The 121896-nt window shown below is 41.7% G+C and overlaps 1 protein-coding gene across 27 annotated transcripts; it reads left to right on the top strand.

The window, feature by feature from the left end:
• The first annotated feature begins 9571 nt into the window (after window positions 1-9571).
• On the top strand, window positions 9572-119285 carry UNC80 (unc-80 subunit of NALCN channel complex). 27 transcript variants are annotated; one of them, XM_075284918.1, is made up of 65 exons: window positions 9572-9755; window positions 15744-15792; window positions 16640-16796; window positions 16910-17205; window positions 17308-17431; window positions 19040-19110; window positions 19436-19581; window positions 19676-19937; window positions 20688-20819; window positions 20949-21081; window positions 21937-22077; window positions 22169-22437; window positions 23451-23801; window positions 24073-24204; window positions 24294-24447; window positions 24644-24792; window positions 25776-25942; window positions 31040-31138; window positions 36842-37092; window positions 37231-37337; window positions 39466-39525; window positions 40919-41075; window positions 46221-46393; window positions 48226-48438; window positions 49239-49374; window positions 59557-59690; window positions 59982-60147; window positions 67616-67819; window positions 68519-68616; window positions 69582-69782; window positions 70408-70515; window positions 71296-71434; window positions 72744-72925; window positions 73012-73143; window positions 74255-74441; window positions 75784-75915; window positions 75996-76139; window positions 81765-81865; window positions 81970-82056; window positions 82929-83112; window positions 83375-83469; window positions 83990-84079; window positions 84210-84311; window positions 84481-84661; window positions 84752-85020; window positions 85624-85758; window positions 85988-86129; window positions 86236-86332; window positions 87136-87306; window positions 87407-87499; window positions 87586-87804; window positions 87890-88090; window positions 89204-89327; window positions 89526-89651; window positions 89789-89912; window positions 90643-90849; window positions 91754-91938; window positions 92760-92925; window positions 93634-93813; window positions 94931-95069; window positions 97453-97509; window positions 103882-103963; window positions 108440-108602; window positions 111346-111542; window positions 118092-119285. In XM_075284918.1, the coding sequence occupies exons 1-65, from the start codon at window positions 9643-9645 to the stop codon at window positions 118356-118358; spliced, it is 10053 nt and encodes a 3350-aa protein (XP_075141019.1). In that variant the 5' UTR covers window positions 9572-9642; the 3' UTR covers window positions 118359-119285. The 27 variants fall into 27 exon arrangements, with proteins under 27 accessions (XP_075141019.1, XP_075141011.1, XP_075141003.1 ...); XM_075284910.1 differs by having other exon boundaries at window positions 40892-41075; window positions 49239-49410; XM_075284902.1 differs by having other exon boundaries at window positions 20949-21165; window positions 24294-24441; window positions 40892-41075; window positions 49239-49410.
• Window positions 119286-121896: the final 2611 nt, after the last annotated feature.

The raw sequence follows: 121896 nt of genomic DNA, 5'->3' as shown, positions 1-121896 counted from the left end.
TTGTTGACACTGCGTTTCTATGGCCACTGGGCTTATCTGCTCATTTCCCAAGTGGCATAGCTGCCTGCTCTCAGCGGGGGAGGGAGGAACTAACAAGTAACGGAGCTCCTCAGATAGGGGAGGGGGAGGTGAGAGCTCCAGGATTACTGTGCTGTCTATCTTCAGCTTTTCCACTTATCAGCCGGTTTAATTGAATTTGGCTGATAACGGCTGAGATAAAGAAGTCCGGTACTTCTGTATGTAATGCAAGCTGACTCAAATCCAGCTCTGCTACATCAGTTTCCACATCAGCTTTATACTGTGGTAATGCATTTACAACCAATCCCTCATTACTGACTACAAACATAGCAGAGCAAGTGAAACCCCGCCCACCAATGTGCCGAGAAATCCAGGAAGTGAAGAGAGCACAGAGCCTTCAGGCTGCAGAACAAGAGTTATGGGAATATCCCTTTAAGATAAAATATTCACTCAACATGATGCCAATTCCTACCATAGGCTTACAGTAGCAATTCTAAGTATTCTGTACCAAAAAAAGTTCAACTTTAGCAAATGGAACAGAAAAGTCAGTCCATCGCTTCTGTCCTGGATTATGAGGGGTGTGATTTACAAATCTGTGCATTTACCTGATACCTTTAAAGCCCGTAAACATAGGGAGGTGTTTATTGAATGGCTGGTGGTAGTTAGTTCATGTTTTTTCAATCCAATTTGCAATTGTATTTGTTGCTGTATAGTGATTGTTTTGCAAAATAAACCGCTTGTCATGGTCTGTATTCTATTCCTTTCCTTTAACCAGTTGTAGATTACCTAGGTGCCGGTCAGTGGGGACTCAATAAGACATTATTATGATTTCATACAATGAAAGGTGCAGAACAAAATCATGTTTAACATTACAGTATAAACTGTTTCTAAAGGTTTCACAGTTCTCACTATGATCATGACAGCTGAAACCGTCTAAGGCTAAAGCCCCACATTGCAGAAACGCAACTTTTTTTGTTGCAGATTTTGTTGGGGGGTTTTGAGCCAAAGCCAGGAGTGGATTGAGCAGAAGGTAGACCTATAAGAACTTCCTATATATTTCCCACTCCTTTTGTTGCCATTCTTCACTTCGGCTCAAAAACCGCAACAACATCTGCAACAAAAAAACGGCAATTTCGGAACGTTGGGCCACAGCCTAATGAAGACATTTGTGGTTTTGATATGAAAGAGCCGATAAAATAGGTATATCTTTCAGGGTTCAGGGTCCATGCATCTAAATCGAAATGTATGCTCTCCTTTGAGGAAAGTGGCCTGCAGTGTGTGAAACATAAAAACTTTCTCCAAAAAAATTGCACATTTTCATGACTAGTCTGCAGTTTTGTTGCGCACAAGCCATGATAAATCAGCCGTCATGATTTCTTTGTACACCTACTGGCAGTACAACAGAACATGCTGCAGAGTTTTCCTGTAGAAATTCTACAGCGTGTTCCCACTATTCGGCATTAGCCATATCAATTTTTTTACATGAACCAATGAATAAAACATAATTTCACAGGATGGGCTCAAAGTACAATTCTGAAGATAATCTAAACTTCAGTAGTGACCTTTATCTACCAGGTAGGTGAAATCAACTCTTTGTTATCTATACAGTGGGACATAAAAATGGGAGCTTTCACCCTAAACTATATGGGGAAAATTTATAGGGGAATGTTTCAAGTCAGTTTTGCTGCAGTTTGTCTAAATTTATCAAATGTTGCACGATCTTTGACAAATTAGATGCACGTATAAATCTGACACATCTGTCCTAAAATTCCAATCCAAAGTCAATCATTTCCAGCTGGAAATTTTTGTTTTTTGGTTTGGAATGTACCTATGGGGGAGCGCTGCGACTTCTTTTTCCGTGAATGGAAAGAAACACAAGAATAATTCAGGGTGTGGCCTGGTTCACATTTGTGTTCGGTATTCAGTTTGGGGAGTGCTCATTCTTCAGGCTGTTTCACCTTACGAAGACACTCCCTCCTCCGGACTAGGCCCATTCGTTGGGACTAATCCGGAGCGGAGTGCGTGGCTGGATGCCGCTGTAGTGCACCGGCTTTCAGTCGCAGCTACCCGTCTTTTGGACCGGAGCCTGATGTGGCCTCTGCTTCAGGTTCCAGTCCAAAAGACCCCATCTGAACTTACCCTTATGGTCACAAATGCTGAAAGGAATGAGCCTAAGTAAGGCCGGGGCCCCACGGGACAGAAACTCCGCGAATCACGGCGTTTTGCAGTAAGGGCAAAGTGGCTGGGATTCTAGCAAATCCCATGTCCACTTGGGAAATCGCAGCATGGCAATTATACCTACGGAAATGCCGGTGGTTTACCCATAGGCATAATTGTAACAGAAAGTCAGCCGAGGAAACTTTCTGTCTAAAGTGCTGCGGGAAGAACCGTGTTGCCGCCAAGTTTTTTTCCAGCAGCATTTTTTCCCTGCGGGACGTCCTATGGGGCCTTAGCTTAAGGGTGAACCTGGAAAGAAAGGTTCTTAGAATATACAGAATCATGCAATACTATGGGGAATGGAACTATAAACAGATTACCTATGCAAATAACAGGGAATGATTGTACTAATCCTGCTACAGGCACAGACTGAGGACAAGGTGATATAAGGCCGGACCATGTACTGTATGTACACAAGGAAGAATAATGAGGGCTGAGGAGAGGACAGAAGGGAAACTGACATTATTAAAACCAATATTGACAACATCTGCTACATTTAATGAAGACGACCAGAACCTGATAGGCAGACGACTCCTCAGAATGGGAAGGACACGTCATCATACCCTGTCCATGCGATTTCTGGAGCCTAATCCAGGTGTGGATTGAAAAAAAAAAGGAAAATGCCACCTGTCCCTTATAGGTTCTCGCCTTTTATGATCTATACTTGGCTTTGACTTAAAATACCACTGCAACAAAACCTGAACATGTGTTTTTACCCTTAATGCACCCTTAATATTAACTTACAACATGATAGAAAAGCTAGTCTTAATCCTATACCTGTCATCGTATCTATACATTTTACACTCTCTGGGCTGGATCCATTCATACTTATGTATTAAACACCAATCTTCATGGTCCCTGCGACAGTGAAAGTTTTGGAAGATTCATGGTGAGACGTAGCCCATATCCGTCTTCAGAAATCTATATAGTAATAGCTTTCGTAGATTCCCATCTACATTTACACCACTAATACGTAAAGTGGGCCTCTCACCATCATCTGATAGAGCACTCAGCAAATTGGTAGTCTGCTTATCCAAATCCGTTCAGCCATTCCAAAGTTATAAGTCCTTTTAGTTTTGAGCATATTTGGGTATATTAGCCAAGTGGGTGGTAACACTGTGGTTTGTATGTGTGTGTTATGCAGTGTTACCGCCCACTTGACCAATATTAAAGGGCTTATAACTACAAAGCGTAATGTGTAGGGGGAACCGTTGCGAAATTGCAAAACATCATAACAAAAAAATACTACATTTTACATTGCCTGCAAAACGAATGGGATTCTGGCTAATACCATCCACACATTGCAGAAAAAACCTACAGTGTGTCATTTATACCTATGGAGACGCGGATGTTTTCCATATAGGTGTAATAAAGACAGAAAAACCAAAATGAAAAACGTTGCAAGAAACAACACGATGCGTTTCCATCTCGTTTTTTTGCTGCGTTTCACAACGTGGGACCTTACCCTTAAAGATATTTACAAGATATAATAAAGAACTATATAAACGGTAAATATAAGCGCATTTTTTTCAGATCGCTTGTACTAATAGCACGAGTGATTTCTCTATGGAGTCGGCAATTGACGCTCACGCGATTCCCATATTTTATGTAAAATACTTCCAAGCACTAAGCTGAGTTATTTCACCATAATTCTGATGACGCTGTAGTATTAAGTGAGTGCAATAATGTAATGTAACCCTTCACATGGAGGCAGCACATCCAGATAACGCTCAGCGCTGAACAGCATTGCCGTACGAGGACCAAATGTAATAACGTAATGGACGGACTGCTGTAACCATGGAAACAGTGCAGCCAATCACGGGGACTCCAGTGCTAGACCAGTCCGCGGCACGATCTGTGGAATTGATAATGTGCAGGAGAAAGCTGGAGGGTGCAAAGCAGAATGAAAAATATCATAAGGAAGCCATCTTATAGGAAACCTGTTGTATGTAGGAATAAAACAAGACTTATTTCTACGATTCGTCTACCATTCTAGTAATGTCTAGTTTTGCCGTGATCTTGACATCATAAGACATGTCCCCTATCTAGCTACTTATGTATCACCAGCTACTATATATATGCACAAGCCGCCCTGGCAATATACATGAGCAGAATACAGGGAGACGTAGGGGCGCCATGTAAATGTTATTCTCGTGAGCTTTTAACTCTTGAGACACTGCTTGAAAGCTGCCTAGGAAACTGAGCTCTGCTATAACATCATCGGTCTATTATTATGTGCATGATGTGTAAGGGAAGGTTCACACTTAGCGGCAGATATATTGATACAAATGCAACTTCATTCTGGAACCATTTGCATCACAATAACTTGCATACATGCCGTACACCGTATTGTAATGCAGAGAGATGGGACCTATTATAAAGAGGTGCAGCTTACTGTGCAAAACTGTGCACCAGATAAGGCGACAAAATTGTGGACAATGCGCCAAAGTATTATCAGAAACAGAGCCAACCAATAAGTGGTGGAAAGTAACAACAGAGAGTCCAGATTTTCATCCAGGATCAAACACTTTGTAATATCTGGTACTGTTTAGTCTAAGGCTGGAGCCCCACATGGCGTTATACAGTCACTGCAAAGTAGATGGGATTTGTGTGAATCCAATGCCCACTTTGCATTTAAAACCGCAGCGAGGACATGCAGCAATTTCCAAAACCGGCTCAGTTTAGGAAATCACAGCATGTCAATCATATCTATGGAAATGCCGGTAGATATAATGGTAAGAGAAAGTCCGCGGAGGAAAACTCTGCAAACTTTCTGTTCAAAGCGCTGCGGGAAGAACCGCAATGCGTTCCCGCCACGTTTTTTTCGTGGGGCCTTAGCTGTCTAAAGGTGAGACAGTATAAGGCTAAGTTCACATCTGTGCTGGACTCTCCGTCGTTCGACTTTACCAGAGGACCCAAGTGATGGACCGTTAAGCAGTTACATGCAGAAACAGTGTCCGCCGGTTTCAGTATGAGAAAAGTCCTGTGCAGATTTTTGGTGCTTTCTGCGACAGAATCATTAATGGAGAGTCCGACACAGATGTGAACTTCGCCTTAGTTTATCTCCCCTGCTGCACTTTGGAAATATGTTGAGTTTTTTGCTGTTTTTTTAAGTTTTTTTCTTTATTTGGCCAAATGTGTTTAATGGGGATAAGAGCCTTTTCCACTGATTTGTGCTGCTCCTGTCCAGATGTGTCACCAAAGTACAAGTCCCGGTGACAAGTGTGTCGGAGTGTGTTTTCTTGGCTGATGTATTGTCTGCTTGTATTGTATGATTGTCCTGCGTCATACAAGCCACAGCTACATTGCAGGGAATGGGTTAAAGGAGACTGACGGACCCCAATGTAGTGTCCTTACATTACTTATGTAATGTTGTCTTCTTTGAATCTATTTGCATGCTGCTGTTCCATGAACATAGTTGTAACTGGATAAAGACGGACAGTTATTCTACATAGCTTCTTCTGGTGATGAGGAATAGATGGGGCTCTTCTTTCTTCATAACTGGAGACAGTCTAGTCTTCTCTCTCCTGGGTAGAGGAAATGGATGTGGGAGCAACTTGGTCATACTGAACCCAGATACAAGTCAAAAATAGTGTCAATCTCACAGTCAGGAGATGGGCCATAGCCCTGGACTTTTGGACTGAGTGTGTGTAACAGAGACTGATTTGGAGATTTAAATTTGGAGATATCTCATAGTATGATCCAACCTATGAGTCTTAGGACAGGTTGGGCACCCTTTGCAGAACCTACTTCTTGCATTTTGTTTTTAATTGCAAGTGTTTTGTGTTTTTATGAAAGACTAGGAGCACACTTCTTGAGGAGACTGCCTAAGCTACAGAGACACTGACTAACTCCAGAGAGTGCCATCACCAAGCCTAAGATCCAGTCTAGTGGTTACCAAGATTGTGTCTACATTTTATGGAAGATTGTAGTTTACCCGACTTATTTCTGTAAGCCGTGTGTTATTGTACTGTTCAACATTGTCTTCTGAATCCACTAGCCTGCATTTACATCAAGGGTACCCAAAGCACTATCAGGCTCAGGACAGCTTGCTTACGAGGAGTGCCCAGGGGGATACTACTACCTCTGTCATTCACACTGCAGACTCTCTCGCCAGTGCACCAGTCCCTGAGGAGTGCCAGAGGGTTGGTAGAGCCAACTGTGACTGACTACTACTCCCATATCCCTGCATTATTCCCCTGGATTTCTACTACTACACCTGTTCACTAAGTACGTTACAACCGGACTCTTGACTCTCTAAATGACACAGTATCTTTAGGGTGGACCAAAAGTTAGCCTCTCTATGTAAGTCTGTTATACGCATTGAGAAGCTCATAGACATGCATAGAGAGACTTAGCACTGACCCACACTGAAGACACTGCACGATTCGGAGCGTTAGAGTGCGGTCATGGGGTACAACCTAATGAAGACTGAGAATTCATGAAAATTGGTAGGTAAAAAAAAATAACAACACGGTTATTTATCGGATGTTCTTTACTAAAAGACAAATAATACAATTTTGGACAGGAGTTCTTCTTTAATATTTTTTCTCATTTTTCTACTACATATATCTGAACACTGCTGGAAGCCCTGCCATGAGAGATAACACATACAGGATTTCCTGGACATATTGCTGAGATGTTAGTGTCCTTTGTATCACTACTAGGGGTGTTAGTGTGTGTTTTGACTCCCCAGATCATCACACCAGCAGTTGAGGCAGAGTATCACTCCACAGCAAAGGCAGGGTTGAAGACCTCACCATGAAGCCTCCATATTTGATTCCAGCCATCATTAGATCCCAAAACAGAAACAGAAACAGAATTCATCGCTAAAGATTATACTACTGCTTTTGTTTTCAGTTGTGACGTGAATGAGTAACCTGGTGTTAGGGAATTGCTAGAAGAGCAATTGCCCAGTAGCTGCTGGTGAAACCTCTGAGAAAGGGAATGACAAGACAGTGAGGCCTAATTCTGAATCCACCCTGAGTCCTCGCCTGTTTGCCTCAACTTCCCTAAGCGGTAGAGGACAACTGGGCAACAATCCTTTCCTATAATGCAAGTGACAACACAGAATGCAGACAAGACAAACAAAAACAGAGAGATGGTCAGCTAGCCAAGGGGTCAGAACCAGTCAAGCAGCGAGGTACAGAGTCAGAAAACAGAGGAAAAAGCCAAAGTCATATTTATTTATTTATTTATTTATTTATTTATTATGCTTACTTATATAGCGCTATCATATTCCGCAGCACTTTACAGACATTGACAGTCACTGTCCCATATGGGGCTCACAATCTAAATTCCCTATCAGTATGTCTTTGGTGTGTGGGAGGAAACCGGAGCGCCCAGAATAAACCCACATAAACACAGGGAAAACATACAAACTCCTTGCAGATCTTGTCCTTGGCAGGATTCGAACCCCGGACTCCAGGGCTGCAGTGCTAAACACTGAGCCACCGTGATGTCATAAATATGAATATAGAAAGCAACAGTATACAGCCAGCATGCACAAGGCAATAGCAACCATAAGGGAGCGGGCTGGACAAGTCACCGTGTGTGCCCTTACACCTTCTAACAGTTAGGTCACCATATTCTACATGGCAGCCAATTCATCCTGCTTTTTTCAGTTCACTAAAAAGCCCCTTCTCAAAGTCTTGTCAACTGGACAAAATGTCTTTGAGCCCATCCTAGAAATATGTACGGCAGTCAACAATCTCTCACCAAGTGGTACACTACCCAAAAGTAGCCTCTAAGAATCTTTTCATAGTGCAGCTGGGGAAGCACTATTATGCCCTCTTGTGGTAAAACCCAGGGCCTAATCAAATTACACTTTTAACCATTTACATCTCTACTTGCGACATAACTATGCAGAGTTTTGCAGTAATCTGACATTTCTATCTGGCTATATTTTTATGTGGGTTTTTTTTTATATGACTTATGTGGATGCAAAAAAAATGTGAAAAAAAGTTATAGCTGTTGGGAAACAGGAATGAAAAAAAGTGAAATAAAGGAATCATGTGTATCCTTAAGGGGTGACTGCCCTCAAGGAGTCCTACTACTTGTACATAAGCAGTAAAAGACAGAGATCTCTGCGGTATATTCTGGAGAGACAGCAGAGGATACACAATCACTATGCAGGGTAGAGTCAGACCTGCACAATGTGACCCAGAAACTGAGCTGCAAACCTGTTGGTAAAAATAGCCACAAGCTTTTATGTGATCAAATAGCTCAAGAGGACCTAAATAGTCTCAATCTAATGGCCCTATCTGGACTATTCTGTATTCATAGAGCTGAGGATTTATTATTTATTAGGACTCATATAAAACTGCATCAATAAAATGACCCCTGGCTGTGTATATTATACCTATATACTCATAGATCTGTATGTCATTATAAAGATGCAGTTACATTACTGTTATCATTCACTGCTAAAGCTATTATACCACTGGCAGCCATGTATTCTCTCAATCTGTTTTAGTATAAACTGATGGCTATTATACGTCACATTACTTATGTTATCTATTTGATACAATAATATCCCAAGCAGGGGATCACATTGACGTGTTTCCCAAGTGCTGTCTCAGAGATCAATAGGATCATTGTGGTTGCGAGGTTGTTTCCATCTGTTTATGTGCTGCGGGTTCTTCCTAGGATCACATGACCAATGGTTTCCTGAATGGACTTGCAATGTATAGGGTCTTTGTGTAGTTGAAGTGGTGACACAGTAATGTCATGACTCTCCAGAATCAGGCAGATTACTTGTTAATGTTGATGGTAGCATCATTCATTGAATCCCATCAATAGGATGGAAATCCAATGTGTATGGCCAGCTTAAGTCTTACTAACTCCTCTAGTCCAATATCCTAAAAGCATCAACCCAGCCGACTAGTGCGGTATTCCTGACACCATCACAATGCAACAATAGACATCCTTGTTCCAACAACTTGGACTTCAACCGCTCCAAGGAGTGTCTGACATCTAGAAGACACAGCTAGGACACAGATAAGACACAGAGCTAAGAGATAAGTGCACACAGATCCTCCCAGCACCATGATATTATAGAGAGTATTCTGCTAGGATTGCCCTATTCTCTGCCTATAGGGGAAATATTTACATCCTCATATCCTAATAATAATACAATATATACAAACACATTTATTATAACATAACATGGCGACGTGTTTATGGAGCAGCCACATAAATATAACAAACAAGTGTCCATAGGATGTCAGATGTATCCATCCTGCTGCTACATAGTAACTAATGAGCAGAGCTGCAGTTCCACTCTCTGCCACTAGTCTCAGGCACTGTCCACAAGGGGAGGTGCTGAAAGCAGAAAATCACAGAAGCAGACATCTTCCCGAGCAGGAGACAGGCAGCAGTGGAGGAGAAGGGAGAAGTGGGCACTGGATGCTCCCCTCAGCTTCCAAGATGGTGAAGAGGAAGAGTTCAGAGGGGCAGGAGCAGGAGAGACTCCGGGGGATCCCACTGCCCATACAGATATTTCTGTGGAGACAGACAAGGTAAATGTTCTCAGCCTTGTACACATCCTTCCTTGGCTTCTCATAGACTCCATACTCAGGGATATACATATAAATATATATATATATATATATATATATATATATACACACATATAGCCATGTCTATCTATGTATCTGTGCTATGTGTCTGTATATTATGTAAATAACACAGATTTATGTGTACACTGTATCTGTATTTTATGTATGTTATGTATATATATATATATATATATATATATATATATATATATATAATGTATATATTATGTGTGTTCTGTATATGTATATGATGTGTATATTATGTGTGCTGAATACTATACACACATATACAGAATATTGCCATACACTCTCACACACCTATACCTATACCTTCAGTAAGCGTTCTCCTTCCTATGCTGTACACACCATGAATTGTGAATCCTCTACCATCCTCCTGTCCACTTCTCCTGGCCAGGGTGCCCACCATTCATCTTGTTCACCTCCTTCACACTGTTTTGCACATTATTTCCTTGGCTCTTACAGCCAGCAGATGTCTCTGCCATGTCTCTTATATCTCTTCATTATATTCCCTCAGCCCGCTTATATACAGTATTCAGCCACCGCAATCCCCGTGTAATTGAGAGTAAATGTTCTAGCCAGGAAGCTGTTAATGTGGATTACCCTATGTAACATGAGAATTCGGCATTTATGGATACATCATATGTCATGGGTTTACTTTGTGCTTTATTTATCAGCTTAGCTGGAATATATAGAGTTGGGGTCTGTAAATGTAGATAGGATGTTAGATAAGAAGCGATGGCAATAGAGGATATATTAGCTTTATTATTGTGGGCAGCATTAAGTGTTATTATATATATTGGGCAAATGGACCAACAAGTGGGAAATGCAGCAAGTCCTCCTGTGCTATTGATATTGTGCAATGTGTAACCAGTTAATAACAATTAGAGGTAGGGTAAGGCTTAATGGTACTCTAATGGCTGACAAAGGTGTCACTTTTACAAAATCCAGCATGTGTTAGACTGAAATCCATATGTTTTTCATATTTTTGTCCTTTACAGAAGCACACACATATATGGGGAAATGATACCCTGACTATGTATCTGGATAGGTAAAACAATTAATAGAACCCTAATAAATGGCTGATTGTATTATCTTATTAGTAAGTGTTTGGACTGTAGGCTAGTGAATAGACTTAAGGAAAAGCTGCATTTCTCCTTAGTAGGTTCTGTAGATGTAATGCATCTACCCTAAGATGGGATGCAAATGTGCTCGCAAGATCAGCCCAGGACTGCTGGACTTGAGGATAATCTATATTATAATCCCTTTTTTTTAGATTTTTAGGGTTTAGATGATAAAACTCAAAATCTGTAGTAGCCCGCTCTATACAAATCCACAGTTCTTGCCCGATTCGAGTGAAATTTGGCTGCCCCCCCTGCACCCGTTACATCCTGCTAGCGTCCCCCCGTCATGAGATTGGGGCCCGAAGTTAGGCCCTATACATATAATGGGGAAATGTGAAGGTGAAGGCACTGAGGGGAAAACAACAGTTGTGACTGACAGATTATAGCGACGGCGCCAAAGAATCACTGCTAAAGGGGCCGCAGCATCACACACAACACACAAACATTTCACAAACACCATATAAATATCACACACACAGCACACATACACCAACCCACAAGCACAACACCTCACTAATACCACAACACAGCACACAAACACCAGACTACAAATACCACAACACCACCCCATAACCACATTCACACACACGCAAACACACTCAGATGGATGCACACTATGTAAACGGACGAACAGAGCACATGCGTGCTCACATACAACTACCCACATGCATGGACACTCGCACTGCACACACACAAACACATGGATCACATGTGCACATACACGCATACATATACATGGACCACACACATGCATGCACACACACATACATACATATAGATCATACGCATGCACACACAGACACATACACGCACATGGACGCATACATATACACAGACCACACACATTCATGCACACACATGGATCACACACATGCACTGACAAAACACGTCTGGTATCCTTAGTGGCTGCTTGCACACTACAGTATTTTTCAAGGGCCTCCGGGCCATGGATTTGGCGGTTCCATAGACGTCGTTGTGCAGAAAGCTGTGAATTTTGCAGGTTCCATAGAAGTCTATGGAGCTGTAGAATCCACGGGCTGGAGACATGTGAAACACTGTAGTGTGCAAGCAGCCATGCTGAGCAGCAATATTGGTCAGGTAAATCTCCTTGATAGTAAGGGAGCGTTCACACTACCGTCGGTGTCCGACAGGTAGTGTCCGCTCCTAGTGTTCGCTCAAAATCTGGCACGGACATTAGGAGCGGACACTAGATGTGTCCGTGACACCTGTCATTTATTTAAATGGGCATCGGGTGCGTTCTTTTGCACTCCGTGCCTGTCCTTCACTGTCCCCAAGTGAAGATGTCCGACTTCTCAAGCGGACAGAAAAACCCGACATGTAGGGTTCTTCTGTCCACTTGAGAAGTCGGACATCTTCTCTTGCGGACAGGGAAGGAAGGGCACGGAGTGCAAAAGAACGCACCCGATGCCCATTAAAATAAATGACAGGTGTTACGGACACAGCTAGTGTCCACTCCTAGTGTCCGTGCCAGATTTTGAGCGGACACTAGGAGCGGATACTACCTGTCGGACACCGATGGTAGTGTGAACGCTCCCTAAGACTGCCATTATTGCTGACTATACAGGAGCTCTCATCACTGAAGCTGCTGAGGTAAAGTGAAAGCTGAGCTCTGATTGGTTGCTATGGGCAACTCCACAAGTCTGCCTGTGTGGCGGCTTCCATTACTGAGATGTCCTAGTAAGGGCTCGTTCACATCTGCGTTCTTCTTTCCTTATTGCAGGTTTCCGTTTCCTGCATAAAACAGATGCAGGAGACGGAAGCCTGCAGGAGACTTTCTCACCCATTCATTTGAATGGGTGAGAAAGCTGTCCGGCCGTGCGCGGCAGTGAGCGTTTTGCGCTCTCCGCCGCGAAACCGGGTTTTATAATCCGGACACAGAGTCGGACATGCAGTACTCTGTGTCCGGATAAAAAAATCCGGTTTTGCGGCGGAGAGCCTAAAACGCTCACCATGCAGAAGACGGAAACCATAGACCGGAGATATGAACGCAGGTGTGAACCCAGCGTAATACAGTGTGAGGCGGCTCTGTAGTTCCTATTCATTCTATTACATATAGTATCTTATCAGTGTCAGGTGAATACTAAAGGCTCACAATACTAAGGACTGTTTATTAAAACGCCGCCCAAAAAACCACCATATGTTGGGCAAATCCATCCAAAAGCTAAGAATGCAAAATTGTATCAAGGAACTGCGACAAGTGACTGGTGGCATGGATAGAAATGGAGGATTTTAGATAACATAACCAACAATTTCACCTATTTTTCTCGAGCGGCTATTCTACTAGTATCCTATAAACTTCAGAGAGCTACTGCAGTTTCCCAAGGCTTGCCTCCATTTTCACAAGGCTGCCTGTATCAATGTACAATAAGACAATCTCCGCAGCTCCTCTAAGATGTGGTGAGGGGTTTCATCACCATACGCAGCACATTTTACCAAACCGCATTCGTGGAGAACTTACCATGTGGGGAGATCATCTCGGTTTATTCTGATACCAGGTGAATGGTCACAAAGTGTTTGCCCAGATATTAGACAGATGGAGATTAGCTCGATAGAGATGAGCACCAGCACCAAGCTCAGAAGGTTTTTTTTACTTTATATTGACACAACCTTAGGCCTTAGATGCTCTTTCAATATGTTGGGGGTTTGCCATATGTTCTCAAGAGTCCTAACTAAGATCAAATAAGTCCAGGTCTCTGTGCAGAGACATAACTTCAATGCCCTGGGCCCCAATGCAAAATCTGTAATGGGGCTTCCACTTACCATGTGTTATCTATAATACTTGTATATTCTTGTCTTGTAGGAAGGCCTTTGGGCCCCTCATGGCCTGGTAGCAATTGCTACCTCTACACCCCATATCGTTGCGCCCTAGCTTCTATGATAGCTGTCATTCCATTCTGGCCATTAAGTATTTCGTTTTTTCTGCTTTTCATGACGAGTAAGGAAACTTATTAATGAGGTTTCCATTCAAAATAGACCCGATATGACAGAATAGCCATCGGTCCAAGAATCTGAAGATTTGGGAGTTAATGGGTCCCTGAAGTTATCAGATTTGGTCTCTACTTTCTTATGTGCCAGAGGAGACATAAGTGAAATCCATTCAGTGATTGGAAGTTTCCCACCAGTTTGGAAGAACTGGTCTTCAGGAGACAGACGTTCTGCACCTATCAAGAAATTCATGTGACTTTCTTGATGGCTACATCTGCCAAACAGGTGGGAACTCCTAATAAACTATACTTGTCTCTCCATCATCCAGACCTGGTCTCTAACAATCCAGACCTTACCGTCTTCGATTACTAACAGGAGATGGTTGTACACGCCATCTGCACCAAACCATCTTCAGAGAAGGATAGACATCCATGGACACCAGCTGTGTCTCTGAATAGGTCTACGTATCTTGAATGGTGGAACAAACTACCTGCTTATAAGTATACAAGATACTTAGAGGGGTATGAAAGTCTCAAAACTTTCTAAAGCGAGATGGATCAGAGATATTATCCTCAAGTCTCCCCTGGGCGATGTCCAGGCACATGCAACAACAGTAACAGATGCTTCTTCAGTAAAATCAGAACAAGCTGTGGAAAGTATTTTGTAGGGCAACCTATTGCACACATAACACTGTTTCCCACCCAAGAGGGATCGTGCAGGATCTCCATAGGCTTGTGCTACTGCCTGCAGGAAAGACTCGGCCGACTCGTGTCATTTATCTCTCCTGTAGTCCAAACAGCAGAATAAATTTATATTTTTCCAAATAAATTTAATGGGTTTTTTTTTCAATAAACTTTGAAAGGCAGGGAATAATCCAAAATAAGCTTTACTTACCTGTTCTCGCTCCGCATTGTTGCAACTCTGTGGCTCTCATATGGCCTGCCGCTCTCTGCTTCTGTCATTGTAACGATGACGTCATCAATAACACCACGTCAGCTCTACAGCCAATCACAGGCTTCAGTGGTCAGGTGGGGTAGTTGGTTGTCCTCTCTGCAGAGAGATCAAACCTACAATGATGACGTCCCTCATAACCCCATGTGACTAATGAGGCCAGTGATTGGCTGCAGCAAGTAGTGCGATCAGTGATGTCATCACTGCAAGGTTGGAAACAGAGAACAGAAAGGAGCACCAGAGCTGCACAGCGGGAATAGAGGAGCGAGAATGTCTAATTAAAACTTATTTTCTTCATTTCTATCACTCCATAAAATTAAGTCATTTTTGGTGAGTCGTGAAACACCCTTATAATTGTTTACTTTTTTGGGCAAATCTTTTAAAAGGGAATGTTGTCATCCAAACACAGTATATCAATCCAGTCCTGCAGATAGATAGGATAGAGCCACCTAAATCATACAGTGAGTCATTGGTGTCGCAGTTGCCGAGTTATCACTTTGTTTGGCAATATGCAAAATAGTTCTTTGGAGAAACGGGCGTGTTGCCATTGCTCCAAAGAGGTAAGCAGAAACACCCCTGAAGAGTGTACTGATAAAAAAAATGTGATATCCCGGCAATAGAGGAGATGATTTGTTTCATTCAGGTGACCCTAACCTATCTATTTGTGGGATGGGGGTAATTTGCTGGGTTCTAGTAACAGACCCGCTTCCATACATAAACAGAGGGGGGTTGCACAATTGAAGTAACCTTTCTGTATCACCTGTCCAAGCGGGTAGCAGAGGAGGAATCCTCATATATATATATATATATATATATATATATGCTGTTATATAGGGAAATAAAATTGCATAAATGCATTTAGTAGATCGATCTAGAAGGAATATTCATCCGTGCCATGTCTTGTTTTCAGTGCATTCTTAAGACCAAAGCTTGGCAAGCAGTATGAAGCCTCCTGTGTGGTAAGTATCATCATGTACGTTCTGTTTGTTGCTTTATGTCAGGTAATACACAGTACTGTATACATCATTCCAGATCTCCTTGTCCTAGTTATGGACTTGCACTTGCAATACGAAATTAATTATTGATTTGTACTTATGAAGAAAGTCTCTTATTTTAGGTTTAACCCTTGGTTTGAGGGCTTATTTTTTTATGTGTGACAAGTTGTATTTTTCTATGGCATTATTTTAATCTGTTTATATGCCTACATTTTATTAAGTCTGGGGGGAATGGAAAAAAAAAGCAATTTCAGCGTTGTTTTATTATTTTAACTTTTTATTACATTTTTTAAGTCGAGGTGACCAAAAAGCATCATGTTACACATTGATTTTTTTTTTCTGCTGCTGACAATGTGGGATAACTGACATGTTAAGGTTATTCTCCAAGTCAGTAAGATTATGGTGATACCTAATTTTTGCCAATTTTATATGATAAAAACACTTTCCTTAAAATATATTTTTGCATTGCTATCTTCTAAAAGCCTTCTTTTCCATTGCTGGAGTTAGTTGAAATCTTGTTTTTTGCAGGACGATCTGTAATTTTTTGGGGGTACAATTCTAATGATTGCTGTGGAGGAACACCTTATATGTCATGGGGATGGTGTCAGCTGCGTGTTACAGTGTAAACTCGCCATACATTTATGTCATGATGGATCAATGACATACTTGCCATGCCTTAAATGTACATCATGGTGCGGCAGATATAAATCACAAAGGTAGAGGGTGTCTTGAAATACGTAAACTTGAGTTGATCCTTTCCCAGTATTAATATATTTATATTGTCTCTTCTATATTCGATTTCTTACATAAGTCATTTGAAAGAGTTCTGGTTGAGAATAAGCTACACGGCCTGTCCCCCGCACTTTCGGAAGCCATCCAGAGCATCTCCAGATGGGAATTAGTCCAGGCTGCTCTACCCCATGTGTTACACTGCACAGCGACACTGCTCTCCAACAGGAACAAGCTAGGTTAGTAGTCGACATGGTCTGTGGTTTGTTTTCGCTCAGAAGATAGCATGCATGGAAGGTTATAAATGTACTTTGTCAGTTTCGCATGGATGTGGTTGTCTTTGTTTGTACAGGGCACCAGGATAAGCTCGGCGTTGCAGAAACCAAGCTTCTGCACACTCTTCACTGGATGCTTCTGGAAGCCCCTCAGGATTGCAGCAATGATAGGTTTGGTAGTGACAGAAGCTCCAGCTGGGGAGGAGGTAGCGGCGCATTCATCCACCAGGAAAATCAAGGATCTCCTGGACAATCCAGGCAAAGCAACACTAATGAAGAAGATGAGAACAATCGAAGGAAATTCCTACAGAATTCGATGGCTACTGTCGAGCTCTTTGTTTTCCTATTTGCTCCTCTCGTTCATAGGATAAAAGTAAGCATCTTTCTTAAGAAGTCTCTACTTTCATGTTATAAGGAACAGTGATGTTATCCCATATTTCCATAGACTTTACTAATATATTGTCATCTTTTCAAGGAATCCGACTTGACATTTCGCCTTGCTAGTGGACTTGTTATTTGGCAGCCGATGTGGGAACATAGACATCCTGAAGTTCCTGCATTTACAGCACTGGTGAAACCCATTCGGAACATAATTACAGGTCATTTGTCCATCTTTGGGGTTTTTTGGAAATAGCCTATAGGATTTTGTGGCAGATTTCCATTTAGTTTCTTTTTAGTTTAGCAAAAGCCAGAAGAGAATCCAAAAGGAATGAGAAATATAGAAGAAGAACCTTACCTTTCTTCCTTCTTCCTTATCCATTTATAGTTTTGATTCAATTAACTGCAGCAAAAATAACAGCGGTGTTTTTCCATGAAGTGCTGTGCGTGAAACTAGCTACAGCAAATAAAATGCTGCGGAAAATAACACAGTAGAAATGCAGCATTTTTCATTGGATTTTCGCTGAGTATTTTTCTGCCCCTCGTGGCCCCTACACACAGTATTATGCCCCATAGTGACCCCTTCACACAGTATTATGTCCCATAGTGGCCCCTGCACACAGTATTATGTCCCATAGTGGCCCCTGCACACAGTATTATGCCCCATAGTGACCCCTTCACACAGTATTATGTCCCATAGTGGCCCCTGCACACAGTATTGTTCCCCAGAGTAGCCCCTGCATACAGTATTATGTCTAATAGTGGCCCCTGTACACAGTATTAGGCCCCATAGTGACCCTTGCACACGGTATGATGCCCCATAATGGCCCCTGCACACGGTATGATGCCCCATAATGGCCCCTGCACACAGTATTATGCCCCATAGTGACCCCTGCACACGGTATAATGCCCCATAATGGCTCCTGCACACAGTATTGTGCCGCATTGTGGACACCCATGTACAATTATTATAATAATATAATATTATAATAATCGGAGACCCAGGGTAGTATATAATTATAAAAAACACTGTTACTGACCTCTTCACTGTTACTTACCTCTCCATGGCTCCAATGTGGTCCCTGCTGATGTCGGCCATCTTCAATGACGTACAGGATGTCATGTGACCTGGGTCTGCATCGTCATGCATAAGGACGCCAACCCTGGCCATGTGACATCAGGGACGTCACTCAAGTTGACTTGAAGGCTGCCTGGAGCCCGGAAAGGTAAGTAACACTAACAAGTAAGTTTTTTTGCTCCCTCACCTTCCTTTAGCCTTCGATCATTATACTCGGGGATCTGAAAAGACCCCCTGAATAACAATAGTGTTCTTGGGGCCCCTGGGCTTACTTACCAATCTCGGCTCCTGCTCACAGCAGCCTCCGCCGAAGAAGAAGCCCAGGCAGCCGTGTACGGGATCCAGGATTGGTAAGTAAACAGATAACGGCCTATTTAAAAAAAAAAAAATTAAAAACGTAGCGGTAGCAGCTGTCACCGGCCCCCCTAATGTCCTGGACCCTGTAGCAGCCGCTACCCCTGCTACCCCGGTAGTTACGCCACTGTATGGAACGTAGTAAAACAAACAGCAGGTAAGCATCCCCTGTAGTTGTGATTTATGATTTATTTTTATTTTTTTTTACATATTGACAAATCATTTAATAATCTGTGATCAACAAAGTAAAATTCTTATCTGTTCTGCTCGCAGGATGGGGGAGATTTATCTAAACCTAGAAAAAAATGGCTATTCTTTCCCCTGAACAAAATCTCCTCCTTTAATTTTTGTTGTATATACAGAAAAACTGTAAATTTAAAACCAATCTGTATTTTAGCAAAAAGAAGTTCTCCATGTAACAGTCAGAATAAGGTGGACTCTCCAAAGCAGAGCACAGGCGTCACAGAGGTAAGGCGCGGATCCGTGGTTGGCCATTACACATGTCAGTATTTTACATCAATATTTGTGAGACAAAGTGAAGTGTGAAAAAATTGTTAGAAAATGGAACCAAGATGATTCCTATCAATACTGTGAGAAACAGGATTGTGAGGATAGCAGGGTAGCAACTTGTCTGTAATGTGAGGTCTTAGACTAAAATTAGAATTGCAGATTATTTATGCAATGAATATTGAAATACATGTAATAAATAAACATGACATCAAAAAATGTAAATGAAATCAACCATCCAAGATATGGGGATCAATAGAAAGTCTAATACCTATCTGTGCACAAGGGATTTGAAGTGGTCTCTGAAGTTGCGCATCCAGAAGACTTAGCACCTCCGAGACCTACCGTATCCAGCTGCCAGAGAGCCAACTCATTCGATGGTTGCACAACATCCCAAACCTCACAGGAGAGAGTACCGCCACCGTTCCCAAGGTAAGAATGCCTCTTTTTTTTGCAGTTCCCATTTCTATATGTACTTGCACTTCAAACTTAAAAAGCGTTTTAACTATTTCATTTTGCCTTTTAGACCATCTTTAGTGATTCCTCCATGCCAAAAATCTCGATATGCCACTTATTTTGATGTGGCTGTGTTAAGGTGCTTGCTGCAACCCCACTGGTCAGAAGAAGGAACTCAGTGGTCGCTCATGTACTACCTTCATCGACTTAGACATATGTTAGAAGAGAAACCAGAAAAATCTCCTGAGCCTGAGGAGCTCCCTCTCCCACGACCTCGGAGCAGCTCCATGGTGGCAGCAGCACCTTCACTGGTGAACACCCATAAAACCCAGGTAAGAGATCAAATATCCTCTCAGAACATGGATTCATATATACATTTAGAGAACATATTCACAATTTCCCACTACACTTTGCATTAGGGTGGGTTCACACCTACGGCTGTCTTCACCTTTTGCCGAGAGAAACTGAACCAGAGACGGAAACCTGGCAGTCAGTCAGTCAGACCGCCCGAGATAGTCTTGTGCCTCTCTCCAATTAAACCATTTTTTTTAACGGGACACAAAGTCGGACATGCAGGACTTTGTGTCCGGGTAAAAAAAAACAAAAAACGGTTTCGCCGCGGAGAGGCACAAGACACTCACGGGCAGTCACTTTGTAAACCCATTCAAGTGAATGTGTTTGAAAACTGACCACCGGGTTTCCTTCTCCTGTCCAGTTTCTCTCGGCAGAAGGCTGAAACCCAAAGGTGGAAACTGGGCCCTTACCAAGAAGCCTCAAAAAAGCATCAAAAACTGTGTGGTGACTTAACTGAGTACATTTAGAGCTGATCTGCAGTTACGTGCTCTGACCACTAGTACAACACAGAGAACAGAGGTGTCTGATTTCCGCTTCATTCCCTGTGTATCAGTTGCTGAGAACAGCTGATTGGTGGAGGTGCCGGGTATCAGACCCCACTGATCAATTCTTAGGTCATCCATATTTGTAGCCCGGAAAAACTCTAAACATCAAGTATGTGATTGGTGCTTTACATTGACATTGAGGAATATTCCAGGAGATCTTCATATGCATTTTTTATTTTAAAGGATATGACGAAATGCAACGAGGAGGACAGAACATTAGGCTCAGAGCCATATGCCAAAGTATCACTGACCAATCTACGGAGATCTGCAATACCAGATCTCTCCTCTGATATTGGAATCAACATTTTCAAGAGGGTAAGATATCTTTTCTCACTGATAACAATGTATTGCCTTTGCTCTATAATTTTTATATAGAAATATAAAACACTTGTTCAGCTTCCAAGACATTCCAGTAAAATCATATGTGACTTGTGCCTTCCGCAGCTAAGAACCCGAAGAGACGACAGAGAGCGTAAGGGATCAATACCATATCACCACCAAGGAAAGAAGCGGCAACGTAGGATAGGGATGCCCTTTCTACTTCACGAGGACCACTTGGATGTTTCCCCAACCCGCAGTACGTTTTCCTTTGGGAGTTTTTCTGGTATTGGAGAGGACAGGCGCACTATTGAGAAAGGGGGCTGGCAAACTACAATATTAGGTGAGTTTGGTAGCTGTAGGCTCTGTTTTTTTACGCAATTTTTCATTTATGAAAGAACGGAGCATGGGAGGCATTTCTAGCTGTTTTACAAGAAGAGGTCTGCTACTCAGGAATGGTTAGGACTCTTGAGATGTTGATGTTGATGTTGTTGAGGACTAATGTTTAGAAACTATTTCACCAATCGGCCTTTCTGGCAACCCACTGGTGACGGTAGCAGACTACACTCCGGCCAGCCACCAGAATCTGATGGATGTGTAGTGTTTGTTCAGGATGCTCAAGAACTAGACTGGTGAGGGTAGGAGGATGATCAGAAATGGAATACTGTTAGGTTAGCCGGTGTGTAGAAGACTCTTGGTTGGCATGTCTACTCTACCGAATAACAGACCTGTGAATTATAAGTCATAGGATCTAAGATATAACCTAAAATCCAGCGAATTTCTAAGGAACAGTTTCAAAAGTTACTACATTGCCATGAATAACTGGGTCTTATATTGTTGAAGGTCTATATGAAGCTAGACTTGAGTTACCCTCTCTTTTTTGATAAGTGAACTTCAGTACCGAATGTGGAATATGTCCTAGTGTTTTGCAATAATACTACTTATGTGCATCAGACATGGCTCCTTATATTGACTTACTATAGATCACAGACTATGAGTTAGTGAAGGCGGCTAGGAATATACTTGACAATGGTACGCTACTTTGTGTCATTACTTTTAGCATGGTGATGCTTTTGGCAGTGTAGTTGAGCTAACATATTTTGTCTTGCTGTAGGTAAGTTTACGAGGCGCGGGAGCTCAGATACAGCTACTGAGATGGAGAGTTTAAGTGCAAGGCATTCTCACTCCCATCATACTTTGCTAAGTGATCTTCCAGACCACTCCAACAGCCATGGAGAGAACACATCTAAAGATGGTATGCCATATGTATGAATACGTACGAATGTTCAGTAATGTATCGTGGTCATTTGTATAGATAACCATAAAGGAACCCTTATTCTTTCCAGTGAGGTCCCAGATTTCTACCATCACCGTTGCCACATTCAACACCACTCTTGCATCTTTCAACGTTGGCTATGCTGACTTTTTTGCTGACCACATGAGAAAGCTGTGCAACCAAGTACCCATCCCAGAAATGCCACATGAACCTCTCGCCTGTGCCAATTTGCCACGTAGCCTAACAGATTCCTGCATTAACTATAGTAGCCTCGAGGACACGGACCATATAGATGGCACCAACAACTTTGTCCACAAGAACGGAATGCTGGATCTAGCGGTAAGTGAAGAAATCTATTTATTAATGCATACCCAGAAACTCGCCGCTTGCCTTGCCATTACATTGGCAAATATAGATACACAACTTTCCCCCAAAGAAAAAAGTGACATACCTAGAAAAAGCTATAGGGTCTTATGCTGTGGTATGGCTAGTAACCCTTTTTATAATTTAACCCACCAAATATGTTTTCAATAACCCTAGACCCCATCACTGCTATAGGCCACTAGAAAGACTGATATTAACCCCTTTACTGCCCTTCACCACCAGGTATACCGACATTACCCCCTTCACTATCCTACACCATTAGGTTTGTTGACTACCAACATAACTGCTCCATAATACTGAAATTAACACCAGTTGACATTATCTTCTTCACTTCTCTGACAATAACCACTTCACTTCCCTAGACCACCAAGTATACTGACATTAACCTCTTCACTGCCCTAGACCACAAGTTATACCAACATCGACCCTTCACTGCACTAGACCACCAGGCATACAGACTGACATTAGCCACTTTGCTGTTCTTTAGCACCAGGTATACTGATATGAAACTCAGTAGCATTAACCCCTTCACTACTAGACCACCATTGTTTCCTAAGACTACCATGAATACTGGAATTAACCCCCTCACTGTCCTAGAACAATGGGTATTCTGAAATGTATCCCTTCCCTTCCATACACCACCAGACATATAGACATAAACTGGTTCATTGCCAAATCCCAGGGATATAGATATTAACCCTTTTAGCATCCTGCACCACCAAAAAAGTAGACTGTATCCCTTTCTTTGCTAGACTTGCATATTGTTTAATATTATTTGCTGTTATGTTATATGGCCCTTTATATTTGGCAGCTTTATAGTCCAAGCTGAACTATTACACAAAGGTCTATCAGATTGTAGGCACTTTCCTGGTGCAGTGTGATGCTTGCGTGATCTACAGGCTCAACAAAACAATGGACACATTTTGTAAATGTAATTCTTGCTGAACAATGTCTTAACTTCTCCCTAGGTTGTTCTTAAGGCAGTCTACCTTGTTCTGAACCATGATATTAGTTCCCGGATTTGTGATGTGGCCCTGAATATTGTGGACTGTCTGCTCCAGCTGGGCGTTGTGCCATGTGTAGAGAAGAAGAGGAAAAAGAGTGAGAACAAGGAGAACGAACCAACCATTATATCAGGACCTGCCTCAGTTAGTGGGGAAAAGAGGCAAAGTGAAGGGAACTTCCAGGTGAAGGGGCCGTCCCGAGGATCAAGCTGTGGCTTTGGCGGCGCCTCCAGTGGTGGAGCAGGAGGTGGCGGTGGTGGAGGAGATGATGGGAGTGGTGATGGTCAGTACAAGAATGAAAAAAATGCCGAAAAGGTAATTGTGGCCATTTCATTCATACTAACAAAAGCTACATTTTGAACATTGAATGTAACAAGATATTATTACTAGAATGAATGTCAGTGACTCTATCATTTCTATATGTAATACGGATATTATTATGATTTTATGCTTTAATAATAATAATAATAATAATATTTATTTATATAGCGCCAACATATTCCACAGCGCTGTACAATTATATAAACCTTATCTTATGTGTAGCATTCGTTACTATAGTCATGATTTCTCTTTTATCTCCTGTAAGGATGAGAATATCCCAGTAACCACCCACAAGTTGGCACTGACCATGCTCATCAAACTGGTAAAATCCTTAGGTTGTGCTTATGGCTGTGGTGAGGGTCATCGAGGGTTGTCTGGAGACCGCCTGAGGAATCAGGTTTGTTGTAGAAGACATTGAACGGATGTATTCTTTACTGCCATCCGGTGGTGAAATAGCTAAATGCACTCCTTGGCTTTATTTTGCAGGCACAGGGTTGTCTCACTAAACTATATAAACTGGATAAAGTGCAATTCCGGCAAACAATGAAAGATTATGTTAATAAGGATTCTCTTAATAATGTAGTCGACTTTCTTCATGCTCTTCTGGGATTCTGTATGGAGCCAGTAACCGACAGTAAGAGTAAATCAAAGTCTTTATTCTAATATTCATATTCTAAGATCAGCATAGAATTCTAGCAATATTTTAATTATATTACTATTATTTTATCACAGTTTGCTGTAAATGTAGATATTAGTAATAGGCTATATCAAAACAAATATTCCCCCCAAAAGTGGTTTCATTACAATTCCATTGTCTTGTCTTTATGTTTTTACAGATAGGGCCGGTTTTGGAAACAATTTTGCAACAATGGATAATAAGTCGACAGCTCAAAGTGTAGAAGGGATCATCGTGAGCTCCATGTTTAAGTCTCTGATCACTCGCTGCGCCTCCACAACACATGAGCTGCACAGTCCTGAGAACCTGGTAAGATGGGCGGCCTCTTCTGTATTTTTGGGTATTGTTTACAATTTTTCTTGTATTATTTCATTGCATTTTTTGTTAATGCCAAATTTCACATTGCTTTTCACTCCCTTTAAAGCTTATTAAAGTGGTTAAAGTGGTTCCTTTTATTGATAAGAGATAAGTGGGGACTGACACCTGGGACCCTGCGAGCACTCTTTCCCCTTCACCTCATTCGCTTCTATGGTAAAAGGCTGTAATTATATCACATGGCCACTATTAAGCAGATGGCGCACAACTTAAAACATGTAGAGGTCACAGCACTTGGCCTCTTCAAACAGCTGATCAGCAAGGGTGCTGGGTGTCACTCCCCACTGATCTCATATTGATGACTTATCCTCTTATGGTTCTCACTCTCTTATGATTTACCATCTTATGGGTTATGACACAAACATGAAAAAACTAATTTGGAGCAACTTTAGCATTGCAATGGGACCGTTTAATTCATTAGGACTAGTTGAGAACTTCCTGAAGTCTTTTGGACGGAAGTCCAAGTAGAAGTTTTAACCCCCTCCACTCTCACAGCATCAATGCACCCTCCCCCCCCCCCCTTCTTACCCACTTGTCAACATCCTAAATTCTCCAGACTTTCAGCACAGTGCTGCTCTCCTTGTATCATAAGTACCAGACTCTACTGATAATCAAGCAATGGCAGTAAGGTACAGTATAGATACCACTAGTGCCATCCCCTAAGAGAATCTCTAATCTGCCGCATTAAGCAAGACCCTCCTAGTACAGCATGTATGGCATGCAGATGTGCAGAGCAATGTGGACATGAGGCCACAGAGCTTGTCCAAACAGCCAACACCTACGAACTTCTGACTGGTGTGGTCTCTGAGAACTGGATCCCCTGATGGTCTGTCTTTAGGATGGACCATCAATTTTGTAAATCCAAGAAACTCCTTTAAACATTGTGTAATTTAATATTTTTTCAACTTTCTCTGCAGGGATTGTACTGTGATATTCGACAACTTGTCCAGTTTATCAAAGAAGCTCATGGCAATGTATTTCGGCGAGTAGCACTCAGCGCCTTGCTGGACAGTGCAGAGAAGCTAACCCCAGGGAGAAAATCGGAGGATTCCCAGCAGGAGCCAAGATCGTCCGCTATCAAAAGGTTTGCTATAATTGAGCTGTCTGCAGCACCTTGCTCACCTGCTGAGGCTCTGCTTGCTTGACGCTTCTACAGCTTAATTTGCTTTATTTGGTAATTGTGTACATTTTTCTGCTAATACTGACATTTGTATGGCAATTGTGTGGCCTGTGTATAGTAGTCCAGACCTGTTCTGCATTTTTCACGTGGAAACTAGGTGGAAACCCAGCAGACCCCACTATAATCTATGGGGTTTGCGGCTTTTTAAGCAGATTGGGTTTCCATTTTTTGGGTCCCCATGCAGAAACCCTAATGCTGGTGTGAACCTAGCGCAAGACGTTAAAAATTAAAGGTATTTTGCTTACAAAGTCCTTTATTTTCATGAAAAAAAACTTTATATAAATGGTATTGTCACATCGATAATGACCCGTATAAAAGAAGGACACATTATTTACCCTGAGCAATGAACTTGCTACAAAAATCCCCTGAAAAAAGTCAAAATTTCTCACGTCAAAAATGATCATGGGAAAAATATGCAAATCTGTCTTCCATGATGTAAATAGGAAGACAGTGCCTCAGTCATGCAGCCCAATAGAGGGCGCTCCCTTTAACATCATGCCCGACCTTCCCTCTGGGAAGCGCCCTCTATTGGGCTGCATGACTGAGGCACTGTCTTCCTATTTACATCATTGAAGACAGATTTGCATATTCTTCCCATGATCCTCTTCACAGTGGAGCGTCTATGGCTTAATAAGACTCCACACACCTAAATGGTGGTCTCTCCCTAAGGATTGACGATGTCCCCTTAATCACGTCAAAAAATAAAATAAAAAATTATTCGTAATAAAATAGGAATAACAGTTTGACCAGAATCTGCTTCTAATTTTACTTTGGCGACTATAAAGCCATCTTAAGGGTATGTGGCTCTCTGTCCATAGACATCTATAGGCATTATCACAACTCCACATGGATCCATAATATGACCGTATGTATGAAGGCTCTACTGTATCTACTGATGGACCAGTATGAAAGTCATACAGAATAATACATTACATGACTGACGTAATAAAACCCTCCCACCACTACATGAAGTATTTCCAGTTATACGGGACTTATTCTCACTAAAGGTCAATTTGACTTTCCTGTAACTGTCTTTATGGATTAGTGTTACAGGTTTATTACATTACTAGTCCATGTTGTCATTGGCTTGTCTGCCCTGTGTGTCTCTATTTCCATCCTGACCTTTTAAAAGGGCCTGCTCTGATTTTCCCGTTGTATTCTTATTGGGTCAATACGATTATCTCCTACTGATTTAATGGGGTACAAGTCAAGGATTTATGACCCAAGCCCATGCAGCTTCCAAGGGCCATAGAGATTGGGTTGCCCAGCCCACGTTGCATAATATTATTGTTTTGGATACTTACGACATGGGGAAAAAATGATTATGGAAAAGATATGGGGCTGCACGTCCTCCAGTCTTGGGCAGAAAATAAGCCATGTCAAGGCCTCTGATTCCTCCCTTATCTTAATAGGTTATTCACGGAGAAGGAAGAGATAATATAATAAAAATGGCTATGAACTGTATGGTACAATTGTAGCAAAGCTTAGCTTGACATCTCGCGTATTAAATAGTCTTAGCAAACTTTAACTTGACTTTTTTTATATTCTGAGTTATCTGCACAATCAAGTTAAACTTTGCTCTATCTGTAGAATCAATTCAAGCTGTAGCTCTCTATCAGAAGGAAGGTCAGTGCACACAGAGTTGTTTGGCGCTGATTTTGACGCTGAATCCGGCTCAAAATCAGCCTCCAAAAAAAGCCTCCCAGTAGAGTCAGCGTCAAAATCAGCACCAAAAAATTCCATGTGCACTGACCCTGACTATAAAAACCCACTCACCTGAACCTCTTCTGCCTACTTACCAACACATTGCTTTATTACCCTATAGAAATATGTTTATACTTGGATATATAAATATATTGGGTTTTATGCCCCCGCTATATACCCCTATAACTTAATAAATAGAAATGAGTATTTATCAGCAAACCTCACTGTCAAATTCAATGAGCAGTGACAAATAACACAAGTTAAATGCAGATAATACAACTGGATTTTGGCGCTTTTTGCTATGTTGCTTTATGTAGAGCTTTTACGATCAGTGTTTATGGCAGCGATCACCAACTGTACCATGGCATGGTCATGGCTACTGGCCGCCATCTTCTTCTCTATGCGCTGCTCTCCCAGGACATAGGATGAGCTCCAATCCCTGCCTACAGTGAGTGTAAATTCCCTTTAAGAAGCTGTGACATCCTGCAATCTGTTCCCAGCCAATCCCCGACCCCTGTGGGCTATTTAAGGCACCTTCCTTCCCTGGAAGATGCCTGAGCAATAAGGTTTATAGCTTGCTAGTTCCTGTGAAGGTGTGTTTTTTTCTACTGTTCCTTCGATGGTTCCTGTTTTCATCTCTGCCTGTTTATCCGACTCTGAGCCTGTTCTGCTTGCCCAGACCTCAGCCTGTTTACCATATTGCCTGTGTGCCGCCTGGTCTGGACTTTGGCCTATTTACTGACTTGAACAGACTCTGCCCTGACATGGACTTGTCCACTGACCAAATCTCTGGTCCCTTCGGTGATACACAGCATGGTCTCTTAAGTGGCCTGGGTCAGCTGCCATTTCTAGAGGTAGCAACCTGGTGATCCCCTGCAGTGAAGACCAGATTCCTATTATAGAGTGAAATGCAGGGAGCCATTTAGATAATTCTCTCAGGAGTAGCCCAAAGTCAGATGAGTCTATAGGCTCAGTGGTCTCACCCCCTGCATTAAACCAACTAGTGTGGGGGGAGCTGTGTTAATTTAGTGTTTCCCCTCCTCTTTCTTTGTTTGGTAAGTCGCTATAAGTGGTATCATTATGGAACGCATATTGTGCCAGGAAATGGAGTTTCATCACATGGGTTCTGGTGTCTGTGCAGGCCCAGGGAGAGCCCAACGTTGTCAGGGAGGTCGCATTGGAGCCCTGATCACTGCCAATAGGAGGATGGAGAATATAATGAAAGAAGGTGTCAAGTAGAGTGCAGGTACGCCACATGCACAGTCACGTGCACAGTTATTGCTCATACATGTGCTGTATGAGCAATAACCCGGGCTTAGCCCCTGTGAGAAAAGTCAATGGGCAATGAAGTCTCCTTGATCTGAGAAAGCGTTTCTGTCTGGAGTACTAAAGAAAGACCCCATGGACAGAGATAATATCTGTGCTGAGAACTGTCTGTAAGACTGATTGTCTTGTAGACATTTCCAGAAGCAGTGGACTGGCGGTACCAGGAATAACTCCTTGAGACCATCCTCCTTCAGTGCGATAAAACTAAAGTTACGTGGAAGAGTTGGTATTTTTAACCTGCAAGTTATTGTTGTGTGTTCTCAATCTTGTTATTTTGCAAGTGCAACTTGATTTCTTATGCCATCCTTTAAGAAATGGTACCCTCTGTTATTTGGACATTTCCCTGTCTGGGTGTTATTCTCTTTTGCATTGTCTTCTCATGTTTACATGGTGGCATAATGGTGACTGTGTAAGTGGAATAGTGGTCAAGGTGACCTTTAAAGGCACAGCATGATTTGCCTCATGATTGATGACTGTGAGAATATGGCAGGGTAGTCTGTGGTAAAGCTAAGACTCTCAGAGACCCGACAACACATGTGGACAGACTGAATTTTCTGCAGTCACCTGGACACAGCCAACTTGAGTAGAGATCAATGAGCTCTATCTGACCTCTGTAGGATCCTTATGTATGCAATAATTCTGTGGAATTGGCACCAATATGTCACACAGCTTATACTTGGCATAGTCAACAGGGTCACAGAACATCATGTCGCAGTTGGCATTGGCCAATGACTCAACCAGGAGAGTGGACCCACCAACCTACAGGCCTTATCTCTGTGACTACACCTCTAGGAACATCCATAGACTGTTCCCAAGTTTAAAGGGGAGAATATCTACCTGGCTAATAGAAAGGAGAGACTATAAACAGCTGTACATTCATAATAGTCCGCCAGGTGGATTCAGAGACCAGTTTGGGACTGGGCTCAGCAATAAGAGGCTATGTCAAGACATGAGAGATGTTATCTCAGAGAAAAAAACCTACTTCCTTGGATACAGTTATTCAGGAGGCAATCGTCCATTAACAAGAAGGAAGAGATGAGTCAGTAAAGGATCACGGCACTCAGCCCTCCCCTACCAAGACGGATTTGAAAAAAGCTACTTAGTAGGGCTGAGCGATCGGAATCAGAAAAGATCGGATCCCAATCGGCGATCGAGCGAATTTCATGATTGGGATTGGCTGGAAAATAATCGGGAATTGGATTTTAAAATCGATCTTGAAATCTCAAGATCGGCTCAACCCTACTACTTAGCTCTAAGAGGAGATTTGGTAGACTTAGGACCATAGGCGCTCAAAAACCCATAGCAGCACAAAAAGACAGGCTGCGATGTCTGTAGGCCCCTTGGTGTAGTCTGACTTGGTTACAGGGACGGTGTAATTTCGTTCCACATGTATTCAATAAACCTGTTGAACCACTATGGCTGTGTCTTACTATATCTTACAAGTGGATTGTGGACACTTACATGTGGGTCACCAGTAGCTGTAAATACATTCAATAATTTAAATATATATTATATATATATATTTTTTAATAAATCAGAGTGTTCTATAAAAATATATTGATTTAGTTGGGTGAATTGTTCTGAAAAATTACATTTCCCCAGAAACCATGTCAGGATGTTGGCATATATCTGTGCGACACATAATCCAGCATTAGAATGCGGCGCTATAGTGTAATATATATGTTTTCTATGACTGCTTTTGCTACAGCTAAATTAAGCTTATCAGTTATAAAGCTTTGTCGCTGATTTTTTTGCTCCCATGCGCTTCCATTTCACTGCTTGCTCTTGCTTATATATATATATATATATATATACACATAAATATATATCTACTTTTATAATTATTTACACTGAATACTTTTAATAGTATATTATATTAATGACAGTTCCAAAATGTTTCTAGCTAGCTAAAAAGGGAGAGGGGCACTGGTTGACTTTTGTTTCCTCTGGTTGGCCCTATTGCAACCCTAGACCAGAAGAAGGGAGCGCTCCTGAAAAGGGCAGAGTATCCTATGCGCCCGAGGAGTGCCGAAGTTACATCTCTAGCCACCCCCCACAGACTCCAGAGCAGTAAGTAGGCAACTATTGCAAAGATTGTGTGTGCACTGTGTGTTACGCTACCAAATATTGTATCGTCTACTTAAAGGGGTTTTCGTCAATATGGTGTGATCTATGGGTGCCTGCACTCAGATCCTGCACAGATCAGCTGTTCTTACACCCTCCAGATGCCTGAAGTTGGTACAGTAGGCTGGTAGCACCTGCAAGATGCACCTTTTCAAGTAATAGGAGTGGTAAAGCAGCCCCATGCACTGTATAGCAGTTTTTCCGGGAAATTGCAGAGACACTTCTATTAGTTCAATAGGAACAGCCTGCACCCACTTCAACACCAGGAGGCTGCAGGAACGGCTGATCTGGGATCTGAGTGTAGACACCACAGATAACATACTAGTGACGTATCTTGTGGATAGGTCATCAGTATGAAAACTTGAATGGGCCCAGAACCCCCCTTTAATTCCTAGGTCTTATGTATCTAACATAGGCAGGTGTAACAGGACCCTGAACTATCACACAATCTGTAGTACCAGTCCATTCATATGTGACAGAGGATCTATTAGACCTCTGAGGGTTCATGCTGTTGGCACGACTATAATTTCTGCACCACTATAGTTAGCCTTCAGATATTGCAGACCATATAGTCAGGATTCAATTGAATATTCATTCATACAGACTGTATACGTATATATTAGGATGAATATACATTCCTAAAAATGCATGCATTCATAAGCAGTTTGAAGAGCTGAGCAGCTGCAAGACCTCCCATGCACCGCTTATCTCTGAAAGAAAAAAATATACTTGATTATTATATTTTATTTTATTTTTATTTTTTTTACAAAATGTAGGGAATATGCTAAAATAAAAAAAATCCTTATACTGGTAAGCCCTCAGTGCCGCTGCTCCAGTGGTCCTATTATTTATCCTGCATTGGTTACCTGCATGTATGGCATAAGACCACTGAGGACAGTGTTGGCTGTGGCGGTCACATGTACATATATAAGACTAAGGAGACAAACAAGGACACAAAGACACTTAAGTGTTGTTAATAATGTTGGAATAATTTTACTGCAGGAGCGTCCTTGTCCATGGAAATATGGGTACTTAGTATTACAAGAACTGTCCGTCTGGTCACAGCAGGTGTCACGCAGCAGCACTGTCTGTGAGGTGACGTAGAGGGAGGTAGAAGGACACAGGCGCGAAGGGGGTGCTTATACCCATTACCTTCTTCCAGGCATCTGCAGCAGCTTGGAAGAAGATGGTAGCCGAGGGAATTTTTATACTGTGCTCTGTAGTGCCTGGGCCAGGTTTCTGTTTAGAAAATTTTGTGACAGATGTATCCAACATATACCACCCAACATATACCACCCAACATATACCAACCCAATATATGCCACCCAACATTTACCAACCCAACATATGCCAACCCAACATATACCACCCAACATATACCACCCAACATATACCAACCTAAAATATACCAACCAAACATATACCAACCCAACATATACCAACCCAACATATATCACCCAACATGTACCAACCTAACATATACCACCCAACATATACCACCCAACATATATCAACCCAACATATATCACCCAACATATACCACCAACATATACCAACCCAACATATACCACCCAACATATACCACCAACATATACCAACCCAACATATACCACCCAACATATACCACCCAACATATACCACCCAACATATACCAACCCAACATATATCACCAACATATACCAACCCAACATATACCAACCCAACATATACCAACCAACATATACCAACCCAACAATGGACACTATTTTGGCCTATGAATATGTTTAATGTGTGTGCAGGAGCAATACTGCTTAAAAGCAGCCTAATTCCAGCTTTATTGTATATAACACTACTGAGCCTTACTGGGGCCCATTTTTTCCCATTAAGGGTTATTTCACACAGGGAGCAGAAGCGTGGATTTTGGCACCGAGAGTGATGCAGGGAGCCGCATCACTCTCGGGCCAAAATCCACCTGCCACGACTGTTGCAGCTTCCGACAGTTGCGGCTTCTCCCTCCAGATGAATGGGCTGACTCCGGAGGTTGCTGCCACAAGGTGGACCCCGCAGCTCAACAAGCCGCGGAATCCACCTGAAGAAAGGACAACATGCCGCTCACGGAAAAAAGTAGTCTGGTGGTCTCCATAGATCACCATTGTGAGGGGGCAGATTATGATGTGGATTACGCGCCATAATCCGCCCCCTCTGTGCCCGTGTGAACGAGCCCTAACTTTTAATTCTGTTTTGATGCAATTTTTTTCATCTATAAGCCTTAAACCGTACCTCCATTTATAAAGAACTTTACATAAATAAATAGTACAGGACAGGTTAATATAGGAAACTTTGTAATATATCTTATCAAAGAAATATATTTTGTTCTCCACTTTTCAGGCAGAGATATTTTCTACATATTAGTCTATAAAGAGGGGAGGGGGGGGGGTTAAAGCGCTGCTAGAAAAGACACTTAATTGCTGTTGCTACACTCTGCTATTCTGTGCTCTTTTAACACTGCTAGGCTTGTAAGAAGGAGGCAATAAATCAATTAACTAGCCAACAGCAGCCTCCTACCCCCCCCCCCCCCTCTCATTCTCCATTGAGGTCTATATGTGAGACTGAATACTGAGATGAATCTTAAGTTAACAAGCAGTCAGACTGAAGACTAGGAGAAGGAAAACAACTTAACTGCAGCAATACAGACATACTGCAGTATACTGTACAGAAGCTCATGTAGTGTCAAGGTTCGAATCCCCATGTGGGAAAGAAAAAAATGTAAAATGTGAAAATGTATATATAAAAACAAATAAAATAGATAATAAAAGTTAATAAAAACCCTGTCTTTTTTAAATTGCTAAACTTACTAGTACACATGCATGCAAACTATCCAAAAATAATGTTATTTATTCTATATGGTCAAATTTGTAAGAATATAAATACTGACATGCACAGATTAAAGTCTTTCGGTCACCCCTCTTCCCCAAAAATCCCCAAAATTATCAAAAAGTTGTACATACTAAAACATAGTACCAATAGTACGCAAAAGTGAAAAGCATCTCTGGTGAAGAGTCTACTTGAACAATAGAATTGGCCATTTATCAACTTTTAATTCTTTTCTTTAGGCAACCATTATCTTCTCACTTAGGAACTCTTACTTTGTTAGGGTCCATTCACATGAGTTTTTTGGTGCTGATTTTGATGCTGAATCTGCATCAGAATCCACAAGGAAAAAAAGCATCCCATTGACTTCAATGGGTTCCTTTTTCCCCAAGTGGAAAAAAAGAACCTATTGAAGTCAATGGGAGTCTTTCTTACCACGTGGATTCTGACGCGGATTCTGTGTCAGAATCAGCCACAAAAACTTGTGTGAATGGATGAATGGAACCTTATTGTGTAGAGCACATTGTGCTGAACTACCATCACTAGTGGAACTAGTGGGACTGTACGCACCATTTCAAGTACAAAAACAATCATTTGGCTGCTTATAGTACCTATACATGCACCATGTAATATCATCGACCATTCAGGCAAAATATCTGCCAGTATAAACAGACCCTTAGGGCTAGTTCACACGGGATTCCGCATAAACACATTCTGTTGCAGCTTTCCGCTCCGGATTAGACCCAAATGAATGGGCCTAGTGCAGAGGGTGATGTCGCGAGATGGATACTGCGCTTGATTCTTCTTTTTGCACGCAGGAACAAACCATTCACGGAAAAGGAAATGACCGACTCCCATTAATTTCGATGGGAAGCGGCAGGATTTTGACACGGATTCTGCATCAAAATCCTGACTATTTAGCTCCGTGTGAACTAGCCCTTAGAAATGACTGGCACTTTACTATATCCTTATCAATAAATTTTTTGGAGTGTTCATTTGAAAATGATATATCCACACCCTGACTTTTAATGAATTATGTGACTTCTAATAGAAATTGGCTGCTGTTATAATAAGAAAGAAAAGCTATCCGCTTATTTGTATTCTATGTATAAAATGTGTAAATGACTTGAGAGATTTCTATTTACGGTTTTATGTTTAGTGCCAAAAAATACTAATTAAACGTGAATTTGTAATGTCCTGAAGGGCAGATTTACTATGGAAAATGCACTGGCACAGTTTGCACCACAAGACATGCCATATGCCAAATTTGTTACATGACATTTTGTTTTTTTTTCCTTTTTGGGAATTTTACAAAAGTTTGCAGAAAACAAGGTTTGGCAGGGTGGAGTCTTTAAAGAGGACCTTTTATGTGCTCCTGCTTGTGCAGTTTTATATACCGCTAGAAAGCCGACACTGCGATGAATACAAAGCATGGCCAGCTTTCCCATTTGAGCCCCCAGGATGGAGATATCAGTGTTGTTAGTTTCGGCACTGATTTCTGTCCACCATCAGAAGGGTTTTCCTGATGGTCTAGCTGGGCTGTGAGGATCAGCCTTCCTGACAGTACTCGTCCATAGACTTGTACTCAGTGGATTGTTCCTCAATGCTCAATATCATTCCTGTGCGATAAGAAATGCCCCCTGTGACAGTACAGGGCTAAGGATGAGTACTGTCTTGAGGGGCATTTCTCATAGCCCAGATAGACCATCATGAACGCCATTCTGAGCAGAGGTCAGTACTGAAATTAACAGCACCGATATCTCCAGTCCCGGAGCACATACCTTTCTAATGGTATATAAAACGGCATGTGCATGAGGACATTATGACTACCCATGAATTCAGCGCACTGTTGGCTTTCTAGCGGTATATAAAACCACATATGCAGGAGGACATGAGAGGTCCTCTTTAATTGCTCTAACTCTCTCAATGACTTGCATTTATCTAAAGCATCCAATACAAGATAAATTCCTTTGCAAATATAAGACTAGTTATTGCGCGCATATAAGACAAGCCACAGTTCCCCAATAACAGTCTTATCTTCTGCGTTTGGTAATCCGTCCAGGGAAGTCTGCATGGGAACCCCCCGAACGGAATACCAAACGCAATTGCAAGTGCTGTGCAGTAAAAGCACACCGACCCCATAAACTATAATGGGGTCTGTGTACTTGGCGCACGCTGCCCGCACGAATCATCTGGACAGTAAAGTAGATTGTGAAGTACTTTCCTGTCCGCATGTTCTGTGCGGAGATCTGGCGGCAAGCGCACGGACCCCATTATAGTCGGTGTGCTTTTACTGCTCAGTGCTTGCAGTTGCGTTTCGTATTCCGTTTTGGGGGGTCCCCATGTCAACTCCCCCAGACAGAATACCAACGTAGATGTGAACCAACCCTTAGAGAATATTCACACAATAGGGTTTCACAACTAAGTACTTGACATTTTTTTAATGGACAGCCCATGACCCAATTCACAATAAATTTACCCAATGTTTTTTTAAATGCTATGTGTGGCTGATCCATTAAAAAATAGAACATGTCATTTCTTGGGCCATTTTCACAGATTGCTCAAGTCTATTGGGGATTCAGAATTGAACACGTACAAGCACACTGCTCTATTGTGTGAATATGCTGTTAGCCATAGTGGCCACTAATAAACAGCAGCCAGTAAGTAGCCTTTTGTACTTTTCCTGTTCTGTAAGGGATGAACATGTTATATTTACTCTTTTCTAATATTCTAGCCACGGTATATGATGTAACTAGACTAAATAATCATTCCTTTTTGCTTTGTCCTTTTGTCTCTCAGCAATACAGATAACTTAAATGTTCACCCTGATCTGTCTCGCAGTGATGAGCAAATGCAAGGTGCAGGATTAGGCCGTAAAGATTTCTGGCGCAAAGTGTTCAAATCGCAGAGTGCCGCAAGCGACACTAGTAGTCAGTCAGAACCCGACACCTCAGAATGCACAACAGCTCATTCCGGTAACACCAATGAGAAGCGCTCAAGATCCAGATCCCGTCGGATATCACTACGCAAAAAGCTAAAACTTCCCCTAGGTTGGTGATGATAACTCATCATGGCCATGGAACTCATTGTTTTGTTGAGAAAATGGCAATTATTACACTCAAAAATAGCCCAAAATGTAAAATAGTACTGAAAATCTCACTACCACCTACTCTTATTTACTGTCACAGGCAATTGGCTAAAGCGTTCATCTCTCTCTGGGCTCACGGATGGTGTTGAAGATCTCCTGGACATCAGCTCTGTGGACCGTTTGTCTTTCATCAGACAGAGCTCTAAGGTAATTATTTTATGAATTCTAATAATGAAATGAGATTGGAAATTACATAATTTATTATATTTACTGTATGTTCCAAACTCTTCATAAAAAGGATTTGTCTTTGTAAATTTGCTGATAACATGGCCAACCAGTTGACCAACATGGTGTACGCTGTCTATGTCCATCCAGTTACGAATATACTGACTAGTGGATTGATGTAATGGTGGCCTCATTAATTGATACAGATCTAGGACTAAATTGAGTCAGGTCCTTAAACCATCCAGAATTTAGAATCTTAAGGCTAAGGCCCCACGGGCCGGAAACGCAGTGCTAAATGTGCTGTGGGAACAACTGCACCATGAACACATTGCGGTTCTTCCTGCAGTGCTTTGAACAGAAAGTTCACAGAGTTTTACTCCGCGGACTTTCTGTTACAATTATATCTATAGGGAAGCCGCCAGCGTTACGTAGATATAATTGACATGCTGCGATTTTCAAAACCGCAACAGTTTTGGAAATCGCAGTATGTCCGCACTATGTTTTTTTCTGCAAAGTGGGGATGGGATTTGCATATATCCCATCCACTTTGCAAGTACTGTAAAATGCTTCGGGCAAATCGCGGTGTTTCCGGCCCATGGGGCCCTGGCCTTAGGATTGGCCATAAGTAACTGATCATTGGAGGGCCAGGAGGAGGCTCCCGCACAGATCAACCATATGGAGCCACTTCATCCTCCACCAATGGACAACCACTTTAAGGACCATGCTCAATTTAGATCTTTCTAGTGAGCATTAGTTTAATGGCTATAACCTTTTCTGCATTGGATATCATTTTTTGCTATGCTGTTGTGTACACATATTATAATATTATTAGAGATGAGTGAACACAATTAGAAACAGCCTTTTCGAATAGCACGCTCCTATAGAAATGACTGGACGGAGCCGACACGCGGGGCCGGCCGCTTCCATTCATTACTATGGGAGCATGCTATTCGAAACGGCTGTGTTGAATAGTGTTCGCTCATCTCTAATTATTATCCTTTTTGTTCACATAATTTTCACTTTTTTAGCCTTATAATTAGGGTTGAGCCGAACTTGAAATTTCAGGATCGTTTTTAAAATCCGATTTCCCATCATTTTCCAGCCAATCCCGATCATGAAATTTGCTCGATCGCCGATTGGGATCCGATCTTTCCCAATCCCGATCACTCAACCCTAATGTTAGCTTTTCCCACAATGATTGGCCAGTAGCCAAGCTTTGTGGGAACTAGTGTGAGACCTTGATCCCGCCTAAAAAGATTGGGATCGGAATTCCGATCACGATCGTGAAATTTGTTTGATCGCTGATCAGAATGCGCTTTTTTCCGATCCCGGTCGCTCAACCCTACTTCTAATTTGTGTTTGTAATTATGTTACGTTACATTTTGAAGTACTGCACATCCAGTTTAAATTGTCTTTTTGGGGAAATTTTATGTATATTATTTATTTTTTATTTATGTTTTTATTTTTATAGTCTGTCTTTTGAAGGCTTAGAAATGTGTTGATATCTTATTCCAAGAAATGTGGTACTATGTTTGTTTTCTATGAAATACAACCGACACTACTAAAAGAATACACATTTGTTGACCTACTGACCTGTATCCTAATGGAGCACGCTGTGTATAATATCAGATCATTTTATTAATCATGTGTTAGGGCCCCTTCACACGGCATAAGCGCTCGGCTCATTCCGAGTCATACACGCGAGCACTTCTAAGCACTTCCCATTCACTTCAATGGGAGTGCTCGTAAAGCCGGCTTTACGCGCGCTCCCATTGAAATGAATGGGAAGTGTTTAGAAGCGCTCGCGTGTACGGCTCGGAATGAGCCGAGCGCTTATGCCGTGTGAAGGGGCCCTTAAGCAATTTGAGGAGTGTGAAATGGGAGTTTAGTAGAGATGAGGACAGAAGGGAAGTTATGCATTTATTAGCTCAGCCCATACTAAACAATATATATGTATCATAAAGGAATATATCATGTAAGAGGTTGAAAATTACAAATAATGGAGATTTGATGGAGGGGGGTTATGGGATGGGGGCTGACTTGATTTATCATTTTTCATTACATTACTAGAATGCCTTCTGAACCTGTCTCCTCCTTCTCATTTGCATAGAATGCCGCTGGCTTTAGGAAGAGCTTGCCAGCACAGGAGATGGGGGAGACAGATAAAAAGGTAACTAGCCTACAATACAGAAATAGCTACATACATACACACACATATGACAATATGATGTAACAACATGTACAAGCAATGTAATATCTTCATCATAAAATTATTTACTGACTTTTAAAGGCCGGGGCCCCATGGGATGTAAACGCCACGATTTGCCTGTGGCGGAAACGCCAAGGGAAAATCGTGGCATTTTACAGTCAGAGCAAAGCGGATGGGAAATAGCGAATCCCATGCCCACGTTGTGGAAAAAACAGTCGTGCGGAAAAGCCATGATTTCCAAAACCGGCACATGTCAATTATACCTACAGAAACACCGGCACTTTCCCCATAGGTATAATTGTAATGGAAAGTCCGCAGAGGTACACTCTGCAAATTTTCTGTCTTTTTTTTCCTAACTAACACATCGGAATAGCCTTAAGAAAGGCTATTCTTCTCCTACCTTTAGATGTCTTCCTCACCCCGCCGTTCGGTTAAAAATCCGTTTTTTGGCGGTATGCAAATTGGTTATCTCACAGCACTGGAGGCGTCCCCAGTGCTGTGAAAGAACTCTCTCCAGCGATGCCTCCGTCTTTTTCAGCAACCGCCTCTTTACTCGTCTTTTTCTGGCTGAGTTCAGACTTGTGCGCCTGTGCAGTCGGCTTTGCCAGCGGGCCACAGGCAGAGCCGAGTGCAAATGCCGGCGGCCATTTTTTTTTAGCATGTGCAGCTACTGTACGCTACTGTAATTCTATAGAACTGTTTGAGCGCTGGGGCCCGCCCCCAGTGCTGCAAGTAACTAATTTGCATACCGACGAAAAGCGGATTTTTAATCGAACCAGGGGGTGAGGAAGACATCTAAAAGTAGGAGAAGAATGGCCTTTCTTAAAGCTATTCCGACGTGTTAGTTAGGAAAAAAAAAAAGTTTTTCATGATAGAATCCCTTTAATGTTTTACAGTTTCAGCATAATGGATGGAATTTAAACAAATTCCATCCACGTACTGCATGAAAATAACCTCAGCAGATTGTCATTCAGTCATGCATCCTCAGATTTCAACCTTTACATTGCAACACTGTAGCGAATCCTGCAAGTCCGTCCTGTCCATTTTCACTTTGCGTGGGCTTAGTCTTTGTTGTTTTTGGCTTATGACTAAATATGCAAAACTTATTAAAGGAAAGTGAACTGATTCACCTTAGGAACATATTTACACACAGCCCTATAGACTGGTGACACGTAGACTGGTTATTGTACACTTACAACACAACTTGTTTATTGTATTGTACAATGTATTTTGTCTGTGCCTATATGTTTCGTATGTACACGTTTGCAGATTACACAGAAATTTTAAGCACTTTAACTGTTATTTCTCTGTTCACCTGATCACACAGAAATTCTCATATTTCTCATTGATGAAGGTGAAATTCACAAGCGCTGTAAAGTTGTCAGAAGCCGGCCCGGGATCAGGGATGGATGGTGGCAGAGACGAAGAAGAGAATTTTTTCAAGCGTCTTGGTAAATGGCGCTCAAGCAGAAGGAATACATCCAAGCTTCATCACACAGAAGAAAAAGATGGTTAGATATCAGGGTTCTCTTTTTCTGTTCCTTTGCGATTATTTTACCTTCTTTCATTGATTTTTAACACTTTTGCTGCTGAGGTGACTTGCAATGGATTTGTGAACAGTTCATTGCAACCTCCTTCCTTAGCAAAACATAACCCATAACAATTCCTATTTCTCATATTATTCCTATCCAATTTAACAGTGACTTATCCATTACATTCATCTCTCCTTTTTCTTTACTTTATTTTCCTAACTCTTCATATACTGTACTAAAAAACTAAAATAAACCGTACTGTACGTGCTTTGTTTGAGAAGCATCCCTATTTTTATGCCTCCATATAGTGTAGGCGGTCATTTTGTTGGCTGGTTTATTAAGTCATGAGTAGGGTTGAACTGAACTTGAGATTTCAGGATCGGTTTTAAAATCCGATTTTCGATCATTTTCCAGCCGATCCCGATTGTGAAATTTGCTCGATCGCCGATTGGGATCCGATCTTTCCCGATCCCGATCACTCAACCCTAGTCAATGCTTCTCTGTGGGAAAAGTCACTTTTAGGGTTGAGCCAATCTTGAGAATTCAGGAGCATTTTTAAAATCCAATTTTCATTAATTTTCCAGCCGATCCCGATCGCAATCAGGAAATTTGCTCGATCGCCGATCGGCATCCGATCTTTCCCGATCCCGATCACTCAACCCTAGTCATGAGACATTTGTGACATTACTGATATAATGCATTGGTATTGCTAACTCCAAATAATCCCATATAAGCATACCTATAGAAGAAAGACAAAGAGAATAGACACAGATGTACGACCATGGACAAGCACATACAAGGACATACACATATACAAATACAGTCATTTCCAATTAAAGTGAGAACGGCCGCTGACACGTGTGGTTGCCAATCGCTGCAAAATTATACAATGGGGTTGTTGGCCACCCAATGTGGGTGAGATGTTAGCCAGATGCAATAAAAAATAAATAAAAAAATTCCACTCCGCTTACCAGACCAGACATGGTTGCCGTTGGCTTCTTTTATATAATTGGGATGCTCAGAGGAGAAAGCACTGTCGGGCCACAAACAGTCAGCAATCTTAAAGGGATTCTATCATTAGAATTCCTTTTTTAACTAAGTACACATTGAAATAGCCTTAAGAAAGACTTTTCTTCTCTTACTTTTCCTTTTTCTGATCTGCGCCACCATTCCTTCCATATGCTTTCAGACAGCACGGGGGGCGTTCCCCTTTGCTCAAACAGCACAGGGGACGTCCCCTGTGCGATCCGAAAACTCTCCAGTGACGTCTTTGTCTTCTTCTGCCGTTCGCCTCTTTGCTGGGTCTTCGGCCACATGTTCAGCCAACACTGCTGACTCCACTTGTCCGTTAGCTAATTGCCTGTGGCCTCTTACACGAGCGACCGTTTGGCCACAGCAAAATGGCCAACGGACATGCACAGTCGGAGCTTTTGGCTGAAGATGACCCGGAGAAGAAGACAGAGGCATCACTGGAGAGTTTTTCGGACAGCACAGGGGACTCCACCTGTGCTGTTGGAAAGCTCATTTACGTATGGAAGAAATAAGAAATTTCTCAGGACCGGTGGCATGGATCAGAAAAAGAAAAGTTAGAAAAGAATAAGCTTTCTTAAGGCTATTCCGACGTGTGCTTAGTTAAAAAGGGATTCTAATGATAGAGGAATACCTTCAAAAAACATATTCTAATTCAGATCAACTAAAAACTCACAAGTGTATTATAGCATATTGAGAATGATGGACATCCTTAAAAGAAAGCAGCCTATACATTTCTGAATTTTAGCCACGTGGCCTCTGCTCCTTTATCATATACTCTTAGTTTCACAATGTGCCCATGACAATGTCAGATACCCATAAGAACGCCAGTATGTTGCAGACAGTTATATCCATATACAAATGTATTAATCCTCCAAAATGACTGCCTTCACAGTAAGATTGAGGCACAATTGGATTATGGAAGAGCATGTAATATCCATCACATATCCCCCTCCATCCCACGGCATGCTTCCTTTATACCAATCGCACCTTCTTTTTTTTTTCAAAAATTTGGAGTCCATGATCCCAAAAATGACATGAATCAAATGTACATGCTACGGACTCATGATCCATACTCTTCTTTTTATTCATTTAATATTTTCTAGAAGTATATTTTTGTTAATACTTCAAAACATGAGATGAAAATCCCACCCAGATACCTTGTTTCAATTATCTATTTTCTTCTGTGTTTGCATGATCAGCATTTGCATAACCATTTCCAAACAAGACACTGTCCTTTTTGCATCAGCACTATTAGGGGGTGAATTGAACTGTATGGGTTTACGGGGTTCATCAATGTATGATGATTGTTTTCAATGCCAGCTAGTGGTGTTGGGTGGCAGCCACCAATAACATGGATCAATATAATTTGCTTAGAGGATAAGCATTGAGCATTTTGCTGTGTACCCTGTTTAATTACTTAGCACACTAAGAAGATAAAAGTACTATATTCATAGATTCGGCTCTGGGTACACTGCCAGTGACATGTCCTTGGTGTCATGGTCATAAGCTCTACAGATTTACAGATAGTAATGGCTGACACTGGGAGCTCGGCAGATGACGGTTGTGATGGAGCTGACCTCAGGACAATGCCTTTGGCTGCATTCCATCTCTGTCTCTCTGCTCTTGTGGTGCTGTGCTTTGTGAAGTGTTGTAATCTGCTGGACATTTGTTCTATTAGCTGGTATATATTTATATTGTAAATTGGTTCCGTCATTGAATCGATAAGTATATAGCCATCTATAGCCAGGAATGAGACTATCGAACAATAGATAAAGTAAGATGTATAGGACAGGACTGTGAGACCATTGTCTCACCTACACTAATTATATCACCTATATGGTAACTGGAGGTAGATTGTTAGATTGTATCTGTTCATACTGTACAGTGTGTAAGCTAAAGGAACACCAAACATAGAAAATATTGCAACCCCCATTTGGTCTCACATTAAAATTAAATGCAAGAAATAAAGAAATCCCTCTTTATTTCAGTAGCTCAGTCATTTCTCCAATCCTCATCTTCCTTGTAAGATAACTGGCTGGAGCTGCAGTAAAATTATGGCCAAGCTCCTCTCCTCTATAAAGCCCTGACCCCTCGGCTGGTCTCAATCCAAAGATGGAACAATTTGTGTCCTCTGCAGGATTTCTACCAAACTGTTTGTGTGGGGATTCTGCAGGACATCCTACAGACTGACAAACAGGGAAGAGAACTATATTTTATGTTTATTTCTCTCCTTCGTTTCTAGGTTTAGTCTTCCTTTTAGTAAAATTCTGAACTTACTAGTAATGGGGGTTGCACCGCTGCCCTGGAAGATTTTGATCATGAGATCAAATGAGGTCAATGATAAGCTGAAATTCTTAATGTTAGGACTTAGACTAATATCTACAGAACTATATTTCCCTAATTAAACAACACATTAGTTATTCAATAATGAGATTCAATAATCCAAATATAATTCATGTAGACTATGTCATTGTCATTATGGAACTTTAAGGGTATGTCCACATGGAACAACTCTGTTGCTAAATTTCCATCGTGAAAATTAAGCAACTGGTTTGTCGCAATGGGACAACCTGTGACCATATTACTGAAGTAATAATAGAAGGACATCAGAAAAGGTGGGCAGCCCTTTTACGTCACTTAGTCTACTTTATGTATGCGTAGAACTATAGCAATTGGTATAAAAGGCCATGTATTCCATGAAGAAAAAGGAAAGTAAATGTTTAAACAAAAGACTGGATTGAAAAATCCTGACATTTAGTTGTGCTACAGACTAGTAGATACTGACCAGATGTGTCATATGAAGATCCTGTCTCTAACACAAAATTTGTGAAAGGGCCTTCCCAGTGGTGTAACTAAAGTCTTGTCGGCTCCCAATGCAATCTTATGTCCAGGGCCCCCTACTTCATCTTAGTGTGGTTAGGGGTAATCTGTGGGTTTCCTTGGCTTATGGGCCAGATGGAAGCTGCAATCTCAATACTGATGGTAGTGCTTATGGGCCATGGTGCGACTGCACCCTCTGCACTCCTTTAACATATTATGTCTCTTCTTCCTCACCCTCCTTCTGATAGGGTTTATCTATTGGATAGGTGTTGTCTTCATACGCCATCCTTAGGATAGGTCATCAATATGTAATAGATGGGGGTCAGACACCCAGGACCCCGACCGACTAGTTGTTTGAAGAGCCAATGGCGCTCATGCTTTTTCCACTGTGCCAATGACATCATGCTCATTAGTTACATGACACAGCAGTGGCTCAGTCCCATTAAAATGAATGGGGCTAAGCTGCAGTACCACGCAGCTTTTACGCAATGTATGGTATTGTACTTGGTATTCAGTCAATGATGTGAATCAACTATTATATATCAGTATCTTTTATATGCTTCCCCTTTGTAGGTAAAGAATATATTAAATGCTTATCAACATGTATCATATGGACATAAACCAAAAATTATGGTAGTTGTCAATCTGGTTACATGAATTTTGAAATATAATTTAGCGTTACATATTTTGTTCCATCTGCTACTATTCCCCATAAAATAGGATCCATTAGCAAAATTGCAGAGTTTTGCATAAAACAGGTTTACTTAATCAAGATGAATATTCTAACATAGCAATGATAATAAGCAGATTAACAAATATACATCATGACTTAAATGAATTGTGCTTGATTTTGAGCCAACCTGATATTAGAATAATGTATTAATTTCCTTAAGATATTCCACACTCTTATCTGGATATAGGAGCAATTATGGTGATCATTTCCGGTTATTAGCAATGATTTATTTGTATTGCCATCTGAGCATCTATAGAAAGAAATTATCATTCTCTCATTTACTTTCATGTTTCTATTTCTATGTGAAACGCTATTGTCTAATGCAGAGGTGTGTGGAATACCTTGAAAGATCATTGTCTGTACATGTCCCCATAATATGCTGGGTGTTGTGGGTGATACCACCATGTTCGCTTAGCTTCAGACCACACATTAGATTAGAGCGCTGGGGTAATCCGATATAATGGGGTTCTCAAATAGCTCTTTTATTTGTGAGATCTTGTGCTCTTCCCCCTCTTTCCTCCTACCTTTGCCTTCTTCAGGATGTCACAGCTTTGATGACCATGGCGCCGCCAATCAGGAATCTGGAAAAAGCAAAAATGTAGTCAATTTAGGAGCGATAAGACAAGGCATGAAACGATTCCAGTTCCTGCTCAACTGTTGTGAACCTGGGACTATACCTGATGCCTCTATTTTGGCTGCGGCTTTAGATTTGGTAAGGAAGAATCCAAGGCTCTGAACCTTGACTTATGGTTCAGTGGTAGATTGACATCCAGCCTACGTGGTAACTACTCCATAAGCTCTGCATGAGATCTCTGGTTTGCTTCTTCATGGACTTGGTTTTATTTCCATGTTCTGTTAACGTCTGTGATTCTTCAGATATATAAAATGTAATGTATTCTGTATACTTTTATGTGTTACAATGTGAACATGTTGACCATTTACATACATAAATGGTAAGAAGTCTGAATGGGTATTCTGGTAATAACACCCCACCCTTCATCCACTAGATAGACCATAGATCAGTAAGGATTTAATAGCTGGGACCCAACTAATTCCAAGAATGGGGGTCCCATGTACCCGTTTATAAATGGACCAGTAGGTTAAACATTCTTGGTGCCACTCTGTTCAGTCTTATGGGACTGCTGGAGATAGTTGAATGCTGTATCCCACCTATCTTTGGCAGTCTCGTAGGCATGATAAGATAAGATAATCCTTTAATAGTCCCACAGTGTGTTACAGCCGCATAGTAATACAGATACAGGATAATAAAACGGTAATATATTACAGAACTAGACATACATATACTGAAAAAAAGAAGATATACTAGAAGTCCGTAGCAGCAAAGTAAGAGACGAAAGAAAGAAGACTTCAGGGTCACTTAGTTCTCTGTGCGGAGTGATCTTCGCTTGGTCTGATGTAGAATATGTAGCCTGGTCTCGCTTGGGAGGAAGAACCTACGATAGCTCCTTCTCACACTTGGGGTGGAGCAGTTGGTTACTTACAGTGCTGCCAAGTGCCGTCAAGGTCTCATACATGGAAGCAGGGGTCCTCATTTTTGGTGAAGGTCACAGAGGTTGCACCCCCACCAATCTAGACAATAGTAACTAACCAATGGATAAATGATATATTGTTATTAATGGAATACACCATTAAACTACTCTAAGAATGGATTTTCACATAGAAGGCGTAGCAAATCTAGGAAAATGGAAACCAAATATCTAAGAATAAGAAAATAGCATAGCAAGAGGAACTAGAAGGAGCTCAAACATATACATGGAAACTGAAGAGAATCAGGATGGACCCTTAAGAATTGCTCTGACATGATCTAACTCTTTAGTTGGTAGTAGAACGTATGTAAAATGTTTCTTCGTTTTTCTTAACCCATTATGGACATTAGCCCTTAAATGATGCGCCGCTTTATATCTGCAGTAGATGTTTGTCAACCTGTTTTCATCATTGACTTTAGCAATTTGTGGTTATTTTCAGCTTTCCATCGTCTGGTTCATTCTTCTCCATTTGTGATTTGTTTCTGTGTCCTGTGATTCCATCTCTATCATTATCTCATATCTTCACCTTTTCCTTGTTACTTCTTCAAGCCGCAGGTAAGATAAAGCATAAATGGGCTGTTACAAGGAGGCAAGATGTTAATTTTCTTTCTAGTACATACCAGTCTGTATACTTATGTACCTGCACAATTCACATCCCATATCATAATTATATAGAGTACGACGTCAGATAGAAATGGAAAGCAGGTCTAGCAGAGTCCAATGTTTCATCTTTTGGACTCCATTTGCCCCATTATGGACCTGAATGCTGTTTTCGGCAATTTTAGAACTTGTATACCACCAATGGAAAGCCGTAGAGGAGGGCTGAACACAATGTGAACTCAGCATAAGATGTACCATATGTTAATTAGAATACAACATATTTTTTGGGGTAAAAAGCTGATATATGTAGATTACATACTTCTTTACATACAGTACTACACTGTCTGCTTGTTTTTATAGCCTTAATAATCACTCATTGTTCTTCTGCCTATGGTAGGAAGCTCCGGTGGTGGCCAGGGCAGCCCTCTTCTTGGAATGTGCTCGCTTTGTACACAAATGTAATCGAGGAAATTGGCCAGAGTGGATGAAAGGACACCATGTCAACATTGCCAAAAAAGGCCTTTCACGAGGTCGTTCCCCTATTGTGGGAAATAAACGAAACCAGAAGCTGCAATGGAACGCAGCCAAGCTCTTCTACCAGTGGGGAGATGTAAGTTGGTATTTTTAGTTGCTGATTTTTATATCCAGACAGTTCCATCTCTGGTAAGTTTAAACATGCTTTACTATATAACTCAACAGGTCTTTATGTGAAAAAACAGTAGTTACCATCCATATTGGGGGTACACAACGATGACTCGCGATACCATTTTGTGTGTCCCTTGACCATCCTGATACAGACTTGCTTGTCTGTGTCTGGTGGCATCTCACAAGTCTTCTATGGCAGAGAAGAAGAGTGGCATGTAGCGCAGGAGAAGGGATGGGTAAGTACTAATAGTGCCCCATGTGGCCATTTGTTGGATCACTATATGATCTTGTGACTCCTGTATGGCCCTCCAGAAAATAGTGGATAAGGTAAAAGGAGGGCCGTACATGTGGGTGCCTATCTTCCTTTAAAACAAATTGAGATTAGTGAGACACAAGGATTTATGATCTGGTTCTTTCTGGAGTGCAACCAAGGAGAAGGGGACCCCCTATTCTCCTGGGGAGAATGAAACTCAACCCCTATCAGATATTATTGGCATATACGTTTCATATCCCATAAATATCCCAAATGGTAATACCCCTTTACCTTTTATTGTGGACCGTAAGTTTGGTTCAATTTGACAATTTGGTCCTAAGACCGGAAAATGTAGTACATGTCCAGATTAATGGTATAATTGGAAGCAGGTAATGTACAGGCCGCCATATTGTATGAGTTACCATGTGACATCACTTTAGCTGCCTGAAATCTACAATTAGGGATTTTGGTTCATCGTTCCACAACGATACATGTCATTAATCATCTTTCAGGTGATAGGTGCCCGCCTTAATGAGATATGTCACAGTGAGAGTGAAAGTCCAGCCAATCTGCTGGGACTTATCTATGACGAAGAAACCAAGAGAAGATTGAGGAAAGAGGATGAGGAAGAAGACTTTTTAGATGACAGTAAGGAGAATCCCTTTACTACAAGAAACCCTGCTTGTAAGGAACTCTGCTTTAGGAGCACTCTACTTTCTTTCTTTTCACTTGATAATTCTTGCTTGGATATTTTAGACAGGTTTATCACCTGTTCCTTGTATCTCACATCACATCGGCCATCCATGTTTTTTATCCTGGGTCAGAAAGTACTAAAGGAAACGCTGTTGAGGGCCAAGTACTCTTGACCCGGTATAAAGACCTTGGTATGGCTAGATTGTACTGAGTAACCAAGATGCAGGTGGCAATCCTACACACAGGCTGTATGCACAGAACTCTTTGCACGTGCCTTTGGTAGACAGAGTAATAGAGGCGGCCCCAAAGTTGGATATCATACCGAGGTAAAGTTTTCTAAACTCTTTTATCTATCTCTGCTGATTTTTATGTATAAACTAGAAAAAAAAACTGGAAATTGTTGGGTTTTCAAAAAAATTAAATAAAAGATGGCAGATCATGATGTTATTATAAGTAAATTTCACTACTTAAGGACTTAACCATGACTTTTGATAGCCTAGAAATCTTCAACCACACATTGCTTTTACCCAACAATCTCTAGGCAAAAAGCAGTGGCTGATTTCAAAGACGAGTATGCCCACAAATTCTATTGGCGAGCCATATGACATTGCTCTACAATGTATATGTGATCTTTATTTGTCCAACAAATGGAATAAAGATTGCAACGTAAATTATCCATAGCTTCCGCATCCCCCTAACCTAAAATGCAGCATCTGTTTGTGTCCAGATGGGTCTATACTGTGTGCCTTATTGCTCTGTGGAAAATAATATGTTATACGTCTTTAAGGCTCTTTTTTCTGTGCAGTCTGTCTCCATATATTTCCAAGGCATTATGGTTCAAGAATTTTATTTTCATGACCGAAACCTTTGCTATAAAAAATGCAGAGTAATCGAAAAAAACCTGAACACAAAAAGATAAATTTGGAATGCGTATTATACATAATGCCTTGGCCATATGTGTGCTAACAGTTCATTGTATCTGACTAGAAAATGGCTTGAATGTCAACATTTTCTAGTTAGCATTAATTTCTAGAAGTAATAGAGTAATAAAAAGCTTATGCAATGTTACAACACAAGATGTGTGCTGACTTTAACTGACAAAAAATATTTTTTTATTGGGTATCAAACAGAAAAATGAAGAAAAAAAAAATCCTAATATTGATATGTATGAACCAGATGTTTTAGCAATTTTTTTATCATAATTTTTTATTTATTTTAAAGGGAGCATTGGATTATTTTAAATAGATTTAAAGGGGTTTTCTGGGCTCATAAGATTAATGACATATCCTTTGCATAGGTCATTAAAGGGGTTTTCTGGGTTCATAAAATTAATGAAATATCCTTTCTATAGGCCATTAAAGGGGTTATCCAGGATTAGAAAACGTGGATGCTTTCTTCTTCTCCTCAGGAAGTGACATCATGTCCATTAGTCCCATGGCCATATTGCAGCTCAGTCTCATTCATATGAATGGGCTAAGCTGTAGCCTTGACATGAGACCAATGGTTATGATGTCACTTCCTGGGAAGAAAAAGGCAGCCAATCCTGTATAACCTCTTTAATCAAAAAGCAATGGGGGTCTGACCGATCAGATGTGTTAAGCAAAACTGGCGCTCCATGGTCACAGCTTCTACATCACAGGCCATGGCCATGTGACATCACTTTACTCTTGGATTTATGCCATGGAAGAGGAGCTGGATTTGCCATTTGATTGTTCTTGTGGATCATTTTTACGGTTGTATATTCATGAATTAGAAAAAATTCCCATACATTGGAAGTGGGCGTCACAGATTTTTTTTTTTTTTTAAAGGTAGATTGTGAGCCCCATATAGGGATCACAATGTACATTTTTTTCCTTGCAGATGTTGTTCCTGGTGGGATTCAAACCCAGGACTCCAGCACTGCAAGGCTACAGTGCTAACCACTGAGCCACCATGTAACCCCTGACATCGCAGATTTTGACACAGATTTTGGTTTGGAATCCACTGTATAATCTAATTCAGATTTCTCAATATTTCTTATTGTAATGTAGTCTCCAAAGATTATCTCGAGGGCTATAAGCGTTAAGAGGGTACTATTGGGTGCTTTGTGACGTGCTCCATGTCACATAGGACTAACAAAATAAATTATTCTGAGAGTGCTCCCTATATCGACATAGAACCATTCCATTTTCATGTTCATCATAAACCTAAGGTCCACCACGTCCTTTGTGAATCTACCTGTAAGAAATAGTGACTCCAAAGTCAGCTGTAAATGGAGTTCTCTTCTGTTAGACCTTTAGTGCCGATTACTGTTTTAGGCTATAGGCCCACTAAAGGATCATCTCGAACTCTGGTGGGCCAGTCCAACACTGTAATGGTTGAATATCTATCAAGTGAACACTATAAATATTATTACTATTAAAAATATTATACATATCATAAAAATAATGGAACTCCTAAGATGTGGCACTCGAGCAATACATCAATAGCATTTCATGGCAAACATCTGGAACATACATATATAGTGTCCAAAATCTTGAAATTTTGTTGAAGTTAAAGTGACCATTATATGCTCATTATGTTGTCCATGTAATGGCTTTTTATGTTTTATTATGTTTATGTGACAATATGTCAGATATGCAACCAGAACAGTCCCGCAAAATATATTATCTGCCATTGTTTAGGCTGAAGCATCAGATATTTTGTTGCCATGTAGATATATAGAAATGTACCTAGACCGAAATTGTATTTTTGGAATCTCATGAAAAAGACAACTGTGCATAGAGCGATACGTGGGATGTTAAAAGCCTCTATGTACGGTCCGTATTCTGGTTGCATGTTTCTGAATGATTAACATTGCTTTTCTTCTTTAGAAGATATTTTGTAGAATACTGCATGCAATTTCCATGTTATTATTTCTTATTTGCATGCTCGGTATTGAGACATGTTGAGAAGCTGGTTTATGCAACAATACAGAAACATAAAGATCGCTGCTTTATATTAATATCAATAGAACAGAAATATTTCCAAGAAATAATATTACCGCTATCTGGTGGCTTTTACTTATTACAAAGCCTTTTACCAATGGAGTTTGCTATCATTTTTACATATGAGTGTCTCAGCAGCCCAATTTATACGGCAATCATACTTGGCCTTAATTATTGTGAAGAGATCTTCTCTCTGTATCTCAGGAGCTCAACGCTGTTCCTCCTCCTCCTCCTTACTGACCTGTGACAAGTTGTAAGACAAGTGGTTGTAGAACCGGCAGGGTTTTGGAAACCACAGCATATCAATTATACCTACGGAAACGCCGTAGGTTCCCCATAGGTATAATTGTAACAGTAAGTCCGCAGTGGAAAACTCTGCAAACTTTCTGGAAGAACTGCGATGCGCTGCTATCTAGCCAATTCATTAGGGGTGTTTTTCAGCAATCACCTCATTTACATCACATACTTGATTTTAATAGAAGATGATACTTCTATAGATAACACCTATGACTCATCATTACATCCACTACTGATAATACTAATAATAGATGATATTACAGCTTATCTACTCTCCTCGCTGTACAGAGTATGTCTAGTATACTCTCACTTTCAATGAGTCAGCACCTTACTATTGCTCCCTATGGTCATGCCTGTGCAAAAGCAAAGGATAATTCAGGCTGCTCCCATAAAAATGTACAAAAATAGCATAAAAATTCACAATCAGAACAAAAAACAGTGTAGAAAAATATGATTCCCCTACGTCCTTGATCCTTTTTAACTCTGTTCCTTTAGGACTACAGTTTAGCTACAGTGCCTAATCTGAGGTAGTCTGAGACACACTTCTTGTTTCATCACAGGTAAAGGCGACCAAGATGAGACAAGGGTTATGATCAGATCAACTCAGAATCCCTGTATGCACTGGAGCTCAACCACAGTCACAAATCGGAGATCTGCCTTAACTGATTTGAGCTAAAAAAGCAAAAAGGAGGTGGGCGGCTTTGACTGTTAGATGGACATTATGAAGTACCTCAGTAGATATAGACATTGTCTTTTCCATGAGAGATTATTTATTGGATTACTAATAATTAGAGATGAGCGAACACTAAAATGTTCGAGGTTCGAAATTCGATTCGAACAGCCGCTCACTGTTCGAGTGTTCGAATGGGTTTCGAACCCCATTATAGTCTATGGGGAACATAAACTCGTTAAGGGGGAAACCCAAATTCGTGTCTGGAGGGTCACCAAGTCCACTATGACACCCCAGGAAATGATACCAACACCCTGGAATGACACTGGGACAGCAGGGGAAGCATGTCTGGGGGCATAAAAGTCACTTTATTTCATGGAAATCCCTGTCAGTGTGCGATTTTCGCAAGCTAACTTTTCCCCATAGAAATGCATTGGCCAGTGCTGATTGGCCAGAGTACGGAACTCGACCAATCAGCGCTGGCTCTGCTGGAGGAGGCGGAGTCTAAGATAGCTCCACACCAGTCTCCATTCAGGTCCGACCTTAGACTCCGCCTCCTCCGGCAGAGCCAGCGCTGATTGGCCGAAGGCTGGCCAATGCATTCCTATGCGAATGCAGACTTAGCAGTGCTGAGTCAGTTTTGCTCAACTACACATCTGATGCACACTCGGCACTGCTACATCAGATGTAGCAATCTGATGTAGCAGAGCCGAGGGTGCACTAGAACCCCTGTGCAAACTCAGTTCACGCTAATAGAATGCATTGGCCAGCGCTGATTGGCCAATGCATTCTATTAGCCCGATGAAGTAGAGCTGAATGTGTGTGCTAAGCACACACATTCAGCACTGCTTCATCAAGCCAATACAATGCATTAGCCAGTGCTGATTGGCCAGAGTACGGAATTCGGCCAATCAGCGCTGGCCAATGCATTCTATTAGCCCGATAAAGTAGAGCTGAATGTGTGTGCTAAGCACACACATTCAGCACTGCTTCATCAAGCCAATACAATGCATTAGCCAGTGCTGATTGGCCAGAGTACGGAATTCGGCCAATCAGCGCTGGCTCTGCTGGAGGAGGCGGAGTCTAAGATCGCTCCACACCAGTCTCCATTCAGGTCCGACCTTAGACTCCGCCTCCTCCGGCAGAGCCAGCGCTGATTGGCCGAAGGCTGGCCAATGCATTCCTATGCGAATGCAGACTTAGCAGTGCTGAGTCAGTTTTGCTCAACTACACATCTGATGCACACTCGGCACTGCTACATCAGATGTAGCAATCTGATGTAGCAGAGCCGAGGGTGCACTAGAACCCCTGTGCAAACTCAGTTCACGCTAATAGAATGCATTGGCCAGCGCTGATTGGCCAATGCATTCTATTAGCCCGATGAAGTAGAGCTGAATGTGTGTGCTAAGCACACACATTCAGCACTGCTTCATCAAGCCAATACAATGCATTAGCCAGTGCTGATTGGCCAGAGTACGGAATTCGGCCAATCAGCGCTGGCCAATGCATTCTATTAGCCCGATGAAGTAGAGCTGAATGTGTGTGCTAAGCACACACATTCAGCACTGCTTCATCAAGCCAATACAATGCATTAGCCAGTGCTGATTGGCCAGAGTACGGAATTCGGCCAATCAGCGCTGGCTCTGCTGGAGGAGGCGGAGTCTAAGGTCGGACCTGAATGGAGACTGGTGTGGAGCGATCTTAGACTCCGCCTCCTCCAGCAGAGCCAGCGCTGATTGGCCGAATTCCGTACTCTGGCCAATCAGCACTGGCTAATGCATTGTATTGGCGTGATGAAGCAGTGCTGAATGTGTGTGCTTAGCACACACATTCAGCTCTACTTCATCGGGCTAATAGAATGCATTGGCCAATCAGCGCTGGCCAATGCATTCTATTAGCGTGAACTGAGTTTGCACAGGGGTTCTAGTGCACCCTCGGCTCTGCTACATCAGATTGCTACATCTGATGTAGCAGTGCCGAGTGTGCATCAGATGTGTAGTTGAGCAAAACTGACTCAGCACTGCTAAGTCTCTGCATTCGCATAGGAATGCATTGGCCAGCCTTCGGCCAATCAGCGCTGGCTCTGCCGGAGGAGGCGGAGTCTAAGGTCGGACCTGAATGGAGACTGGTGTGGAGCGATCTTAGACTCCGCCTCCTCCAGCAGAGCCAGCGCTGATTGGTCGAGTTCCGTACTCTGGCCAATCAGCGCTGGCCAATGCATTCTATTAGCCCGATGAAGTAGAGCTGAATGTGTGTGCTTAGCACACACATTCAGCTCTACTTCATCAGGCTAATAGAATACATTGGCCAATCAGCGCTGGCCAATGCATTCTATTAGCTTGATGAAGCAGAGTGTGCACAAGGGTTCAAGCGCACCCTCGGCTCTGATGTAGCAGAGCTGAGGGTGCACAAGGGTTCAAGTGCACCCTCGGCTCTCCTACATCAGAGCCGAGGGTGCGCTTGAACCCTTGTGCAGCCTCGGCTCTGCTACATCAGAGCCGAGGGTGCGCTTGAACCCTTGTGCACACTCTGCTTCATCAAGCTAATAGAATGCATTGGCCAGCACTGATTGGCCAGAGTACGGAATTCGGCCAATCAGCGCTGGCCAATGCATCCCTATGGGAAAAAGTTTATCTCACAAAAATCACAATTACACACCCGATAGAGCCCCAAAAAGTTATTTTTAATAACATTCCCCCCTAAATAAAGGTTATCCCTAGCTATCCCTGCCTGTACAGCTATCCCTGTCTCATAGTCACAAAGTTCACATTCTCATATGACCCGGATTTGAAATCCACTATTCGTCTAAAATGGAGGTCACCTGATTTCGGCAGCCAATGACTTTTTCCAATTTTTTTCAATGCCCCCAGTGTCGTAGTTCCTGTCCCACCTCCCCTGCGCTGTTATTGGTACAAAAAAGGCGCCAGGGAAGGTGGGAGGGGAATCGAATTTTGGCGCACTTTACCACGTGGTGTTCGATTCGATTCGAACATGGCGAACACCCTGATATCCGATCGAACATGTGTTCGATAGAACACTGTTCGCTCATCTCTACTAATAATCTATAAGAATACAGATCAAATAGACACAGTAAATGTATATTACATTACACAAGTTTTATAGAACACTACACAGACAACAGACTTGCAGTAAACTCAATGTCATCTTTGTGTTTACATCAAGAGATAAAAGATACTGTCTGAGCTTTATCAGAAAACTGAAATTGGCAGAACTGATTGTCTTGACCGCAGAGCACAGATTGCCTGCCAGAGAACTCAGAGATCTCAGCTCCCCTCCCCCTTCCCCAGAGAGCAATGAGTCATTCTGCGATCTGTGTTATCTATCATGTGTAAACTATGGGAGAATAATTTCACATAGCAGGTAAATGAATCAGTATTGCTAAAGCAATATAATTGAATTTACATAAGGTAGCAGTACAGTTAGGGTCTATGAGATTGTAATACCTTTTTAAGACTACTTAATGCAAACTGGAAGGACATAAAATCTCTGGGCTAAGAGATTCCCAAACAATGTTTTCTAGAACATAGTACTATGCAAATTTGCTCAGGAATTTTCTAGATCACAGCACCAAGAAGACCATTTATTTTATACAGTAAGCATATGCTAATATCATTAGGGGGCATTCACACTGCTGCTGCTGTCTGCCCCGGGGTGTCCATGGTAAACTCCGGGGAAACCGGACAGCAAAAATCCTACATGGAGGATTTTGTGTCTGTGAAAAAAAATGGACACCAGGCAGAGACGCTGAAAACGCTCACGGGCGGTCACCTTTGAAAAACCATTCAAATGAATGGGTTTGAAAGCCAACCAAGTCACCTGCTATCCCGCCAGGTTTCCTTGGAGTTTACCATGGGCACCCTGGGCGGACAGCAGCGGCAGTGTGAATGCCGCTTTACACTTCCAGGGGTTTTCCCATCTCACTGTTTCAACAGTTTGCCTGTTGTCTCTTCTTCTCACTTCCTGCATTTCTCCCCCCCCCCCCCCTGCTGAACGAGACACTGAAGTATCACATTACTTATGCAGATCAGATAATATGCACATTCAAGAGAATGGACTCAGTGTTATCTGTGTGTTTACACAGAGAGATTACAGACTTGGCTTTATCAGCAAACTGTAATAAGCTGAACAGATTGTCCTGACGGCACAGTGAGTGATGTCACTTGTCCTATCACACAGGTCCGTGGTTATGGAAAAGCTGTGTAAACAATGGAAGGAATAAGTTCCCATAGCAGGAAAACAAAGCAGCATTTCTAAAGCAACATGGGATGGGACAACCCCCTTTAAAGATTCTTTGCAGTTAAGTAAACAAATTTGAGCCAAAATTAGCAAGATATAGCAGAATCAAGAGAAATCAAAGTATAGTAATTTCACCTGTGGTTCTAGCTGAACTTGCTCAACCCAAAATAAATCGGAGGCACCCAAAACTAAACTAAAAATTTTGGGAAGTTTCCCCACCTCGAGTAATAAGGTTACGAATCACTAGTCTACATTGTATGTCCAAATGCAACATAAACTTGGTCCCTTTCAATAGGTATACCCATAAATCACCCCATGATATTCTTAAAAAACGTATGTTATACATAAAAGAAGCAGCTTCTCAACATGTGTGTGCTATGTGTTTCAGGACATAACTAAGACTGTTCAATTATGGTGACAGTATAAACATGACATCAATATACGTAAAACCATATCAAAAGAAGTACCATAATTGTACAGAAAATGTCTTGAAGCCTATTAACTAATGTATAGCAAATAAATAAGTAACTGTTCAATGTTTGCAAAACCATTACTCTTTGCTCCCACTGGCCCATTTTATTTTTAGATGTTAATTTCACTCCAAATTCCCCTGCTTTATTTTTATTTTTATTTTTTTTTAGGTTGGCTTTTGTTTTTCTATTTCCTTTCTCATGTCTGCATCCTCTGCATACTTAACTTAATAAAATGTTCCATCAGACATGAGTCTGGTCTGTAGCTAAAGCATAGTGTTGCTTCAGTTTGAGACCCCTGTGAATCCCAATCATATGAAAGCAGATGCTGATTTAATCCTCCATGTATAAGGATTCCATGGCCAAACGTATGGAGGCATTAAATCAAGTCCTTATAATTACGAATTTACTCCTCATAAGACGGGCAAGAACTACTGATGGTGCAGATGGCTTCAACATACCAGCGATCAATTATCATAGGTCTAAGGAACCATACAGGGTGTTTCATGATTGACATCAAGTAAGATTGGTCATGTAGTGCCTACATACAAATTGGAATCAGGGTACTTACATACAAATTTTAGTAAAATAAGATGCACATTATTTCTATCATTGGGTTGTCCAGTTGGCCAAAATGCTTTCAAAAAAGGGTCAGAATATCATTAAAAATATATATCTCACCGTTACCATGTCTTTCCCTATTTCAATTATTCCTAGGTCTCTGCCGCACTTTTTATTTCCTGGTCTTTCTCAAAATATAGGTAATAACCACCAGTGATTGGCTGTGGGGTCATTTCCTGAGTAATCACCAGTGATTGGCTGTGAGGTCATTTCCTGTGTAACCACCAGTGATTGGCTGTGAGGTCATTTCCTGTGTAACCACCAGTGATTGGCTGTGAGGTCCTTTCCTGTGTAACCACCAGTCATTGGCTGTGAGGTCATTTCCTGTGTAACCACCAGTCATTGGCTGTGAGGTCATTTCCTGTGTGTCAAGAGGGACCAGGAAGTAGAATGAGAACAGCGGAGGTTCAGTGAGGTTTCTTTACTATTTTTCATGCCTTTCTGACCCTTTAAAAATAATGACAGCTATATTTGACATCGGAGTGTACCTACTTGACATTTACAGTGAAACCTTTCCAAAAATCCCCAGATCTAGATAATATTTTACATCTTAAATTTTCATTTCATCTGTATTTTTTGTATGTTGTCCATCTTCTTTAAGAAACTACTCCCTTAAGTTGTTTTCCACTACAATTTCGGGTTGATCCTCTTGGAATGTTTCACTGTATAAGGAACTTCTAAACTGATACATTTAAAACATTTTTGGGCACACTATCTATTTCTGTGACTCAGGCCCATATAAGACCCATGATGACTGGTCTCTGGTGTTGGCTGTCTGGTAAGGTCAGTCCTCAGCTGGTATGTAACACTACCATGAGCATCTTCTGCTCACTTTATCGAAAATGTCAATTTGTAGGTTCAGTAAATCCAACAAAATGTGGCTGTCCTTTCGCATTGAAGATGTCCGCATGTCAACTACTTCTGGAAATCACCACTTTCCTACGGGAAACCTTCCCATGTCTGCCAAGGCCTAGGGCTGAACCTCTTGTGGTATGTGAAATATGCAAATCTAACATGATGTTTCTCAGTTTTGTTGTCATATGATGTTATATGGTGGATAAAGTTTTGTTGTAAGTGCATATGTGGCTACTTCTTCAACTATAAGGCAGTGCCAATGCAAGCTTTCGAGGCTCTAGGCCTCTTCCTCGGGCATAGTTTAAACACAATTTCTACATATACGTAGAGCTAATCAAACCCTTGTGAAATTGTGAAAGGTATCATCACAGAAAAGCTCTACAAATATTTGAAGGCAACAATGACAATCTCCCGTCTAACATTCAGGACCTTGAGACCTGCCGGCTACGTTTGGATCCGGAGATGGATCGGCACCGATATGAAAGGAAGATCAGCTTTGCTGGTATCTTAGATGAGAATGAAGATGCTAAGGATTCCCTACACAGCAGCAGCCATACATTGAAATCAGACACAGGATGCGAGGAGAAGAAAGGTATTTTAGACCTAGTAATATTGTCTACACTGTTGTTTCCTTCTACGTTAATGTAAAATTTTGTTTTGATTCTTCTCAGTGGAGACTTGGACACAAAAGGATTTTATTTATATTCTAAAAGGTTGTCTAAAGACCGTCATAACATAAAATTAGAAATACGGATAACGTAGGTCATTTATTAAATTAATTCAGAACTTTTTCTGCAAGATTTTACATTTTTATCTATATGTCTTATATGTAAAATATTTTGCTCCTTCCTATTTTTTTTTTTTCAAAAACACATCAATAATGTCGTTTTTATTTTGTCGTATCATTGTCTACCTTGGAATATTGGGCTTCCTTGGTTTACTTTCATCCAGTTATTATTTTACCAAGCTAAGTTGTCTCCTGTGTTTATCCATTCAAGTTTATCAAAATTAATTCCCCTTGCAAACTGCATATAAGCATTGTCCACCATTTGAACTGAGGTGCCTTGCCACCCCCACCCCCCCAAATAAGATGATTATTAGAATCCACAGACCCAAAAGTAATAGAACATAGATAGCATCCTTGGCATGACTATCGTAGAGCCTGGGCCTAGTGGTGGATCCTCTGGTGGGTTAGTCTGACAATGTCCAAAAAGAGATGTGTGCCTTATGTAGACACTTTCCTCATTCAAGTATTTTTGATAAATATGGTAACATGGGCATTAAATGGGGTAACAATGTCGTTAATATAATGTTTGTGGTCGTAAATAATTTGCAATATAGAGAATTCTTCAAGAAGAAAGTGTAGTTTCTAATATCATGGCCTATCCTTAGGACAGGCCATCGGTATTATATATGCAGGACCTTGCAGATCAGTAGGTCCAGCGGGGCCCCCAGTAATGTTTACATGCCGGGAGCCACACTGCTCACTTACTGTACAAAGTATAGTGGCAGCTTTAGGTACTTCAGTGCTGCCCCACTTAAGTCTATAGCACAGTTGTGTTGTGAAAGAAAACTGTCTGTCTATAGTGCAAATGTTATCTTCTGCACTATGGATTTATGAAAAATAAAAGTTTAGTTACTGTTTAAGAGCCCAATACACATTATAGCTAAGTCGTCCAAAACCAATGGTTTATGTGCATGGGGACCCCTCGATTTTCCATGGCATAATTGGATAAGGGAAAAATGGATCATCATGTTGAATTTCAACAACTGATTTTTTTGTTCTCAGTGTGGATAAGCTGCCGCTGGTGCTGTCTGGCAGCGGCTTACTCACTTCTTCCCATAAAAAATACTCTTTTATTAAACTGTTAATGTAGAAATTAAAACATTGAATCTACAGCACTTGTTGGTCTGTAGCACATGGTTGCTGTCCGAAGGTGTATGTATACTGGAGGTTGAGGAATACCTATAGGTCAAACGGACCTCAACCATTCTGATATAAATGACCAATCCAAAGCATTATAGGGAGTCTATCATTAGATTTAGGCAAATTTCCTTTTAGAAAGGCCATTCTAGCCCTACCTTTCTTTCTTTTTTTCTCCGACACTGTTTTTGAAATAAATACTTTATTCTTATATGGTAATTCTGTCCACGGAGCACGGGGCATCATGTCCAGTAGTCCGCCTCCACTGGCTGCTACACGCCACTTCATGTCAAGATATCCTTCTCTTCTTATTCTTCGCTGCAATAGCAGCAGCACTTCTCACTACGGCGCATGCGCAAGATTTGAATAAGAAGAAAAGGATATGGCTGGGTTCACACTGGGTTTTTTGATCTGGGTCCAAAATACGGGTAGCTGCGATTGGATGCCGGTGCAGTGCACCAGCATTCAGTTGCGCACTCTGCTTCAGATTAGGCCCAAATGAATGGGCCTAGTCGGGAGGAGGGAGTGTCTTCAGGTGGATTCACGAGGTGACTCTGCCTGAAGAATGAGCATGTCCATTCTTTTTTCATTGATTTCAATGGGAGCCATCTTTTGCTCAGCCTATCTTCACATGAAGGGGCATGTAGCGGCCAGAGGAGGCGGAATACTGGATATGACGTTGCTGTGCTCGGAGCACAGGGGGAACACGTACTGTGCTCCGTGCACAGAATTATAAGATATAAAAATAGAGTATTTAATTAAAAAATGACGTTGGGGGAAAGATAAAGAAAGATAGGGCTAGAATAACCTTTCTAAAGGCTATTCCAACATGGTGTTAGGGAAATTTGCCTAAATCTAATGATAGACTTCATTTAAATATAAAACAAAGCAAGACAAACCACTTTCATTTCCTATACATTGTCAGAGCAGGTTAACCTATTGGGGAGTCTCCATCTACTACAGCAGTATTAATAATAGTGAAGGCTATCTTATACTCCAATCCTAGCGTTTAAGCTGTGTTCCCATTGTGTTGTAGTTGTACACATGATCTTTACTGTGTATTTCAGTGGTGTAAAGCTTTTTGTTATGAAATAACAGCTTCTCACGAATCCCATTGCTTGTAGCATTGGTTAACATCATTGCCAACCTCTCTGGCCTCCAAATCTAATGTATTTAAACTGAATTGTCTAAAGTTTTGTTTTGTCAACCATTAGAGACAATCTGTGTTTATCATTAATTGCTAATAATGAGCTGTGAGCGGAGGTCAGAGCACGTCCAGTACATATAAATCTGTTTTGTGCCACTTTTTTGTCCATTTTAGGTGAGTGGTGTCTTTTTATTTATGATTTTTTCTGTGGTGCCGTCCTCTACAGGCCTATTTTTTTTTTTATTTTCCTTTTGGAATATATATATTTTTTTAATGTTTGTATATCTTATTGCAATACGTGTGATAGAAGCTGATTCTGTAAATTTTTTTAAACCTTATATTTGTAATACAAGGTGCAAAAAGTTTACTGAGCAGCTGACGATTACATGTAAAGTTTATACAGCGCAGAGACATGTCCTTTCATCAAACTCCTTCAATGACTGCAGCATCAATGTCATTAGATTTATTGGATATATGATACAAGCCAATAGATTGTAAAGATGTATAGAATTATTATATGATGACAGATATGTGTAAGGAATTTAATGTACTGATAACTTATCAATTATACAAAAAAAAACAATAGGAACATAGTGTATTTTCTGTGTGGTCTCACAATTCTATAGAATGACTTGTTTGTCCTTGTCGTGAATACAACCAGAAACCTATTCATATAATTCATCTTGTATATGAAACGTTCTTTAAAGATCATCTGCCACTATGTCTATAGTCAGTGCAGGCATATTAAACTGACACGGAGCTTTGTTTCGCCTTATGTACACACTTTGAACGGCCCAGGTCATATTTTAAGTTTTATGCACCTGAAAAAGGGCATTGTTTTGCCCGAAACGCTTCTGCGTTGTGCCTTCTAATAAAGTGTACGCAATTTTCTACGTGAGTCTGACTTCCTTGACCAGAGTGCGCTCCCCTGATCTCCTGGTATATACCCACAGCAGTCAGTGAAGGAACTTTTAGGCCTGGATCCCACTGCCGTAAAAGCCGTGGTTTGCAATCACAGCAAAGTGGATGGGATTTGCGGTAAAAAAACACAGTTTTTGAAATCGCAACATGTCAATAATACCTACAGAAATGACAGCAATCAGGGGGGCCACACGGTGGTTCAGTGGTTAGCATTGCAGCCTTGCAGCGCTGGAGTCCTGATGTTCAAATCCCGCCAAGGGCAAAAAACCATCTGCAAGGAGTTTGTATGTCCTCCCCGTGTTTGCATGGATTTCCATCCCATGTTCCAAAAAAGACATACTGATAGGGAAAAAATGTACATTGTGAGCTCTATGTAGGGCTCACAATCTACATTTAAAAAAAAAAAAAAAAACAACAGCAATCAGAGGTACAAAAAATCTCATCGTTGATCAGACGGCCGCGTGACAGCCACCTGATATGTTAGGTGTATGGCCAGCTTTATTGGTTATGAATGAGTCTAATGGAGGTAGTCAGACATGTTCAATTTCAATGTGATGTCATATAAAGACTAAACATTTTAAGTATCCGATCTATTTTTTGTAAAAAAAAGAAAAAAGAGAGACGCCATAAGTTGCACATATCGAGCATCGGTCATTGATCCCTGCACCCGGACAATGGGGCCCAATTGCAACCATGTGAACACACCTAAGATCATGATGGAGCCACCTCCCGCCTGGACACATCCCTGTTGGCATGCAGGATCCATGGCTTCATGGGGCATATACCATACTCTCACATGCCCATTGGCTCTGTACAACTGGAACCGTGATTCATCAGACCATGCCACATGCCGCCACTGTTCCATGGTCCATTGACCGAAGGCCCATGCCAGTGTATGAGCTCTGTGTTGCGGCATCAGCCAAGGGAGATGTGTCAGACATCGACTGTTGAAGCCTAAGCGGTGCAGTTCTTCGTGTACAGTCCTGGTGTAAATGGGGTCCTGGCGCCCCACATTCAAATCGACGGTGATTTGACCCACAGTAGACCGTCGAGAGCCCCGTACGACTCTGTGGAAATGACATGACGCCCGTTCATCGAACACTCGTGGTCGAACAGTGCGTCGGTTTACGTATATTTGAATATATATGTGTGTATGTAAGTGTGTGTGTCTTAGAGCAGCCATTTTGAAAATAGAGTTGAAATTCAAAAGGGTCACAGTGCTAGTTGTATGAAGAATATAACCCCACAAAAAATATTTACTATATCATTCTGAAATTTTGGCCTTGAACTGACAAGATAGCATTTAGTTGGCAGATGCTCTTTAATAACTATGATTATGTAAATTGCAATATATATGAATGATTTCTGACCCAAGTCGCCAGCTTTCAGGTTTTTTTCAACAAATTGATGTTCCATTTCTAATGTTACATGCGAGTTTGGTGGAAGGATATCAATGGTATAAACAGCAATGTGATATACTGTACATGTGCGTGTATAATTTCTAAAGAAGGAGAACCAATTCAGATATGTGATGCAGACCTACAGAAATATAAATAAAAAAAACTTTTTTGCCCATGCTTTCTTTTAAAATCTATTGTAAGTTCAATTACCAGATAACATTAGGAATTTACAGGAAAATAAATGGTAATATTGGAATATATACAGTATGAACTTATAGTATATAAAAATATAATTTTTAATTTACAATGTATAGAGAAATCTATATATATACAATTTTAAAGCCAACATATAAAAAAACTATGTAAAACAGTATAATTTGGATTATATCATGTTAAGCTTCACTTTAAGTTGACATATTTGCTTTCTCACGATGACCCTGAAAACTATAATTCAATTAAATACACTACACACAGAACACTGGTTCTATAGTAGACGTTTTAGAAAGTACATAAAACCAAGGGTTTTCCAGGAACTGGTGCCAATATCAGATCAGATTAGGTCTGACATCCAGCACCCCCACCGATCAGCTGCTACAACCATACACTGTGTATTCGCCATGAAGTTTCATTGCAGCTTGCTCCTATGTACTTGAATAGGAGCTGAGTTTCAGTACCCTCAACATGGCCAATATCATAGTGTCCAGAGCTGTCAGCGCTCAGCTGTGTACACTGTGCAGAACCAAATGCCATAGCAGCTGATCAGTGGGGTTCCTGTTGTCAGTCCCCCACCGATCTGATATTGTTAACCTATTTAAAGGGAAGCGCATGAGTATATAGTCTTGGAAAACTCCTAAGGGTAAGATCACACTAGGTTTATTGATCCGAAACCTGAGGCAGACCCCGCCTCAAGGCAACGGCATCCAGTTGCGCACTTCACTCCGGATTAGCCCCAAATGAATGGACCTAGTCGGGAGGAGGGAGTGTCTTCAGGCGGATGTTGCGAGGCGAATCCACCTGCAAGAATGAGCATCTCTGTTCTTTTTTCCAAGAGCCAGAACAAACGGCTCCCAGAAATAAGAACTGACCAGCTCCCAGATTTCAATGGGAGCCGTCTTTTTGGTCAGGATTTTGAGGCGGATACGGCCTCAAAATCCTGACCAAAAACCCAGTGTGAACTTGCCCTATAGGTTAGTTAGATATCTATTGAAGTGGCACTCATAAGTTTAATTGCCTCCTGTTGGCCCTCATACATAGATGGAGAATCACCCAGTAGAAAAAAAAATCTAAATAGTCCTGGTATATACTATTACATTCTTCTATGCCAGGAACTGAAGGTCTGTCATAAGTCTGAAGGCCTCTTTTCTTACCTGGTAGTAGTTGAGAGCAGTGATTCAGGAGGAAGTGACTTGTCCAGAAATAATGCCATTTGGGACCTAAGTTGGACCTCTACTCTCTACATAGTGCCCATGGCAACCTCTTCGGTGGCTAGACATCTTATATGTAGTCTAAACTATGATTCAATCCCTTCAAATAATAAGATATTCCCCTTGGCTTTGTTCACACTGACGGCCTTGCATTTTTACATTATTTTTAAACCTGGCAGGTCCCATGGTCTGGTATCACAGATCAGTGTATTTTACCCATTAGGGGTAACCCTAATGATGCCAGTTTAATCACAGCTTATAGGATATTATTGTAGACTTTATTAGAGATGAGCGAACACTAAAATGTTCGAGGTTCGAAATCCGATTCGAACAGCCGCACAATGTTCGACTGTTCGAACGGATTTCGAACCCCATTATAGTCTGGGGGAAATGCTCGTTTCAGGGGTACGCAACATTCAATCAAATTCTACTTACCAAGTCCATGAGTGAGGATAGGGCTGGATTCTTCTCCCTGCGCAGCGTCCCCACGTCCTCTTCCGGCCTTGAATTCACTCTGCCTAGGCATCAGGCCTAGGCAGAGCCGACTGCGCATGCCCGTGCTACAAGAAAATGGCCGCTTACAGTGTAAGCGGCCATTTTCTTATAGCGCAGGCATGCGCAGTCGGCTCTGCCCAGGCCCGATGCCTAAGCAGAGTGAATTCAGAGCCGGAAGAGGACACGGGGACGCTGCGCAGGGAGAAGACTTCTAAAGGTAAGAGAAGAACCAGCGTTGTATAGCATTCTGCCAATCAACTCTGGTTCTGCATCAAATCTTAACTTCGAACAGCTAGTAGTATTCGATTGAGTACGAGTATTTCGAATACCGTAGTATTCGATCGAATACCTACTCGATTGAATACTACTCGCTCATCTCTAGACTTTATCCATCTCATGAGGAGAGAACCCTAGGTTTCCCAGAAATCAGCTGAAGATGAAGTAATACCAGTCTTACTCACTAGTCTTTTCAGTAACACAACAATACAATTTTGGAAATTGAGAAGCAAATTCTGACACTTTTTATCACACACTTGACCTCATTTTGATACACGTCTGTACGTCAGGGTCTGTTTGGTTATAATTCTTTTCTTCGAAAGACATTGTGGTTATCCAAATAATTTGACCTAATATCTGAAGTGAAGAGAGACTAAATTATAGATGTGTGCAAGAAATAGAGAAATCTAAAAAGATGTTTTAAAACAATCATAGAAGAGGGAAAAAATTCCTCTTGTGTTCTTTCAATGCAGTTCCCAGCAGGAAGATCAGGATAGGAGGCTCCCGCCTGCTCCAGATTAAAGGAACCCGCAGTTTCCGGGTGAAGAAGGGGGGCTCTCTGTCCAGCATTCGCCGGGCCGGCAGCCTAAAGAGCACCAAACTAACACGGCAGGACTCAGGGTCCGAGAATGAGGACATCCAGCTGTCACAAAGCAGGGACACTGTTACTGACATAGGTAACTCAGACATGAAATTTTAAGGGGAGGCATGGCAGAGGGGAGACAAATACCACTGCTAAGATCCTATCAAACTAAGTAAATGTCAGCACTCACTGTGGATTAGGTATTTTTGAGAGGGAAAAATGTATGATTTAATTTCCCAAAGACCAACATACAGTACATTTCCAATTGTTAGCATCACCCCTTTAGGCTAAAGAAAACTATATGAGTGGGAGACACCATGAATAACAACAAATCGAATTATATTTTTTTCCGCTTTTTTAATAAATTATCACTATTACATATGTTATCCATATTACACCCCATGGCCAGACAGCAAAATTATACACAGTCATATACACACAAATGTGTTCATGTTACATGACTTTCTCCTAAGTCTGCAGATTTTTTAGAACATAAAATAATTTTTTTTATTGCAGATCAATTGTATGGTTTGCAGCATCTTTGAGATGCAGGGAATTCGTTCTCCATTTTCGTCCCATCCCCCTGAATAAAGGGGACATGTGCCAATAGATGTGCTTGTCTTTGCCACCGAAGCTAGTGATCAGAGGGGGTGGGAGTTGGGTTGATGTGTTGTGTCGCTCTGTCGTGAAACCATCTGTGCATGGCTGGGCCTATAGTTAACAACTGAAGACTTATGAAATGCATGGGTTGTGTAATGGCTTATGATGTGTTTAATATTTGTTTTTTGAGAAGAAGGGAGCCCTTGGAGCACTAGTGAGCCCAGTATTGAGCCTGATGGAAGCAACATTGGCACGGAAGAAAGTTACCACCGTAATATGTCTTGGTTGCATGTAAGTAGTTAGTTAGGTACGTGGAGGTGTAAGACAAACATACTATGGAGGAATTCTCAAAAATGAACTTCTAGTTTTTCTAGCTCTCTTTGCATCTCTTTGATTTATACAGTACATAGCCAAAACTAAGGGTCTACCCAACAAAAAGTCAGTTTTTTGATACAACATAGGCCCCTTCAATATTTGGGCTTCTGAGTCACTGTTAGGGTATATTCACACAATGGAACGCGAACAAGAATTTAAGAGGGACTTCTGCTTTCACGTGCTGAGTAGTCCCGCACATAGATGCTTAACCTGAAGCTCCTGGGTATGAATGCAAAATCTGTAATGAGACCCCTACATACCTTGTGATATTTATTATATGTAGATTGTGAGCCCCATATAGGGGAACATGATAACATTACTATTATTACACTTGATACATGAATAACTGTATACAGAATTGTATTAATTTTCTTAATATTTAATCTTACCATATAGGGCTCACAATGTACATTTTTAAATTTTTAATTTTTTTGTTCCTGGCAGGATTTGGACTCAGGACTCCAGCGATGCATGGCTGCAGTGCTAACCACTGAGCCACCTGTGAGATTTAGAGCAGTAGTATACTGTGGAGAGCAGGGTCCAGGCCCAAGTAGCAACTGCTACTGCTACACTCCCAGCAGCTATGCCTCTGCCCAAATAAATGGGGCTAACCAGCAGAGTGAGTCGCTCTGCAGAGTAGTCAGCTAAATCCGCTGCAGAATCCAAGGAAAAATATAGAGGGCTGCTTATTTTTTTAGCATCCTACTTCAATTTCTGTCTCCCATTAAAAACAAAAGAAGCCAGATTCAAGGCAGAATTTGGTGATATTGAGGTGGAATCTCTGCCATGGGAACATGCCCTTATTATTACACTTGATACATGAATACAGGAGTAACTGTATACAGAATTGTATTAATTTTCTTATTATTTAATCTTACCAGGTTATGATACTGCTATGCAACCAACAAAGCTTCATTTGCACTCATGTGGATTATTGCCATCCACACTGCTATCTACATCACAGCCGTTCATGTGCCCGGTTGGTAAGAGCTATTAAACTGCTCTATGGAGATACTGTGGATTCACTCAAGGAGGACAATTTGGGTCTTGGTGCTGGTCTTAGAGGCAAAAAAGTGAAAGAGGTTTGTCTGTTTCATTTATTATATTTTTGGCCTGAAAATTTTTGGCTTGAAATAATTTACATGTCAAGCCTGGTAAAAGGGATAATCCGATGGGGTTTTCTATTTATTCAATATATTTTAAAAATTTTATCAATATATTGTAAAAAAAAAAAATAGGTAGGGCATAGGTAGGGAAATAGGCTGCTGCTGGCTGGGGATACTCCAGCAGGTAGTGGCCTAATAAACAGAATAAAAGTATCCTACATGCCTTGCAATCCCTTGATGGAGCTGCTACTGTCTCCCCTTCTTCACGGCTGTACATAAGACATCTGCGTCTCAGTGAAGGAGGCATAATGATATCTTATCATCACCACCTGCGCAGATGTCTAAGCCAGCCCAGGACAGGTCCGCCCCACCGAAAGTGCCGCCTGAGGCGGCCACCTCACCTTGCCTTATTAGTGGTGTGCCCCTGCCTGCATCTGTGATAATATGTGACTGCAGCTATGAGACCCTGCATCATGAACATAATAAAGCTATTGACAAAGGATGAACTTACAGATAAATATATCTAGAACAATTGACATTATTGCAGTTTTAGGACTTCTTGAACATTGTAGACAAGTTCCATTGTGCTTTGTTTACACAGTGCTCTGATAAATCTTGCCTCCGGACACCATCTCTGAAGAAGAGGGTCACAGAAGCAAATTTGGAGGGAAAGAAGGACAGTGGGATGCTGAAGTATATAAGGCACCAGGTACATTATACGTGTTATACTTTTTTTTATGCTTTTTTACTACAGAGTTGTTAGCGTGAAAGTGAAAAGGACTTGTAAACTTAAAGTTTCCCTGTTCAGGAGGATGGCTATGAAATACTGTACAGAATGGGGACTTTTTAAATGAACTTTAATACCAAGTCAGGGTCATCGCGATCGGCCTTTCCTTTCCTGCACACCAATGAGATTATTATTCTTAAACATTCGCAGTGTTTCATATTGATTCTATCTCAGAAACCAGAACATCAAGGCACAGTCCACCTGTAAGATACAATACATAGGGCGGTTATTTGTAGGACATTGAGGGGGGTACATGATCATTGGGTCTCCATTATGTTGATATTATTAATGACGGTGTTCTGGTATCGCACAGTAAAAGAACAATTTTTGCTTATCATACTAAACGTTTTATCAAAGCAGAATATATACTTTAATGCATTAAGCTGTTTGTTTCCAGCTCTGGAGATACGACACTCACAACTGCTGATCGGTGGGGGTGCCAGGTGTTGGACTGTCACCGATCTGATACTGATGACTTGTCCTAATATACATTTAGATACATTTAGAGCAGCATAATTAAAAGTTCTCATTTAACATAACTTAGCAGAGAGCTGAGTAGGCGTACAGGCGTACATCATCACTCCCAATAACAGTCAAAGGTTATTATGGGTGTATGTGTATTTTGGGAAAACCCCTTTATCCATTGACTGTTGCCTCCTGATTCTGCTTCTTATACTTAAGTACATTTTTTGTATACTTTAGGTTATGAGCTTGTCTCCTGCCCCTCTGTCTTTGTTGATAAAGGCAGCCCCCATATTGACAGAAGAAATGTATGGCGACATACAGCCAGCGGCATGGGAGCTCCTGTTGAGTGTGGATGAACACATGGCAGGAGCTGCAGGTAAGAGGTCTTCTGTAAGAAAAACTATATCTAATGCTAGGTTTACATCTGAACTGAGGTCTAGGTAGATTCCACCTAAAATTGTCAGAGAGAAAAGTCTTGTAAGGAATTTTTTTTTTTTTTTAAATGTAGATTGTGAGCCCCATATAGGGATCACAATGTACTTTTTTTTCTCCTATCAGTATGTCTTTGTAGAATGGGAGGAAATCCATGCAAACACAGGTTGAACATACAAACTTCTTGCAGATGTTGTTCCTGGTGGGATTCAAACCCAGGACTCTAGCACTGCAAAGCTGCACTGCTAACCACTGAGCCGTCATGTTGCTTCAGGAAGACTTTTCTGTCTGCCAGTATCAGTAAAAAACTAGTGGACGCCCAGCAGACCCCATTATAGTGTATAGGATCTTCTTGGGTATCTGCAGTTAATCGATTTTTAACTGAACAGGCTCTCCTTCTTTCAGGTCTGCATGCGGACTTAGCACAGTGTAAATGTCGTAACCTCAAAGTGTTTTCACTCGGTACATCAATTCCATGTTAAAGGGATCCTATCATTAAAACTCATTTTTTTCTGGGTACCACATAGGAATAGCCTTAAGAAAGGCTATTCGTCTCCTACCTTTAGATGTCTTCTCCAGGCCGCCATTCGGTTTATAATCCAGTTTTCGTCTGTATGCAAATGAGTTCTCTCACAGCACTGGAGGCAGGCCCAGTGCTCAAACAGCACTGGGAGATGTCCCTAATGCTGCGAGAGAACTCCCCAGCACCGCCTCCATCTTCTTCAGAAACAGGTCTTCTTCACGTCTTCTTCCGGGGGTTGGCTTTAAACTTCTAGGCCTCTTACTGTGTAAGCGGCCATTTTCTTGTAGCCGATGGGCATGTGCAGTCAGCTTTGCCCTAGGCCCGAGGCCTAGAAGTTTAAAGCCAACCTCCGGAAGAAGACGCGTGAAGACCCCGTTCCTGGAGAAGATGGAGGCAGCGCTGGAGAGTTCTCTTGCAGCATTGGGGATGCCCCCAGTGCTGTTTGAGCACTGGGCCCACCCCCAGTGCTGCGAGAGAGCTGATTTGTATACTAAAGAAAACCGGGAGAAGACATCTAAAGGTAGCAGAAGAATAGCCTTTCTAAAGGCTATTCCTACGTGGTACCCAGAAAAAAATGAGTTTTAATTATAGGATCCCTTCAATACTTACAGCTGTTGCACATATTATATAAGCCTCACTGTTGGATCTAATGTATTTCACAATTGCAGTAGATAATGAGAAACTAACTCCTGGCACAGTCTGGCATGTCAATATACTAATACTCTTGCAGCTGCCATGTTCCTGCTTTGTGCTGTGAAGGTACCAGACGCGGTCTCTGAGATGCTAACTTCTGAGTTCCAGCATCCAGAGACAGGACAGAGACTCAATGCAATCCTGAAATTCCACACACTCTGGAGGTTCAGATATCAGGTTTGGCCAAGAATGGAGGAAGGAGCACAGCAGATTTATAAGGTTTGCCGTTTGTCTCAAGGTTGCAGAGTAAATTATAAGAAATTTCATCTGTAAAAATCCTCAAAGTGACACTTTAAATGTTACAGATCCCTCCCCCCAGTATTAACTTCACATTACCATCTCCCATCTTGGGCATGCCGTCTGTTCCAATGTTTGATCCACCATGGGTTCCTCAGAGCAGTGGAAGCGTTCAAGACCCGATCAGTGAGGATCAGTCTGTGAGTAGTCGATTGCACGTTCTTAGCCTTATATAGTTATATGTGCCTGTGATTCAGTGACAAGATGTTCCTATTTTGTAATGGACAAAGTGTTGTAATGTTGTAGCCAAAAGTAAATACATCTGACGGCTGTGTACAGTAAGTGGCCATTAAAGTCTATGGACAACTTTGTGGACTTCTTTTTACTGCGAGACTCGGCTGTGTAGTAATGGATAAGTGTTTTTTCACAAATACATTCACTTGAATAGGTGAATCAAGTCCATGAGAACAGTCCTAATAGTGTGAGCTGTTCTATTTTTTCATGAATCTCAGGTGGCATTTGGCCGATGCATTTGGTCATGTGAATAGGCTCTAGGTGTTGATAAATATCTACATACATACTATATGCTTAGTAATGGCAGTGCAGATTATTGCAGTTTCAATCTATTCCAATGAATGGGACAAAGTTACAATATCCTGTTTGCCGATACTAAGTAGACAGAGTGCAAGTAGATGAACTGAGGAAAACATTGAAGAGTTTGCAGTATTCCTCATGGATCCTTAAAACAACTGATCTTTAAGGCATTGAGAGTTGGACCCCCACTAATCTGATATTGACGGCCTATCCCCGTGATGGCGAACCTATGGCACAGGTGCCAGAGGTGGCAGTCAGAGACCTCTCTTTGGGCACCCATACGTGGAACAGACTATACTGTGTGGGGACCACCGTGGAGAAAATTGTACTATGTGGGGACCACTGTGCAGCAGATTATACTGTGTGGGGGTCACTGTGCAGCAGATTGGACTGTGTGGGGGTCACAGTGGAGCTGAAAGCTCTATAAAGTCCCATTCGTATGACCATATTTTGCAGGTCTGTAATTGTGTTCAATTGTGGATCTGCACGTTATTAAGGTTAAATTGCCGTGTTGGCACTTTGTGATAAATTAGTGGCTTTTGGGTTTCAGTTTGGGCACACGGTCTCTAAAAGGTTCGCCATCACTGGCCTATCCTATCAATATCATGATCTTAGAAACCCCCCTAAACTCTTCATGATATAATTTAGTATATAATAAGTCTTGCCTGATCAGATGAGAATGCTTTTTATTGTGCTCTTTTTAACAACAAACTACAGAAATCTTTCTCTGCTCGTGCTGTGTCACGATCCCACCAGCGGGCTGAGCACATTCTTAAGAATCTCCAACAAGAAGAAGAGAAGAAGCGTTTAGGCAGAGAGGCCAGTCTTATCACAGCCATACCGGTGACACAGGAGGCATGCTATGAGCCAACCTGCTCTCCCAACTCTGAACAGGAGGAAGAAGGTGAGGTGTACTATGGCTTCAAATGTCTTCAATCTTGAGACTTTCTGGTCATTAAAAATGATGTGCAAATTATTGACTGTACATGTAGTAATATTTGTCCCTTACTAACATAGTGTCTGTAGCTGAATGTCTATGTGGGTCAGTCTCTTACACAGTCACGTGTCCATGCATTTTGTGTTTATCAGGATTTCCTGATCTCTGTATCTCTGCTCATCCTCTCCTTTTTTCAGTGCTTAAAGGGATTCTACCATTAAAATCTAATTTTTTGTCGATCACACGTAGGAATAGCCTTAAGAAAGGCTATTCTTCTCCTACCTTTAGATTTCTTCTCTGCGCTGCCGTTTGATAGAAATCCCGGTTCTCTCGCAGCACTGAGTTCTCTCGTAGCATCTGAGTTCTCTCGTAGAACTGGGGGTGGGCACCAGCGCTCAAAAGGCCATTTTTCTTGTGGCCACGGGCATGCGCAGTCGGCTCTGCCCAAGGCCTAGAAGACGGAAGAAGATGCATGAAGAGGCCATTCCTGAAGAAGATGGAGGCGTCACTGGAGATCTCTCTCGCAGCATTGGGGACGCCCCCAGTGCTCTGAGAGAACTCATTTGCATATTGACAAAAACCGGGATTTCAAGCAAACGGCGGCGCAGAGAAGACATCTAAAGGTAGGAGAAGCATAGCCTTTCTTAAGGTTATTCCTACATGTGATCGACAATTGACAATTGATTTTAATGGTAGAATCCCTTTAAAGTAGCAGCAGGAAGGGAAAGAGGTTGTACATGGCAGATCAGAGGATGAAGAAGGGAGAAGCATCCAAATTATCAGAGAGGGCAGATAATGCAAGCTGTAGACAGAGAACAAAGCACATGAGAGCAGGGGGTCGGGGGAGGAGAATCACACAGGCTGTGTAGTAGTGTACAGAGACATTAGAGCACACATGGCAAAGTCTGCAGTGGGGAAATGTGATCTGACACTCCATAGTATTAGTGTGAAACAAGGATCTGTAAAAGGTGAAATCAGTACAGAGATGAAGCTGCTGTAGGGAAGGACAGACCAAGAAAATTCTAAAACTAAGAACCTCTTGCAAACTGAATATGAGAATGTCCGAAATAAATAAAGGAACATAAAGAGCAGTCTACAACTCAATACAGTATGCAATAGTAATTTTTTTCATGACACAATCTTTAAAACTGTTAGTACCTGAGTTTGCCTATTGGACTGTTACTGTACCTTTTGGATAGCAGTCAGTGTCTCAATGCTGTGTGTACTAGTTACTATGTAGTGATCCAAACTGTACAGTCATGATTTTCAATGGAAGAATGGGTTTCACCTCTCTATTCTTAATTGCCAGTAGAAGAAGCCACCAATCTGAATTCCCGTCGCCTGTCTGTGAGCCCGTCCTGCACCTCCAGTACTTCTCATCGCAATTATTCATTCCGGCGTGGCTCTGTGTGGTCCATTCGCTCTGCTGTGAGTGCTGAAGGTAAGTCCAGGCTGATAAAGGTCAGATGTTCCCTGTCCTATATTGGTCATGGTACAATATCAATATTCTATTTATTTCAGATGAGGAGCACGCAACAGAACATACAGCAAATCATCATGTCTCTCAACCACCCCAGCCTGTATTCCCTGCATGTATTTGTGCTGCTGTACTGCCAATTGTTCATCTGATGGAGGATGGAGATGTCCGTGAAGATGGAGTGGCAGGTCAGCTTTTAAAAATAGTACACTTAAAGGGGTATTCCCATGATGCTTGTTCACTAACCTGCAGGCTGTTGTGCTCTCTTCACTTCCTGCTTTTCTCGGCACATAGGTGGGCGGGGTTTCACTTGCACGGGATTGGTTGTAAATGAATTACCACAGTGTGAAGCTGATGAGCAGAGCTGGATTTGAGTCAGTTTGCATTACATACAGAGGTAACGGACTCCCTATCTCAGCCCTTATCAGCCAAATTCAATTAAACCGACTGATAAGAGCACAGAAATCCCGGAGCTCTCACCTCCCCTATCTGAAAAGCTCCACTACTTAAAAGACACAAACAGCTCAGAGCTGCTCCCAGCCCTTCCCTCCCCCCTGAGAGCAGGCAGCTACATCACTGGGAACTGTGCAGATAATCCCAAGGGCCATAGAAACGGAGTGTAAACAATGAAGTGAATAAATTAAGATAGCGGCCAAACAGAGCAGTTTTGATAAAGTAATGTATTTTGGAAAGGTCTTAAATCCACATAAACTAGCAGTATAGGTAGGATCCTTGTGATGGGACAACCCCTTTAAGCAGTCAAAGGTCTTAAATGAACAAAGAAATGACGTAGGTGTTTCGTTGATGTGTGCTGGAACAATATGGTGTGAGCTAAGAAGCTCAGGCCTGGTTCACATCTGCGTCGGTAATCTGTTTGGGGGAGTCCGCAATATTATCAATACATACATCTGTAATTTTTTTACCATTTTAATGTTTTACATTTAAAAATGGCTATATTGATGAAAAAAAAGTTATGGCTTGTGGAATTTAAAAAAAAATATCTCTGGTTATAGCAGAAGAGAGTAGATTTAGCAGAAGGAAGAAGCAGAATTGCTTCCGATATCTGACATTACTTTTGAAGCCAGTCTTAGCGGCAACAAATCTGCAGCTTTTCCTCAATGTGTGACTTCAGCCTAGGGCTACATGTACACAAATGTTGTAAAAACAGGTATAGCATCCATTTTTTCACAGCTGTTTTGCATCTGTGGAGCAGCATTTTTCACAGAATCCTCATAGAATTGAGCCTATTAACGGATCTGTGAAAACTGACAAAAATAGGATTAGAGATGAGCGAACACTAAAATGTTCGAGGTTCGAAATTCGATTCGAACAGCCGCTCACTGTTCGAGTGGGTTTCGAACCCCATTATAGTCTATGGGGAACATAAACTCGTTAAGGGGGAAACCCAAATTCGTGTCTGGAGGGTCACCAAGTCCACTATGACACCCCAGGAAATGATACTAACACCCTGGAATGACACTGGGACAGCAGGGGAAGCATGTCTGGGGGCATAAAAGTCACTTTATTTCATGGAAATCCCTGTCAGTTTGCGATTTTCGCAAGCTAACTTTTCCCCATAGAAATGCATTGGCCAGTGCTGATTGGCCAGAGTACGGAACTCGACCAATCAGCGCTGGCTCTGCTGGAGGAGGCGGAGTCTAAGATCGCTCCACACCAGTCTCCATTCAGGTCCGACCTTAGACTCCGCCTCCTCCAGCAGAGCCAGCGCTGATTGGCCGAATTCCGTACTCTGGCCAATCAGCGCTGGCCAATGCATTCTATTAGCCCGATGAAGTAGAGCTGAATGTGTGTGCTAAGCACACACATTCAGCACTGCTTCATCACGCCAATACAATGCATTAGCCAGTGCTGATTGGCCAGAGTACGGAATTCGGCCAATCAGCGCTGGCTCTGCTGGAGGAGGCGGAGTCTAAGATCGCTCCACACCAGTCTCCATTCAGGTCCGACCTTAGACTCCGCCTCCTCCGGCAGAGCCAGCGCTGATTGGCCGAAGGCTGGCCAATGCATTCCTATGCGAATGCAGAGACTTAGTAGTGCTGAGTCAGTTTTGCTCAACTACACATCTGATGCACACTCGGCACTGCTACATCAGATGTAGCAATCTGATGTAGCAGAGCCGAGGGTGCACTAGAACCCCTGTGCAAACTCAGTTCACGCTAATAGAATGCATTGGCCAGCGCTGATTGGCCAATGCATTCTATTAGCCCGATGAAGTAGAGCTGAATGTGTGTGCTAAGCACACTCATTCAGCACTGCTTCATCACGCCAATACAATGCATTAGCCAGTGCTGATTGGCCAGAGTACGGAATTCGGCCAATCAGCGCTGGCCAATGCATTCTATTAGCCCGATGAAGTAGAGCTGAATGTGTGTGCTAAGCACACACATTCAGCACTGCTTCATCGGGCTAATAGAATGCATTGGCCAGCGCTGATTGGCCGAATTCCATACTCTGGCCAATCAGCACTGGCCAATGCATTCTATTAGCCCGATGAAGTAGAGCTGAATGTGTGTGCTAAGCACACACATTCAGCACTGCTTCATCACGCCAATACAATGCATTAGCCAGTGCTGATTGGCCAGAGTACGGAATTCGGCCAATCAGCGCTGGCTCTGCTGGAGGAGGCGGAGTCTAAGATCGCTCCATACCAGTCTCCATTCAGGTCCGACCTTAGACTCCGCCTCCTCCAGCAGAGCCAGCGCTGATTGGCCAGAGTACGGAATTCGGCCAATCAGCACTGGCTAATGCATTGTATTGGCGTGATGAAGCAGTGCTGAATGTGTGTGCTTAGCACACACATTCAGCTCTACTTCATCGGGCTAATAGAATGCATTGGCCAGCGCTGATTGGCCGAATTCCGTACTCTGGCCAATCAGCACTGGCTAATGCATTGTATTGGCGTAATGAAGCAGTGCTGAATGTGTGTGCTTAGCACACACATTCAGCTCTACTTCATCAGGCTAATAGAATGCATTGGCCAATCAGCGCTGGCCAATGCATTCTATTAGCGTGAACTGAGTTTGCACAGGGGTTCTAGTGCACCCTCGGCTCTGCTACATCAGATTGCTACATCTGATGTAGCAGTGCCGAGTGTGCATCAGATGTGTAGTTGAGCAAAACTGACTCAGCACTGCTAAGTCTCTGCATTCGCATAGGAATGCATTGGCCAGCCTTCGGCCAATCAGTGCTGGCTCTGCCGGAGGAGGCGGAGTCTAAGGTCGGACCTGAATGGAGACTGGTGTGGAGCGATCTTAGACTCCGCCTCCTCCAGCAGAGCCAGCGCTGATTGGTCGAGTTCCGTACTCTGGCCAATCAGCGCTGGCCAATGCATTCTATTAGCCCGATGAAGTAGAGCTGAATGTGTGTGCTTAGCACACACATTCAGCTCTACTTCATCAGGCTAATAGAATACATTGGCCAATCAGCGCTGGCCAATGCATTCTATTAGCTTGATGAAGCAGAGTGTGCACAAGGGTTCAAGCGCACCCTCGGCTCTGATGTAGCAGAGCTGAGGGTGCACAAGGGTTCAAGTGCACCCTCGGCTCTCCTACATCAGAGCCGAGGGTGCGCTTGAACCCTTGTGCAGCCTCGGCTCTGCTACATCAGAGCCGAGGGTGCGCTTGAACCCTTGTGCACACTCTGCTTCATCAAGCTAATAGAATGCATTGGCCAGCACTGATTGGCCAGAGTACGGAATTCGGCCAATCAGCGCTGGCCAATGCATCCCTATGGGAAAAAGTTTATCTCACAAAAATCACAATTACACACCCGATAGAGCCCCAAAAAGTTATTTTTAATAACATTCCCCCCTAAATAAAGGTTATCCCTAGCTATCCCTGCCTGTACAGCTATCCCTGTCTCATAGTCACAAAGTTCACAGTCTCATATGACCCGGATTTGAAATCCACTATTCGTCTAAAATGGAGGTCACCTGATTTCGGCAGCCAATGACTTTTTCCAATTTTTTTCAATGCCCCCAGTGTCGTAGTTCCTGTCCCACCTCCCCTGCGCTGTTATTGGTGTAAAAAAGGCGCCAGGGAAGGTGGGAGGGGAATCGAATTTTGGCGCACTTTACCACGCGGTGTTCGATTCGATTCGAACATGGCGAACACCCTGATATCCGATCGAACATGTGTTCGATAGAACACTGTTCGCTCATCTCTAAATAGGATACATCGAATTTGGTGTCAGTTTGTTAAAATCAGTAGTCAAAAACAAGATGTTAATAGCCTAGCAGAATTCAATGACCCAGAATTACTATTGTGACTACTACTAGATGCTGGCATAAAATTGACATGTTTTGAACAAAGTGGTGCATGTTCGGCCCATCTTTGGTGCAACGTTGCATATTTTAGTGGACCCAGTCTTTGCTAAAATTTTTCGACTTGGTAAGCATGAAGGTTTGGATAATGGGTCAAAATTGCATCAAAGTTGTGTTTTAAGATATGCTGTACGTTTCTATGTTATTTGACTTTGTATCAAACTAATAAAAAAATTAATGAATCAAAAAAAAATTGTGTTGTAAAATTCTGCCTTAAATTAAGTCAACTAAACGGTGGTTCAAGCATAGACCAGACAACCTAAGGGTCCATTCACATGGAGTAACGTCCCGCGTGATGTGGCACGTATACGGCATGTGATACTTTGCACGCCGTAAAAGCTCCCATTGATTTCAAAGGGAGCCTGGATCGTAAACGCTGCGTTATTTTGCGGCCGCAAAATCACGGCCGCAAAATAACGCCGCATATACGATCCAGGCTCCCATTGAAATCTAATGGGAGCTTTTACGGCGCGCAAAGTATCACATGCCGTATACGTGCTACATCACGCGGGACGTTACTCCGTGTGAATGGACCCTAAAGGAGCGTCATATTTATCATCCAGCATCAGCCACTTTGACTACTGGTCTAAGTTTGCATCAGGTCTTAAAAGGCTTAGCCACTTTCAGGCCAATCGTGAGACAAATGTTATGGTTTGTATAATAAAAAGTTGTACCATTTTCCAATATACTTTCTGTATCAATTCCTCAAAGTATTCTAGATCTCTGCTTGTTTTAATTCATTCTGCTTACTTCTAGTGGATAAAAATCAGTCCATGGTCATGTGATGTACAGTCCATGGTCATGTGATATACAGTCTATGGTCATGTGATATACAGTACATGTTCATGTGATATACAGTCCATGGTCATGTGATGTACAGTCCATGGTCATGTGATATACAGTCTATGGTCATGTGAGGTACAGTCCATGGTCATGTGATGGACACACAGGTGAACAGCTAATTACAGTCACAGCCCAGTTATCCAACATCTGCCTAGTAACGAGCTGTGCACCTGTGTGTTCATCACATGACCATGGACTGATTTTTTGGGGGAGTAATCAGAATAGAGGATAACAAGCAGAGATCTAGAAAGCTGTGAGGAATTGATACAGAAAGTATATTAGAAAATTGTACAACTTTTTAGCATACAAACAATAACCTTTGTATCTGAATATTGGTCTTAAAGTGGGCAACCCCTTTAAGTTAGCTTCACCTGGTGTTGGCGTTAGCCAACCAGTATTTAGTTATTTATCTCGATGGCTGTGAGAAGGGTCGCAAAGAATGCAGAGCTCTGTAACAGAAAAACAGAATATTGTGAAATTGATCACCACAGAACTGGACCTATTTAGATTACTAAGTGGTAGGTACACAGAACTGAACCTTTTGATTGTTGCTTTATTGTCACTGCTGTATAAGATCTGACAAGAGGATACTCCTATAATAATACGCGGCTTTTATTGTCCCCCCCAGTGAGTGCTGTAGCTCAGCAAGTGCTTTGGAATTGTTTGATTGAAGATCCATCCACCGTTCTGAGGCATTTCCTGGAAAAACTAACCATCAGTAATCGACAGGTAACAGGAACATTTTCACCTACAAGTGTTTGCTGTGTATGTTCATAAAATATTATATCATCATAACACACCTGACCTGCAATGTGCACTGGAAATTATTTCAGGATGAGCTCATCTATATGTTGAGAAAACTGCTGCTGAATATTGGCGACTTCCCTGCTCAGACGTCTCACATACTGTTCAACTACTTGGTGAGTGGTTCCAGGTCACATTGATGTCTTTGTATCTTGTCTGCAAGCTAATAAGCTTGGGTGTTATGTGAAGGTTGTAATCATGTAATGTATGAAAAACATTATTATCCTTAACAGCTGAATGTGGTTGCTTATGCTAGAGGTGGGAGTGTAGTGTTATGTCACAAGATTGAGATTCTCTGTGTGCAAGTAAGACACGTGTTTGGCTCGCTGCCAGAAGACAGCTCCGTAGAGATATCACGCAAGACCGGGATTAGCTGGACATATATGGAACTGCTTAAACTTCCTCTCTTTGTGTGATTGAGATATATTACACCAATCAAAACTTGTTGTTATCTCTCTTCCTTAGGGCCCCTTCACACGGCGTATACGCTCACTGCTTTGGAGCGTGTAAACGTTCTGTAGCAGCGGCGTCTAAAGCACTTCCCATTGATTTCTATGGGAGCCCGCAGACGCGCGCTCCCCATAGAAATGAATGGAAAAAGCAGCCCATTCATTTCTATGGCGAGCGCGCGTATGCCGGCTCCCATAGAAATCAATGCGATCTGCTTTTAGACGCCGCTGCTACGGAACGTTTACACGCTCCAAAGCAGTGAGCGTATACGCCGTGTGAAGGGGCCCTTACTCTGCTGCTGTATTAACCCCATGTTGCTTTAATAAAGTGTGTCCGTGTATTTGAGAGAGGAACTATTACCAACGTTGTGTGTTTGGTGTCATTTCCTTACTGTTAGCACTCAGCCTTAGTAATTAGGACGACAGTTACCCAGGATTTTTGGTCAATTGTCCATCAACACGCCTCTGACCTTATAAGTTACAGTATTTTACTGTGTTCAGTATTTACTTTATGGTGATCTTTGTTCATTTTATTTTAGGTTGGCCTAATCATGTATTTTGTACGTACACCATGTGAATGGGGAATGGATGCCATTTCAGCAACGTTGACCTTCTTGTGGGAGGTGGTTGGATATGTGGAAGGTTTATTTTTTAAAGACTTGAAGCAAACCATGAAAAAAGAACAATGTGAGGTTAAACTGCTGGTGACAGCATCCATGCCAGGTGAGCGGTTCCTAAAAGACATTGATATTAAGTGTGGTCAATTCTGCACATTCACATGGCCATAATATATCCATATTACGCGGACCATATTAAAGCCATAAATCCTGTCCCTACCATGGGTCTAATGACCAAACTTACAGCATCTTAAATATCTAAGATACTAACTAATACTACCAGTAAGTGAAAGGATCTGTGTGATACAAACATATTCTGACAGTATCAATCCAGCCTTATACTAAAAGATTTTGTTTTATTATGATAGGTACAAAGACCCTTGTCGTTCATGGGCAGAATGAATGTGACATTCCCACCCAACTACCAGTACATGAAGACACACAGTTTGAGGCACTATTGAAGGTGTGTAGGATTAAATGTTGAACCACCAAATTCTCCTAGAGTGTATTTTTCTATCAAATGCAAATTATTCAGAATTTATGCTCTCCTTGTTAGCGCTAAAATACATGTTAAAGTAACAACATTGACATGGCCTGCAAAGGCCACATGTATGGGAAAAAGGATGTCCTTTGTGCGTATTGGTTGTATTCTTTGGGAAAGTTTTCAGTACATCCGTCAAATGTATCCATAGGATCTATTCTCCTGACAAAAGAGTGTCCTATTGAACTCTCTTTGGGCCAGTATATTTGAGAATATTTTTTACAAAATGCCATATGGGGTGGTATGATGTTTTATGGTTGGCACATGCAGCTTTATAGGCTTACAGTTGTGTCTTTGACCGTATGTTCAATGGAACTGTTTGCAATGACCCTGGCGACCATAAGCCCAGAATGTGGTGTGAATTTAGCCTGACATGTACAGTTTTAGATTGACTTGAAATGATATCAATGTCTTCTTTTGTTCTCTCTATCCCCATTGTCAGGAATGTCTCGAGTTCTTCAACATATCTGATTCACAGTCGGCAAATTATTTTCTGATGGATAAGAGATGGAATCTGACTCATTATAATAAGGTGAGATGAAAGTTCAACCACAAGAACTAAAATGACCTGCATTAGTCTATAGTTAGCATCAAATTGGTCTACAATAAATCCTGTAGTACGCGTTAACGATGTTAACAACCTTTTTCTTATCTGTCCAAAGACCTACGTAAGAGACATCTATCCATTTCGGAGATCAGTGTCACCCCAACTGAATCTGGTGCACATGTCTCCCGAAAAAGGCCAAGAATTGATTCAGAAACAGGTACAGAAATGATGTTTTCTAGCGTTTTGTTTAAAAATAGATTCACAATAGTGAAGCAGTATACAGGCAATGGCCGACATGTATCAATGCATTTGCACTTTATGTATGGTGCAGCGGGTAAGAATAGCTATTTACATTCACCAATATGCAATGTTTTACATCTTCTAAGGTGTTCACCCGAAAACTGGAAGAAGTTGGAAGAGTTCTCTTTCTAATATCACTGACTCAGAAGATTCCAAGTGCCCATAAGCAGTCTCATGTTTCCATGCTGCAAGAAGACCTGTTACGTCTGCCATCTTTTCCACGTAGCGCCATTGATGCAGAATTCTCACTTTTTAATGATCCTCAAGGTAGGTTTTGTATTAGTAAAAAAGATCAGTATGCTTTAGAAAAGGCAAGTTTGGGGGATATAACAACATCACATCTCTATATTCCTCTAGGTGGTAAGGAGTTGTTTGGCTTAGATACACTTCACAAGAGCCTCTGGATAAAGCTTCTCGAAGAGATGTTTTTAGGAATGCCCAGTGAATTTCCTTGGGGTGACGAGATAATGCTCTTCCTTAATGTCTTTAATGGAGCTCTGATTCTTCACCCAGAGGACAGCGCCCTCCTCAGACAATATGCTGCTACTGTTATTAATACAGCTGTACATTTTAATCACCTCTTCTCCCTCAGTGGATACCAGTGGATTCTCCCAACTATGCTGCAGGCAAGTCATAGCATTTATAGTATATCTTACCATTCTATATTTATTCCAGTATTACTTACAATATTCAAAATTCTTATGGTCCAGTATTTTTGTGGCCAAAAACATAACAAAATAAGATTGCAGTTTCTTACAATGTTTTTCTTAAAAAAATATAAAATAATAATAATAATAATAATAATAATAATAATAATAATATATTATAATGGCAGCTAATATACAGCTCTTAGTATTGTGTTCTACTCATACAGTTCATCTGAAACTTGTTACCCCTTTAAACATAAGGACAAAATAAATTAATATAATGAACTATCCGATTTCTAACACTGATGGCTATCCGATACCCGGTCCCCACACAGATCACTGGTACCATATTGTTCAATCACAGTACAAACAGTAGCAGTGAGCGGCCCATTGATGGGACAATATTGCAATACCCACAATCCCTGCTACAGCAGTGTGGTTCGCAGTTTGTAAACAATGTCTGAGCACTTGTGATCTGCTGGGGTCCTGGATGTCGGAGCACCCACAGATCTAATATTGATGGCCTATCCTAAGGATAGATAGGTAGTTGGAGGTAAACCTCTTGTTTATTCTTTTTTTCAGGTGTATGCTGACTATGAAAGTAATCCACAGCTTCGCCAAGCCATTGAGTTTGCCTGCCGACAGTTTTATGTATTACACCGCAAACCTTTTGTGCTTCAGTTGTTTGCCAGCGTTGCTCCTCTGCTTGACCTTCCTGTGAGACTTCATTTTAAGACTTCCTATCACCTTAAGACATTCTATCACAGAGTCACTGCCGTTTTATGAACTAAATTTGCTTTGCATTTTAATTTTCTGCTTTGGTTAAATGTTATTGACCCAGTGACTGATGAACATGTCTGAGGAAAACACAGCAGCTTGTTCCTAGTCATAATATGTTAAGTTGACGGTAATATCTTGAGACCTAACTCTCCTTTGTAACTCGCAGGATGGTGTAAACAGCGGCTCATCCAGTAAGGGAGTGTCTTCTCAGTGTTTGTTTGACCTTCTACAGTCTTTGGAGGGAGAAACACCTGACATTCTTGATATATTGGAGTTGGTTAAAGCTGAACGACCCCTTAAATCATTAGGTAACTAGTCAGATATACTTATATGACATGAAGTAATAAGATAAAAAAATATTTAGCAAGCTAAATGCAGTGTTTGAACCCTAAATCTTGGTATTTTTCCATGCAGATTTTTGCTATGGCAATGAAGACATGGCTTTCTCCATTAGTGAATGCATTAAGCTATGTGTGACAGTGGTTGCCTATGCTCCAGAGTCATTCCGGAGGTAACTGGTTCTTATCACACCACGCGTTTCTCTATTTGATAAAGCAACAGAAAATCCACTAATAGAGAGAAGTCAACAGATATCAATAGAATTGTCTACCAAATGTATTTGTTTCCCTATTGCACCATATCGATATGTTTCTGCTGCAATAGATGTATTTTTTTCTTGTTAAGACTTTTTATTTTTATTGCTCATTTTTGTAGCTGGTGGATTTCTATGAGCAAGGTGCAGGAGTTTTATGATCAAGCCAGATGGGCTTTATAAAGTACCATTACTACTACTCTTCTTTTCCACTAAAATCTCGGTTTTGCTTCAAAAACTGTATGCAAAAAAACCTGAACATGAAAACACAGTCTTCTGGTACTAAAATTACATTATAAAAAAAAAATAAAAAAATGCATCCTTCAAAGCATTCCTGTTTCAAAGTTTTTTCTTGGTCTCATGCTCCAAAATATTTATTAATATAATTTATTTATTATTTATTACAAAAAATACAGATGAGGGTGCGTTCACACTTACACCTGTATCATATTCAGCCTCTCTTCGGGGAAACCATTTTTTTTTTTTGTATGGACACAAAATCGGACAAACAGAACTTTGTATCAGTCCAAAAAAAACGGTTTCCCCGCAGAGAGGCTGAATATGGACACTGGCAGTTTGTATTAAAACAGACCGCTGGGAATCCGTCCCCTATACAGTTTCCCCGGGAAATAGGACGGAAACGCAGCGGGCAGACACGGGTGTGAACGCCCCAACACAGGTATGTACTGTTATTTCTTTTTGACATGGTTATTATCATACAGCCTTCAGATGCTGATGGTGTTAGAAGCACTGGTGCCCTGCTATCTGCAGAAGCTAAAACGTCAGACGTCCCAGTTGGAGACTGTTTCAGCTGCACGTGAAGAAATTGCTGCCACTGCTGCCCTGGCCACATCTCTCCAAGCCCTTCTGTACAGTGTAGAGGCACTGACAAGGTAAAATAGAAAACAACATCATACAATACAGATGAACCCAACCATGGTACCATAGCTTTTATCATCTAGAAAGTTGACTAAAGTGTTGCATTATTTTTAGGCCCATGACTGCTCCTCAAATGAGCCGAGGTGACCAAGGCCATAAAGGTGCCACAACAGCGAATCACACCATGTCAGCTGGAGTCAACCTGAGGTAAAAACTTAGCTCACAGACACAAACTGGCTCAAAAAAGTGACTTGTAAGTCAAAAATATTATTTAATACCTTGCTATTCTCCAGAGATAACCTTCATCTGCTGGAAGAAGGCCAAGGGCTACCCAGAGAAGAACTGGATGAAAGAATAGCACGGGAAGAGTTTCGCAGACCACGAGAGTCCCTGCTTAATATTTGTACAGAATTTTACAAACATTGCGGCCCTAGGTTAAAAATTCTCCAAAATCTGGCTGGAGAACCACGAGTCACCTCACTGGAACTCCTTGATGTCAAGTCACACATGAGGTATGTATTGGACATGCCTTGCTGAAGTACATAGTCAATGCCTTGTACATTAAGGTGATCATTTGCCATTTCTTATTTTGGATAGGTTGGCAGAAATAGCCCACTCACTCTTGAAGCTGGCGCCTTACGACACGCAGACCATGGAGAGTAGAGGTCTGAAGCGTTACATCATGGAGATGCTTCCCATCACAGACTGGTCCGCCGAGGCAGTGCGTCCAGCACTTATCTTAATCTTAAAGCGGCTGGATCGTATGTTTAATAAAATACACAAAATGCCAACTTTAAGGTGAGCAGATGCTACAGAAACATGGCTTGAGTTTCTGATGTTGCAAACCTTGAAGTAGGGGCATGAAATACAAGATACTTTCCTCTGCTACTGGCCACAGCCAAGTTGTGGGGTTTCTTTGGCCAACAGTAGAGGAAATGCGTTTAACAATAACAAATTATCAGGTAGGTAAAGAAAAAAAAAGCTACCAAAACTACAGCTATAGTTACACCATTATTTAACAGGTGGGGGTTTTTTTTAGATATAGTTTAGATTGTTTTGAATTATAATGAATGTTTTGTACGTGCCTATCACTTTTGGTATAGAGCCATTACAAAGCAAGCCCTGGTGTCCCACAAGAGGTCTACATTTGCCCTGTACCCTTTAAAATACAAGGTTAGGCACTCAGGTATGGATGATGTGAAATAACAGTTACACACTCATTTTTAAACGAAACTCAAGTTTTATTTTTTCAATGTGTAGCTTGGATGTTGCCATTACAAAAATCAAAGAAGAACAAAAGATTCTGAAATTAAAACATTGATTACGGCCGAACGCCGAGGGCTGGCTTCAACTGCTTGACGCACCCTTTCGATGTTTTATGGTCACCTCTTCAGGCAGTTCCTGGTCTCAAAGTACCTGTTTGTTGAAATTGATTCACTCAATTCATTATCGTGTTAAACTTTGGAACACGACCATGACGGCCAACGTTGAAATGATTCCGGAAACGTCTCTGTGTTTGAATGACAGAACGGCCCGTTTCAATAAAGGTGTTTACACGAACACACGATGCTCTATGGACCACGTCTCCATTGCTACTGAAATGGAAGCTCCTGACGAGCAGATACCCCCACTCTTTATCCACCAAGGTTATCCCCACCGTGCATGGCGCCCCGTTCAAATCATCCATACCTCCCTGCCTAACCCTGTATAATACTACATTCCCTAGATGACAGGGGTTGTAAGAATGCAAGTGTATAAACAGCAGAACAAGTTGTGGTTCTTGTAACAGGTGATTTTTTTTTTAATATCATTCTGCATATAGAAGATGTATTGACGAATCGGATTGCCATTTCAAACCCATTGTTTCCTTTTCACTATTTTTTCCTAACCTCACTTCCTGTTGTATTGCAGGCGACAGGTTGAGTGGGAGCCTGCCAGCAATTTGATAGAGGGGGTTTGTTTGACCCTTCAGAGGCAGCCAATCATATCCTTCCTGCCTCACCTTAGGTCTCTGATCAATGTATGTGTGAATCTGGTGAGTAAGACGGAACCGTGGGGTCTTCTGGTCTGTTGCCGCAGTGCTGTCTGACCCCCATGTCTGTTTTAAATCCTGCATGCTACATGGAGCCACATGTGAAGAAGTAACCGGATATGTGCTGTCTCGCATTTCAGTTGTTGTCCGCTGTGTAAGGTTGCCTTATTATTTACTTGACTCCACTTGTTTACCTTGCAGGTTATGGGAGTGGTGGGGCCCTCTAGTGTTGCAGATGGATTGCCCCTACTCCATCTCAGCCCATATCTCTCCCCTCCTCTGCCCTTTAGCACAGCTGTTGTCAGACTGGTGGCTCTGCAGATACAGGTTGGACAAGCATTTCGTTCTGTATTGTTATATTGACGTTGTACGCTCTATCGTAAAATTAACCCTTTCTTTTCACCATATAATTAAATGCTCAGATTTCATGTTGATTTATGTCCATGCTTTTTTTTGCCATGTAGGCATTAAAAGATGACTTTCCCCTGAGCCATGTGATTTCACCTTTCACTAACCTGGAGAGGAGAGAAGGGATGCTGCTCAATCTACTTATTCCCTTTGTCCTAACCGTGGGATCAGGAAGCAAAGGTGTGAACTATGGTGAATGTGGCAAAAGCAGCATGTGTTCTAGCACAACAGACTAAAAGTGTCCATACACCTCCTATAGCTGTGGTCCAAATCCCCAATTGATAATCCATCCAATTAACCTTCTCCTATACACATGGAGAGGGAACTAAATTGCTGACAGTCATTTCTGGTGGCAGCTTATTACCCCAGTGAACAGGATTGGTCATTAAAATTCAACCTGTCTATTCCTGTCCTCCCTGATGTCACCCATTGGGGGGGTCTTGAGGAACCACCATGAAGATAACAGAGATAATGACGGGCCTTAAGACATGATTAGCAGCTTCAGTCCTATTAAGGTTTTACCAGTAATGACAAGTGTCAGATTCCTGGAAGTTCAAGCACTGGGACCCCCAATAATTACAAGAATAGCTGACAGGTCGCTTGTACCCCATGTGAATGGATCAATGGTGCCATGCTCAGCAATTCTGTAGGATATCTAAAACGATGATCTAGCCAGTCCCATAGATGTGAATTCAAGCTGCTGACAAGTACGCATAATACCACTCTATTCACATGGGACATTTGTTCCATCTCTTGTAATCTCTATGGTCCCAGTGGTTAAACCACTAAATATTGTCTCCTATCCTGTGTCATTGGCAGGAGAACCACTTTAAATAGACTGTAAATTCAATGGTAGTCCACATTGTAGACGTGCGCTTCTCAGTTCTTTCTGCTTTCTTGTTTCTCACAGACAGTCCCTGGTTGGAGCAGCCTGAAGTGTTCTTGCTGTTACAGACTGTGATAAATATTCTTCTTCCCCCGCGTATTATCAGCACTTCCCGCAGTAAGAATTTTATGTTGGAAAGCTCACCAGCTCATTGCTCCACTCCAGGAGATGCTGGGAAAGATCTGCGCAGGGAAGGGCTTGCCGACTCCACCAGTCAAGCTGCTTATCTGGGTAAGATTCAAAATGTCTACAACTGTGTTTTGAAAGGGAAAACTTTCAGACCCCACAGTATAATAGGTGAAGGCCCAGGGGAGGTGTGAAAAATAAAAAATATTCAGGCTGGGGTCCCATGTGACATAGATGCGGCATTTTACAGTCCCTGAAAAGTAGTGAATCCCATCCACAAATTGTAGAAAAATAAGCGCAGCAGAAACGCGTCGATTTCCAAAATATGTCTGTTTGGAAATCACAGCATGTCAATTATACCTACGGAAATGCTGGCGGTTTCTCTATAGGTAAAGGGGAAGCAGTACTTACTCGTTTACAACGCGTTTCCAACTCTGTTTTTCTCGCTGCAATTTTTTGCTGCAGCCCATTACATGGGGCCTAAGCCTAATATTCAGTGTGACTCAACAAAACCTGTTTTGTGAATAACATAGGTCTCAAGTCCATAAGTTTACAATTTTTTTGCCCATAAACTTGCTTTCTGATAGCTAGACACCTTGGACATATACACAGATCAGACATATTAATAATCCATGTTTTGGAGGTGATCAATCCCCCCATGATTTTGAGTCCCTCACGTAAACGAATTTTACACAGATGGCCTGCATGTTTAGGTTCTGGTGAATGGTTCCCTATTGGGGAACCTATATAGGTAATGATTTCCTAGGAGCTCACTGTAAATAGTACTCTCCAAGGAATATGTCATAAGCTACATATATATATATATATATATATATATATATATATATATATACATATATATATGAGAGGTATATAGTGGTCTCTGGGGAAGACACAAAATGGGTCATTCTGCTACTTTTCCCAGTTTTGCATCGGTATTTATCTGTGTATTTTTGTCTGTATTATATTACGGTATTACTTATTCTTCTCTTCTGTTAATACCTCCCAGCTCTGAAGGTTATCCTGGTCTGCTTTGAAAGGCAACTTGGAAGTGAATGGTATCAGCTGAGCCTCCAGGTGAAGGAGATGGCCCTGAGGAAAGTTGGTGGTTTAGCTCTATGGGATTTCCTTGATTTCATTGTAAGAACAAGAATCCCAATATTTGTACTCCTGAGACCCTTCATCCAATGCAAGGTTAGTACTTTTTGGAATTCTAAAATGATGGTACTTTTGATAAAAACCATTTGTGCTTAAGAAATGCCATGGTTTTTGTATACTGGATTTTATTTTACCAAATAACTGAAACAGTTTATCAATGAAGTGACATAAAATAGTGTTTTTCAAGTAATGCTCCATAGGGAAATATTCAAATTAGTTCATACCGGCAAAATCAGAGTTACCCATCTGTAGACCGCACTGTTTTGGGGGTATCTGTCCCTCATCAATACAGGGTAAGGTTATTGGATTTCCAAAAAAAAAACTTAGAAAAATATATTAGATTACTGGATGAAATATCTTAAATGCAGCACGGGTGGTACTATCTCTCATCGAAGAACCAACCAAATAACTGGGATATTCTTACAGATGCAATATAAGCAGAATGCACGTATTTTAAGGATATGTCATATTGTACATGGCATGTCTATTTGTTGAAGATGAGGTATGGCAGGCAGTAGGATTGGAACAAACCTACACCCACAGAACTTCTCCAAGATGTCAGGAGCAACCTCTGCCGAGTTCCTTCAAAAAACGTCTATAAGTGTACCGAGAAGAATTGATGCTGTTTTGGAGGGAGAAACGCTGTCACACGAAAAAATGAACTCCCACAATAAATATTCGGAAACATAAGCGATAAGGAACTGGTCTATTTGGCTTATGAAGCAAGTAGATATCTTAGTCCAGTCCCCATAGACTAAAATAGTTATATTGATAGATTGTATGACGGTCCTAATGTGTCGCACAGTGTTAAATAACATATTAATCTATATGGTACTTCTTACTGTTCACCATTTCAGCTATTGGCACAGCCAGCAGAGAACCAGGACGAGCTAAGTGCCCGCCAACACATAGCAGACCAGCTAGAGCGACGTTTCATCCCGCGGCCTTTATGCAAAAGCTCTCTTATCAATGAGTTTAACAGTGAACTGAAGATCCTGAAGGAGGCCGTACACAGTGGTTCAGGTATTGTATGGAATATACAGATTATAATCTTCCATATAAACTGTACAGAACATTATGCTATTTATTATTGTAAAGTTTATATTTGCATTGACTTTGCACTGAGCTGGTTTGCAGTAACCTGGTCCAACGACTATACAGAGAAGAGAGCTGTCTGCTTCCTGCTCTGTTCTCTGTGCATAAGCTGTTGGGTGTCACATCCCTTCCCATCTGATGTTGTTGACCTATCCATTAAATAGGAAATATTTTTGGTGACTTGGCACTGCATCTGTAGGCAACTCTTGTTGCACAGAAAAGAACTCACTAATTTAAATGTAATGATAAAAGGTTCCTGCGCTCAAGTGACGGCTCAGCCAATATTCAGTAGTTTATTGAAATGTAATCCAGATAAATCTATTTGGATAGTGATTCAGTAAACTACTGAATATTGATTGAGCCATCACTTTGGTGCCAGACCCATTTTCTATCCTAAGGTAGGTCATCAATATTTTTAGCTAGGGAAACCCCTTAAACTTAACAGATCACATTGTTTTGGGTCCATTAGTTTGCCATAGCTTTTCTTTTTTACACAAGAAAGAGTAAAGCAGCATACTACTGTACGTCATTATTGCTATACAAAATGCAGAATACTGACGAAACTGAATCAACTGGAGTGTGAACATAGCCTTAATGACTTATTTTCATTCAAACACCAATATCTTTGTTTTCCAGCCTACCAAGGGAAGACGTCCATCAGTACAGTTGGTACTTCCACCTCTGCTTATCGTTTGAGTTTGGCCACAATGTCTCGCTCTAATACAGGAACTGGGACTGTTTGGGAACAAGACAGCGAGCACTCACAGCAAGCTTCTCAGGACACATTAAGTCGTACAGATGAGGAGGAAGAAGAAAGTAAGTCTGAAGTTGTCAGAAAAAGAACACAACTAGGCAGTGTGCTCTATAAGACACATGCAGCCCTGTCCCTGACAAATAATGTTTTGGCCTAACATGTTTGTGCGGATTCATCCTTGGATATATATATATTAAAAAAACAAGTCTTGTAGACAAGTGCTGTAGACATTTTCATACATGTCTGTAACACTTCAGGTCCTGGATGCCAGGAGGTGGTATGTGGTGGCCAGGACATTATGCTGGATCATGTGTAATGCAGTTTGCTATATGTTTTGTTTATATAGTGATGGAACAAGTGAGAATTTTTTTGCCTTAAAGTGGTTGTTCTACAAAGGACACTTATGCCCCATCCACAGGATAGAGGATGAGTGTTAGGATGCTGGGTTTCCCAGCAGTGCTTTTTGTGGGACAACTAATTTAAAGGGATTTTCCATCCACATTAGTTTATGAAAAGAAGGAAAAAGTCCTGTAGCTCGCCATATGCAAGACAAAATGTGAACTCAGGGTGCCTGGGCCACTCCGGACTCCTGGAGCTTGAATGTCAAATTGATATGAATAAGAGATGCAGAGTCTCGAAACGCGTCAGCGTTTTTTAGTCCTCTTTATCTATTTTTCTTCTTTTTTTTCTTTCTCATGTGTGTTTGTAATATTTTTAACCTATGGATTAAAAGTTATATTTTATCCAACTCGGAGAGATGCCAGCATACCTTCTTTCTTCAATTTGGCATTTGTTTATCCCCTATTCACAGGGCAATAATCTGACCCATCAAGAAAACAGGAGTGTTTTGCTTTCTAGTGTGAATGTACAAGGACGATAAGGGCAAAGTCCAGCACTCACCTATCTCCAACAGACAACACAAAACAACCCCATTGTTGTGATCAATGGGGGTCCCAAAGTCGGCCCTCCACCAATTTTAAATTTATCCTAAGGTTCTGTGGTGGGAAAATCCTTTTAATCCTTACAATATGAGTGTGTCATCTACTGAAGTTCTTGGACATTCTCAGTATGTGAATGATACATTAGTATGACTAAATACATGTGCATTAGAAACAAAGTCATTATCTTTTATTGTCTTATTTATATTGAAAATCTAAAACCAAGTCTGTTTGATTGTAGATGACTCCGTGAGCATGCCCAGTGTGGTAAGTGAACAGGATGCGTACCTCTTGAGTGCCATTGGTAGAAGACGTTTCTCAAGTCACACATCCAGCATGTCTGTCCCCCAGGCTGAGGGTGGCATGCTTCCCAGCCAAAGGTAAACTGTGCTGTCCATCCATCACGTGGTGATCAAGAGCCCATAAAATTTATCTTAGCTATACAACGCTTTAGATACACTTAAGAACTGTGTATTTATAAGTTATATGTATCACAGTGTATCATATAATGAAATATCACATACCTACAAGTAATCTCCTAACAGGAAGTAGTATGAGAATCCATAAGGCCATCACTATTTCGATAAGTTTTCTGAATTTTTTTTATTTTATTTTTTATTTTGCTAGTTGGACAGGTTGGCAAATCGTGGTCAATCCTTAAGATGCATAGTATTAAAATCAGTATTTGTGATCAGGGATGAGTTACACAAAATGATATCTTATACTGATTTTAATAACGTTTGTCAGTGTTATATTGATTAGATTTGTTTCTGTTCTCCATTAACTTTGTCTATGAATGTTAGATGTTGTTAAATTGGCTGACTGTGAAACATAGCATATTGAGGTGAAATGATCCCACCGGCACCCAGTAAATATGTTACAAAGTGGTTATCGCTTTGTATGTTATATAGCAGCACCACTTTCGTATAATTGAACAAATGGAAGCACCTAAATGGTTGACTTGATCTACACTGTTTTGGTGCTTTCTATTGAATTTACATGAAACATGGTCATGATTTCCACTATTGTGTGATTAAAGCAGCAGGACTAGTGGTAGTTGCACTACATCTCTATCCATAAGTCACGTCTCAGAATTATAGATGTGACTCTAGACTGGGAGAGATACGGACCGTCTACGCCGGATAGGGGCAAAATGCATAGGTAGAAAGGAGGGTACAAGGAACCTGGTGTCCAATCTGCAGCCAATATGTTGTAGAGCAGGAGGAGCTGAGCAGCTTGATATGTAGTTTTGCCAGAAAGGATTCAGTATAATTAGCATTTTATTCATTTTAATCTCTGCTCATTCTGGGCTTAGAAGTCCCGGTGCCGTCATACTCGGTGGCTGATAAGCATGCTCATACAGGGATGACTGACAACTGGATTTTACATGACTCTTTCCCAAGTGGCACCATTAACCCTAACCCAAGCCCTAAAAAAAGTAATGAACATCTCTGCTAATATTACACAGTCCAGTCATATTAATGTGACCACCTGTCCAAATCCAGAATAACCCCGTTTGGCAGAGCGGACCGCTGCGAGACATGCAGGAAGAGAGGGGATGTTGTGATGATGTTCACTGGTGGGATGTTGAGCCATGCCGACTCCAGTGCCGTGGCCAGCTGCGCTAGGTTACGCGGTTGAGCATCCATGGCGCGAACAACCCGATCGAGGTGGTCCCACAGATTCCTGATTGGGTTGAAGTCCAGGGAATTTGCTGGCCAAGGGAGTATGGTAAACTCATCCTGGTGCTACTCAAACCATGCACGTACACTGCGTGCTATATGATACGTCGCATTGTCCTGCTGGTAGATGCCATCATCCTGAGGAAAAACATTTTGCATGTAGGGGTGAACATGGTCCGCAAGGATAGATGCATACTTGTGTTGATCCATTGTGCCTTCCACAATGATGAGTGCACCCAGATGACTGATGACATGTGCCTTGTGCGATTGGTTATTTTAATGTTGGCGTCAAAAGTAGGCGCTGGTCACATTAATATGACTGGACTGTGTATAAGGCCAATTTAAGGTTAATGCAAAAAAAAAAGAAAAAGAAAAAAAGAGGTTGTGGTAAAAAGTAGTGTACCTTATTCCCTTTCAGAACCAGTTCCATTAGTGACTGCAAAAGCCATTGCAATATCACCAGGTACTCGCCATAATCCAGCAACAACCATAGTGGACCTCATGGGTCTATCAAAAGACAACACTCTTTGGACCAATCTTAGAAGTCAACAACTTTCCACTAGGACTTATTTGTTATGGATTGAGTCACAAATAACCTATTAGACCTAATGATCGTATGTGCTATGTGTACAAGGATAACAGCTAAGTTTCTGAAGCTGTTAAAAGTGGAAGGGCCCAGATTCTATGCTGAACCCAAGCAACCCCACTTTGACCAAGCACAGAAGCAATTCATGTCTAATTCTGTCTTGCTTCACTAGTACTGCTGCTTTAATCCTCAGATCATGAACCATAAGCTCTTGCTCGTTCTCCTTATCTCCTGTTTCTCCTCAATTTCATTTTTGGCAGTGCATTTTCCCTTCCCCCATCGAGCTCTCTCTGCCCCTACTCTTGTAATTTTTTGAGTGCAGAATGCCAAGAACCGTAGATGATTTGTTGTTGTTTTGTACTTTTGTTAAGTTCATTTGTATACATATTTTAGTTACTTTTTATACTTTTGCATGCAGATTTTCTGTTTTGTTTTTTGGTTTTCTGTTTGCTTTTTCTTTCCCTTCAATGCTTCATCTCCCTCCCCCTCCTGCAGCGAACCTAATGTTCTTGACGACTCCCATGGGCGTGATGGCGAGATCAGCCTGTCTAGGTATGAATGCTTCCTGTCTGTCATTGTGATGTAGGAGGGAGAGAGAGGATGGAGGCCAGCTTTAAAAGCCAGAAGCCATCCGCTCCCTCTCAATATGTTTCTCCACGATTTTCTCCATAACCCATTTTGGCTGGTCGTGAAAGGTGTAGCTGTCTCTCTGCTGCCATCATAAATGTGAGCCCCCTATACTTACCGTGTTCCATGCTCAATGAGTAATCCATACCTGTCTGACGGGATTTACTTTCAGACGGTGTACCATTGCGCTACAGGCAGGGTTCACTCTATTACTTTACGAGACGCTGTAAGAAGCAGTAGAAGATTTTATTGGACACTAATAGTGATTTATTGATGACATATAAATGCAGTAGACGTAAGAATAAAGGACTCTGCATTTATACTGTTTTCAGCACAGCTTTATAGCCGATAGGAAATCTTATCACAATTAAAGCTCTACTACAATGAATAACTATTATACCAGATCAATAATCCCAAATGAACCTAAGACTCTAGTTACATAACACCAAGCTCCAACACATACCTTACATTATCAATAGGCTGCACACTAGGCCGTACACAGGAGGTTGTACTTTCTAATACGGTACAGCAAAGATGAAGGTGATAACAAATAGATACACTTTTGGTATCAGTTTAGGGTAAGTTCAGATGGGGTTTTTTGGTCTGGAACCTGAGGCAGCCTCCACCTCCGGTCCAAAATCTGGGTAGCCGCACCTGAAAGCTGGTGCGCTGCATCGGCATCCAGCCGTGTACTCCACTCCGGATTACGCCCAATGAATGGGCCTAATCAGGAGGAGGGAGTGTCTTCAGGCCGATTCGCGAGGCTAAATGGCCAGAAGAATGAGCATCTTGCATCTTTTTCCAGCTCTCGGAAAAAAGACCTGAGCGGCTCCCATTGATTTCAATGGGAGCCATCTTTTTGATGAGGATTTTGAGGTGACTATGGCCTAAAAATCCTGATGAAAAAAACTCTGAATTTACCTTTATATAGTTTTATAGCACATAAGCTGAACGTACATACCTAACATGGCATTAACATCGCCTATGATGTTGGATGGATTCGGACTTGAACATGTGATGTGGGTTTATCAGACAGATGATTACTCGTGAGCATGACACGGATATAGAAATCACAGAGAGACTCTGCACACTTCACGGTTCACACTTCTAAGCCAGTACAGCTGTGACTGTGTGTATAGACGTGTTTCATCTCTCACCTGTTCCTTACCAGGGGTCAATATATATACAGTAGTCTATAAAAACCTCCCTAAATATGGGTTCCCTTGGGACCTATAGTAGAAGTAGTACAACAATACCTGCAACAACTGGAAAGAGAATTCTGCCGCAAAAGCCAACCCAATTTGGACAATGGTGGAATTCAGACAAACCCACTGCTGATCGTCTATGACAGAAATGTCCCGTGTGTTCTCAGCCTAAAAACTTACAATTAGAACAGTAATGGTTTCCCAATAGAACTGAGTCAATACCGTTTCCATATCAGAGCTAACATCCCTGTATACATCTTGAAATTTACATAAACATGGTAAAAATTGCAAAAATTGTGAAAAATACCCCCAAAATGTAGGTATTTCCACTCCAGGTAATAACTGTAACCAACACTATAGTTGTTGCCCCCCTGATGCAAAGGAGAAGCTGAGAGAGATTGTGGTAGTTAAATGGTTAGTAGTCATTGTCTATAGATCTATGAAGTTTTCTGGTGCACACTCATTGTTAGGATATAATCCGTATCTCATTGTCATTACTTCATTGTCAGTGTTACTAACGTGAAATTACACTGTTTAGAAGACGTACAGCAAGATCTGCCTTCATGCACTGGTTACCCATAAGAGATGGATTTTGAGGGGTAAAATAATGTTCAGAGAAAATGAATTTACTGTAGTAACTATGAAGATAACCTAGAGATACAAAGAACTAGAGATTATGTAACACCGAGTCACGTCAGTCAACTATACACACACCAGAGAGACTATTCAATCAGTGCAAGTGTTACAAATCTATAGTACCTGCCATGCGTAATAACCTCATAATATGTTATGCATAGTGGAAAAACCTCCATGATCTCTCTAGATGGTGGGGCTTGAGGTGTTCTCCAAGTCCATGAGGCAACCTGTTCTATTCTAAATGCAATATAAGAGAATACCTCTGTACTGCCTCTATACACAAACAAGGAGGCATAAGGTACAAGATAGGGTTGAGCGATCGGGATCGGAAAAGATCGGATCCCGATCGGCGATTGAGCAAATTTCACAATTGTGATCGGCTGGAAAATGATCAAAAATCAGATTTTAAAAACCATCCTGAAATCTCAAAATCGGCTCAGCCCCACTCCATAAACAAAAAGTAGCTAGGGTTGAGTGATTGGGATCGGGAAAGATTGGATCCCGATCAGTGATCGAGCAAATTTCATGATCGGGATCAGCTGGAAAATGATGGAAAATCAGATTTCAAAAACGATCCTGAAATCTCAAGATCAGCTCAATCCTAGTACATACAAAAACAGAATATGACCTTGTTGCCTACAGCAACCAATTGGACTCAGCTTGCATTTACTAAACCACAGATTTGTTCACTCTTGCCTTGAATTTGGTTGAGAATCCAATTTTGCAATAATAAAATTCAATATGGTATTGCATTAAGATTAAGGCCCCATGTTGTGGAAAAGCTCCTTTTTGTTGCAGATTTTACTGAGTTTTTTGAGACAAAGTCAAACTGGATTGAGCAGAATGGAGAAGTGTAAGAGCTTCCTTATTATTTCCTATTCTTTCTGTAGCCATGATAGGTTTGACTAAAAAAAAAAACGCAGCAAAATCTGCATAAGGCCTCATGGAACGACCGACAGCTATAATGCACTGCAGGAAAAACCGCAGCACATTAAACAGAAAGTTTGCAGAGTTTTCCTCCGTGGACTTTCTGTTACAATTATATCTATGGGGAAGCCATTAGCGTTTCCGTAGGTATAATTGACATGCTGCGATTTCCCAAACCTTGTCGGTTTATGGAAATCGCGGCATGTCCGCACTGTGGTTTTTACCGCAAAGTGGGCATGGGATTTTCTAGAATCCCATCCACTTTGTCCTGACTGTAAAACACAGCGATTTTTCAAATCACGGCGGTGCCATCCCTTGGGGCCCCGGCCTAAAGGAGTTTTCCAGGAATTGTAGCGGGGTGACTGGGGGAGGTGTAGAATGAAAAAAAAAAGCATATTCACCTGTCCCAGTGTTCTGTTGTCCGCCACCAATGCCCTTTCTATCTCATGCTGATGCCACAATATTGGTTGACCGCCGAGACCATTTAGTGACCTCAGTAGTCCCTGGTAAGGACCCAGTAATGTATGTGAGTGACCTCACTGGCCCCTTCCAGTGACTGCTGAGGCCATTGATTGCTCTCAGCATTTATGTGAGGTTCAGGAATTCTGGCAGGTCGTCCCAGGAACGGCAGCGGACATTGGACAGTGAGTAAACTTTAAAATTAATTTTACACCTCCGCCAACGCACCTCATGGCTTGCTACCATTTCTGGACAACCCCTTTAAGATCTGAACCAAGACAAACAGGTACACAACCACTGGGTGGACACACATAGGCACGTATGAGATAGATATCTTGTGACAGAGTATCACAAATTCATGTTGTTTTGAAAAGCTGGTCATCTCTTAATACCCATATCTAAGCGTGTCCACCCGAGATAGAAGTTAAGGAAGGACACATCTGTAACTTTGATAAATGAGGCATTGGACAATGATCCAAGTATTTATATAGTTTATCTTTTGTGTTTTCCCGGTGTGACCACTTCATGAGCACAACCGTAACAGCTAGAACAAGTAATATAAACCAAGCCAGCATTGTATTGTTATGTGTTACACTTTAATGCAGTTCTATTAGCAGAGCAGAGTGGGACCTAGTGGTGTGAGAAATGGAGAGTAAGGAAGATAATCTATTCAGATGTATTCTATTCATTCTATTAATTGATCCTGTATTGTCTCTTCCTTTATTGTATGAAAAGTAGAATCTATTATTACCAAGACAGCTAGTATATTAAGACAGCATTTCCTCCATCGCTATTGCATTAAAGGATATGGAGAAAGCTCTACTCAGTTCCTGGCACAACATCTGTTTGTCAATCCATCTAATAAGCTCTGAGCTAACCGTACTCATCACTATCATGTGTCATATAATATTTCAGCAATAAACACGACTAGATCAGAAAGGCCACTGAATGTAAAGGAGAAAATTTTCTCCCACTGAAAAAAACATAAATCTTGCAAATAACTTTCATTATATTACTTATACCGTAATACTTTATTTACATAGACCACATTAAATGGCCACAGCACTATCTACTGTGCTTAGAGTACAAGGGCTGGTTATTAAACAAGGGATTATTCAGATAAAAGAGGGGGTGAGCGACCTGCAAATATAATAATGGACAGTATATAGATCAATGTTTTTCTTACACCTAAACCCATAAACCATATTTTGGGTTAGGATGTTCCACACACACACACCCCCCTTCCTTCTCATGGAACAATTGCCATCTGTTCCTTCCCCTGGAGCAACAGGAGAGGATTATAGACTTATCTTATCATCTATATTACTAGATATGATGGATGCTACATCGATCAATGGTGCAGGTGATTTTAAGAAACTCTGTAATATATCTTATCCGAGAAAAATGCCTCTCTTTCCTTATCAAGCTATTTTTCTTTCCCTTCTAAATTGTTTACTTGCCACCGGCAAACTCCATCTTGGTCTGCTGAAGCTAAGTTTCCTAGCTCACGCTAGAAGTTCTAGGGCTACTCTAGAATGTCCTACAAGATGCTAAGAAAGTGACAAAGTTAGGAAACAGAATTTCCTGATTTTCCATGTGCTGGTTATGGGACACATCATAACAGTTCTTCACCCCACAGCTCAGGGATAACTGATCAATGGAGAGGGGAAAACTGCAAAAAATGCAGAAAACAAATGACATAGTATCTAGATATAGTGTTACTCCTCACTTATATGTCCATGTAGAGACAATCAAACGTGAGACTGACTCTTGGCTAGAAAACATATTGCACAAAGTGTTCTTCTAGGATTTATCTGGGTTATATAAGTCAGAAGTCAATAGAAGCCAACTTAACTTTTCTAACCATGGAGAAAAACCTATGTGATATAGATTGCTCATTTTTACAGTGTATACATCAGGGCAAAATGCTTGGCATATAAGAAAATGGGTGCTCTAGCCGGTGTGGCTCCACCCTAAGTGCACCAAACAGCTTATTTACATATATAGGCTGGGGGAGGATCACTTAAGAACTATACCTTATACCCTATACCTTACATGTCTTTTATGGGAACCCCCTTTAAGGCTAAGACGTTAATTCTCTGCAGAAGCATACCCACTAGAGATGAGCGAACAGTAAAATGTTCGAGATTCGATATTCATTTTGAGTAGCCCCTCAATATTCGACTACTCGAATCGAATATTGAACCCTATTATAGTCTATGGGGGGAAAATGCTCCTTTCAGGGGTAGGCAACATTCGATCAAATTATACTTACCAAGTCCACGAGTGAGGGTTGGGCTGGATCCTCCGAGAAGTCTTCTCCGTGCAGCGTCCCCGCGGCGTCTTCCGGCTGTGAATTCACTCTGCCAGGCATCGGACCTGGGCAGAGCCGACTGTGCATGTCCGCACTACAAGCGGGCATGCGCAGTCGGCTCTGCCCAGGCCCGATGCCTGGCAGAGTGAATTCAGAGCCAGAAGACACCGCGGGGAAGCTGCACGGAGAAGACTTCTAAAGGTAGGAGAAGAACCAGCGTTGATTGGCCGACTGTATAGCATTCGGCCAATCAATGCTGGTTCTGCATCGAACTTTTCCATTCGAATAGCGAGTGGTACTCGATCGAGTACGAGTATTTCGAATACCGTAGTATTCGATCAAATACCTACTCGATCGAGTACTACTCGCTCATCTCTAATACCCACCTCACATTGCAAGCTTGACCACACACGTATTAACTTCTGACTTACCTTTGGATTATTTTACCTGGATTTTTGTGAACATGATTTGTAAATCAATTGGTGTTTTAGGTTCAGCTTTTCCTTCTGATATACGGTTGTCCACAATGAGGTGATAACTTATCCTATTTCTGTATTACTGGTAGTTAGGTACAGGACATGCACTTATTTTAAGAATTTCCTCTTTGGATTTCTGATTCAAGTGTTCTACATGTAGATGTAGTATATATCACTTTATAGTCACTCAATTCTGATACCTTTTTGTCTTCGTCAACATCCACCATACTTCCTTCTCACGTGTGTCATTCCATATGTTAATGCTGTTAACGCTCAACAGGGTAGCCAGTGTGCAGAGCGAACCTGGTCACCAGAACCTTCTCATACAACCACCATTGGGAAGGAAGAGAGGTCTGAGACAGGTAAGTGCTACATAACACAGAGGATGATGTCATCCATGAAGAGTTAACGGGATGGTGGACTAAGTGGAGCCATGTGTTAAAACTGTACAAAAGTACTAGTACAATGTTCATTCAGACATGTCTGATTTTCTCCTCCAACGTCTGTGTTCTCGCCCCATTCCATTTCCTATCTGTCCGGGTGTGTTTCATGATCATCTAGCATCTTATCTGCTTACACTTGTCCTTTGTTCTTTCAGTCCAGCATTTTGTAAAGTAAATCTTCAGATTTAATAAGAATAATGTAGTGTATAGGGTTGAGCGATCGGGACCGGGAAAGATCGGATCCCAATCGGCGATCGAGCAAATTTCACGATTGTGATCAGCTGGAAAATGATTGAAAATCGGATTTTAAAAACGATCCTGAAATCTCAACCCTAGTAGTGTATAATGTCAGGTACAATACCCTTGTCCCTGTTGACTATAAAAGGTACAATGCTATACAACACCTTCAATGCTATGCTTTCCTGTGCTTACGCTGTATACATACTGCATGTGCTATGCTATTTGAGGGGTGTGTATTAAAGGCAATGTGTAACAAATAGGTGGCTCTGCCATGATCAGTCATGGGTTATGTACCATGTACGACAACATCTGATGACATGGGCAGAGCCACCCATTTCCTTCCTGCAAATTTCATCAAACCCTTGTTTTGTTGGAAGTTTTATTGCACTAAATCCAGGTGTCGTTCTCATGTGACAGCAGCAGATTTTGCTCCAGCGCTGCCATTGTGGAAGCTTCAAACAACAGTAATAGGTCATAAAAGATGCATAATTGTACTGTATGTAGACAATATCTAGTCCCCTACCAGAATATCCAGTACATTTTCTAACGTATTTGCCTACATTGTGACAGTTCACGCTTTGACCATCATATAACTATAGCTGTCAGTAAACTTCTCCCATTCATGGGATGTCATAACATATTGCGTGGGCACATTTTTGCACAACAGCGAACCTTTCAGAATCAGGATGGAGCGTATGGTAAAGGAGAAGTCATACATATCTGACACAGAAGGATGAGATATTAGTGGTATATGCTTTGTTGGTGCTTGTTTATTTACCATATAATTATTACTATAAATCAGTAAAATATTGCTATCAGGTGAGAAAGCACAAAGCATTGTAGTCTCTTACCTCATTATATTACCTTTTATTACTTACATATAACATGGTAATGATATATTTCTTATATATGTCTTACATGAATAGAAGACCCAGTGGGATCTGAGATAACATGTGGTTGGACAGCACAGGGCACTTAATGCTTGCGCAACATTTTCATCTATCCAGACTATAAATGTGGAGCTATCTTTAAGAGTTTATTGTATGGGACTGCAGTGTGATAGATGAAAATCTCTAGTACGGTATTGGGTTCATGATAATGAGCCTAGATCTTATACCCCAATGACATGACCTGGACCCCACACCAACCAGCTATACCGATATCCAATCCCGAGAGTTGGTTATTAGTATTAAAAATTATACAAGACTTGGTATAGGCAGGGGTATGCTCCCCTCATAACTATATACTTTGTCAGCTTCTATTGACCATATTATAGCCAGTGCCTTCTCTGTTTACCAGCCCTGTTCCTGCCCTCTGTATATTGCCAGATCCAAGTCTTTATCCCTGTTCTGGAAAGACTATCACTCCTTAAAGGGGTATTCCCATAACCCCAACCCAACCTGCAGGCTCTGTGCTCTGTTCACTTCCTGGTTTTCTCAGCACATTCGTGGGCAGGGTTTCACTTGCTCTGCTATCTGCTATGTTTGCAGTCAGTAATAAGTGATTGGTTGTCAATGCATTACCACAGTATGAAGCTGATGTAGCAGAGCTGGATTTGAGTCAGCTTGCATTACATACAGAGGCAACGGACTTCTTATCTCAACCCTTATCAGCCAAATTCAATTAAACCAGAATCAGAAATTCCGGAGCTCTCACCTCCCCCCTCCCCTATCTGAGGAGCTCCGTTATTTGTCAGACATAAACAGCTCAGAGCACTCAGCCCTCTTGCTATCCCTGTTGTCCCTTTCCCCTATCCCTGTTATCCCTGTTGTGTTAGCATTCTCCCATGCATTCAGGTCCCCAGACTGGTAATACTTTCAGGACTGTGTAATGCTACATATTAACCAAAACAGTACCAGCAAGGGGGTTATGATGAATTTGGAATATGCACCCCCCCCCCATACAAGTCATACATGTAATAAAGTTACGGTCAATAATATCCACGAGCCATCCCATACAATCAGCAAAAAGCTTTCTAAAGATATCTTCACATTTATACAATACAAACAGTATATGAAAGTATTATTTGTATCATTCACGGTGAAAAAGAATAGCTTGCATTTTATTCATGGCCTCATGTGACCGAACTGCTTAGACGGTATTATATGGGCGTATTACTGATACTTTTCCAGATCTTTCTTGGCATCTTATCATGAATACGTCCATATGATCCTTTGACCATAAGTATAGAAGCTTCACTATATCTTGGTTAATGGTACACCTTTGACCACACGTGTTGGCCCTTTCACTGTTCTCTTGGAACTAGACAGGTCATATAAAATATTCTATATATTTCCCAGGTGTGAATGATACAGAATAATACTTCATAACAGTTTGCAGAACAGCTTTTCTTGTAAACTATTCTTTGCATGTTTTATCATCTACCTTATGTACAGTTACACGCAGTTCTAGTTTGCAATGTTACAATTCCACTTAATTCTTGTGTATAATATATCTGTTGTATTAACCAATGAACATGATTTTATTTTACAGCTTTATCTTGTGTACAATCTACCCGTAATAATTCTAAAAGAAAAATTCTGGCCTAGATTTTATTAAAGTTTTAACAGAACCCAATGTACACAACATATGTATGATACCTCCAATGTAGTAGATGTCTTAGTAAGGACTTCTACTATCCTAATAACCACAGCATGCCAAGCAACGCTTAAAATGTAACATAGATGTTCTCCCTCCCAGATCAGAACTTATCAGGACCTACATATTGTTGATCTATCCTTAGGATAGGTTATCAATATTTGTTTGGTAGGGTTTCGACAACCAGGACCTCTAGAGATCAGCTGCTCCATTGAAAGTTGTTTAGGTCTTCCAGGTAACTGATGTCACGTTCATTCATCATGTGGACTCAGACCCACTCAAGTGAATAAGGCTGAGCTGCAATCCCAAACAAAGTCCCTATACAGAGTACAATAATGTGCTTAATATTTAGTAAAAAAAAATCTGCAGCATTAATGCTTTGGTCTTTTCAAAAAGCTGATCTGTGGGGTCCTTGGTGTCAAATATCCAATGATCAAATTTTCATGGCCCTAGGTCTTTAATATGCAAGTATGGCATATACTGTATGGATTTTCCACTGCGGTGTTGCAGTGACAACAAAGTGGAAAAAATTTCCAGAGCATAAATTGACCTCCGCTAATGAATGCTCATAAAAATAAATCAGGACCCAATCCTGAGGGTCTTTCACCACCTCCAACAATACCAACTGCGTGCATCATTTAATAGGCGCTGCTCCACTGATTCCAAATCAATGGGAGCCGCTCAGGTCTTTTCTTCTGGCTCCCGGAAAAAAGAAACGAGATGCTCATTCTTCAGGCCGAGTCGCCTTGTGATTCGGCCTGAAGACACTCCCTCCTCTGGACTAGGTCCACTCATTGGGCCTAATCCGGAACAGAGTGCGCGGCTGGATGTCGGTGCAGTGCACCGGCTTTCAGTCGCGGCTACCCGGTTTTTGGATCGGAACCTGAAGTGGCCTCCGCCTCATGTTCCAATCAAAAAAAACCCTGTGTGAACTTACCCTAAGGCTCCTGGCCCGGGTGCCATTGCACCCTCTGTACATCCTCAAGTTATGTCCTTAGGAACCAACCATGTGACAGTAGAAAGCATAACTGTGATGAAAATGTTATACATCAGTGAGTGGGGCCTATTAAAGGATGCAAAGAGTTGGTGTTGGTGGAGGTAGTAGAAGGTCCCTTTAAAGACAAGACATGTAACCTTTATTTTGATGAATGTTGTTAATAGTACTTGTTATATATCAACTGTGTGGTCTCTAGAGTGCTTTACTATAGTTCCTTGAATATTTGATGTTTCCTGGCTATATATGTATATGAGGTCCCCAAAAACCATATACTAACATTGAAGCCTCTAATACTACATGTGATGGTTAAACAACGTTACTGATTCGGCTGTAAACATTTAGTGGGCTGGAGCATGTTCAAAAACATTATATTGTGATTGAACTAAATATATGGACACATTGTAAGACTGAGGTCTGTTTCCAACCATGGAAAAAAAAACACAGATATGCAAGGAGCTTACGAGTATTGGCAAGGTTCTCTGAACCACCTGTGCCCAATGGCACTTATGATCTTGAATCTTCCTGAGTGTTAATATCTCCCCTGTATTACGGTATAACAGGGGGCTTTCTCTCCTTCTCACCTGGTTCAGCTACGAAGGCCTTTACTTTCACGTCAGAAAACTCAAACTGAACCAAGGAGTCGCCATGGGGCGAGACTTTCAACAACTCGCAGAAGTATACAGCCACGAGCCAAGCAAATACGTGAGGAAGATCAGAAAACGGGTAACACTTAGTTTATATGTTGTGCTTTGGATGTTTACGAAATTTGACAACAGAACTGTAGATGTTGGTTCAAGAGGATAGAGAATTTCAGATCCATATAGTAGTGACAGTAGAATGGTAAGGGAAGAGGGGGTGTCAATTCTCATGTTCTTTTGTATACTCATATTAATAGCAGACAGAAAGTGGTCGGGACCTCTGCACCCCCACAAGTCTCATAAAACACTTTCATTGGGTTCTCAAAACAAACTTGCATTGGCGTGTTATGGATACACATGTTTGTAATACTATAACTAAGTTACCTATTGGTCACTTACAGGCACTGCCCTATTCATTTAATGATCAGTCCGCCATTTGCTCATGGATGGACTGATGTGGATCATATTCAGACTTGTAGCTTTACCTAATACATTTCTTTATCTATCTTACTCCATTTGCTAGATATAACTAAATCTCTCTCCTCAGTTTTTACAGCTGGCTACTTAGGTTACAGACTTTCTACAGGTTGGAATCATGACTCAGTCCCTGCTCATGGCCATCTATATTCCCTTCTCTTCTTCTTTCTAAATACTGCTTTCAGTTTTTGAGCCTTGATAAGGACTAGATAAGTTTATTCAAACAGGGCTTCTGTATATGTGTATGTACATCTGGAACATGGTCGTATATGTACTTGAAGCACATGGTGTATGACAGACTTATCATGTGTTTAGTCTATTTCATTTTCTCACAGCCCCGGCCTAGCCGGTCTACTGACCACACACTATACATTCCCTGACCTCTGTCTCCTGTCCTGACCACGCACTATACATTCCCTGACTCCTTTATCTAGTCCTGACCATGCACTATACATCCCCTGACTCCTGTCCTGACCACGCACTATACATTCCCTGACTCCTGTCCTGACCACGCACTATACATCCCCTGACTCCTGTCCTGACCACGCACTATACATTCCCTGACTCCTGTCCTGACCACGCACTATACATTCCCTGACTCCTGTCCTGACCACGCACTATACATTCCCTGACTCCTGTCCTGACCACACACTATACATTCCCTTACTCCTGTCCTGACCACGCACTATACATTCCCTGACTCCTGACCATGCACTATACATTCCCTGACTCCTGACCATGCACTATACATTCCCTGACTCCCGTCTCCTGTCCTGACCATGCACTATACATTCCCTGACTCCTGACCATGCACTATACATTCCCTGACTCCTGACTCCTGTCCTGACCATGCACTATACATTCCCTGACTCCTGACCATGCACTATACATTCCCTGACTCCTGACTCCTGTCCTGACCATGCACTATACATTCCCTGACTCCTGACTCCTGTCCTGACCATGCACTATACATTCCCTGACTCCTGTCCTGACCATGCACTATACATTCCCTGACTCCTGTCCTGACCATGCACTATACATTCCCTGACTCCTGTCCTGACCATGCACTATACATTCCCTGACTCCTGACTCCTGTCCTGACCACGCACTATACATTCCTTGACTCCTGTCCTGACCATGCACTATACATTCCCTGACTCCTGTCCTGACCATGCACTATACATTCCCTGACTCCTGACTCCTGTCCTGACCATGCACTATACATTCCTTGACTCCTGTCCTGACCATGCACTATACATTCCTTGACTCCTGTTCTGACCATGCACTATACATTCCCTGACTACCGCAATGACATTACAACTTTTCCTAATGACTTTGTACCTTGGTCTTCTATATCCTTGTCAGCTGTCAGTAAGATCTATTCAGGGACTATAATTTTGACATCTAGCCAATAAACTTCACAGCTCCTTAGATAAGGGCCAATTCAGATACCCACTGTTTTTATCCTTAGTGTTAACTATGCGAACCACAAAAGAGAGTTCTTGTTCTTGTATAAGCTGTCCTACAATAACCCTATTATTTACAATAGACTGGTTATGCTTTTAAGTTCTGACTTTGTGGCATTATTACAAAACATTGATGAAATTTATGCCAAGGCGTCCAAGACAAGTGTAAGTACTGCTTGGTAGGTGGAAATATTTGGTAACACAGTTTGCCAAGATGAGTGTGCAAGGACGTAACTGTTCTATACAGAGATCATCAAATATGTTTTGGTATGAATTAGAAAATCAACAAAACCTGTTTGTATTACAAACATTAGAATGAAAAACTAAAATATATAATTTATCTGAAAGTCCATGGGGCATTCCAGTAATATCAATTTATATGACCAGTCCATTGGTTAGATGGCAACTGTTAGATTGATGGGGTCTGATCTCTAGGACCTGAACCATTAGTATAAGTATAAGGAAGCTGTCCTTCTGTTCCCTACAACAAGACCCTGGCCAGGAGGAGATGAATGGAGCAGTTGCTGCTGCTGCTGTATTGCTGTATTGTATTGTATTGTATTGCTGTATTGCTGCTGATGCTGCTGTATTCAACACTATGGTAGAGAACCCAACTATCTCTGGCAGTCCCATAATAATATATACATGCTCAATTTCTGCGCCTCTTTGCTGCAGCCTTGCTGTTGGCGTAAATTGGGAACACAGGACTCCTGTTGCGACCATCGTGTCCGACTCCCACCAATCTAGCAGGTATCATCTAACCAGTGGATTGGTCTTGATATTACAAGAATGTTCCTTTAACATAACGTGAACATGGACATCTAAGTCTACATTGCATAGTTATATTTACTATGGCTCATCATACTCTACGCTTTCTTCCCGCAGTGGATCAGAAAAGATCTGTAACCTTTACTGAAAACCAACCTCAGCCATCTACATCACATGCTGAGGTCCCTCCCTTACCAGCACGTACCGGCTGTAGCCCCGCACCGTCTGTCAAACAAACCTCTTCAGAAAGCCCTGTCCTCAGATCGTCCCCCTCCATCACTGTGGCTGATCTCCACAGCCAGATTGACAGCCAGGTAACACCACAAGCAGGTTAGAGCATGCGTATCTCACCTCCTTCTAATGGTCCGTGTGCTAGGAAGACCTGCCAGGCGTTGTAGCTGGGAAATTAGATGTAGGGACAAAGTAGGTGGATTTAATTAAACAATTTGCTTCATTTGGCTTATAGAGTTACGTGTATAAGCACCACAATACAAGCTATAGAATACCGTCTGTTATCTAATCTGTCAGGCCGACTGTCCCATGCCTCATTCTGCAGCCCTCTCTCACCTCTACTGAAAGATATTTTAAGCTGACTTTTGACCAGTTCACATTCTCAAAACACAAAGGTTGAGCCAGTTGGCATTAAGACATGAAAACCTATTACAGCTGCCATTCAGTATCATGGTTCTGGGATTCCCTCTCTCTGACCCTGGCTACTACAGAGGTGGCTAGTGAGCTGGGTGAGAGAAGTAGTCAGGGGCATTAACCTCCTGAATGCTGCAGTCTATAGCGCCGTCAGAGAGGTTGTACTTACACCCCTATCAGCCCCCAAATTGAGGTTATGGGCCGCCAATGACTTCTGATGGCAACTAGGACTTAACAATGTCCTCCATGTCAACAGTGCGCTGAATTTAGATCACTGTCGGCTTTCCCATTATGTGCTCCGGGGCTGGAGGTATCAATGCAGTTACTGATATCTCTTCACTGTCAGAAGGGCATTTCTGAGAGTCTAGCCAGGCTGTGATCCTTATCCTTTTTATTCTTTCTTTTTTGCTATGACATGAATTCTACTGTATCTTCCCATTGCAATCTAAGGCAGGTCTCTCTGGCACTAGGACTCATATGACATTTACATTGATATTATACTGTGGTTTTGTGACTTCATATATTTCATGGTGCATATATAATACCTTGCATGTGTTTTCAAACTATTAGAAAATGTCATTTTTGCTGTTAGAACAGGAAATACTGATGGAGATCGTATTTTGACAGAACTGCCAAAAAAAGGATCATCAGTATAACACAATTATACCCACTAAGAAGCAATAAAACTGCCAAACTACCGTGCAGAAGAATTAAAGATAGGACTCATTAAAAGGGTTGCCCAAGACTTAAATATTGATCACCTGTTCTTAGGACTGGCCATTAATATCAGATCAGTGGAGATCTGACACCTGGCAATACACAGTGTACAGAGCTGGAAGCAGACAGCTCCATACAGTGTGTAGTGGCTGGATCAGGGTACTGCGGCTCAGCTCCTATCAAAGTGAATGGGATCTTAGCTGCAATAGCACGACACAGACCATACGCAGTCTATAGAGCTCTGTACACAACTCTTTAACTAGCTGATCAGCAGGGTTGCTGGGTGTCAGACCCTCACTGATCTGATATAGATTACTCTTCCTAAGCATAGGTAGTCAGTTTTAAACTCCTGGAAAGTCACTTTATGTAATGTGATGTATTCATAGGTGAATAAAAGATTAAAAAAAAATAATCTTTCAGCACCATGCTAATTCCACACACTGTAAGAAGTCTTACATACAAATAACTAGAGTTATTCTATTCATCCGTCCTGGCCATTTTCTAGACAGAGATATGCATCCTCTGCACTGGCTTAGGTCTATCATTTGGGACATTGTGTGGGGGGTAAGCTGCTGCCAGTGGCTCTCCCATTACTATAAAACTATATTCATTTCAAGCCAAGCATGCAAGTTTATGGTGAAGTTGGTAGAAATAGCCGTGAGACAAAAAGCCATTTGAAGGGGTTATCCCATTAAGGACACTTATCCCCCTATCAGCCGGATAAGGAATAAGTGTCAGATCACTGGGGGTCCAACCGCCTGGTTCCTCAGAGTCCACAGTGACCAGGAGAATGGTGGACCAAAAGTTCCCCTATAGTCTTCATGTGAATGGAGCTCCGGGCACTTGTGTGACTGACGCTCTATTTACTACTATGGGGATACTGTAGATTATAGTCCCACCAGCCCATAGCAGTGAGTGGAGCGGCAGTAATGCAAGTGCACGGGAGCTCCATTCACGAGGAGGAGCTATGGGGAACTTTTAGTTCCTTTGTTCTCCTGATCGCTGGAGGACCCAGTGGTTGGATCCCCAGAAATCTGACACATCCTTTATCCTGTGGTTAGAGAATAAGTGTCCTTAATGGAACATCCCCTATAAAGTGTATAATGAGCTTAAAGGGGTTATCCGGTTTCTAACATTGATGGCCTATCCATAAGTTAGGCCATCAATGGGATCTGTGGGGGTTCGACACCCGGGACCCCCATAGATTACTGGTGCCCAGACAGTGTGGATCTCTGTATTGTTCACATACACTGTCCCATTCAATTCAATGGGATAAGGATAGGCCATTAATGTTTGAAAACAGATAACCCCTTTAAGACATTAGCTCCTCTTTTTTCATGCATATCCCATTCCCTCCTATGCTTGTATATGCTATATACATCTCTTTATCTACCATATTATAAGTAACATAGCTATGAACATAAATTGGGCTACAAAAAAGTGAGACTTTTGTGTGATTTTATCCAGGCACTGTGTTAGATATGTGTTCACATGTTCCAGCTGTACAGGAGAGAGAAGGGTAATGGCACATTATGAGGTTGTCTGGACCGTCCCCTTGTAAATTGCAGCTAATTGCAGGGGTCCGACAGAGCTCATCACAATCTTTCCATCTGCAACTACCCCACATCATTTTCTGTTAATACTGGGAAAGCTGCCGGTACCTCCTGTAGGGGAAATACTATATTCCACCTCCTCCATATACATAATAGGACAGCCACGTAATGTATGGTTAGTAGAGATGAGCGAACAGTGTTCTATCGAACACATGTTCGATCGGATATCAGGGTGTTCGCCATGTTCGAATCGAATCGAACACCGCGTGGTAAAGTGCGCCAAAATTCGATTCCCCTCCCACCTTCCCTGGCGCCTTTTTTGCACCAATAACAGCGCAGGGGAGGTGGGACAGGAACGACGACATTGGGGGCATTGAAAAAAATTGGAAAAAGTCATTGGCTGCCGAAATCAGGTGACCTCCATTTTAGACGAATAGTGGATTTCAAATCCGGGTCATATGAGAATGTGAACTTTGTGACTATGAGACAGGGATAGCTGTACAGGCAGGGATAGCTAGGGATAACCTTTATTTAGGGGGGAATGTTATTAAAAATAACTTTTTGGGGCTCTATCGGGTGTGTAATTATGATTTTTGTGAGATAAACTTTTTCCCATAGGGATGCATTGGCCAGCGCTGATTGGCCGAATTCCGTACTCTGGCCAATCAGCGCTGGCCAATGCACTCTATTAGCTTGATGAAGCAGAGTGTGCACAAGGGTTCAAGCGCACCCTCGGCTCTGATGTAGGAGAGCCGAGGGTGCACTTGAACCCTTGTGCACACTCTGCTTCATCAAGCTAATAGAATGCATTGGCCAGCGCTGATTGGCCAGAGTACGGAATTCGGCCAATCAGCGCTGGCTCTGCTGGAGGAGGCGGAGTCTAAGATCGCTCCACACCAGTCTCCATTCAGGTCTGACCTTAGACTCCGCCTCCTCCAGCAGAGCCAGCGCTGATTGGCCGAATTCCGTACTCTGGCCAATCAGCACTGGCTAATGCATTGTATTGGCATGATGAAGCAGTGCTGAATGTGTGTGCTTAGCACACACATTCAGCTCTACTTCATCGGGCTAATAGAATGCATTGGCCAATCAGCGCTGGCCAATGCATTCTATTAGCGTGAACTGAGATTGCACAGGGGTTCTAGTGCACCCTCGGCTCTGCTACATCAGATTGCTACATCTGATGTAGCAGTGCCGAGTGTGCATCAGATGTGTAGTTGAGCAAAACTGACTCAGCACTGCTAAGTCTCTGCATTCGCATAGGAATGCATAGGCCAGCCTTCGGCCAATCAGCGCTGGCTCTGCGGGAGGAGGCGGAGTCTAAGGTCGGACCTGAATGGAGACTGGTGTGGAGCGATCTTAGACTCCGCCTCCTCCAGCAGAGCCAGCGCTGATTGGTCGAGTTCCGTACTCTGGCCAATCAGCACTGGCCAATGCATTTCTATGGGGAAAAGTTAGCTTGCGAAAATCGCAAACTGACAGGGATTTCCATGAAATAAAGTGACTTTTATGCCCCCAGACATGCTTCCCCTGCTGTCCCAGTGTCATTCCAGGGTGTTGGTATCATTTCCTGGGGTGTCATAGTGGACTTGGTGACCCTCCAGACACGAATTTGGGTTTCCCCCTTAACGAGTTTATGTTCCCCATAGACTATAATGGGGTTCGAAACCCATTCGAACACTCGAACAGTGAGCGGCTGTTCGAATCGAATTTCGAACCTCGAACATTTTAGTGTTCGCTCATCTCTAATGGTTAGTGGAAACCTTCCGCAGCAGGAGGGGCTTTCATCTTTGGCTAATAGATGGATCCTGAGCTTGTCACCAGAATATTCCAGAGTTTCTGCTTGCTATAAAACACTAAATAACCCGATATTGTTTTTAAGGAATTAAGTCTGGATTCACACCAGCGCTCAATCAACTATCAAGGATCTCGCCCCCAAATCTGCGTGAAAATATGGAAAAGAGCAAGCGGGACTTTTCTCTCCGCATTTTTTGGGCAAAAACCCCGCAGACCCCATTATAATCTATGTTTCCACTTTTTCGGGTCCCCAGGTGGACCCGAAGAATGGAAACCGGGTGCAGGTGTGAACCTAGAGTAACTAGAACTAACTTGCCTTCTGGTTAGTGACGCTCTTTGTCATGTCACTGACCCTTAGCCATCTATAGCACATGGTTGATGGAAGCAAACAAACCTTGGACCATGGTTAAGATAAAAGGATTCAGATCTCAGGAAGTATGCCTTCTCAATACCAAAGCTGGAGTATATATTGTTTATGCCTAGAGTGTTACTCTTGGAGAACTTGGATTATATATCCGAATTGTCAAGCACAGATGAAGCAGGAATATATACATTAGCAATTTATCATTTCACGCGATACTCCAAAAATGGGCCAGACAAAATTACTAGCACCCGCAACTTAATATTTGGTAGCACAAATATTAAATATGATAAAATAATAGAAATCATTTGCTTCCTATAACCATCTAAAAGCTTCTTGCATCTCTCAACTGGAATTCAGGACCATTTTTCCTTTGCAACTTGCTCCAGGTGTCACATTTGGCGGGTGTCTTCTCCCAACAGCAATTTTAAGATCTCTCCACAGGTGTTCAATGGGCTCATTGCTGGCCATTTCAGAACTCTCCAGAGCTTTGCTTCCATTCATTTGTGGGTGCTTTGTGAAGTAAGTTTGGGGTAATTGTCCTGCTGTAAAGCCCATGACCTATATTGAGACCCAAAATCCTTTGGTAATCTTCAGATTTCATGATGTCTTGCACACAGTCAAGGCACCCAGTGTCAGATGCAGCAAAACAATCCCCAAATATCTTTGAACCTCCACCATATTTGACTGTTGGTACGCTGTTCTTTTCTTTGTAGGTGTCATTCCATTTTCAGTAAAGAGTATAATGATGTGCTTTACCTAAAACCTCTGTCTTGGTCTCTGTACACAAGACTGTTTCTCAGAGGGATTTTGGCTTACTCATGTACATTGTGGCAAACTGCAGCCTAGCTTTTTTATGTCTCTGGTTCAGCAGTGGGATCCTCCTGGGTCTCCTGACAGATAGTTGGTGTTGACTCCGATGCACCCTGAGCCTGGAGGACAGCTTGTATTACTTTGGAACTTGATTGGGACGGTTTATCCACCATCTGGACTACCCTGCGTTGAAACCTTTCATCATTTTTTCTTTCCCACCACACAAGGGCTATCAGATACAATGCATAGGTTGTATACTTCTTGATTATATTGCGCACCATGTACAAAGGAACATCAAGATCTCTGGAGTTACATAGTACATAGTAGATGAGGTTGGATAAAGACATTAGTCCATCAAGTCCAACCTATAACCCTACAATCCCTACAGTGTTGATCCAGGGGAAGGCAAAAAACCCCATGAGGCTCATGCCAATTGCCTTGTCACCTTGAGATTGTTGATATTTTTCCACAATTTTGGTTCTCAACTCCTCAGACAGTTCTCTTCTCCTCTTTCTGTTCTCCATGATTAATGCAGCACACACAGACACACAATGCAAAGATTGAGTCAACCTCTCTCCTGGTTCCAGATGTGATATATATATATATATATATATATATATATATATATATATATATATATATATTATAGATTGCCCACACCTGTTACTTGCCACAGGTGAATGTGAATGAGCATCACATGCTTGAAACAAAGCTATTTAACCAACAAATTTGTCCTGCCCATTTTTGCATTTTTGTGTGAAATTATATACAATTTGCTTGTTCCAATACACACAAAGGAAATAAACATGTGCATAACAAAACGTGTAATTGCAATAATTTTCTGGAAAAATCTCAGGGGTGCCAACACTTACGGTCATGAATGTGTTATTTTCAGCAGCCTTATGGGACATTTATAAGAGAAATGTAATAGCTTTAAAGTATATATAAGAATCTAAGAAGTTTCTCTCTTATTACAGAGAAGAGCCCACTTCCTGGGGAGGGAAGACTCAGAGTCCAGTCGGGGGGCAACAGTCCCACTTCTCCACAGCTCCCCGTCCTCCCATCTCTCTGATCCTGAAGACTACGGCGGTCTGGAAACTAGCAGCTTGCTTCAGTACACAGATACAGTCCTCCACATCACCGAGGACAATGGGATGGAGAACCCCCTTGTCTCAGGACATTTTCATTTCACTCATATTGAACTTGGGGAGACGGACATTGATTTGGACGAATCTCATGTTTAGCCTTGAGATTTTATCAGCTCCATTTTTCTCTGTTTACTATGGTGTGTTTTTCTCACTTATGCCTGTAGACAAAGTGCAAAGCACTTGCTGGCCCTCCCTTGTAATCCCGTTGTGTTTGCTTTGGAGGGTGTACGTGAATACGCTGCTTATCTGACCTTGCTGCTTTGCTCTTCAGTGAACATAGTTGAATATTTTATGTAAGGATCTGCCTCACATAGGACCAAAGAATGGAAACGAAATCCCAACTTTAGTCACTTAACATCCATGTGCTCAATCTGTATTGTCAATAGCTTGGTAAACTATCGTCTACTCATTTTACCCAATTTTCTAGGTTCGTAAAACATACAGCAGGTTAATGCCAACCTCACCTATATGTGATCTGCTGTGGCCCATCCATGCCATGTCCGTGCTGCTTTACCCAGTGATCAAGAGGCCTTACATGTAATTTACTGACCACAATGTTTGTTAGTCTTATGTACCATATCACTGCTTTCATGTTTTTAGAAATGGAATTATTACAGAAGCAATGATATGACATAATAATGGAGGTGGTGGGCGAATGAAGGACATGACTTGATGTTCCATATTGAATAGCATTTATTTGCAGATGCTTCAGATAACTGAAGTGTTTCCTGCTATATTTAACACTGTGATACTTTTTTAGGGTCGATTGCCCAAATCTATAGGTCAAAGATATAGCCTTATCTATAAACAATGGATTATCTATAAATGCCAAGGTAGCAATACTTTGTCAGTCATACTAAGACCCATAGTCTATCCATCCTGGACTATAGAGCTATAGAGAGTAACATATTTTATAATAGAGAAAGATTCTATGGAAATTGTGGCAGTGAGGTGGTGGACGGCAACATTTATAGGTTTTATAGTAATGTAAAGAGAGTTTACAGCTGTTACACCCGAATTGTTAAAGGGATTCTATCATTAAAATTGTATTTTTTTTCTGCCTACCACGTCTGAATAGCCTTAAGAAAGGCTATTCTTCTCCTACCATCAGATGTCTTCTCCGGGCCACCGTTCGGTATGCAAATGAATAATCAGCACCAGCCCGGTGGTGAGCGAACAGTACTGGGGGCGTCGCCAATGCTGCAAGAGAACTCTCCAGGGTCACCTTCATCTTCGTCTGGAACGGCCTCTCTTCGCATCTTCTTCCGGAGCTGAGTCCAAACTGCGACTACGCATGCCCTCCAGCCACAAGAACATGGCTTCTTACACAGTAAGTGTAAGCAGCTATTTTCTTGTGGCCGGCGGGCATGAGCAGTTTGAACCCAGTGCCGGAAGAAGAGGCGAAGAGAGACCATACGAAGTTGGAGGCGGTGCTGGAGAGTTCTCTCGCAGCATTGGGGACGTCCCCAGTGCTGTTTAAGCACTGAGGACCGCCCACAGTGCTGTGAGAGAACTCATTTGCATACCGATGAAAACCGGGATTTTCACCGAACGGCGGCCCAGAGAAGACATCTAAAGGTAGGAGACGAAGAGCCTTTCTTAAGGCTATTTCGACATGGTAGGCAGAAAAAATACTATTTTAATGATAGAATCCCTTTAAGTTTTAGGGAGAGAAGTCTTACTGTTAAAAACTCACTTGACACAGTAACTTGCAACTATTAGGAAAAATGTAATATGGGCCTACAAATGATGAAGCACTTTTTATGGTAAGTCTTACCATTTAAGAAATTGCACCAAAAATACCTCCAGCGACTGTCAGCAAGAGAACACACAGAGCATTGGAGAATGTGCAGGAGACAGAATACAGTATATATGCAGAGATGGGACAGTCATCTATTACATGCACAGCTACTAGAACTTGACCCTTATCCCAATACCAGTCATTTAGGCCATGTTTATATGTTGTGGATTCTATCAGGGGTTAAAGAGGATATTTCATGTCCTCAGACACATGCAGTTTTATATATCGCTAGAAAGTCGACAGTGCGCTGAATTTAGAGCACTGTCGGCGTTCCCGTTATGTGCTCCGGGCTGGAGGTATCAGTGCAGTTACTGATATCTCTTCACTGTCAGAAGGGCGTATCTACAGTCTAACCGAGCTGTGTGGGACGGCCCTCCTGACAGTAGTGTCCGTAGCTCTGTACTGTCAGAGGGGGCGTTCTATTACCACCCAGCCATGACGCTGATCTGTGAGGAACAACCCCCCTTTCCCCTTCTGACTGTGCTCATCCATAGACTAGTACTGGGGGGAGGTTCCTCACAGCTTAGTGCCATGACTGGTGGGTAACAGTACAGAGCTAATGTTCATAATGTATAGGTGGAATCTGTGGATTTCTCTGTAGATTATTCTGTACATTATGGATTTGTCTTTTGCAAATTGTGACCACGAACATATGAACATACCCTAAAGCGCAACCTCTCTAAAGTCCTAAAATGCTAAATCCAGCATTGACCGAGGTTGAGGAAGTAATATTATCATTTATTCTAGCACTATAATACCACATATTTCTCTTATATTCTCATTTATGTGCAATACATTAGATACTTGAAATGATCATGGACTATGGCAGTGTATGAAGAATCCCTGTATGCAGTTTGTACGAAGAATCGCTAAAACGTACGAACCGTTTCAACCATTGTGGCTGCTAATAGATACAGAAAACCAGACGTCTATTATATGATAAAGATAAAGTATATTATGGATTGGACTAGCTCGGTGAAAGAAGTAAATGACACACAAATGGGAAATGATGTACAAATTCTATTTCTGAGATAATATATCTATGTCGTGCAGAGATAAGAGATGTTCTATGTGATGAATGAGTAATAAATATTTATTTTAAAACCTTAGTGTTGTCCTGTAATATATGTTACTGTCTGATACTTGGAACAAGGAATCGGTAACACAATCCTATGAGTTTGCAAGACCTGAATATTGCACAATCCTATTAGCACCCGTGTCAATGATATTTGTTACACCAGCTCCATATAATGCTGGACAGTTCCAGAGCTCATAATTATCAAGCCATAGTTACTGTCTATTTGTAGGTGGCCGCCCTGCTTCACCCCTGCCGCAAGCTATCAATATTTGCATTCATCTTTAGAAATAGGTAACACAAAGGGACCCATGGGTCATACAGTAGGAGTGGTACTGCTTGGCATCAGCTCCATGTTTGATTATACCACTCCTTTATGTGCACAAGTATAGCACAGTAGGCTTATTGAAAATAAAAATCAGGCATTCTGTATACTGTATATACTCGAGTATAAGCCGACCCGAATATAAGCCGAAGCCCCTAATTTTACCACAAAAACCTGGGAAAACGTATTGACTCGAGTATAAGCTGAGGGGGGGAAATGCAGCAGCTACTGGAACATTTCAAAAATTAAAATGGTCGGAGTTTTTGGGTGCAGTAGATGCTGATGCTGAGGAAGGGGAGGGGGTGTTTTGGTTGTCTGTCTGCCCCTTCCCTGAGCTTGAGGACTGTTTTTTTTCCCCCCCTTGGAATTCAGCCTGGCCGAATATAGGGTATCTGCAGTGCTCCTATTAACCCCTTCCCAATGGAACAGGAGC

This window comes from Leptodactylus fuscus, chromosome 8 (genome assembly GCF_031893055.1).
Source record: "Leptodactylus fuscus isolate aLepFus1 chromosome 8, aLepFus1.hap2, whole genome shotgun sequence".
In the NCBI taxonomy this organism is placed as follows: Eukaryota; Metazoa; Chordata; class Amphibia; order Anura; family Leptodactylidae; genus Leptodactylus; species Leptodactylus fuscus.
The sequence above is the reverse complement of the archived record's forward strand: the minus strand, read 5'-3'. Positions and strand labels throughout refer to the sequence as shown.

Coding starts and splice junctions, on each gene's coding strand:
- UNC80 (XM_075284900.1), top strand. CDS start 9,643: ATGCTCCCCTCAGCTTCCAAGATGGTGAAGAGGAAGAGTTCAGAGGGG. Junction 31,139..36,841: donor CCCCCACAGACTCCAGAGCA/GTAAGTAGGCAA, acceptor TTTGTCTCTCAG/CAATACAGATAACTTAAATG. Junction 46,394..48,225: donor TGGCTGCGGCTTTAGATTTG/GTAAGGAAGAAT, acceptor TGCCTATGGTAG/GAAGCTCCGGTGGTGGCCAG.